The sequence below is a fragment of the Amphibalanus amphitrite genome, unplaced genomic scaffold (genome assembly GCF_019059575.1).
Source record: "Amphibalanus amphitrite isolate SeventyFive unplaced genomic scaffold, NRLGWU_Aamphi_draft 001285F_arrow, whole genome shotgun sequence".
Lineage (NCBI taxonomy): Eukaryota > Metazoa > Arthropoda > Thecostraca > Balanomorpha > Balanidae > Amphibalanus > Amphibalanus amphitrite.
In genome coordinates this window covers 7,572-151,750 of record NW_024882778.1, presented here as the reverse complement: position 1 = coordinate 151,750, position 144,179 = coordinate 7,572, and the positions used below count along the sequence as shown (strand labels likewise).

Below are 144,179 nucleotides of genomic sequence, written 5' to 3'. Positions count from 1 at the left end.
ACGGTACCTATTTTGTGAGAAAATAATGTGTTTTATAACTGTCTTTGTTTTTGGCGTAGGTATCAGTCCGCTATGTCAGTAGATATGAGCTTCATGAATCACGGACACGTTTAGGCCTTGATCTCGGGCATCGCCCTGCCTTTGCGACAGATCGATTCCTCGAGGCTCACAGGGCGTGCCGAGTTTTACTAGGTGAGCGGCCCTCTAAAGAAGTTGATTGAACTTTTTAATCTTCATCCTGCTGGTAGAGCAGCTTGAGAGCTCTTAATTAGCGTTCCGTCTTCAAAAAGGCAATGCGCTCAGGTCTCAAGGGGAATCGGTGTTTAACCCGTACATATAGGTATTCACGAAACCATGACTGAACTGTACCTAAAGTAAAATACAGACCGTCATATTGTAGCGGGGCTCAGCTGCAAGATATTTTAGATTTGTTTGCGAGGCAGGCCCGTCACTCCCTTCCTCAGACGACACGGTTAATCGGCATCCGGGTCCCGGTCCCCGCTGAAATTGTTGGTCGGAGAGGAGCCGTCCTCGCTGCTGGTGTATATCTTTTTTTTAATTTTGATGTGACCGGTTGGCCATCTTTGGGTCGGTGTGCCGTGGCCGGGAGCCGGCGTCCGCTTGGAAAATGAACGCGGCAGCGTTACAATATCAACCGCATGTTATGCTTATCCTCGTACTATAGCCTGAGTAATGTGTTGTGAGGAGGAAGGCGAGGCAGGTCCTTATCACTACATGTCACAATTTAGATCCTTCATGGATTTCCTTGGTGGATCCCAGAATGATACCAACATCGGGTTTATCTATACTGCAAGCCTGTCGGGTCATGTGAAATCCTCTATAGATACGAGTATTCACATGAACAAGTTGACCATCTTATAGCAGTGCCGTATACAATCTACATTCCCTGCCATATTCTCCATAATGACATACATGCCATATATGCCATAAGTAAATTATGTACATTCTCCGTGAACTCACTGTCTCTCCGGAATCCCCATCCGGCAATGAGTGCCTCCTTTTCCGCCAGCGAGTCTCTTCGCTCCGTCTCCAGAGGCAGGCAAATAGGCCGGATCACATCTGTCAAATGTCGGGAACGATCGCACGTCAAACGGTATGACGGCATGAGTAAAGGGTTCACAGGGTTCGGAGCTTTTTGTAAAGTAATCTTGCAGAGCTTCAAATGGGTGGATGAGTGACACGAAACCCACACTGGGATATGATATTGGTGTTCTGCGAAGTGATCATGGAGCTATACGCTTCGCTGTCAGGACGGTACCGAGTAAACCTTTGACCAGCCATGAGAGGAACACGCTTCATTTGGAACTTCATGTCATGCGGCATACGAAATAGCTATATACTCACATCAAATATGCTAAACCACACTCCATACGTGAGCTGCTGCGCTGCATATTGCCTCTTCGAAGTATTTGCATTGGAGTATATCCTCAAGTTTCGTAACCAGCGAAGAAAAACAGCGAGCGAACTAAAAACATGTTTGAGTTCTGTGAACTATCCCAGCAGCCCTTCCTAAATGCAGAAGTCTTGAAAACCAGCATACATAGGTATATGCAGTTATGTATGACTTGTAGTTAACATTTGAACCACTGCTATGCCCCAGTGTTCATACTTAAACAGAAGCCACCCCGCCCCACCGTGTCCTCACCGTTCCTGGGAGCCCGCCGGGCCAGCTTGATGAGGCCGATGTTGTGGATCAGCTCAGTCTCGGTGCCGCGCTGCTCCAGGTAGTCGGGGTGACGGATGGCGTCCACCACCGGGATGACGACCGGCGGCACCTCCTGGTCGTCAACGTACGCCGCCATCACGTCAATGTCACCCAGACGCGCCTCCACGCTGGGGAAAGGGGCATACGTAGGTAGGCATGTACCTTTATCTGTCAATCGGCAATTCTGTGTCATTTAGTCTGTGTGAATTGTCAATAAAACTACACTCTTTTAAGCTCAATTTTGCCGAGTGAATGCAGCCACCATCACTACTTCCTGTGTCCAATACAATATAACGCCATCAAGTGCTGTGCTAAAAACGAGTGGCCATATTTGCGGCAGTTCCCTATCGGTTTATTGCCACTCCAAAGTCCGCGTCAAACCAACAAATCTAGGGCACAGGCTCAAACAAAGACCTTAGGGTATCCGCGAGCAGCACTTTCATGTTACCGCGGAGAGTGGGCGATCAAATGTCTCGATCACGAGAACTTAAAAGGCTTCAGAGTTCAGTTGTGAAGCCCCTCGGCTACATGTAGACGGTAAGTGAAACCCGGGTTGGACGCACCGCTAAATTAACAGCAGCTTTTACCGTAAGGTTGGAAGAAAGCTAAACGAAAATGCGATAAGTTGCAATATACTTTGTTGGTTGGCTGGATGTGATATGATAAAAATACTGGTCGGGAGGCATAGGAAAATTGCATTAAATCATAAAATGATATTTGCCATCTGATTTACTTTTATCACTCAGTGATATTGTATCATGATTGATTCTAGCTTGATGCTCGTTAGGCATGATAATCGTTCTATTCAAGGACATTTGCGAGACTTTGATTTATAAATGACCAAACCACAGCCACACTTCTCTGCCAGCGCATTTCCATAGCTTCCATAAATATAAAAAAATGATTTTTTTCGCTGGTAACCACTCGCAAACTGCAACTTGCATATAAATAAAAACGAACCAAGCATGCTACTCTACCATGGCTACCACTAAATAAAAACCCCTAATTCACTGGTCACAAGAGCAGGTCGATAAGCAACACAATTATCCGAGTCCAAACTCACGGTCCGCGTTGTTTGATGCAGTGCGCGGCCGTGAGCACCCAGAGGTCGTTGATGAGCACTCCGGAGCATCTGTAGACGACGCGGCGCCGACGCCGGTATCCGAGGGCAACCATCCAGGGCAGGTCACCCTGGTACTCCACCTGGCGAGCGCCCACCGTCCTGAAAGGAGGAGCGGGCAGACGAGGTGGATCAACAAATGTGACCCCGAGCAGGTCGATGGGATGGAGCCGTTGAACGCGATAGATCAAGCGTGCGGAGACAGAGAGTGCACCCAAAGTATTGCAATGATTATTACGTGAATCTGAAACAGCTGACGCTAAACATATACTGTTTCTTAACAGTCTATGATTCACATGCGCGTTAAAAACGCACGCGAAAATAAGCTAGATAGGAAATAAATGAAAAGCGCCCTATCCCGCTCACCATTCCTGTGGCAGGTTGCTGCGCCCGCACTCATTCTCCCTCAGGTTGCTCGGCAGGTTTTGCGGTTTGACCGGCGGCGTGGTGGGCACAGTGTGGGACGGCGGCAGGGTGGGAGGGGTCGGGGGCGTTGGAGGGGTGGGAGGCGTGTGGTCGGGCGGCAAGGTGGGCGGCGTGGGCGGCGTCGGTGGGATCCAGCCCACGGTGGGAGCGGTGGGAGGAGTGGGAGGCGTGGGAGGTGTGGGAGGGGTGAAGTTCGGAGGGTTGGTGGGTGTCGCCGGCAGATCTGCGGGCAGAGACAGAAATGGGAGTCAGTTGCTGAGCGTGTTCTTGTGTTACATCCGGTGATACACGACGAGAAATGTCAGTGATTTGTGAGCATGGGGCCGTATTCACGTCGACTTCGTAAGTCGATTTTCTTTCGTAAGTATAATTTGGTATTCACGTCGACACTTCTTAAGTTTTTATCGATGGAGTTCACGTGATTAAAAAAATTTACTTAAGAAGCAGGTCAAACTTAAGAAAATTCTTTCGAAAATGATCGACGTGAATACGGCCCATGGTCTATTTATCCTGACAGTAAGCCCAGCCTTTGTAAAATATGTAAATGACCTTTACATATACGGACAAAATAATATCGAAATGTTCCTCATGTGATGCTCGTCGAGCATATTGCATATGCATTCAAGCCCTGCAGGCTGGCGGAACGTTATCTTAAAGTTTTCAGAATATCCTGTTAGCCTTATTAGATTGCTAGTTTCAAAATGCTAACGTCTGCGAAGTACCGAACAACATTAGGCAAACGAGTTCAGACGAGAGCGATCGATGCTACGACTATTTTTGTATGCTAAAGCAGAGGAGCACCCATCAAACTCCTCAAATGAGTGATTATTATTGTTGCCAGAGATCTCAATTGGGCTGAGAAGCAGTCGCTCCACTATAGTCGGATCACTTGACCGGGTGTTGATGCTAGAGAGTGGCACATTTACAAACGTTCAGTCACACAATATGGTCGGGTTTAGCCTTTTGATCGCTAGTTCGGTTAGTTCCGACTACCAACTTCATACTATTGCTGTTCGTTGGTTACCTAGCGAGGACCCTGTGTTACTGGGGTTAGGGTTGACATCTGTCTTTTTTTGGGATATGGTCGCTGATCTTGATAGCCCAATCGATGGTCGCGATCATTTCATTGCACATATAGGTATTTTATGAATGCACACATGCCTTGACGAGACAAGTTACAACAGCTAGGAACCTCTAGGAACTACCTCTGGCAGCGCTGTGAACTTAAAAATATACGTGTCTCGGAAGCTGCTGTGATCCCAGACGGATAACAATGCTAGGAGCGAAGAACCTGCTATCCTTGGGAACGCAATGAAGGAAGACATTCAAGAGTCTGGTTCGGGTTTTTAGCCCCCGACTACAAGGCTGCGTCCGTTCTAACCGTTGAGTACTGTTTAGGTTGATATCCATCAACTTTGATCCCATTGGCTTGGTTCATGATATTGAGCTGATGCCTGATGATTATGATACGGATAACAGCTTGAAGCATCACATGAAGCGTCAGAAGCCGTCAGCGACCGAAATCCCCGTACACATATCATCCAAGCGAGGTCTGCCATTGATCTACGAGCACTGAGCGGAAGGCCATTAGGTCAGCTTTCATCTTACTATGTTTGTGCATCACTGCGGTATGGAGGACTACCCCAAGAGCTAATAGGAGAGGCTAAATGAGGGGTGAATCATTCATCTACGCCGCGATTAATTTGTGGTTGGCTGTCACCACGCGGCTTGATGGTAATGTTTTGATAAGAAACCTACGATGTCTTTAGAAATGTTAATTTACATTGTATTACGTACTAATGGATGTTTTCCCATTTTCTTTCTTTTTTTACTTAAACGAGCACTTGTCCTTTTGTTTAAGATTCGTTACTTCTATTAAAATACTACTATTTAATTTCATATTATCTGATACGATGTTATGTAAACTTCTTTTTAAAAAATGACAAACAGATAACAACAAACATTCTCTCCACGGTCCGTGTGCATAACGCACCCGTGGTAAATATGTAAGCGCCCATCTCTGGCACTAGCCTAGCCAGTAGGTAGCCACTTCCTCTGGAATGAAATTATTCCATCAATCTCGTCACTTAGAAAGATATCGTAGCATCAGACTAGAAAAAAAAATATACGAACCATTTACTGAACGGAGCCGCGACATGCAATAGAGAATGGTTGTTTTTTCAGGTAAATTTATCATTTTAATTAAAGCTTCAGGAATACTAGTAATAATAGTTTATTGTATAGAGACTGAATGTCGAAGCTGCTTGGTCAGTGTCCAGCAATCGCTGGAAACCTGGTTCCGACTTTTATGAAATGTAAATGCGTAGGTATATACTGCATATCGTATGTGTACATGCTTGTAACACTTTCTTGCAAACAATCTAACATGCCTGTTGAATCGGGCGGATAAAATAAAATGCACATTTGTAAGGGTTCGAAACAGCATGTAGTTAAAACATTTTGGGAACATAAAGATACAGAGATAGATGCAGTTATTTGCTATCATTCGATGATTTTAAGCTTGCAAGCACATTCGGCTTTTATCTGCCTATTTTCGTTTGCAGTTTTTAGTCACAAAAAACATGTTGGAGCCACAGACTAGATGAAGGTGGAGTCATTCAGCTCTTTCCCCAATGTATTGCATTTCGCTGAACTGAACATCAATCAAACTTTCCAATCATTGAGCTCCGTTTGACGTTACATCTCGTCATCCATCTTTAAATTATCAAGAAAATGATCGACACAATAACGATCAGCTTCGCCATCAAAAAGACATCAAGACTGAGCCTGAGCCGGAAATTGCACCACGGACACTGCCAGCCGTTTCCATTGTTATAAAAACTAGATTACCCCCGCCCGACTTATCATAGTGTCACCACCGCCGCGGCAGCCTCCGGAGCTCTGTTTCCTCCTCTGCTCTACCCTAGCCCCAAGATACCCAGGCTCGGCAATCCCCAGAACGGCGCGGGGGGCAGAGGGTGGGAGGAATGACTTTCACTCGTTCGGCCGCACTCTGTCCTTCACTGGAAGCGGGCACAGCGTCCCCGACGGGATTCCAACCAGGCACGGGGGCTATTGGGCTGAGAGGAGTGGTGATGACTGGGTCTCTAGATGCCGCCCCGCGGTATTAGCCTCATATGTGAGAAAGACGTGATCGTTTAGAGAATGAGACCGCCAGGGATTTGGGTTGTTGTGTTGGTTAACCAACTGTCCGACGTCCGTCGCAGTCTGTGTCAATGTAACTCATAAAGGCGCCGAAATAGTAACAAGCTCACTGATCAGCGCGGGTGTGGACAATTAACTCTGAATAGTTTACACTATACAGATTGGACAGATCATTGGAACCAAAGCTGACTTTCCAGGAGGCCAAATGTAATTCCGCATCTGCATAACTTGGCACAGAAATTGATGCGTATGGGCCGACATGTGCTTAGCTTACGTTTATCTGGTGTTCTCAAATCAACATACGTCGGTTCAGTTCAAAGATAATTTAACGCAACAACAACCCACAGCTAGCTCGCAGAAGCAATTACATGCTTGTTCAATCCAAATTACCTCACAGCACAGGCAACAGCAAACAATCCGCCCATTGAACTCCCCATCACCACGAGCCGCGGCACAGCCACTGTAAACTGCACTGACCTGGAGACCTCCACCTGACCTTGACCCTTGACCTTGTGACCTGTCACTTACCCTGCGGCTGTCCACAGGCCGCGGCGAGCAGCACCGCTGACACCAGCACCAGCCGCATGGTCGCACCACCTCACCAGCTGGCGGTCGCTCTCACCACTACTGGTGCCGCTGCTCCCGATCGGCCCACAAGGCCGTGCCGCTCCCACCGCAAGGCAATCCAGCACTAGCGGTTAGTGACGTCATCCACACACCTGACTGACCCTACCGGTCTGCTGTGCGGCCGCGGTGACGTCATAAGCACAGTGGGGAGGGGTAGAGTGGGGGAGAGAGAGAGAATGAGAGAGAGAGAGAAAGAGAGAAAGAGAGAGAGAGAGAGAGAGCGAGAGAGAGAGAGAGAGAGCGAGAGAGAGAGCGAGAGAGAGAGAGAGAGCGAGAGTGAGAGAGAGAGAGAGAGAGAGAGAAGAGAGAGAGAGAGAGAGAGAGAGAGAGAGAGAGAGAGGGAGAGAGAGAGAGAGAGAAGGAAGTTGCAGCTACAGTGCTGCACTTGAATTGTTTTGCTCAGAGCCGTGGAATTTTGACTACGGAAATGCGGATGAAGATTGCAGAATAGGGCAAACCTTTCATGTTTGAGCTTCAGCGCAATAACAGGTTTAATTGAAATAAATAACAGGGTATTTCACATACCATCCAACAATGGAATTTCGAAATAAGGATAAATCTGACACTACCCGGGTAATGGTTGTGGAAAATGAAAAAGGCAAGAAAATAAGCTGCCTGTGCTCCATTTCTATGTTTTTTTTTTTGTTACCATGATGTAGTGAAGCGTCACACTCATGCATTATATTTTGCAGCTGCCTTCCCTCGCAGTAGGTATCTTTAGGTATGTAGGTAACTGACCGATAGCTAAAAATTGGACTCTTACCTGTCAAATGGCTCAAAAATCATGTTTATTCAGAGCCACTCTCGCGTCTTGTGACCTCTTCAGTTCCAGTCGCTGCTTCAGCCTTCAGCTAAGGTTTTATTTTCTGAGTTTCGAGCATTGACTGCTGCTTACATTTGCGACGGCCCCATTCTTCTTCACCTTCCCTTTTGGAATCAAATAGGACAGAAACTGCCCTCCTCAACTGGGTGAGCTGCGATTGTCGACATCACATGAAGGCGTGGGTGAAGAATACGCCAGTGACTTCGATTATTTTCCTTCTTAAAACGCAAATGCTGTTTCAAAGGTCGTAACTAATAGAAATTCAGATGAGCATACTGAAACAGACTAACCCATCTAATAGAACTGTAGCCTCAAAGTAATCAGATTACATGCTTGAGTAAAAGCAAACTGAATCAACAATGTCGCTTCATGCCTGACTCAGCATAAATTGTCATATGAATGGTACCGTGGCAATGCCTCAGAACCCTGCAAATATGGCATACAATGTATAAGCAAGAATACCCCTAGATTTGCACAGTAGGACATTGGGTCTCTACTGAACACCAATTGTTTTATTTGCATTTTTGTTCCTCTATAACAGTCATAATTCAGATTCCTCTGCATCAAATTTCCAGTACCTCCTGCTACGACAATTTGACACACTGTGGCAAAACGGTAACAATTTCAAGTGGCTAGTAAAACTGTAAAAGGTCACCCGAGTAAACGTCGGCTACGTCTACTTCTACGAAGAAAGAGCAGACCGGTGTCTTACAAGCATTATTTCAAGTTTCGCAATTAGGGTGGTTGTTGACAACTGACTTCTCCTTAAAATGGGCAGGTATTTTCGGTCCGGCTTAGCACTCATACGTAAGTTTCCAGCATAGTGGTCGGGTAAAAGCTACCGAGTGATAACTTTGTAGCCTAGTGGTGTAGTCGATGTCAATAGAGAACTTTTTGCGAGTTAACCCGCGCCCCGTAGGGCTACCGGCGGACCCTTCCACCCGTAGGGGGGGGGGGGCCGTTTCGGCCCCCCCCTAAGATCTCGGAAAGTTACCGGCCGATTTTCAAAATTCAAACGGCGTTTGATAGCCCCACCCGGGAACTACCTTTTGACCAAATTTCATTGACCTAGGTCAAACCGATGACGTCACAGGTCAGGTCAAAGGTCAGATTTTCACCGTTCACAGGCATTTCAAGAAATGTGTTGTGAAATCGAGTTAATTGGTAATTTATTGAAAACCATCGATGGTACATTGTTCGTCAAACACATACTTTGCTATCTGAGGTCACTGATACCAGGTCAGGTCACAGCGAGGTCAGGTCACCGGGGTCACAATATGAAAGTGTCGTGTGATACATGTTTTATGGTCCATTTTACATGACAAATGCGATTATGTGAGTTAGGCAGCCTTTGGGGCCAGCCTAGGTCACGTTTTGGTGAAGGTCAGGTCAAGGTCAGGTCAAATAAGGTCAAATTTCAAAGTTGATATTTTTGCATAAAATGGGTATCGATTCGATGCAGCTCGTCACGGGGAGTCTAATGGTGGTCTTTGTTTTGCTCTACGAGGTCTAGAACTGCCAAAAATTGAGTTTGAAAATTTGACGTCATCAATTTTGAACAGTTTTTTCGCTATAACTTGGCCAAAAAACGAGGTATCGATCTGAAATTCGGTATGTAGATAGAAGACGTTAGGTAATATCACATATATTCCGTTTTTTTTTAAACTCAAAAAACTTTTTGGATTTTTTGGCTAACATATCCAAAAAAATGTTTTTTTGATTTTTGGGGTTCAAAATTCAAAAATTTCAAAAATCCGAGATAGCAGTTTTGTAGCCCTGGCAATTCCACACCTTTTATGTCTTGATCATTTTTCTGTATCTTCAAAGCTGTAGGCCTGACAGGTCTTCTCGCGAAGGTCTTTTTTCGGTCGAAAATGACAGAACATGACGTCATTCTGACGTCATTTGTGGCCAACCCATCATAGCCTCTGGAAAAATTTTTGGTCACAATGTGTAAAATTGATGCTCGGAGGGGTCCTGAAAGTTTGGTGGCGATATCTGAAGCGGTTTAGGAGATATCGACCGAAAAGGACAGGGGGGGGGGGCCGTTTCGGCCCCCCCCTACGGGGCGCGGGTTAACCCGCGCGGGGCTGGGGGGGGGGGTAAATTTTACCCCCCCTCGCGAATTTTTGCAATATCTCAAAAACGGCGGCGCGCAGCGCCGCCAAACATTCAGTACCTTTTCTTACATCAATTTGGCACCTTCCCTGTAAATTTGAGCGAAATCCGTGGGAAAATTTTTGAGAAATTGACGTTTTAGTGACGTCATGTTCGCCATTTTCGCCTTAAAAACGGCAAAAGTTCAAACGCCGCTAACATCTTCATTTTTCAAGGAATCAAGACGTAACAAAAAAGGATATACGTAATTTTACTTTGTCTATCAAATGGCTATCTCGGTTTTTTGAAAATTTTGGATTTTGGCCCAAATGTTTTCAAAAAACTGACTTTTTTGGGAAAATAGCTATAAAATCCAAAATTTTGAGTGTATCGAAAAAACCGGAATATATGTCAGAGAAGTGGTCTATGTGCACCTACATACCAAGTTTTAGAAGAATCGGTTAAAACATGTGGGAGTTATTCAAAATTGTATGACGTCACGACACACAAAAATTTAGAAAAATGACTTTTTTGGAAGTTCTAGACCTCGTACGGAAACAAAAATAGCACCATTCGATTCGCCGTGAAAAACTGCATCAGATAGACACCTTTTTAGGCCTTAACAACCAACTTCAAAATTTGACCTCACTTGACCTGACCTTGACCTGACCTCGACCTGAAATTCATCCAGAGGTGGTCCATATCACTTATTGAGTGTGCCTATTGAATTCTATGAGTAAAATGACCCATAAAACATGTGTCGCACATGCCCTTTTCTATATTTTGTTTTTGGTGACCTGACCTGACCTGACCTGACCTTGACCTTGACCTCTGAATGATATTGTATGCAACGAATATTGTCTTGGTAGCCTAAAAACACGTTTTGGGCGATCAGTCTCAGTCCATGACTCCATTCTTCGGCAACTACGGTGCAAGGCCGATACTGTAGGAACTTGCAATTTGTACCCTTGACCTGACCTTGACCTTGACCTCAAACTTAAAATTAAGTACATGTTTTTAGTTGTTCGTGATGAGATCTTTCGATTGGCGTTTGAATTTTCCAAATCGGACCATTAGTTCGGGAGATAACAGGGGGGGGTAAAATTTACCCCCCCCCCCAGCCCCGCGCGTTCGGCTGGAGACCCCAGCCCCGCGCGGGTTAAGGTTCGCACCTCAAGCGGATATTGCGGGCTCGCAAAACATTCTTTTCAATCGCCAACAGTTGGCATGCGGCTGAAGACGCTTTTCAACCCAGAGTGGAAATGTGGAGTGTTTTTAAGCTTTAAGAGTATGTATTTGCCAGGGAGCTTATTTGCAGATGCATGCTGGAGCGAACATCTGGATGCTATTGCTGTTGGTATTATTGCGCCGACCACACGCTGGAAGTTTTTCATAAGGCTCCGGAGAGAAGGTAAGAAGATACCAAATCAATGCATAGCCCAGTGCACAGGCACAACCGTTGTAACCCAATGAAGACAGCATCACGTTTTCAAAATCACATTTTTCGGTTTTAAACATCTTTGCGGGGGTCCCTCAGCCCATATTCTACCCTTTTGTTGGCTAGATGATATTTCACCCGGCTGAAGCTGTTACCAGTGGATTTAAGATGCAGCTGAACGTATGTAAATCCGTGTGGTCTGTATGCCTGCATTGATCAGAATGGAACTGGCAAGAGTTACTTCAGGCATCTATTCGTAGCACCTCCTGCACCCCCCCCCCCCGCGTCCGTTCCAGTGGAGAACACTGAGCCTTACCTCCGGAACACTGTGAAGTAATCAGCACCACGCCACGCCCCCCCCCCCCCCCACCCAGCCTGATCTCTATCCAGTGGTATACGACACGCGGACATCTGATCCCGTTCAGGGACCATGCGTCATTTGAGCCGAGTAAGTCGGTGCCCGAGACACCGCAGGCACCGCCGGCAGCATATGCATAGTTTACTCGCCTCAGAAACCTGACACCGAAGTGTTTCGTGCAGCATGATTTCATGATAATGTGATTGTAATGGTATTTTGGCCTATAGGGCCTTGCTTGTAATGTTTCAATAATATATGTACATGTATAAAAGCGTCTTAAAAACAGAAGGATAGCAGGTTTAAAAACAAACATGGAAACTGGAAAGCTTCGTGCATTTTGGGATTATTTTCATGAAGGCGTGATCATGCACGATGAGGCTAAAACCATCCTGGGTGAATCAAGCAAACATACCATTCTTTCGGACTTCTTATAAGAGAAAGAACAGAAAACTATATGCCGTCATCCGAGAATACGCAAAAAAAAAGTTAAGCAAAATAGCGTTCGCCTCATCGGGTAAAGCATTACGAATCTGCTGTCGGCCTATCTGGCATGCGCCAACTGCGAGAGCAGCAGCCATGCGCCCGGCGCGGGGCGCCGCACGCCGCGCCGAGTGCGTGAGCCGCTATCAGCACTGGTAAACAGCGGAACGCCGCAGTCCGCCGACGCGTCGGCTGCCCGAGCAGATAGTGTCGGTGGCAGCGGCGGCGGCGGCGGCGGCGGCGGCACCTGACCGGACAGAGCTGCAGCGGCCGCCGGTCGGCCGGGCCGGGCGCGCGACCCCAGTCGATCTGAGGCAGCAGAGGTCGGCTGATAGCGCTCCGCTCGGGGCAGACCGACGGCGGCGACAGATTGGACAGAGAGACGAGCGCCGGAGGACGCTGAGCGGTGTCAGTGCGCGCCGAGTGTGCGAGTGTGGAGTGTGGAGTGAGTGGTGGAGTGGGAGTGTTTGAGTGACCGGGAGCGCAGTGGTCAGGGACGTTGAGTGTGGTCAGTGTCGTTGAGAGTGGACAGTGTGACATGGACTTAGGAGAGCAGACACTTGAGATGAGCGCAAGAAGCAACGCCGTGAGGTAGGTTCATTGATAGGTGATCGGCTTGAAGCAGGCAGAAATACTTGAGTGGACTCGCTGTAACACCTGCAACTTTTTCGAGAATGTGATGTAATCAACTGAGACCATGCGTCACCGCCAGATTTATGACACGTTTAAATTTCCTCAACGAGTGAATGTGCTGTTTCATGCTTGGCATTGACAAAAAAAAGAAACGATTCGAATCGGTTGAGTTGAGTAACAAGTTCGAGTTTACCTATGCTTTCTTTGGTCTGGGATTTATGTCTGCTTTGCAAGGAATTTGCCCTTTGCAGCTTTGCATCGTCCGATTTCAAAGTCATCTACCATTACCATCATTACAGTAAGCATGTGGTGAACATTGGTGAATCGTATACCTACCTGAATGCCTAGCCCACAACGCCTTAAAGGGAGATAATGAGCTTTCTTTTTTCTTAAATAAAAATTACTCGACATCTATACTATTTCTACTGAAGTTCCCATAAAATATGAAAATTTCCTAGCATATTTTCGTATGTGAAAAAGGTTTTTATTTTTGCAAAAAAGAAGCAGTACTTGCAGTACTTGTAACACCCACCGAAATGCGTTGTCCTTCTCTATAAAAAAGTCGCAGTATATGGCGCTTTTGTTTCAAACAGCGACGCTTGGGTTTTTGTTTATGTTATCGCCTTGTCGTTGCTTGGTTGTAAGGATTCTAATTTGAATTAGAGTTAATTCGGTTTAGAATAATTAGATTCTAATTCGGGGGTACATAGTGCCTAGAGAAATGACACTGTTTACATTATTTTGCGCCACAAATGAACGGCAAGCGCCAGAAACGCAGCCAAATCTTGCGATTGCGACTACGAAATTCATTATTTTGGCCTCAGAGCCTGAAGCGAAAAATACAAGCATATTTATTTCAAAAAGACTTCAGGTTTGTCGAACGGTGTTATGAGAATTTTGATAACAGTACTGCATAAGTTTTTCAGTGATGCCGCAAAAGTGTTGTATCTATCTTCTTTTATTGTGCAGTCGGCGGGACCGATTCAAAATTGAGTCGTTGCTACTAAAATAGCAGCATATGGCGACAGATGATGAACAGGAAAAATAGTTGCGTAAATTTAGACATAAACCACCCCCAAACCATGAATATCTTTTGAAGGCACTATAGACGACCATTAACTAACTAGATGTGATGAAGATCAAATGTAATGAATACGCTCATTTTACAAAATTACATGCAAGTACCAAAAAGTGATGTAAGTACTTATTCAACGGTCATTTTCAGCGCTCCCCGCTAACGTGACTTCAAGTTGAGATATTTGCGGCAAGGTACCGAATTGAGCAAAATGGTTTTAATTTACATTATAACTTGTTGTGTTTTGTCAGAAAATGGTCCTAACTCAGATTTTGTGGAAAAAGGTCATAATCTCCCTTTAAGGTCAAGCTACACGGGACACTTTTTCGGTTTTTGATTTTTCGGTTTTTCGCTTTTTCGGTTCGATTTATCGCTTTTTCGCGTCGGTTTTTCGGTTTTTCGATTTATCGCTTCGTGACTTGAGTTTTTCGAGTTTCATTGATTTTTGTTTAGTTGGAACGCGCTGAGCAGCCGCCAGCTCTTTTTATTTAGTTTGCAACCAGTGTAATGCGTTGGTGCCAGTTTTCCTAGGGGCTTTAGGGGTCTGTTTTGTTGTCTGTTTTAACAGATGGAAATTACTTAGAATAGATCTCGTCTGTTTTGTAGTAGGAAATTGGCTTGACTAAACTTCCAGCAGCTACTAACCGGCGCCCCGCTGGGACTCCTGGATTTCCATGCCCTGCTGGAAGGGGGAACACCCCTTCTAACTTGGCTCCTGAGCCACGTAGCGACACGCCGTAGGCGACGCTTGAAAAAGCTTAAAAAAATAAGGATCAAACTGCTTCGGCCATTTTTAGGTCAGCTGTAGGCCAAAAAGCGGGTCACCAAAGGTCATCGAAGGTAAAATGTCGCCAATATCTATAGGTCAAACTTCGACAATTTTCGACAAATCGGTCCATAGCTCAGGAATGGATAGAGCTATAGCGCCGCGGAGAGGCGCGATCAAACGTTCTTTTAACGTTCTTCCGCTAGCATGTCCTCATAGGTCCACGGTTTATCCTGCAGGGGCATAAACGTCCAAAATAGACGACTCTGCAAAAACAGTTTTTTCCGCAATAACTTTTGACTCTTAACTTGCACGAGCTTTCCTTCACCAGAAACGTGTTTCTCTGGTCGAGACGCTTCGAATGAACCTTAAGCTAACTAGACTGGTCTAGGTCATCACCTGGCCGGAAAGTTCGTGATACATATCAGTCGATTTGTATCGTCCAGTGGAACACATCGAATGTGTTTTCATCGCTCTATAGTAGCATGCCTTTACCGAAATTTATTACCGAAGATTTTGCATACCTTTCGCGACCTGATATGACCTCAGGGCATAACATGGGGTCACGGGTGCCATGTTCCGGTTCATTGTGTCATGTGTACCTACTTGCATAGGCGTAGGAACAGCTGGAACATTCTGGGTGCAGAAATCCAACCATCGCCCGTGGAGCGGGGGGGGGGGGGGGGAAGGGGGTTAGGGAGCGGCACCGGGTATCTTATTCTCTCTCTATTTTGGACTGCATATCGCCACCGATATTAGAAAACGGTTTCATGCGGGAGGCTCATTGCGATCTTCGAGGGGTGTACGCAGTGGCGGCGGAACACCTTCAATTAAGAGGGATGAATTGACCACATCTGGATGAATTTCAGGTCGAGGTCAGGTCAAGGTCAGGTCAAGTTAGTTCAAATTTTGAAGTTGGTTGTTAAGACCTAAAAAGGTGTCTATCTGATGCAGTTCTTCACGGCGAATCGAATGGTGCTATTTTGTTTCCGTACGAGGTCTAGAACTTCCAGAAAATTCATTTGTCAAAAAATTTGTGTGTCGTGACGTCATAAAATTTTGAATAACTCACATTTTCGGACCAATTCATCTAAAAATTGGTAAGTTGGTGCACATAGATCACTTCTCTGACATATATTCCGTTTTTTCGATACACTAAACATTTTGGATTTATAATTATTTTCCCAAAAGTCGGTTTTTTGAAGAAAAAAGTTTTGGGCCAAAATCCAAAATTTTCAAAAAACCGAGATAGCCATTTGATAGACGAAGTGGAATTACGTATAGCCCTTTTTTGTTACGTCTTGATTCCTTTAAAAATGGAGATGTTAGCGGCGTCTAAAATGTTGCCGTTTTTAGGCGGAAATGGCGGACATGACGTCACCCAAACGTCATTTTCTCAAAAAAAACTCCCGATGGATTTCGCTCAAATTTTCAGGCAACGTGTTAAATTGATGTATGACAAGGTACTGAAAGTTTGACGTCGCTGGTGTGACGCGTTTAGAAGTTATTGGCGAAACACGGGAGGGGGCAGATTCTGCCCCCTCCAGCGGGGCGCGGGCTAGCAGGGTGCGGCTAGAAGCATGATAAACAGGTTTTACAAAAGATGAAATAAATGCGTGCATACATCTCGCATAATTAACCGCTATTCAATCCTTTCACGTGGATAATATGTGCATACCTACAAAGAAATACTATTGAGCGATTACATTCCTTCCTTTCCATTAGGAGTACCGAAATGTGAATCGTCGGAAACATGCATCAGTATTACCACATCGTCACGTGCTGAAGCCAAAAACCCAAGATTACTTGGAAAAGCTGATTGTCGATCCAAACTTTTGGGTTGGACGAGTCGCTTCGTTTTTTTCGATTTTTCGATTTTTAGAGTCGCTTTTTCGCTTTTTAGAGTCGTTTTTTCGATTTTTCGCGTCGCTTTTTCGAGTTGCTGATTTCGTTTTTTCGGTTTCGCTGCCGTGGAGCTACACCAATGTTATCAAGTGAAGCTGATCGTCTACTGAAGCCGAAAAAGCGAAAAAACGAAACGAAAAACCGAAAAAGTGTGCCGTGGAGCCTGTACTTTACATCAAAGTATCTGGCAAAACAATAAGAAAAAGCTCAGGGTAAATGTGAAAAATGTTTAGGAATGGCAAACTCTCAATAATGATTAAATTTTTAGTCTTCATCCATGTTGCTATTTGTTTTGTCATCGCTCGTGGATGCAGAAAGATTGTATTGGGAAATTTTTTAACAGTCTCTTAGCATGTCATATTTAGAATGAATTTAATCACAATAAACATGCCTATTTTCAGAGTCCCTTGTTAAAATATTTGCTTATCTAATCAAGGACAGTGACTGTTCACATCACACTAAACATCTAATGTCATCATGGATCTCCGCCATTGATACACTATCGCAGCTGTATGTTGAATGATGAAACGCTCATTTAGTTTACAGTTCGAAACAATCTGGCTGTATACGACCGCATCGATTTCCGAAAAAAAACTGTTCGAAAGGAATTGAACCTGTTATGGAATAGGGCGTGTGGTCTTCTGTGCACACAAAGTATGGCTCCAGAACATTACAGTCAGTAGTCACAGTTGTTTTCAGCTATGGGCTCTGTCATCATGATCGTAAATATTGAATGTTTCGTTCCTCTAATTGTCAGGAGCGATTTACTGTCGTATTATCGTCCACTTGCAGCCATAACTCGTTGTGTTGGCTATTGGAATTTGAATTGGCACATCCATGTCGTATATGGTTAAGTGGCTCACCGTCATTTGTCCACGCTAAAAGGCTCGTTTCGTTTATACTTTGTGGCTCTCGCGTGTCATGGTATTTTCGTGGCACTTCGAAACCGAAGCACTCAATACCTCCTTGGCTGAAAAGCCACGACTGAAATGCTTTCTTCATCTTGCAAATCGGCCTATCAATGGGCGCTACAGGGAGCTGCTGTAAGTTACAGCCGATGTAGCCATTTGTGTCGTCATTTTCTGTAGCCACATTTCAGCAGTGGCTGATATAGTAGGCAATAGTTTAGTCTGGCGCTAAAATATTTTCCATCCATCTCCCGGAAACACCCTGGCATACTTATTGACATCCGGATTATTATCACTAACCCCTCGTAAGTCTTTCTAGGTAATAATCCTAACCTTGATCGGCAACTGGCCTGTCGTCAAATAGTCTCAAGCAATGTATTTACAGACGAGATCTTTACCAGGTCAAATAAATAGCCTTATTTGTTCAGAAAAAAAGAATTCTGATAAGGAGCAAGCTCCATTCTGAAGTAGATTTTAGACTAGATTTAATCGATTTTATTTGAATCGATTTAAGTGAATTTTACCGATCTTATGAAAAATTGATGCTGTTTCCTCTTCAGCTTTAATGGAAACTCAAAAATCAAAGCACAAACCAAGGTAATACCGGTCTGGTTTAGCAAATGCTAACTGTGCACTAACCAGTAGGTATGTGCCATAGAGGCCCTACTTATTTTCCGACTATGTTTTGACGGTGGTGTGGTGAGGAGGCCATCAATAACCGATCGTTAGCGCGCCCATCAAAAGGTGCTACCGATCTGTTGTTACCAATCTGCCGATGCTGGCAATAGTACTGCAAATGCCGCCGACGAGGGCGCTAAATAATAAACTACTCGAAGAACGTTCAATTATGAAAAAATGTCATACACGCTAGAACAGTTTTTTATGAACTCTTAAAACGTACTCGAATGTTGGCTTACGAGTACATATGATATGCAGAAACAATGCGGTGTTCCAGATGACCGAACTCAATTGCTGGTGTGATTGTGTTCAAAATGTAAGTTTGGGTGCTGACGCGATACTGTAATAGTGACATTAGCTAATAAAGACATTAGCTTTTTACAGTGAAAAAGCTAATGTTAATGCTAATTTTTTATAGTGACACAATACTGCAAAATCATTAGCTGAATATCAGCTCGTAGATTCGCTCACCTGAACTCACCGTACTATAATTTGGGACGTTAGGGCATACTTACGTGTAAGAAGCGTCCCAAGAAAGTTGACAAAGCATCGGAAAAACGAGGTATATTGATGTTTTCGAGCCAGGGCAAAATACTATCAAACCATTCCCGTGATGTACGCAAGTTAGTGTCATCGTCACCCTCATGGGTGCGAACAAGCTGCCTCCACTGCAGTGGACATGGCGTACTGCAGTTTATTTGTATTGGGAGAACCTATAATTTGCCTATTTAGAAGTAAAATTGTGCTAGCATAGACAGAAACGACTTTGTCCTTAGGTTTGGTGTTTCGGCGGCCACCCAATGTTCTGAGACGGTGGCGGTCTTGACTCGCTCCACCTGCCCCGTATATAGCGTGATGCACAGAAAGACTTACTCGTTCGTGCAGCACGCGCTGCAGGGGAGTGCAAATGCAACTACTATAAGCCGCAGGCAAACGATCCAAGGTTACATAATGAGCTCACATATACTTAATTTGAAGCTGATTCTAAGTAAACAGATGTGTAATTTATATGAGGCGAATGACATAAGCCACTTTATCGATTGCCCGTTACAATTAATTGTCCTAGCTCTCAATTTAGGACAGCCTCAGAACTTAGGAGTCAGAAGTTTGGTGAAATTTCATTTACTACTTTTCAGTCAGAACGTTTGCATGAATGATTAATACAGTTATCGAATGTTGATACCTATTATGGGCGCATCTTATGATTGCATTGCTTTTACTGCCATAGATAACATGAATCAAATGGCTATATATCTGGCAGTTGTAGCGATATTTTGTTAATTTTTTGCATGTGTATAAGGCCTGGAAGGGGTTTTCTGACATATATTCCTATTTTTGAAAATTTTCCCCAAGTTTCAAAAATATTATAAGAAATCTAAATTTTGAGTTAGAAAATCCAATGGCGATTGCATTGTTTTTATTTACAATGCACTGAACGAATATGATCGTTAGTGTGGCAGATACAAACGAGGACACGCCTGGCACATTATCGACAAAGTGTCCGCGCCTTGTGCGTATGTGAATGTATACCGACCCTTGGTCGGCAGTGGTATTACCACGCATTGCCGTTTCAGCTTTATAGTGTGCAAGATTACCTTATCGATTAGAGCTGCAGTATTTAATGTCGCATACCCGGAATGGGCCTAAAACCGACATGCTTAGACATAAGATAAAATATGCATGCACCAAAATATAGTTAATACTTATACATACCTTTGTAATATTGTCAAATGGACAAGCCTGGCCTTATCAATAATATGTACATACGCAAATTACATCACACCAAATTATGCCCAGTGTCACGCCAAGCACTGTGGTATGAGGAATGCAGCCGCACACAGCAGGACGCGCGCGGCAATAGTGGCCTGACTCAGATGTGCTTTTAAGCTAAGCTGAGCTGAGCTGCCACTATAGTAAGCGGCTTTGGAGGTGCGTCCTTGACACAGGGTTTATTGTAACTGCAGCACCTTAGGGTCAGGCGCTGTTCAATACTCTCACCACTTAGTGTTCCCATCGGCATATATTAGTGGAATTTGCTGAGTGGCTATTTTTGGAAATACATTTTACGTTATCCACTCAGATTCCAACGCATTGAAGCGCGTAGAAAATATTGCCTCGGTATGCACTTATATGCAAGGCAAAGAAACGTTGAAGCGCGTCTCTCACAGGAAAATGGGGTGCGTATATTACCAGAATGTATAGGCAACATGCTCCGCTACATGTTATTAGTCTGAATGGAACTGATTTTGCTACTTTTTGTTCTCGCGGTTTTCTCAAAATATATTTGCATCATCAAACGTAGGTACGACCTCTTATACGGCCTTGGGTACTACCAAGGTACGACATGTGCCTCGATTTCAGTGCATCCAGATTAGCGATGTTGTTTACCTTCCGACAGTTTTCATTGATTCAGAATAGCATTGCACGGCAGACTGGCCAGGACCTGTAGGACGTTGTTGCATGTCCTCCACGACGGTCTCTCCACATGCGCTCCCTTGACATTTTCGCCGCAGAATCAATGCCTTTTATCGTCCCAGCTGTGTCTCCTAAATTGCAGCGGCGTCAACTAGCTGGTCGAATGGTTGACTCGCAGCAAACAATCTCTGCCAAGTTGGCCCGAGTCTTTGTCCGTCGCCGACCAATAGCTGGATGTCCCCGCTGTCTTCTGACGAGGCTGGCCGGCCGGGGGCGCCGGGGGGCCATTTGTTGCAATCGGGCTAAAGCCGGATTGGTGAGCTCGATCGACAGCGGATAGAGCCTGTCACGGATGGACTGGCATCGAGCGACCATCGACGTGCAGATAGGGGGCCGCCGGAAAGGGCCGGGGAGACGGGGAGAATCCATACCGGCTGTAATAAGTTATAGTACAAAGATCTGCTGTGCTACGCAGTTTTCCTCAGGATAATATATCCTGAGCTCAGATATGCCTGTAAGTGCATCGCATTCCTACATGAATTGCATGTTCGTTCCATTCAACATTGTTTACCTATCAAGTAATCTTCTTCACGATCTTAATTACCAAAATTTGATATCGTGACAAAGACGCTTTTAGTCTTGCATTCATTTCATATAACACTTGCTGCTGGTGTTTGATCCAGTTAAATGACAAAGTTTATTGCTTTTGTTATGTCGGTTATTGACTTGTTGTTCAGAGCGTGTCGGATATTGTTGGCAGCCTTATCCTTTGATCGGTAGATCAAAACCTGCATGTGAAATCGGGCAGACTGGCTTTGGTAGATGGATAGAGTCAGATGGAAAAGAGGTGTTTCAGCAGTTTAGCGAGGCGGCCGCCGCTAGAATTTGGACTTCGTTGCCCCGGGTGATTTTTGGGGGGATTGACAGGAACGAATTAGATACAGCCGAAATAACGTACACCTGACCTTTGATTCCAACGGATCTTTTGGTCTATCACAAATCTCTCCTCACTTCTGCAAGGCCGCGTTTGGCGAGCGGCCCAGCGCTTCTGGGGTCACAGCATAATACATCGACTCCAAACACGTTTTATAATGAAAGTGCCTTACTTTATTTCACCTCATGGCTCATGCTGGATGTGCCGTTGCACATACGGAGTTCCAGGCGGCTTATCGCGGCGACCGTGTTGATTGCCAGACTAAAAGCTCAGCGCCGATGTAGCGTATCAGGAAATTGGCCGGTGACACAGCATCGGTGCCGCATAGCTCCAGCTGACTGGCACAGGCATCAGGGGACCAGCTCGTGGTGGACATCATCAAGTTTCATAGTTAATAGTTCATAGTTTATTCGTGGTTGCATCCACTGAGAAGTGGCTCTTCCAGCGCCCGAGTCACACATACAAGTCATAAGATGTAAAACAGTGATGACATAAAATGAAGAGGAGAAACACGCGATAAGACATGGCACTCCACGAACCTATCCTACCTCCCCAAGCAGCAGAAGTCTCAGCTGTCGTTTGAAGGCAGGTCGCGACAGAGACTGCAGCTCATTGGGCAGTCTGTTAAATAACCGCACTGGCATGAGATAGACGCCTAGCACCAGAGCATGTCTTTGCACGTGGGCACTGCAACTGGCCAGACTGCCGAGTGTGATGGGGTGTAGACTGCCGAGTGTGATGGGGTGTTGACACATATGAAAGCATCGCTGCAATATCCGCTCGCAACTGGGTATCAAGCGCAGTTTCAGTGTTCATGCAGTCAACCGTGCTCATCTGGGTTCTGCATAGCACCGCTAATTCTGCAAATATATTTTAAACCGTTGATGGTCTTCATTTAAAGTCATCGGGCTCCATGGATTACTTAGTGAACCCATGACGGGTGGCATGGCGTTTGGTGGGTTAACGCGAGGGGATGGACAGACACATGCCTGGATCGGAGGAAATATGTAAATCTTGGATCTGATCCCCGGATCTTTTCCCTTCATCCCTTTTGCAATATGCATTGCAATATGCAGAATTATGTCATGTACATAGTATAAATCTGCATTAATAAGTACATGGGATAATTCTGTGTAGTTATGGACTATGGTAATGCTCACAGGCATTGCATCTGTCAGATAAATGCAATAGCATTAGCTGGACGTTCAATATCTAGTCGTACTTACCAAGTCCACTTTGATGTGATTGAAAAGTGATCCGCAACAGTAGCGACTTCGTCGCATTAGCAACGTAAAATATAAATCCCTGAGGTTTTCCACTGAGTAAGCTTCTTAGCGCTGCTGTCCTGCGAGCCAGTGCGAATCGCGTTCCATCCCAATGGGATTTTACACGTTTGTCACCGGCCCTGTCACTGTAACTTTGGATCACTGCCGGTTTTGCCAATAGGACGTGAAATTGTATTGATGTTGCCAAGAATGTCGCTTGAGTAGCAACACAACTCGACTGAGTCGGTACGAGTGTTTGGCAGAAAAAGTGGACATGAACTAAGGTGTGAAAATCTGACAATGAAAGCTAAATTATGAATTTTCACTGCCTTCCTTTCATTTAAAAAGAAGGCTTGCATGTAGTAATAACATTGTATGTCATTTTCCTTCTATCATATTATTTAAACCATTCCGAGCAGTCAGGCTAGGTACTTACATAACACCTAAATAACTAAAAAGCCCAACCGCAATGCTTCCCGTCAGCTGTTGTCGGTGTGGAAGTAGTTTTTGGTTATATTCTAGTCATTTTCTCCTTGGTCCAGTATGTCCATTTGGACAGATAAATATTCATGAGGCTTCCAATGATGCTTCATGCAAGGCAATGATGCGATCCAGTTCACATCCGGCATATCTGCAGCAGAGCTCGAGTAACTTGATTTACATCGATCTCGGAGGCGTTAGCTACACGAGCGACCTCCTAGACAGCTTCATTTTTAAAGCTACATGGTTCTTGATCTTCCTGCTATCCATGAGTAGGGGAACCTTTCCTGTATGTTGTGCTTCAACCGACATCTGAAAATTCCAAAATATCAACCTTGGGTGGCATGTCATGCAAAATGCGATGGGATTCAGTCTCAAGACTAGTAACATTGCATGACGCTGTCAACTATTGAACAGACGGAAGCAGAACCGTATCACTGGCGGACCCAAGGATGGCCTTTTGAGCATTGACCCCTCCCGCAGTTCCCGGACCTGGCGAAATTTCCCGTTTTCTTGACAAGAATTAAAATAACGGAACTGTTGTTAGAACAAGATTGTTAGGTACGTATAAACTGTACAGTATGGGGATTGATGAGGCGAATTCCAATGAGTTTTTTTAATTTGAGTACTTTTTTAGCATTACCCAGCAGTCTCTAAACCATTTTGTAATCCTCCGGTCTGTCAAGGCGTGTCCATAGTGTGCCAAAATGCTGGTCCAAGTGCCGTATTCCGCACCAATGCCTGATTACCGATCTGTGTAGATGTGCCGGACCAGTGTCCTGTCGTCTGTCTATGTAAGTGTTCCGGATCAGTATCATGTCGTCCGTCTAGCTATACCGCGGACGGGTATCCTGTCGTCTGTCTAGGTGTGTCTAGTGTATCCTGCCGTCTGTCTAGGTATGTCTAGTGTACCCTGTCGTCTGTCTAGGTATGTCTAGTGTATCCTGTCGTCTGTCTAGGTATGTCTAGTGTATCCTGTCGTCTGTCTAGGTGTGTCTTGTGTATCCTGTCGTCTGTCTAGGTGTGTCTAGTGTATCCTATCGTCTGTCTAGGTGTGTCTAGTGTACCCTGTCGTCTGTCTAGGTGTGTCTTGTGTATCCTGTCGTCTGTCTAGGTGTGTCTAGTGTATCCTGTCGTCTGTCTAGGTGTGTCTAGTGTACCCTGTCGTCTGTCTAGGTGTGTCGTGTCCTGTCGTCTGTCCAGGTATGTCTAGTGTATCCTGTCGTCTGTCTAGGTGTGTCTAGTGTACCCTGTCGTCTGTCTAGGTGTGTCTAGTGTACCCTGTTGTCGGTCTGGGTGTGTCTAGTGTGTCCTGTCGTCTGTCCATTGTCCAGGTATGTCTAGTGTATCCTGTCGTCTGTCTAGGTGTGTCTAGTGTATCCTGTCGTCGGTCTAGGTGTGTCGGATCCGCGTCCGTCGTCTGTATAGGTGCGCCGGACCAGGGTCCTGTCGTCTGTCTAGGTGTCCGGACCAGTGTCCTGTCGTCCGTCTGGGTGTCCGGACCAGTGTCCTGTCGTCGTCTGGTCGTACCGGACCTAGCGACTGCCATGGCGTCTCGCCTACAGAGCGGCGCGTTGTCTGTGTGTTTGTTTACCCCGACGTGCCCGGAGGCGTGCCCCGAGGCGTTCTGTTTACCAGGCCCGTCGTCAGCCTGTTTTAATCTGGGGACGCAGCCGGGACCGGGCGCGAGGCGGCTCGTCTCATCCGCCTCCGACGCGCCGTTTACGCCGAGCGACGGCCTCTGAATGTTGCTAATTCGACGCGCGCGACGCCAGGACTGGCGCTTTAACTGAAAAAAAACGTCTCGTCAAAGGAACGTCCCAGGGAGGTGCGGTGGAACTGATTTGTGAAGGCAACGGACCGCTTTGGCTCGAGTGTGGAGGCAAGAAAAAGCTGTTCACCGGTGCGAGACACGTGCAGACAATCATTTCTGATCCTGGAGATGTTTGAAAATTATAATCGGTCTGTGCTAGGCCCTCATAAAGCTTGGTGTTTTGAAAGAAAAGTAGCCAACAAGCTTTTATTAAAGCAGAATTTGTATTGAATGACTCACATTCGACAAATGCATATTGCAAGAGATAAAAAGGAGTTATAACACTTCTCAACACTATGAAAAGTACAATTCACTTTTTAGCGTCTTTCTATGAATCGCTACCTATATTTTTAGGTTACTTCGTGACCAATGGCCGCTGTGGCACTGGCGGCAGATTTTTGCACTGCTTTGAAGCCTACATCCGCTAATAAGAATTTACTAATATTATCCTAACAGACCTTCCCCAACTGGCAGTGCCAGAATCATGATAGCTTGGATAGGGTATTATTCTTTTCCTAGCTAGTATTTAATACAAATGATATAAAAGATCACTATCTCTGCTGTGATCGGACATAATTCGCGTCTTTTTATCTGAAGAGTTAGCGTACAGATTAAACGATCCCGATATTCGCGATTTCACCGATGTGTTGTCGACTAATTGAAAGCAGTTTGCACGCCGTCCCAGTACCGAGGGTACACATAATCCAGTTTACGGCAGGCCTGTGCCGATGAAGACCGGAAGAGCGCATGATTAGGGTCATTCCTTTCCCCTGGGATGAATTACCATACTGTAAATTTAAATAACATTTATGCATGAGTCTGTGAAACGGAGAGATACACGCCGAAGACAAGCTGCTTTAACCCTCGCATGTGTGCGGCGTTTGCCAGCTTCTAATGTGTAGGGGGGGGGAGGGGGGGGGGGGGTCGGTTGGACCCCCCCCCCCCTTGCCGTTTGGCCCCTGATCGAGCTAGAGCTTCGCGGAAAAAACGAGCGTGTTGCCCGTGACGAGAGGAAGCCGATGATACCCAATTTTAAGGTCCTAGGTCATTGGTTGACCTTCCAGGTCAGGTCAATGACCCAAAGTCGGGAAAATCGGGACCTGTTAGAAAGTCGTAAAGTGTGACTGCTGTTGAATATTCTACCGAGAGCGCTCCCGGAAATGATCACGCGAGCGAAGTGTTTTAATTGTTGTAAATATTTTGATTGAAGAAAGGTCAAGGTTTTTAGTTAGTTAGTAAGGAGGACAAAAACTTCGTAACGGGGGAAAATATTAAGGAAATAGCCAATATGAAACATTAAAGAGAAATATTCATATAATGTAGACAGTGCATATTACGATAAGGAATTGCTGGTGACCACGATTGAAACGGTAATGTTTTGCGTTAAGATACCGCCTATGAGATTGTCACTCAAGCAATAAACCCCGTAGAAGATGTCCTTTCTTTCTCTATGACTCAAGAAGACTCCGACTACAAGAAAATATAAAGAAACTATATATTTATAATTAACGGTACCAGAAGATCCCTCCAGGGAATTAACAGCTGCTAAGGGGTTTTTCGGGGTGCTGATCACGAATATCGTGTTAGTTTTGATCACAGATGATGTCTTGAAGCATTTAGACCAGGTCGGGTCAGGTCAGGTCAGGTCAACCAGTAGGCGTCGTGACGGGTATTCGTAGTACGTGTCAACCGCCTCTGACAGCTTCGTAACATGTTACGAAGTCACCAAAACTACTTCGTAAATGTTCAAATGGTTGCTAAATTCGAATTCAGCTCCAAAAACTAGCCTAGAAACATGTAAAACTCGAAAAAGTGACCCGAGGTCACCCGAGGACACCAAAGGTCAATGACCTGACCTGACCTTCAGGTGACCTTGACACACACGGGAGTAACATCAAATCACATGTTTGAACGTTTGAAACCACGAAAAGCTTGCAAACACGCGGCTAGTGCGAGCCGACATACGCGAAATCGCGATTCCGGCCAAACATGGTCTCGGAAAAGAGGTCACAGGCCAAAGGTCATTTGGGTCAGGGTCATGAAATTTTCAGGGTAGGTGTCAAATTGATCAATGCGAGGGTACTGAAAGTGTCGTCGCGATCGGCCGCTTTTTACGCGAGTTATTCGCAAAAAACCATGGGGGGTCCATCCGACCCCCCCTACACATGCGAGGGTTAAAATGTGTGCGTTTGTGTTTCTTTTTTTTCTAAAATAATACTCTGCTAAAACAGTGATGATGAACTAAAGGAAATAAGTGACGTCATCTATCAGCGGTTAGACGTTTTAAAGTTCTTTTTTATACTACTGAATGAGTCAGCGTTATACTACTATACCAACCAATCACTTTAAGATGGATCCGGAATCTGCTGCAATTCCAATGAGCTTCATTTCCTGCTTTTAGCATAACAAACATAATCGGGTTGCAATGAAGCGTTATCTAAAAAAAAAAAAACATCGCGCCCGATGGCGCTGACGGTCAAACTCGGCGGGACCGGCGCGGTGGTGTTTCACCTAGCAGCCCGGTTCCCGCTTCTGCCTTGTCTTTTGTCTCATTGGCTAACGGTATGCCTACCCAGAATGCTGGTCGATAGTAATTAGCAATGGGCAGAACAATGGGATAACAATACCAGGAGTGGTCCGATAGCTACAGCCGTACTCGTTAATACAGGTGTTCAGCCGTGCTCACAGATGCTGCTCATGTGTCCACAGCTTCAGTGACAGATGGCTGACTCAACTTCAAAGGAACTGTGTTTGTTGTCTGATGTTCACAGGCATTTGCACTAAAGTGAGCAATAGTTCCTTATGCTCGAAAGAAAAAATAGCCATATACATTAGATATGCAAGACTTTATCCACGGTCATAACGTAGCGGGCAGCGGCGTTTATTTGACATGCATGCGTTATTTGTTTCAGTTGGTTTCCAACCCAATAATGCTTGACTTTTTTTGTTCTGCTTTCAACACATATTAGCCTGCACTTATCATAGGTTACTTGCAAATTGCAGTCATTATGGACCGTCGTGATGCAGGAACACAATGCATAATTAAGGATGATAGATGGTCAGTGTGATGTGCTACATTGGGTGCCAGACACGCAAATGCTTCGATGATGCAATCTTAGTTGTTGATTAAGGATTATAAATAGCCATGAAAGCCAAACTTTCTAAGTGAGATTTATGAGTAGTTTGCGCTCCCTTCATAATTAAACTATCTTGATTAATGAGATCGAGGAAAAGAGTTCGTAAGTAATCAGAAATGAGAATTTGTCAAATTTCATTTAATAAAATAGCCTCTTATGAGCTGTTCTACCTCTGACAACTTGGTGAATCCACTATAAATCCACTATAATCCACTTTATGTGTGATCGTCCACACACTCTGCTCAATTCCACCGATACCACCATTGTACATACCATCGCACAAGTTTGGTGTTTTTCATTAGCCGCGTTTACATAGCCGCGTTTACTTTACCGAGTGGTGTTCTTGGGAGCTTTGGCGTGGGTGACGTTGACATTTTTCAGACATTTGCAATGGAGCTGCCACCCGGGGCTGGCGAGGGGCGCCGGCATGGAGGGACGGCCATGATATGCCGCCGAGACAGCCGATTCTCATTCTCCCAACTACAGTGTGAGAACGATAGACTTTTAGCAGTGCAGATGGTGTGTGGCGGAGCACCGCGTCTCACCATAGTTGGCTGCTACATGCCCTACTTCACTGGGACTCCGGATCAACTAGAACTTTATATGGACCTGTGCGCTAGTCTTGAAGCCCTCATAGACACGCATAGGTTTTCCGCGCCGCTCATGCTAGTCGGAGACTTCAACTGTCCTCTCCCGTCGGCAACCCGTCCTCGCCAGTGGGCAAAGCTGCGCGGATTCACCCCCTTCAGCCAAGCATTCCAGCGACTTCTGGATGAAAGAAGCCTTACAGTCGCTGAGTTCCGCTTCTCTCAGCCAGTGAATTTCACGTATGAACGCGGCGGTCACACGTCCCACATCGACCACATCATCGTGCCTGGCAAACTTGCAGATGAACAGCTTCTGTCATGTTCTATCATCCCGCCTTCTTATGACAACCTCAGCCCCCATCTGCCTATAACATGTACTCTTCTGCTCCAAATAAACGGCGAAGAGAGGGAAAGACCAGCGCCGCGAGACCACTCCAGTTCTCACCGCACGGTACTGGATTGGAACAATTCCGACAGGAATCAAAGGTACTGTGAACTGCTCTCCACGCAGCTGGAGACAGGGGTCCAGCCAAACCTCAGCGCCGATCAGATAGACTGCCTCCTGACGTCAGTCATCCATCAAGCTGCAGCTGAGGCCGGCTGCTCCCGGCCCCGAAGACCGCCAAAGTCCTGGTGGAGCCCTCCAGTGTCGGCAGCACGGGACCGGGCGCGCCTGTGGCATCGCATTTGGACTCACGCCGGCCGACCACGGAATACGGTCCTGCACAACTGCTTCAAAGTTGCGCGTCGTTCATACAGGCAGGCCCGGGTCGATGCAGCACGTGCCCAGGTTGATAACAGCGCAAATCTCCTGTCATCGCTGCGTCAGAAGAAGGACATCAATTCGTTCTGGCGCCGTGTAGAGCAGGCTCGACGTGGCTCGGGCGGCTTGCGCTCCTCGCTCACGGCGGACAGCCTCGAGGCCCACTTCCGCCCCATTCATACGGACGAGGACACCCTCTCTGCAGCCCAAGATGATGTGCGCACCCGAGTAGAAGCCCTGCTGTCCCAGGCGAAAGCAGATCCTGGCCCCGCTAAGCGCGTCACTGCAGGAGATGTAGCTCGCTTGATCCCGCAAATCAACCGCAACGCATCACCAGGACCGGACGGCGTCACCGCTGAGCATCTTGTCTACGGCTCTTCAGGACCACTGCACGAGGCTATCGCCTCTCTACTCTCTGCCTGCCTCGCTGAAATGCGTGTCCCTGTCAGTTTCACATGCAGCACAGTGGTGCCTATCATGAAGAAGACCGGACTGGACCCCGACTCTGCCGATAGCTACCGCCCCATCTCTCTCGTGTCGACTATCTCCAAACTTCTGGAACTGATCCTTCAGGAAGAGATCGACACGTCATTTGAGGCCTCTGAACTTCAGTTTGGGTTCTTAGGGCATAGGGGCACCAGCGAAGCGTCTATGCTTGTACACGAGACCGCGCAACATTACCTATGCCATAAACTCCCGCTGTTTGCAGCTAACCTCGATGCTAGGAAATGTTTTGATCGTTTGTGGCATGATGGCGTCCTCTTCCGAGCGAGTGAGCACCTCCCACGCCGGAGCTGGGCGCTTCTGGCCTATTGGTACTCTCACCTGTCAGCCCGAGTACGTTTTGGTGGGAAGCTGTCAGACGCCTTCTGTGTGCGCCGAGGAGTGAGACAGGGTGCGCTTTTATCGCCGTGCCTCACCAATATGTTTTTATACCCGCTCATCCAACAGCTCGATGACTGTCGCTTGGGCGCCACGCTGTATGGCCACCACATCCCAGCAGTTGCATATGCTGATGATATTCTGATTATGTCTAGTAGCGCACGCGATCTTCAATCAATGCTTCATATCGTCTCCTCCTTCTCAGTGTTGTGGAGGATAGATTTTGTACATGTGAACCAAAGCTTGACCAAGAGTCACAGCTTTATATTCGGGGCCGAGTTCCTCTCTCGGACGCCTCAGTGGCAGCTATGTGGACAGATCCTGAAGCACCGACAGGAAACCACACACTTGGGTGTTGAGCTGCGCTCCCAACTACACGGTGCTGATCAGGTGACTGCCCGAATTCAGCGGAGCAGGGGTGCGTTCTTTGGCCTAACGCCGGCCGGCATGTTTAATCAGCACCTCTCCGCTGTTGATAAGGCATTTCTATGGCGGATGATTGTCGCTCCTGTTCTGATTTATGGATGTGAGGTCTGTTTTTTAAGCTCTGGAGATATTGCTCGCCTCGAAGGCTGGCAAGCCTCGGCGGTCAAAAGCGCGCTACGCCTACCGCGCACTGCCCACCACTCCGCACTAATGGCGGCACTTCGCATCCCAAGTGTACAAGCTCTCGTTCGGCGGTCTATTTTTCGCGCTACTCAAAACGCTTTTCGTGGCCAGCACCGCCTCCGTTGTGTGCTGGTGAGCAGCCTGGCCCAGTTGGCGACCAATGCGAGATTCGCGGAAACATCTGCTTCTATTGTGTGCCATCTACTGTCGCTATGTGGGGGAAACTTCATGAGGGTAATGGAGGCTGCCAGCGGTCATATACACGGAGACTGGGTGCACACGCCCAGGCCCGAGTGTGGCCTTGCGGACTCGCTCAGCTGGCTGATGGAAAGCAACAGCGCCGAGTCATGGCAGCTAGTAAGGCTGCTTGTAACAATACATCCAAACTGATTCTCCTAGTCCGCCTGATGTAAAAAGCTGCCCGTGCTTTGCAAACGTGACTTTGTTGTGCCGTGCTGTGTTTGTATCTTCATGTGTCACGGTTATGTTATGAAGATATGTTCTCCTTGTTTTGTCCTCAAAGGATGTCAAATAAATATGATGATGATGATGATGATAGGGTTAGTTGCCAGGTAGTGGAATTCCGATACCGAGACATTTATTCCAATAACGAGACATTTCAGGCACATTCCGCTAGTTCTGACGACCTATCCGGCCAGAAGGCCGCATAAGTCGTCAGAACCAGCGGAATGTGCCTGAAATGTCTCGTTAGTGGAATAAGTGTCTCGGTATCGTAATTCCACTATCTATCTGGCAACTAACCCTATGTAAACGCGGCTATTGTCACAGGAACAAACGTTGGGAGGGGCGGGGGGGTCATCTTAACTCCCCTGACTTGTTCGCGTTTTTAGAAAGGGTTAAGCTGATTCAGGGCTTAAGGGGCGTGTAAATATATTTCCTGCCAGAGTTCTATTTTTACGACCAGGCTTGGACCACATCAGGCGTTTAATCTTAGACAAACGTGATCGCGATTCACGACAGGTCGATGACAGAAAATGGCCTTACAAAAAAAAAAAAACTATAATCTGACCAAACTGAATGGAATGGTTTTGTAATGCAGTGTCTAAAGTCTCTGAATTCATTTAACTCCGAAATAATTAATGTCTATTTATTATCGCATATTGTATACCATCTGATCTGCCTTTACTGTTCGACTATCTACATCATACCCTATTTTTTCACTGTCTATATCTTATAGTGTCTATGATATGGTATGATAAGTGTGATATGATATCCACACTGGGAGATGATTGGAGTGAGTGGGTTACCGATGCGCTGTAGACAGCGCTAATGCTTTGAGGGGGGGGGGGCTGCATCGAAACATTTGAAGTCTGTGGCTTAGCGCCAGATATCAATCTGGCCGTTTATTACTTTGTTGAAACTCAACACACAGATGATTTAGGGCCTGTTATTTGTAGAGATGACACATTGCAGATTGGTATAGCTAGGAATGCAATAACGGAAAGCACCATAACTGGTGCCTTACTTATTTTGTTTGTTTGTCGTGTTTTATTCATTTCCTTGAAGTTTCGGCGGGGTTTATGACACATCCGACGGCAATACATTAGCCTCCTTAGCCATTAATCTCGGTATGCAGAGGCAGTGCCTTGGTTTTAAGAGCCTCGATAAACAGAGGTCTATGCCTTGTTTTTTAAAGCATCGGTACACAGGCGTCTATGCCTCGGCCTTAAAGCATCAACCAGTCTGCGATGCCTAGATCATTTCAGTGTGCATTGTTTTATGCTTAACCCGCGCCCCACTGGGGTCTGTGTATAATACGCCCTACTGGGGGGGGGGGGGGCTATTCATAGCCCCCCCCTCCTAACTCCGAAACTACTGGGCCGATCGTCAAAATTCGAACGGCGTCTGATAGCCCCGAAAAAACTGTCGAGCGAAACCTAATTTCATTGACCTCGAGGTCACCGATGACGTCACAGGTCAGGTCAAAGTAAAAATTATTAGCACTTTGGCTTGTTCACATTTTGGGCTCTGGCCGCCGTCTTACAAGTCAGATCAGGCTCATTTTTGGTTTCCACACTCGTGAACAAATGCTCTAGATACCTTGAGGGTATCAAACTTGTACTTTGATTTTCAGGTCAGGGTCAGGTCATCACAGGTCACGAAAATATTATATCATGCGTCGGTCATGTGACACATGTTTTATGGTCCATTTAGGCCATAGATTTCGAATTTGATGTCATCTGTGTCATTCGAGGTCATTTTGAGTCGAATTTAGCTTAGGTCAGGTCACTTTCAGGTCAAAAAAGGTCAAATTTTGAAGTTAAAATTTGTCAAGAAAAAAGGTGTCTATTGGATGCAGTTTGAGCTCAGGAACACGATGGTGCCATTTATATTGGTGTACGATGTCAAATACGTACTGAAAAATTGATTTGAAAAATTAATAATTGTGAATTTTTTGCAATAATGCGTATAATTTGGCCATTTTTGAAGATATTTAGCTAAAACATGCTAGAGTTAGTCATAATCATGCGTTCTGTCACATATATTCCGGTTTTTTCGAAAAGTCAAAATTTTTTTGAAAAAATGTAAAAATATAAATTTTGAATATTATTATATAAGATTTTCGAAATTTTCAAAATTTTGAAAATCCGAGATGGCAGTTTGGTACCGCGGTCAATTCTGAGTCCTTTCATGCAAAGAAATTGGATCTAGCTTAAAAACTGAGCTCTTGGGAGCGATTGCCGTGGTTCAATGTTTTGCGTCGAAATCGGACGAACATGACGTCACTCTGACGTCATTTCCGGCCGACCTCTGGTAGCTACGAAGTTCAAATTTTGACACAAGGTGTCAAATTGATGCAGCCGAAGGTACTGAAAGTTTGGCGTCGATCCGTCAAGCGGTTTGGAAGTTATTGCAGAAAAACGGGAGGGGGGGCTATAAATAGCCCCCCAGTGGGGCGCGGGTTAAAGGGACCCTCCCACCTTAACATTAGTTTTGAGTTGAGATAGCCAAATTGGTGGCCATGGCCTGAAAATACCGGTTTGGGCATTCACAACATCGAAAAATGCTTTAATTCGGAGATATCGAATTTCAAACTTGCAGTTTTCGGATTCTAAGGGGCTAATGCATTGGTATGCCCCCTTAGAATTTGTGACGTCAGCGGAGATCTAACGATTTTTAAATCTTTTACTAAAACGTTTGGCAGCACGCGGTGGTATATGCTGCTTTGCGCGCAACAAATGCCGCACTTTCAAATAAAGTCGCTAGGAACAGCGGAGATCCCAAAAAGTAAACAAAAGTAAAAGTCTAATATCTTGAAAACCGGTGAATATTTTTCGATGAAATTTGGTAGATATTCATTTTTGCTCTTTCTGAACCGAGCGACATCACTTTCATGCCAATTCATTAACTTTTTTGAAGGTGGGAGGGTCCCTTTAATAGCTGCCTTTTGCCATTAAACGAGCGCATGATTACTTCTACTTTGCGACATAAATAAGGAACACATATTTTGCAACAAGCTAGACGCATGTTGTGTTTAAACCGCGCACTGACTGCACCACCATAGTTTCCGACGGGGGGGGGGAGGGAATCGCCCCCTAAGATCTCGAGAACGAAGCAAAATAGCGACAAGCGGTAAAAGACACGGGGTACGCACGGACCAGGTCTACAATTTTTACTGAGATCATTTTCAGGTCAGGTCAAAGATGACGTCACATGGGTCAAAGAAGTCAAAATAGCGGCGCTTATTATGAAGAGATTGTCCAGTAACTTTTGAATTATACAAGCTAGGAAGTTAGGAACAACCTAATTGCATCATCGATCCGCTCTTGTCGATCCGCATCGAAACATATAAATGTTGACCTCGAAGGGTTAAGGTCAAAGGTTGACCTACGTAACCTCAAGGTCATCATGCATATCATTCGATGTGCCTTGACGAGCTGAACACAATAATACCATCCACGCGGCTGCATCTCGTTCTTGTAAGGAGTTATTAGCAGAAAAAAACCTTTGGTAACCTTTGATGACGTCACATGACCTTGCAGTTGCCCAAGAGCAAAAAAGGCCTCAAGGTAGTCAAGGTTAGCGTATATGAACTCATTCATGGTATATTAGGCCATTCCGACGCGGTTTAGTAAGAAAAAAATCGGGCAGTTGTTTTTTTTCCATTGACTTACCTTTAACGGGGAGGTCAAGAAATTGACCTGATTTTATGTCACCGTTATCAAAATTCTGAGAAATATAATTGTAGCTACCAATGACCTCATTACATCCTGAAACTTTCACAGGACTCTGTCATCTATTGTAGCTCTGACACGGTGACAAAGTTGCAAAAAAAAATGATTTGAGGTCGGGTCATTCGAAGTCATCTGGTGACTTGACCTTGAAAGGTAGGAGGTTCAAACTTGCAAAAAATGTGTAACATTGATGGGGAAATGGTCCTGCTAAATTTCGCGTTGCCACACGCAGCAGTCTTTCCGCTATTTACGAAAAACCTTAAGTGTGTTAAAGGGAGGCGTGGGTTAATAATACCATGCCTGAGACCAATCGATTGGCGCGGAAAATCAAACCATGTGACCCTAGTCACGTCAACTTTGACTTCGAGACACTTTTACGCCGGAACATTCCGACTGTGTGGCCATAACTTGTTTGAAATAATTGGAACGGTTTTTGGTGCATCCTCTTTACACTTTAAACTAGATTATAATAACCTGCGCACTAAAAGACTGGAGTAAGGCGTCTTCCTTGTTGAGGATGTCTCAATCTAGATTCTTTCCTCAATGCGTTATTTAATGCGAAGGTCAATAAGTCCGTGTTCAATACTGTTTACATTTTGTTTGTCCTTGGTGAAATGGCCAATGGAAGTCATTAGATGCCTAGATGGTGCTCCAGTTGAATTGCATATTTATAGCTCAAGATAAGCTAAGTGGTTTTTCCAGGTAGATGAACATCACTTATGACGTTTCATATGCACACATGGCCTGCTTTATTTATTCACCCTCGTTATTTTCACAGGAAAATGCGCATTGTGCGTGGTAGCGGGGCGACCAATTAGCAATATTTTCCTTCTCGCCTGCGCAAAGCTGCAGGAAACAAACGTCATCAGCTTGTTTAGTCACTAATGAGCAGCTCCACTAAAATCCGCGATGAAGTGGAGCAATTTTACTCAGACCGGTATCCATATGTTGGGCGACTCCTTCGTTATGTACAATTGTACATACCAGATATTTCATTGTTCCAAGAAGGTGATGCTATTGAGGACGAGGAAGTCAGACTTACCTTTAGGGGCATGCAAGAATGTCTCTATAGTCCATCGAACACAACACAGAACAGCCACTAGATATGCTAAATTCCAAGGCCGTATAAGAGAGGTAGAATCATCCCGCAATTTCCAATGGACCGGTCGCTAAGCATTAGCGTGACGTCACTGGTGGAGACCGCGCGGCGCCCGGCTCCAAGCCGTATATCGGGTACATTTGGCACTTTATCGTTGTTATTACTGAACGTAACGACAACTAATGACTCTTAATAACTTTTTTACCCACCTAAAGCTGATTTCCTTCACTTGCCGATACATTGCCGACCCGAGCCCCAGGGTTGACAATCTTGGGATATGGGTCGGATGGGCGACCTCGCGACGGGAGAAGGAACGATTGCAATTGTTGTGTCCCGCACCGCCGATTGCATTCTCTATCTGCACCCGGAGGGGGGCAGGGGGCACGTGCCCCCATCGGATCAGGGGGCCTCTCGGGCCCGAGGGCCCTGCGACGCCAATTGGCGGCTGAGGGTCCACGCTGGCATTTTCGACTCAGAAGGGCCCCACAGGGCTCGAAAGAACACCTTATGTGCTCCGAATGGCCACACTTCTCTCCATAAGAACCACACACCGGCTTTTTATTGTCCCTTGTCGGCATTTGAGGGCCCCTCGCCGGCCTCTCAGGGCCCATTGGCGACCTCTGAGGGCCCTTATGCCTATCAGGGACCAGCAGCTCTAAGGGTTCCACACACACCTGTGATGACCCCCTAAACCAATGGTTGATGGCCCCCACAACGGCGCCTGCGAGGGCCCTCACCGGCGGCTGTGAAAGCCCCAAACCGGTGCCCAGCTGAGGGCCCCACACTGCCACCTCTGAGTTCAACCGGCACCCCTGAATGAAGTCCCAAAGGCCCAAACCAGTGCTTCTTGGCCATGTATTTATCGGCGGCTCTGAGGGCTGAACGCCGGAGCCTCTGACGGCCCCAGACGGGACCTTCGCATTGGACGGCCAGTGGCCACTCACCGGTGACTTTTGAGGGCCTCACACCGACGACTCTGAGGGCCCCCACCGGCGTCTGAGAGTACCTTGCTGGTCTCTGAGGACTCCACAGGGCTCCTGAAGACACCGCAGACCTCTTGAGGGCCCCTTGTCGGTCTCTGAGAGCCCCTGTCGGCTTATTAAGGGTTCGAGCCAGCAGCTCTAAGAGTCCCAACTCCCACACCCGACTGTGATGATGACCCCACACTGCAGTGTCTCTGAGGGCCCACAATGGCAACTGTGAGGACCCTCACCGGCGCCTCTGAGGGCCACACACTAGCACCTCAGAGGGCCTACAGCGGCACCTCGGGGGCCCCGCACCAATGCCTCTGAGGGCCTCACACCGGTACCTACCTGTGAGTGCCCACACCAGTGCCTCCAAAGGCTTCATAACCGGCGGCCCTGAGGGCACTACACCGGTAATTTTGGGGGCCTACCGAAGGCACAACACAATCCCTTAGTCTCGTTGAGTTGCTATCCCAATCCCATACCGGCTTCTATCCCAATTCCGGCTCAAATAATTAGCAGCCCCCCTCCCATGGGTCAGGGGCGCCGCGCCGGTGCCGGTGCCGGGGGCCAGCGCCATCGGGGCGGCAGTCGGCACGCGCACTCAATGGTTAACGCTTAGCACCGGCGGCTAGCGCACGCCTGGCGTGTTATCGGCCGTGAGCCGCTCCAAAACGGCTGCAGTATCTGGTCGATATAGGCAGTAAGCAGATGAGGAGAATGAGATGCAGGTGGATTGATGACCGGCAAGCGCTTTTGTGCTTTACGAGGGCGAAGGGTCGAAGTCGGCTGCTAAGCCGTGAGCGGGGTTTATCAGATGCCGGTTCACTATGACCTTTATCCGGGTACCCTGATGCACTCTTGGAGAGCCGAATTACAGCAAAACTCCATCCACGACTGTATCTATACGGCTTACGCTTTTCTGAAAACGTCTGCGTTTGGTCTTCTACGGGCCCGGCCCGGCCGGCCGGCCAAACGGCCCCGATTGGCGATCCACCAGTGACGTCACTGGTAGTGTTAAGCTGATTGGCGAATAATACATGGGGAGAACCGGGACGACATCCCCCTGCTAAATTCATTCATAGATATATCTAACTATTAGGTAATTTATTTAGTACGATGTAGGACATACGACCGTCTTTAACGATGAGACTTTGAAGCATTTCCTTATCTATCCAGTCAATAGGTATTCTCGATTAGCATTGAGGATTTTGTTTGTATGACGCCTATTTTTTGGCGCACATATTTTCAAAGCAATCTGTTGTACAATTATTTTGCAATCTATGTCGCGGGGTATTTTCCTATGTTCGCTCACGTCTCAGTTTTGACTGCATCGTGCTTTTATTTCACGTGCTGTAAAAAGTTACAAAAGGCATCAGATAACATAAGCATGATGCTCGTTCTAATATTCCTTTTCATGGTCTTTACTCTTTGGTAAACGTTTTTCTGCCAAGTAGTGTTGGTGGCCGGGAGGCCCACCGCCTGCCGGGTTATCGGTTGCCTGCTTACGAGTTACGACCATTCTTTAACTTTGACATTATTCCATCGTGTTTTGCACCGTTATTTGTTAATGACAATTGAACGGAGTTGCCTCCTACCTTGGAAATAAATACAGGATTGCGGCTCTCATTTTCATTATGGAACATTTAGCGATAGTTATCTATTATTTATTACCCGAAGCTTATCATGGGTTTGTAAACAAACGTGAAATAGAGGCATGACTGTTTGCGTAGGTAAGATTCGGTATTGGATAGAATGTGACCCAGCTATGCGTCACGCTCACGTGCCCGCCATTATCACAGGTCACACCCGTGTCCCTGCCCCAGGCGCGGACTGACAGTCACAAGGTCCACGGACTGCTTCAGTCTGACACGCACCTCACCGGGACAGCTACCCTGGCGATGCTATACGGGAGGGGCTCGGGAGGGTATTCAATGCAGTACTAGAGCCACACGCGAATCAAGCTTAATTTGGAAGCAATAGTACCTCCCATCGTGTAATGCTTCTAGCTTCATTCCAATGCAATGTCCCTGTTTTAAAAGTTGTTAAAGGTAGTGTGCCACCTTCGAATGATTTCCCATTTTATTTTTCCTAGGATAAGAAGCTTCTGTTTTTACTTAATATCGCAAAAAAAATCAAAAATGGGCCTAAAATAGTGCTTTTTTCGCCTAAAAGTTTATCGGTTTTTCGATATGCATAATAACTGTAGTGGGCTGACCTGCAAACAGGCGTCGGCAACAATCACGAATGCGGCGCACATGTGACAATAAGCAAAGGTCATTATAGAGTTACGACGTACGGGAATGAGTTATCAGCTGTCTAATCGTAGACAACACAATGTCGAATTTAAACTGTAAGCCTGTATTGGTATTGTTTCTTTAATTTGGCTGTCGAACATTAATTTATGGTTTGAAATATTATTTCATGTAAAATAATTGATATGAAACAGCCGTCTCTAAAGTCATGACCCCATCTCACCACATGAAAGTGGCAGAAATGACAATGATCAGCTGACGCATTTTTCTTGGCCGAAGTCAGAGCGCGCGGCCCGACGCACCGCCACCACCACCGCACCACACAAAGTATAAGCAGAAGCCGCGCCCAAAGCCAGGGCCCCGGTAACGTGAGGTAGCCGAGTCGGGGCAGCGTGCGCTGACCCAAGCCGGGGCCGCGGCTTTGGGCGCGGTCTACCGCATCCCCGCGGGCAGCCCCGGGCTATCACATGACACCGGGAGGACGTGCGGCCCCGGCTAGGGTCAGCGCACGCTGCCCCGACTCGGCTACCTCACGTTACCGGGGCCCTGGCTTTGGGCGCGGTCTACCGCACCACCTAACAGGCGTGTTCGAAACCGCAGGAGATGATGATGAACGGGTTTATCGAAACTTGATTGGATGAGCCTATCGGTAATAGCGATTTCAGTGTGTGCATTTATTGTTCATAGTGGTGTGAAATGTGGTTGGGGTACGACCGACAACCCGTCGGGGCGAATTTCGCACTGGGGTACTCAAAATTTGAAGAATTTAAGACGTTTCCATGAGTTTTGAAGGTATGGATAAGTTCTAAAATTCCGGTTCTCCTTATCTGGGCCATTAACTCCATACTGTCCAGGAAAGCTGGCACACTACCTTTAAACATCACGTTAAGCTGCATTTGCTATTTATCTACGTACAATCAGGGGCGTCGTTTTGTATAGGCCTGGTAGGGCCCGAGCCTTACCAATGTTTATTTGGGCCCTACCAATGTTCGCTGAGCCCTACCAATCTTTTGTCACTTATCAGTTGATAAAAAATCAAAATAAACAGATAAGCAAATATTAAATAAGCACATATGCAAGTAAATAAATAAGGTTCTAGCCACAGTAGGTGCATGTAGCTGACAATGAGGTTTCACGTGTCTAGGACTCCGGTCCTTAATGGATTTTAAGAGGCTCGAAAACGCAATTGGTTATAGAGGTCCATAACTGCCTCTGAGTCCCGCATACCACGCGACCGCCCCTAATAGACCCCGATCCGTCTCCACACCAGCCGCTGGAGGCCCTACACCGACTTCGGAAGGTGCCGCGGTGCTCCAGAATAGGCCATAGGTATATTGATTTGAGTGGGTGATGCAGCCTGATTCCCCAGGATTCAACGCCAGGTCATTACCGCATCAGACCCCGAAAACTGAAGCTCGTAACTACGAGGGGCGTTCAAAAAGTTTCGGGCCGAACAATGAAGGAGTTGGAATTTTGGCCTGCAAGGCGGTGTGTTAAATGATGTGTTATTGGGATGTCCACTTACGCAAATTAAGTAAGTGGCCATTAATTCTCTTCTGTGATTGATTCGGGCTTCTATTCGTAGCATAGTTCGCCATTTCGGATAGGATGGGCGACGCCCAGAAGAGAGCAGTGATTCGTTTCATAGTAGTTAGTGCAGAAAAGGCACCAAGCGTTAACCCTCGCCCTGGGCATTTTTCATAACACGGCCTGGCAGGGGGAGGGGTCGATGCGACCCCCCTCCGCTCGTCAACTTTCCAAAACAGGGGCACACAATTGATGATGTGCGTCCATTCGATAAACATCGAGGAGAGGCTATAGGGAAGCTGACGTAAAGTGTGCACCTGATCCGCGACCACGCACCTGCGTACATGGGCGGGATGACGAACAGTGAAGCGATGAGCTTCGAGTTGTTGTCGCATCCACTTTTTTCTCTCCGAACCTTGCACACTCCGGTTAGTGGTTGCCACCTCTTCCCCAACATAAGAAAATTAGCAGCGGCAACCTCGCTAACAGCAGGGAGACGAAATCAGCCGTCTTGGACGTGCAGGATGGGTCCAAAACCCACTTGGTTATGGAGGCCTTGAGGGCTCTCGCGAAGCGCTGCGCGAAATGTGTTTGTCTTAACGGTGTTTATTTGAATAAATGAACTTATGAGTCGATGCTGTATCTCTCTGCTCCTTCATGGTCGGGCCCGTAGCTTTCTGAACGCCCCTCGTACTGTCATCCTTTTATTTTGGCAAGCAGGTCTTTCTAACTATCGTTGTGTTTCCAGTCCTCGTTAGTTGTCGAACCCTTCAATTGGCGTGGGTCTTCAAAACCGTTCCTGGCCCCGCAGCCGTCTTTTTTAGTCGGCTTGGGCCCTCAAAGCTGTTCCTGTCCCCTTTCAGCACAGCCGTCCTTTTAAGTCTATGTGGGCCTCTTTCAGAATGGCGTGCATTCCTCCGACACTATTGCCTATATAACTGCACGTTTTGTGCATGGCGTCCGGTGTGGACCCAGATTTCCAAAGTTTTTTTTTTGTGTTTTTTTAGATTTCGGTTAGTCTTGTCAATGACCAGGGCGAAAAATAAGTGGCCGAAATCCGATGAGAAAGGCAGATTTGGGGGTACCCTACCTTGTAAGCCCCCTCATATATGGCCAGCCGCCGCCTTTGGGCACTACCAATCATTTTCGGAAAACGACACCCCTGCGTACAATCTACTCAGATCCACAAAAAAATCATAACATCTCAATAAAGCTGAATACAATACAGCTCATAAAACTTACTACTGATTGCTACACGAAAAATGACACAAATATCGAGGAACACGAAAGCAGTGTTTATTAAAAAAGTTGACGTTGCATCCAGCTTTCTTCTAACGCATTAATTGAACACAGGTGGATTCTTCGAGCAACCCTATTTACAACACACATCTCTCATCCACCGGTATTGACCGCCAGCGGGCATGCAGGCACCATTATCAAAGGTCTCTCACATCGCACATGAGATGAGTATCTAAGCTAGCAGACCATCCGAGCCGAGGCTGATCTGCTTGAAGACGACTCGGTTGGACCTCTGCTGCAGCGGACGTCGGTTGTTGACGAGGCGCTGCAGCCTGAAGCGGTCCTGGTACACCTGAGTGGTCAGACAGTCTAGGAAGTTCCCGCTGATGTCGGTCTCCACGCTGGAGACCATCCACACCACGCCCGGAGTGCACGGGGGCGTCGTCAGGCTGCCGAAGTAGGTGAACATGCGGGAGAGCACGACGCGCAGCAGCGCCTGCAGCTGTCGCAGGTCGGCGCGGAACGAGAAGTGACTGTCACGGGTCGCCAGCTGATCCATGTTGTTCTGCAAGCCGAACGTCGGGAACGTCGGCCCGCTGAAGTTGCCCTCGCGATTCAGGAGGACAGCAACGACTGCCACCTTGCCGGGCACCTCTTGCGCCGCCTCCAGGTTCGGGAACGACGCGTCGAAGAAGACGAAGTGCGCCTCAGCGTCGAAGAACTTGTCGCCGGCCGCGTGTTCGGAGCCGGGCGACCCGAACTGATCACCCCAGTGGAAGTGCAGCATCGTGAGGTTGTAGGTCCCCCGGAGCGGCGCGTTATCGATCACCAGTTGAATGGGGTAAGTAGGTGAAGCCCCACGCGCGCGTGGGTCCATGGTAACGTTCAGCTCGAGCCGGCGACCATCGTTACCGACCTCGACCACCCAGTCGTGCGCGCCGGGGTCGGCAATCACCTTCAGCGGTGGCGTCAGCACCACGCGGTCCACGGTGAGCGCGATCGGCGACTGCAGGTGCAGCGGGGCAGAGCAGAACGGGAACGTGCGCCCCCAGCTGGCCGGGCTGCTGTAGCTCCACAGGTCCACCGGCGCCTCCTGGCCGACCACGGAGGCCGCCAGCAGCAGGGACAGCACCAGCTGCCGCGCGGGCAGCGGCTGAGACATCACGGACGGCGGTGACTATCAGGGGCTGGAGTGTTGCAGACGGGCTCCGCTAATGTAAAACTGCTGCTTTCTTTTTCTTCGCTTCTTTTTTGTTCAATTTGTATTTTTTGCGTTTTCTTTCTCTTGCTTCCTCGTTGATTACTTCTTTGTGTTTTTTTTCTGTGTCTTCGTTTGAAGCTACGCCTTCTTCCTTTTAATTCTCCTCTTCTGCAGGTATATCCTGTTCACTGTTCAGTGCACAACACAGCGGACAAACAGCCTCTCTGACGGTCACAGGACAATCTGACTCATCGGAGCCCTGTGTCTCGCTTATGTACGGTCCAGCCAGTGTCGCTACTGTGTTTGTTTGACCTAAAACCGGCCTGGTTCGCGCGCCGCTCGCTGTGAGAACTGATCAGGAAAGGCACCTCATGCGAACGCGCTCGCCTAAAAATGGCAACGATAGCGCCATGGCGTTGTTTTCCGCAGTTGCAAACAGGAAGGGAATCATCCAGAGTCCTCAATTAACGACGTGTATTTGCGTGTTGCCTTAACGGGTCATGACGCTAACTGCGCAAGGAAAATGAACAATTAGATACAAGGTCGGAATGGCTGAAAAGCAGCCTATTTTCATTTGACCATCTCAATACAAAGAGGAGCCGATGTTGGCACTTGGCAGGATCATGTCCCCACCAAGATTCTTCGGTCCCCACAACATGACATCGTGTTTACTGTTCATGGCTTCTGCTTTAGTGAACACTATTTGCGAGACAACACGGCATAACCGTGGTCGGCCGGACACAATGCTATCGTTTTACAAGAACGGTCTGTCAGGAAGTTGTATCAGTAATTGGGAAACATTGTGAACTAGAACAATGCCCACAAACTGTTTTTCAGCTACGGAAGACGCTCTTATGAGTGTGCAGTATTTACGTGATTATTCCACCATAAGATATCAGCTAACATTAACCTCTTAAAGCCTTTGGTGTTCAGAGGTTAATGCATCTAAACATGTAGATACGTGGAAAATAAAAATACAGGGTTCTACATAGAGAGTGTATGTTTGCAAATAAATGGAACATTTTAACCCGCGCGCACCGACGGGGGTCTGCGCCAACTTCGCACCGACGGGGGGGGGGCGGATGACCGCCCCCCCCCTGAGATCTCGAGAACGAAGCAAGATAGCGACAAGCGGTAAACGGCATCGGATACGCACGGTCAAGATCTACAATTTTTACTAAGGTCATTTTCAGGTCAGGTCAAAGATGACGTCACAGGGGTCGAAAAAGTCAAAATGGCGGCGGGCCCGGCGCTAGATATGGAGAGAGTTGTTCTCGAATAACTTTGGAATCAGTCAAGATAGGAACAAACTAAGGGCATCATCGTAATCCTCTCGTCAATCCGCATCGAATGATATATATGTTGACCTCGAAAGGTCAAGGTCAAAGGTTGACCTCAGGTCACGTGACCTCGAGGTCATCATGTATATCATTCGATGCGTCTTGACGAGCTGAACACAATGAGACCATCCACGCGTCTGTACCTTGTTCCTGTACGGAGTTATTGGCCAAAAACCTTTGGTGACCTTTGATGACGTCACATGACCTCACAGCTGCCCAACAGCAAAACAGACCTCAAGGTAGTGAAGGTTGATCGTATATGAAGTCATATATGGTATATGGGGCCATTCCGACCCGTTTTAGTGGTAAAAACAGAGAGTTGAGTTTTCCCCCATTGACTTATAATGGGGAGGTCGCGAAATTGACCTGACCTTAGGTCACCGATATCAAAATTCCGAGATATACAAATTGTAGCTACTAATGACCTAATAACATCCTGCGACTTTCAAAGGCCTCCGACATCTACTGTAGCTCTGGCACGGTGACAAAGTTGCAAAAAAGTGACTTGAGGTTGGGTCATTCAAAGTGACCTGATGACCTGACCTTGAAAGGTAGGAGGTTCAACCTTGCACACCATGTGTAAAATTGATGAGGGAATAGTCATACCAAATTTCGCGGCGCTACGCGCCGCGGTTTTCCCGCTATTCGCGAAAAACCTCAGGGGGGGGCGGATATCCGCCCCCCCGTCGGTGCGCGGGTTAAGTTCTCTTCAACTTTATGAGACACTAAAATGCGAAATCAAACAGCCATGGGATAACTTCCGAATGAGACTCTGTTTGATAATTTGAATAATTGTTATAGGCACCTGTCACAGCTGCTCGCTGCACGGAATCGTCCAGTGATGATTGGTGATTAATGATTTGGTGAGACAAGGCCAACCATGGCCTTCGAAGCGCTTTCGCATGAGTGTCCAGCATGATAATCGTCCTCAACAACTTAATAAATATCTCATCAGAATGACTACATTTAACAAATGCTGGCTGTCATTAGGCGGAAATAACGTTACTTCCTTGATAATTGGTAATACGAGTAGGTAGGCACTCATTTTTCATATAAGCTTAGTTGACCGGAGTCTGTTGTGGTTTCGCGTCTTCATCGCACTTGTAACTAAGAATCTCAGAAGTAAAAGCAAGAAAAACCAAGAGATTGTTGGGGTTCCGCGTCTTCATTGCACTTGTAATAAGGAATTTCTGAAGTAAGCGTACCACTATAAAACGCTACCACAGAAAACTGATATGAGTCGGAATTCCTAGAAGTGCATCGAATTTCGGTTATGAATATTTACTGAGAGCGCTATAATCTCAAGAGGGTGAGGTGCTCATACCAACATGCTAACATTTAGCTTGGTGGCTTTGCATGGCTCTGTAGGCGAACACTGCACTAACACACACCAATAGACCACTACATACCGATATATAGTGGTCTATGCTCCACTGTATAGTGTATAGTGAAGAGGAACTACGAACTTCTAGATGCTCATTAGTAATTACTCAACCTAAGTTTGCCCTGCAGCCTGCAGGATGTGCAATATGTAAAGGAAGAAAACAAAACTACGCAGATAACATGGTTTTACCCTTAAAGCTTTAGCGCAAAGCTGTTTTTCAGCAATTTGTAGAACTGTTCGCTCAATGTTTGGAAAGAAAGTTATTGCAGTAGCTGTCTGATAAAATCTTGGGCTGATACGGTAAACGTGTGTAGAGTTTGTCAAAGAAGTAGTTTAATTCACAGTAAGTTAAACTAATGAATATAAAACAGCATAATGAAACATCTAATGTTTAAACTTGAAAATGTTCTTCGTATCCTTTTCTATCAAATGATAATCAACTGCTGCAGCCCAATAAGTTGCCTATATTTTGTAAAAACACGACTGCGTAAAGCATTACAACTAACCAATGCCCGTTTGTTCTCTTTCCGTCACAGATCTGCAGCTGTCATGTCCGTTCGCCGGCTGCTGATGGTGCTGCTGCTCTCCTTCCAACTACACGGCTCCACCGGCTCCCCGCCTGCCGCCGAGGGCGCCTCCTGGCCGTGTCGGTCCCGACAGGTCACCGACGACTTCGGCCGGCCGCTGGTCACCATCCAGTGTCACACACTTGCCGATGAGGAGGCGCGTCAGGACGTCTGCTCGACAGCCAGAGGCGGCGGCGGCTCCCTGGAGCTGGCTGTCCTCCTGCCGGCCAGTGACGCCTACGAGGGCAGCCTGCAGCGCGTGCTGCCGGCAGTGGTGATGGCGCTCCGTCAGCTGCGGCAGCGACGACTGCTGCTCGACAGGACGTTCACGCTGCACGTGCGTGACACCCGCTGCTCGAGCATCTACGCACCGGCGCACGCGGTGCAGTCCTACTTCACCGACCGGGTCGAGCTACTGCTCGGCCCCTACTGCGACTTCGGATTAGGTGAGATGATCAATGAGATGCAGGCCCCATGGAAGGCGGGTCTGAGTGCGGAATATGGATGCCGAACGCTGGTGTCGGGTACGGGCAGCGGAAGGGTATGGGGTAGCAGCGATTGGGACTCTTTGTAATGCCAAAGCGCATAAGCTCTGCAGCGTATTGATTTTGGCCGTCCGGTTCATGGGACTCACCTGAACTTTACACCGGCTCAGTGGAGTTTATTGCCGTCAGCGTCGTGGAAACGCTCGTATCTGTTACACTAACCCAAAGATCCACAGAGCAATCTTCTGTGTCGAACGACCCAATGCGAACTAATCGAGCGTCTGCGTCTTTCGTAGAACGGTCTTAGCATACTGGAATAGGCCCGCGCTGAATGTCGTCTTTATCTATCGCTTTAAATATGGGGCCACCCATGCATTGTGAAGTATCTAAATGAAACGGGTCGGACTAAAGCAGAACGTCTATTGTTTTTCAGCGCCCGTCGCTCGCTTGGTGAAATTCTGGAACGTGCCTCTCATAACGGCCGGAGGATTCTCATACGACTTCACAAAGCCCAAGACGAATCCAGAAAATGAGTTCTATATGACGACGAGGACTGGCTTCAGCTTCGCTGGCATTGCGACAACCATCTCCGAAGTTCTCAACAAGTGAGTACTTCGATAACATTTATAGGTTGGACTGCGTTTAGATTAAGGTCGCTTTCAACCTTTTCCTCGGTCTTTCTGCACTTACATAATCAATACCTATAACACCTTTCCTGTCGCATACCAATGTTCTGAAAAGTACATTGATTTTTTACATTAATGCTTCGATATATTTTCTCTTAGGTCAAACATAAACGTACGCTGATAGAACGGAATATTCCGCCGAAAGCTGCGTCTCCATTTGACGATTTTATTGACGGGCTTGTCCCCTGATGCGCTTGTCAATGACCCTGTTTTCTGTCTGCTTCAGCATTATTTTACCTCTGGCGATTCACAAAAGTTTGATTCATTTCCATTGTCACGCGTGAGTACAGCAAAGTAATGGTATTTCTTTATAGGTGAGCTGATTATATAACGAGTTGTGAACGCGTTGACCTCACAATAATTGAGCTTTGTTGGCCGGTGCACTTATGCAGTATCAAAGTGATTAACCCGGTAGGCGGTGGGCCTACCAGCCACCTTCCGCGCGGTGGGGGGGGGGGGCATTTTTTGCCCCCCCCCCGTATCTCCGAAACTACTGGACGGATCCGGAAAATTCAAACGGCGTTCGATGGCCCTGCCAAATTTGTCGAAGGAAACCAAATTTTATTGACCTCGGGGTCACCGATGACGTCACAGGTCAGGTCAAAGATAAAATGTTTCACCGTTCACGGGGCTTCTAGGGAAAGCGCTATAACACCGAGTAAAACGCATTTTGTCGAAAATCAGCGATAAGGCGTCAGTTGTCTAGTACATATGTTGCTATTAGAGGTCACTGGTCATACCAGGTCAGGTCACAGGTCAGGTCACCAAAGGTCACCAAGGGTCACCACATGAGCCCAACTTTACTAAGGTTATGCGATGCATGTTTTATGGCCAGTTTTTCATTTCCAACTCAATGGTGTTGTTTATACGACCATCAGGTACGGTTTAGGTCACTTTCTGGTGGAGGTCAGGTCAAGGTCAGGCCAAAAAAGGTCAAATTTTAAAGTTGATAGTTTTGCATAAAATGGGTATTGATTCGATGCAGCTCGTCACGGGGAGTCTAATGGTGGTCTTTGTTTTGCGCTACGAGGTCTAGAATTGCTAAAAATTGAGTTTGAAAATTTGAAGTCATCAATTTTGAACAGTTTTTTCGCTATAACTTGGCCAAAAAAAAGAGGTATCGATCTCAAATTTGGTATGTAGATAGAAGGCGGTAGGGACTATCACATATATTCCGGTTTTTTCGAAATTCAAAAAACTGTTTGGATTTTTTGGCTATTATATTCAAAAAATCTATTTTTTGATTTTTGGGGTCAAAACCCAAAAAAATTGAAAAACCGAAATAGCAGTTTTGTAGCTCTTTTGATTCCACACCTTTTATGTCTGAAACATTTTTCTGTATCTCTAAAGCTGTAGGCCTGACAGCTCTTCCCGCGAAACCTTTTTTTTGGTCGAAAATGGCAAAAATGACGTCACTCTGACGTCATTAGCGGCCAACCTATCATAGCCTTTGGAAAAATTTTTGGTCACCATGTGCGCTAGCTGCTCTCGGGAGGGTACCGAAAGTTTGGTGACGATCGGCGCAGCGGTTCTCGAGATATATTGAAAAAACTAAAGGGGGGCAAAAAAATGCCCCCCCACCGCCTGGAAGGTTAACTCATTAACGACGATAATTCCGTGGGCAAATTTCGGCAGTTTTTCTTGATGCCCTGTGCTTCTACATGCACTAGAAATGCACATACGGTGTATTGAAAAATAAAAATATTTTTAACATATATTTCTGGACTGGCAACTATAGTTGCCACTCGGCGTTGGCGTAGTCAAAAATTGCCGCTATCGTAACTTTTCATTAAACAAATACTAATCGCCGGGATGCATTGAATCTATTTATGTCCCAACTTATCCCCCACGAGCCTTAATCCAATTTCCAAACAGAAAAAAGTGGTTACGCCACTTCAATATAAATTTTTTAATTTATATTGATTACGTCTAAGTAGTGGAATCTACACTATGCCCTATGGTATAAGCCTGTAGCCTGTGCCCAAAGCAGCTGCAGTCCTTGGTATCCAGGAAACACAGTTCATTTATCCATCAATAAGTGTTTTTCTGTACCAAAGCAGATGCTCTTTACCAGTCCTTTTTAACCATTTATCTTGACATGCATAAATAAAATCTGCTCGAAAACAATTCAACAAAGAATGCATACTATCTCATACGTAGTTCTCACCAGATCCCTATTTACTCGTACATGGTTGATGGCAGGTATACCGTCCTATCACAAAACTTTCTACCGGGTATGATACATTTGTAAAAACTCGGGGTACAAAGCAACTCGATTATTCATGCCTATTTGCGAGCACGCTGATTACAGGCCTACCGGAGCCATGGAATTGTATAGTATATTTCTGATTCCCGCATACGTACGTACTTCTGCTGTCCTTACCTAACCAGTAAATCCGTTCGCCTTCGAATGTTTTTTAGACTGTTCGGACGAGAGTCTGGACAAATTGGATCCCTTTCGTGATCACGACTCGAGCACACACTGGCGGTTGTACTTCAGAATAAGAAGGGGGATATGTTGATTGACGAGTAAAAGTGGTGTAAGTACAAGGCGACCACCACTACTTGCACTTGAACACATTCCACGTGTCATAAAAATATAGTTCAATTTCATCTAGTTTAGGACAACTGAACAGGCCCACATATTTTCTACCACCTGAATCCCCATTTCCTCGTTTCCAGCTGGCAGTGCCAGGAATCAGCACTGCCCCAAGTCAGGCGATGTCTCGCCTTTGGTTCACAATTTTCATTCAGTCCCATGAGACAACATCAGCTACGTGATCGTAACCTAAAGTTTCGTGTGCTGTTATCCTCGCACGAAACCCAAAGCACAAAGCCGCCTCCACCGTCTCATTCAGCTGAATCACCAGCATCTGCTGTGAAAGTTCAGATAGCAAGCAGCTTCATCGGAATCAATTCGGTACACTGAGAAAACAGTGTCCCGATTTTCGGGCTCAGAGAACAGTTTTCGGGCTAATGTACCATATTCAAAACAGACAGCACATTTCGAGAATACTTTCTGAGCTAGCGCCACATGGGCTCATACGATCCCTTAAATCGGTATCATTGATCGCAGAAACAGAGCTCAGTCAGTACCCATTATCGGTGTCAAGCTCTAAAACTAGTCTCACTATGATACCAGTTTTCAGCCTGATCCCCATTTTCGAGCTCACCTGATTCCAGTTTGAGGGCTCAAATTGTGTGGTGAAGCCAATATTAGGGCTCACGTCATCGCTTTTCGGGGCTTTGGTAAAAGCTGGATTGCGTCAGCTGGCTGGCCAGCTGGCGACGCACGAAAGGTATTTAATTTTAGATATACCTAAGCGCGGTAGTAGGATGGACATAAATATTTCAAATGGCTTTAAATGAAAAATTGATTGGTAAATATTCATTCTTTTATATCTAGCATTGATATGTAAGAAGCTCTGCTAGCGCCACCATACGGCGCCAGCTGGCAAAAAATCCAGTTAATACCAGAGCCCGCTTTTCGTCCGATGCAGCCCCTCCTCCCCCCTCCCCCGTGTCCAGCAGCTGCGAATAAGACGAAGCCGCGGACAAACTTTTTTTTTGCTCGGCCAGCCTAGCGCCAGTCTCGAGCGGTGGGACAGTTAACCGGCAATTTTGGCCGGGATGCAAAAGTTACGTTAAACCGGTTTATGTTAACCCGGGAGCAAATAACAACGTGGGAGCCTATCTTAGGTGTGGCAAAGCTAACGGATTACTTACTTGTTGCCGAGGTGCCCAAAGAAGGTACTGGAACCGAAAACACAACATTGGTTCATGTATTTATTAACATTCATACACACAGTCATACTTGTGCAAGGTGTCAGTGTTCGGTTGTGGGGTGTAATAGCCAGGGAAAAAGTTCTATGAACTGAAAAACCCGGCGCCTATTACTTCGCAACATGGTTGTGTATTCAACATGAACTGCAAGGAGTGCAGACGACATTGCCTGTGCTAACTTAACGTCTCACGGGCAGCGCCGCGCTCTGACACCTTGGTCCCAGAAGCGGCGGCGTTTCTGACCGCAAATCGCCGGAGAGCCGGTCGACGCCGTTGAGGGGACTGAGCAGGCCGCTGCCAGCTCCACCTTCACGTCCGTGCGGCGCAGCTCGGTGTGCGGCGGCGGCTCATCGCGCGGGCCGCACCCGTCCGTCCGCTGCACGAGCCGCTTTTCGATCCGACAGCGCAACACCGGCACGCCATTGTGCTGGCTGAGCGGCGGCAGCGGCACGTAGGCAACAAAACAGTAGAAATCGATGGGCCTGGATCGGCGTTGCCAGCAACGCCGGCAGCGGCGCGGCGGGAGGCGCCAGTGCCGCCGTCGGGGACGTGTGCCCTTCGCTGCGCTCATTCGAGTTGGCCGGCCGGCCGCGCGGCGTAGTCCTTTTGACACGGTGCGAGAAGAGCCGGATGAAGGTGGACTTTTTATTGGCGTTGCTGGTGCTCACGCCGCCGGCGTCCAGTTTGGGCGGCAAGTCCGAGTACCAGGAGTCGGACAAGTCCCGCGCGAACGCCGCCAGCCGGTCGTCGTCACTGCTGGCGGCGGCCCGCCGACGGCGCTGCCTCAGAATCGGACGAGTCGGTGGTACTGAGCACCTCGCGGGACGGGTAGCTGGGAGTGGGCCGGCCGCGGCCCCTGCCAGGCCGCGCCACCTTCACCGGCGCAGCCGCCTTCAAACTGCCCTTGCTGGGCGGCGGGTTGGTCGGCGGAGGCGGCAGCGGTGCCTCGACGTCAGTCCGAGTCGCTGTCACTGGGCGGCCGCCGCGGAGACGGCTTCTGTTTGACCCGCAGCCGGCCTGGGCCGGCTCGGCGCCCTCGGCCGGCGGCGCGCGCCGTTTCGAGCGTTTCACCTTTTCACTGTTACTCTCGCCTGGTCCTCAGCGTCGAGCGGCTCGGCGCTGTTCGGTTTCATGTGGCCCATGCTGCTGGGAAACTCGGGTGGGGACAGCTTTCTGACTGGAGTGCCGTCGAAGATGGAGGAGACGGGGGTGCTCGCAGAGTCCTTGCCCAATGCCCATGATAGAGCCGAGGCTCCACTGGACGCCCAGCTTAATCGGGCTATCGCCGCCCTCCTTCTATGGTGGATTCTTCGGCCCCCTACAGCCACTAGGGCCATCATATACTCCCAGATTGCGGCACCTAGGGGATGAGGGGGGGGGGGTGTGTCTGGGCCACTTGTCCACCTCGTGGCGTCGCCAGCGACGCCTGCGAGTCGGAGCAAATGATTATGGGGTCTTCCTCGAAGGACGGGTGCTTCAGGAGATGTTGCTTTGCCGTTTTGGGCGCCACCATCTCAGATCGGTAAATGGAGCAAATCCTCCCCGCCGCCTCCCGCAGTACCAATGTTGTACTGTCTGGGTGCTCGGTGAGGACCCCAGCGCCGCCTTCCTATTACTCCCCCGGTCGCAGACCCGTCGACCCAGGCCCACGTCGCACGCTGGGGGAGCGCTCCCAGTCACGCCTCCGCAGCACTCCTCCTCGCTGTCGCGGACGCCCCGATCGGCAGCAGGTCCAGGTGGACCGTGACGCCGTCTGTTGGCGTCTACGGGGGCAGTCTCGTGGATAAGCGCGCCTCGGCGGGCAGCGCCACTCCAGTGGTCCCACACCGCTCCCCCGCGCTCTCTCCAGCCGGTCACTGACTTCAGTCACGGTTGGGGGGGGGGGGGCTTCCGCCACGACGCGGCGGGTCCTCCGACGGGAGGGAGAGCGCCTTCGCCAGTAGGCGCGATGCCAGCGCATCCCTCCTCATCTCTCCATCGGCACGACGCCCGCCTCGGCCCTCACGGCGAGTCTTGGAGCATGGAAATCGGGCAGCCAGTGATGACTCATGCCACCATCAGCATCTCCGCCTCCAGGACGCCAAGATGTGTGGCCGCAGCCGCAGGCAGCCACGCCGACCCCGCTGCCCGCATGCCCAAGTAGTCTCGAATCGCTGACACCTCTCCTGAAACAAGAGTGGTGTCGTAAACTTAAACCCCTTGCTGGAGCCCGCCAGCCGCGACAACACCGCCACACCAATTTTTGTGACCCCGGAACTTCCGTCCCGAGCCTTATTTCACGGCACGATGCTACAGTGCGCTACACGTATTGTGGTATTCAGCTTCCATGGAAACATCAACTAATTTGGACGCTCAAACATGGGAGTCAGGAGTGGTTAAGGCCCAGAGCGTTCTGTCTGGTTTATAAAACCTTGGCCAGCAGATGTAAACGTGCTTTTTGTATAAGTGGCTTAATTTTGACGCAAAAGGGCACTAACCTTCGGCGCAAATAATGCAGAAAGTTCAGCGCAAATTGCAAAATAGCTTGCGCCGAACTTCGGCGCATGACGGCTTCACGGGCGTCCGGCGTACCATATGGATGTTTTCCAGTTTGGGCTGCAGGTTTTAGCTCTAGGTTTTAGACTGTAGGTTTTGGGTTGGGTTGGGCTGGGCTGGGCTGGGCTGGGCTGGGCTGGGCTGGGCTGGGCTGGGTTGGGCTGGGCTGGGCTGGTTGGGGTGGTTGGGTTGGGTTGGATTAGGTTAGGTAAGTTTAGGTTAGTTTAGTTTAGGATAGATATGAATACCTATTTTTTGTAAGTTGAATTATTTTTTTTTCATTTTGTAGCATCATATGCCTTCCATCTTTGAACTGCCATATTCAAGCACCAGAATAAGTATGGACTTGAACCTTTTCCAGTCTGGATGCCTGTATGGAAGTTGTGCAAAATCATGCAGTTGAAGGTATTGTAACCACAAATAAGAGCTCATGACTCAAGTCTCAACTTGTCCATAATTGGTTATCTTGATGTATACTTGTAGACCCTTCCTCTTACTTGGCACACAGGCATGGTGTCACAGTGTTCTAAAATTGGATTTCAATTGGGTGTCCCAATAAAAAAAAATCTGAAGACAAAATGAGATAGATTTAGTCTTTCCGCAAAACTGCATAATGCCATTTTTACCTCAGATTTTGTCAGAACCTTCACAGGATCTGAAATGAAATGATGTAGAGTAGATGCATCAACTGTCAAGTCATGCGTAACCTGGCAGCTGGCTGTTGAATCAAACTTTTGACATATTTTTTTTTTTTAGCAAAGATGAAATAAAGCCACTTGTCATATTTTTAGGATGAAAACATTTTCCCCATCATGTGTGGTTATTCACCTAAAATTCTGAAACATGGAACACTGTCATACCAGCATTCCATCATGTCAACCAGCATTCCGCAGCATGTTAGCAGAAGCAGCAGCATGTTATAAGTATATGAAAGATCCAAATAGGTTGTAGGTTGGTAGGTATTGGTACTAAGTTTAACTTAATAGGTTAGTAGGCAAGGTTAGGATTAATTTTAGTTGAGCATCAAGATAACCATTACGAACAAGTAACAAAATCCTTACCTACCCTTGAAAGCATTACTTCAATCACATCATCACGAAGAACCAGACAAAAATTTTGCACATTCTTACACTATTTGACATCCTGAATCCAGATATGATGCTTTCATGTGGCGCAAATACAAGAAAAACGAATAATCAAACCCGTGCGTATTCGTATCAACGGCGCCACAATTGTAGATCAGACCTTTTCTGAACAAATGCCACCACAATTTTAATTGATAAGGGATTAAAATGGCATGAGCATCAACATCTTGATTTTTTATAAAAGATAGCGATAACTGATAACTAATAACTTACCATTCATTTTGAAATCACGGCGGTAGGTACACCAACACATGGCACTGAAAACAGCAAAAGACGGAATGGCGGAATGTCGTATGGAGCCCTAAAACGCAGCTCGAATTGAGCCCGAAAAGGAAGACGAACTGATGCCGCTTTCGGGGCTAATGTACTTTGAGCCCGAAAAGGGCGCCTAACTGATCCCGATTTTAAAATCATACAGATTTGAGCCCTGTTTTGGCACTCATATGAGCCCTTATTCAAAAATGTTCTCAAAGTGTTTTCTGAGTGTATCACGACTGTGTCAAGGTCATAATCGGCGTCAATGGGAGCTCAGCGGAGGAGGTGGGGGAGCTTTCGTTTATGGGTCCCTGTTTGTAAACGTCATACAGCGTCTTTACGATGCTAAAAACTTAATTTGTTGTTGCAAATAGGCTTAATACCTACGTGCCCCTCCAAATTGAAACACGAGCTGGTCACACGATTTAGCATCATGGCACGGTGCCTGCAGATGAGCATGCCTGAGTTTGGTTATGCATACTGCAAGTGGCGCGACTAACGAACGCTAGGAAAAACCAGCAAAGCATAGTCTTCGACATAGAAAGCGAGAGCGACTCTGGTTTATCCAGAAAGGTGATAGGTGATATCACACGCAGCAGGGTTTGAAAATTCTCGTACCTAAACTTCTCGGATTTCGGTTTGTTATAAATGCATTACTGTGCAATCGTAGGCAATCTTTATCGTATAAATGCCGTTTTAGTTCTCTTTCTTTACAAAGAAAACGAAACAAAATCGGGCAAGTCGGACTCTGTGAGCTATGAATGTCCGTAATGTTTCCTGCATCCGCCAGTGGAGGAACAGGGAAAGAGAGCGAGAGAGAGAGAGAGAGAGAGAGAGAGAGAGAGAGAGAGAGAGAGAGAGAGAGAGAGAGAGAGAGAGAGAGAGAGAGAGAGAGAGGAAAGAGAAAGCGAGATTGCATCCCATTCCACAAAAATATCTTCAGTAGATGATAAACATAAACAGATTTAACAATGTCGAGAATAGACCAAGAAAACAATGGATGGGGGTAGGGTTCACTATGGTAATGTATAGACATGCATGTATTTTTTAATTAATTTCTGCCTTAATTGTTAATTTATTTGCAAAAGTCCATGTAACTATGTCCCAAGGTATACACGGGGACAGTCTGGTTGAATAACATATGTTTCGTTACAGTATATCCGTAAATACAACTATTTAACTATGAACCGCTCATATTTTTGACTACGCCAACGCCGAGTGGCAACTATAGTTGCCAAGTACAAATCTAGTACAAATAACTACAAATGAGTAGAGTGCTTTCAAGTTTTGAGACACTGGTAGCCTGCCTACATCCTTTCTGGATCAAAATAAGCCGAAAATGCTCGGAAATACCGGACACTCTGGAAAAACAGCGTCGTTTTCTTCGGGACCGTCAAGCCAATATGGCGGCCGTCTCTGCAACGTCTGACTATTTCTTGATTTGTGAAGCATGTTGCGCACAGGACGTGACTAAAACCGTCTGATCATGATGAGAAGGGACTATGCTGATTAGGCATCCCACAAATGCTGTTCTGACGTCATTAACTTGCCTTCAGCAGTAGGTTTTTGTAGATGGCAACTATAGTTGCCACTCGGCGTTAATGAGTTAAAATACAGCAAGATCCTCTTTGCATGGACAGCACAGGACCACAGGATAACACAGGACTAGCAGTTTTAATTGTAAACTGATAAAAGCGAATTTGATTGTCTGGGAAGAAACTGTCATCACGGATTTGTCATTCATGGCTGCTGCACTCCCTGGTGTGGACCGGAACTGGCATCAATTAAACGTCACTCAATCAGCACCCAACTGCCTGCACTGGGAACTGCCGTCGCTGACATTCATCCTCCTTGCTGAACTGTCTGATATGGGAGCTGCTGTCATTGCACTGCCACTCCGGTCACCACTCTGAACCTTCCCGCATTATGAACTGTCGCAACAACACTTCAGCTGTCAGGCAATCTCAACCAGTGGAAAACGACAGAGCGCTGTCGACCCAGTTAATGGTTTCCTCGTTGGAGATTCGCCCTTCACACCATGTCAAGTTGTCGGTCCGATCCAAATAGCCTTTCAGCGCCACGGCTCAGGAAGCAATTTCAGCAATTGGTGAAATGGGATCGCGTACGTGACGGTGGTTTTAGATTTCTGAAACCGCCGCCCCGGTCGGTAACAGCTAGGTTTTAACTGATTTATACGGTCATTGGGTCGGTGCATATTTAATATTCCTCACATTTAAATGACTTGCATTGGAAGTGAAATGTCTTGCAATTGGCCTGGTGGATAAGGCGTCCGTCTCCTAACAGTCGACGGCAGCGAGTTCGCGACCGGGGGCCGCACGTTGTTTGACCCGCGTTTCTCGCGTATGTATAATGTACACGAGATACCCGTCCACTTCTTTTGGGGTGGACGGGTACACTGCGTTGTTTATTTAGCACTCGACACCCGTCGCATTATAATGGCCACAATGGGAATGCCAAGTGAGGGTTACGTCAGTATGTAGCAATTATCTATATGCACGACGCCCCTTACATAACGCATTACCCAATGTTTGTTCTGTGTATGACGGAGATTCACTGGAACAGGTGTCAACAAATTTGAATAGTGTCGACGTTTACTCACGCGTTGTTTGTGCAAGCAATAAGTGGATATAAAAATGATCTATATTTTTATGGAATAAAGCAGCAGGTTTGATATCGTCTAGCACGCCGTTATCCCCTGCACCTGCCTATATGTTTCACGAAATTACCATATACATACATAAGCTTAACTTTTCTGAATGTTCATAATGGTGCATTGTCTGTAATGTTGATGTTTAACAACTAATTTAAGGCTGTTTTCTTTTCGATACACTCAGAAGATGAGCACTGTGACAAAGTTTTGGCAAGGATTTAAGTTTCTGATATCCTGGTCCGTCATTAGGTTCAAATGTAGATCTCAGGTGCAGCTGATGATGAAATGTGGCAGAAATCATGGACAGGGACTCATGCGTAATAACAGGACCGACATATGTAGGGCTCAGCTAGCCATGTGTCTCAGTGACATATGGGCAGATGTTGCGTTAGGAAGGGTGCGTTCGGAAGCTCAGCATTCTGCGATCAATTGGTCAAGCTTTGGTTTCGATGTGATTCGACATACGTTGATCATACTGCGTGCGAAAGCTTTTTCAAATTGCGCGTTTTGCTCGAAATCGGTCAATACCTATATCAGCTTGTTGTACGTTCCTCATATCTCTGAACACTGGTTCAGAAAATATCAATATCACTCAAGGAGTAACAAAAAGGTCAGCAAAAAGGTCAATAAGTATTTTGAGTAAAAAGATCGCCAGTTATATGTATTTGAATACCATTTATTTGACATTAAAAATTTCAAATTAGCAATAAAAGCTACTTCTTTGCCTCATGTGTAAAACAAAGGAGTAAATTAAATTGATTAGCTTTACTTGTGCCTTTTTAAATGGTCATGAGGGCGAGCGATATTTGCCCGTGCCTGCTCACATCGCCTTCAACATGCCGTAGCTCACTTGACAGGGCTGTTCGCTCAGTACGAAAACAGACAAGCTCCCCAGTATATGATAGCCGATCACCACTGCCCTGCTGAGTGACCGCACCCCTCCCTGAGCCTGCGTGTTGGACGCCGGCCCCCCGGGACGATCTTCCTTGTCAGTATACGCCGCGGCCCGGCGGGGGGCCAGTCGGCTCTCTGTGAGAAGATCGCTGTTTGGCGCCCACCGAGCCGCTGTTCCCCTCGCGAACAATAGCACGAGACTGACACGGACAAGAAACAGGCGATGACTCCACCGCGCCGGATGCCACGGGGGCGATTTTTTGTGTCGGAGTGTTTCGTGTTATGAGAGTCGTCAGGCGGGAGGGGGTGGGAGAGGTAGAGAAAGGGGATTTCCACTTGCCACGGCTGTTTTTTTTATCGTTTCAGTAGCCACCAGTGCAGTGGTGTTTATTACCACTCACTCCTATAATAGGGTTTTAATCAGAGCTTAAATTATCGGGATTCGAATTTCGAAATTTATCTAAGACCGATACGAAAAATGTTTGTAGATTTTCTAAACACTCTCTGCAAGATTATTTTTAGCCTGAAAATTTACGCTCATTTTTTATCCAACTTACGATAACATATCCAGTGAGGGTATTCTAAAATTGTAAGGAAATTTATAATCGGTGATTTAATTAACAAATGTCATAGTAGGCAATGATTGCATGCATGCCTGCTTTTTACGTTGAACTTCTACCAAAATTAACTTGAAGCTCATAGGTGACCAAATACTGCGCCAAAGCTGTCTCGCCTTATACCAAAGGAAATTTACCGGAGCTCATTAAGAAGTTCTAGACTTGTTTTTCGTTGCAGGAGGCGCCGTGCTTTACATGTATTTGTTTTTAATCACCAGCTTTTGGGTACGCTTCTGGGTGGGCGCACCCAGAAGCCAGGTAAACAAGCCAGGTAAACAAGCACAAATATAGTTTGCACACACTGGTCGATGGTGCCATTCCTGAACAGTCGAACGGCAATTATTCATCGCTTAAACAGTACCCTCATTCAGACAAGTTTGCTTTTAATCTCAGCGAGTGACCAATGTTTTCAAACTTCCACCAGAATTCGGACGCATCTGTCAAAAGCTTCACACTACAAATCAATCGAGCATTGTTTGTTTTACTGTTTCCTTCGAAGTTCACGTGTCATAGATCTATTCGAAATATAAGGGTTAGATTTATGTAATTCCACTTTTATTTGGCGTTAAAGGAAATAGTTCACTTTCACGAAATTATTTTTCTTGCAATGGATTTGTGATTTTTTATGTTCAAAATGATCAGAAAAGAAAATAAAACCTTTTTATAACAAAAAATTATCTTCTATATTTTTGATATAGGAAGAACTTTTCAGTTTCTGTAAGGCACACGCGATCCAGTATGAAAAGAGCATGGGTCCCGAAAATTCTTCAGAAACTAGAGAAATTATCGCAGCAAGGCGTTTGACCGTGTTAATCATAAAATTCTCTTTCAGAGGCTTTCAGAGAGAGGTGTTCCTTATGTGTACCTAAGATTGCTTGCGTTCTGGTACCAAGAGCAGGAAATGGTCATTAAATGGGGATCCACTTTTTCAGAAAAGTTTAAAGTGTCCAATGGTGTCCGGCAGGGAGGTATCTTGTCACCTCCCCTTTTCAACGTGTTTATAGATGAGTTGTCTAGCAGATTAAATGAAATGGGCATAGGTTGTCTTATAGGTCGGAAATTGGTCAATCACCTGATGTATGCTGATGATGTGGTGCTTATCTCTCCATCAAGTGCAGGGATGCAAAAACTGTTGAATGTGTGCCATGAATTTGGTATGGCAAATGATGTTGTGTATAATAGTTCAAAAAGTGTTGCAATGTCATGTAGATCGAAGGGGATGAGGAATGTCAAAATACCTGATTTTATGTTAGGACCCATGCCGTTAGTATGTGTTGATAAAGTTAAATATCTTGGGCATATCATAGAGGAAGACATGACTGATGATCTAGATATTGCCAATCAGAACAAAGGTTTATTTGTCAGAGGGAATATGATCATAAGGATGTTTCACATGTGTACTGTAGATGTCAAACTGAAACTATTTGAGACTTACTGTTCATCGATGTACTGTGCACACCTGTGGTGGAACTATAGGAAGGCAACTATGAATCGACTCATTGTGAGCTATCACAACCTTCTTAAACGACTTATCGGGTTATCGAAATTTGAGAGTACGAGTATGACATGTGCATATTTTAGAGTGCTGAATTGTGAAAGCGTGTTCAGGAAACTTATTTATAAGTTTCTGAGAAGACTTGAACAAAGCCCCAATAGCATCATTGAAGCAATCAATTCAGGGGATCTCCGTTTCAGATCAAAACTGAGACGCTTTTGGCTCAGTAAGCTCTATTGTCATGCTGTGCTACATTGAATGTGCATCGACTGGGAGTGTGCCTTAATCGATGTTTGTTGCTCATCCATCATCCATCTGGTACATCCATCATCAACTCATAGCAATGGACTGTTAGTCTGAAATACAAATCTATCTATCTATCTATCTATCTATCTATCTATCTATCTATCATTTGGGCGATCTGCTCGTGCTTTTGTTACTGGAGCGCCTCACTGGAGCGAATTTCTCTAGAGTTCTCGTAGATAATTTCTCTAGTTTCTGAAGAATTTTCGGGACCCATGCTCGTTTCATACTGGATGCGAATATATGCAAGGCACACATCCTCAACGCAAGACACATTTTTCGGGACGAGAAATAGAATATCTTTGCCTAGGGTGATCGTTGGGCTGTAAAAGCTCCTGATTTATGCTCGTCTCAGCCCAAGCTACGGAACTGCTATTCCAGTTCAAAACCCATGTTAAAATGTGAACTATTTCCTTTAAGGAATGCATGCGGCTGCTGTGAAACTATTTTTATCACACGTAGCTTGAACACAAATGTTAATTGGCGCACTTAGCTTCTCCGCCAAGAACTTATCATGGACCAGCCACGAGCAGACTGAATTAGAAACAGGGCTTCGCAGATTAATTTACAAATCTTACGTTTTCCAGTCCTTTAAGCGATGAGAGTTGTTAGAACGCCTCATCCAACCAGCACAGATCTTGGGTCCCGTATACAGGAATGTTGACAGAAAAATATCATCCTCCCAATCAACGTTATTGACCTGCTAATATGCCGTTCTAAAGAAGAGGCAAGCAAGATCCGTCCATGATACATTGCTGAAGGTATAATGTAACATCGCTAAATAAGTTTTTTCATTCATTTATTTCAGCTCAAAATGATGGATCTGGCGCAGCATAAACGTAACAAAACACTCTGGCAGGAGCTAAGCAGCAGTAGAGGAAACGACGCATTCACGGAATCATAGCGGTGATGTGGTTTTGGGGATGGGAGAGAGAGAAAACATTCGATGGGCTTTAGCGACGGGGAGGGGGGGGGAGGGAGGCAAGAGATCAGCGGGGTAGCAGTTACACACCCGCAGCCGGCGACGGGCGCACCTCACACGGCTTCAGCAAGGACGGTAGCAACGTCTCGAGAGTGGACAGCAGGCGAAACCGGTCAACAGAAGTCGGCATGTCGTGAAGCTCCCCCACTTAAAAATCAGACGCACCTTCCATTCTAGCTTCTGCCGGCGTCAATAGTTACTGCTCATCTCACTCACTGTCATGACATTCCTTCTCACCAACGGTCATTTAACCCTCGCCCGTAAACGGCGATCTGCCACCTTCGCCCATGCAGGGGGGGGGGGTTGGTGCGACCCCCCCCCCTTGGCGTTTGAAAACGGAGCGTTGTAGAGCTTAGCGGAAAAAACCAACGGATTGCTCTCGCCGAGATCTCGCGATTGGTGGTATATTTTTTGGTCCTAGGTCAACATTTGACCTACTTTTGACCGGTCAAAGGTCAAATTTTTCGGAAAAATAGACTTTTTCAACTTTCCGCGGCGATTGCGGCAAAGCGGTGGGAGATATCGACTTGAAACCTTCACTTTCGTGTTCCTTTATCAATTCTCTATCGTTTGGTATGTATTTCGTTTCCCTAGCTCTAAAAATGGCGCGTTGGGAGCGCCGGAAGTCGGCAAGGTCACAGTCGGCGGCAGAAATTCGAAAAATCAAAATTTAAATTTTTGAAATCTGATTGTATTTTTGGATTTGGGAGGTCCATTTGCTCCCTATAGAAGCTAATATTGCTGCATATTCCCATCGAGGTGACAAGAATTAGCAAAATAGTGGTTCGGGCGCTTTTCAAAAATAGTACCGGACGCTGTTCCTCTTGTGACGTCATAGCTCCGTAACCTGACCTGACCCGGTCAAGTTTCTTATACCATATGATAGCCAATACTTGCCCCAACATGCATGGGAAGTTTCATCACGATCCATCAACCGATGTCCGTACCACGGGCAGGAAACCTCGGGCGTTGGCACTCAGTTTGCGAAAATCCGGCCGGAGGCTGTTCCCTTTGTGACGTCATAACTCCGTGACCTGACATGACCCGGTCAAATTTTTTTTTTTATCAAAAGATGCACAAGGTTTGCCCCATAAGGTACCCAAAATTTGGCGGCGCTGCGCGCCGCCGTTTTTGCACTATTTCCGAAAAACCTCAGGGGGGGGTTGCACCAACCCCCCCCCTACATGGGCGAGGGTTAACTGCATTCCAACACCTCACTTACCGTGTTCGCTAACCCTCAGGTTCAACTGGCGCAAGGTGTTGCTACTGTTCGACCGGGATGCCTACGAGTCTGTGGCCGGCCACCACACTTGCTACTTGGCAATGTCAAGTCTGATCGGCCTGCTCAAGACCAACAACGTCTCTTACGGCACGTTCGACCTCGGTCAGAATCGGCGCTTCACCCTGAGGGACAACCTGCGCTCCAAAATCGGCCTGGACTATGGCAGTGAGTACCAGTGTGGCAGTCTGGATTTCATAGCTTTTTGCATAGCTGCCACTGTTGACACACGCCTGGCCACCGTATAATTATCTTTTTTTTTAATTGGCAAGTCGAAACACAATGTGAGTCCCTTGATATACTCGTCACCAGCGTAGCCTCACATTCGTAAGGTAAAGTAGCTCCCAGCGAATATGGTAAGTAGGTGATGCATAAATGATTTTCGTTCGGCAGCAGCCGGTGGCAGAAATAAGTCCGATTGAATGCCGAAAATCCCGTATCTGGTGAAAATCCAATCTCGTCGTTTCTGCTCTTCCATGGCTCACTGCGTTGAACGCGTAAACGAGAAAGCACATTTCGGAGTCCGGAATATCCTAAACGGAGGTAAACACCGTTCGACCTCGCCGTGTTTTTCTGCGAAGCTCGACGCCAAGAATAACATAAGGAATTGCCGTCCGGTCGCAGTGACTGCAGTTGCTCAACAAAGGACATCTTTTTCGGCGTTTACAGTTTGTTGTTTACAGCAAACTACCGTATCATTATTGGTGTCATCGATAGTTAGCCCGTATACGGTTGGTGTCATTGGAAAGACGCCTCTTGCTGAACGATCAATTATCATCACGAGTCGTGACAGTTGATGTAGTGGGCCAGCCTCTAACAGGACCTGACTGCAGCGCGGCGATACACCGTTTACTTCCTTGCTCCAACGTGGTTTTCGTGACCCACGCTTTATTTTCCGAGTCTGACGCTCCCTGTTACTACCGGTGTGAATTCCGTTCCCATCGACTCGTTAGATCATAAAACTTCTCACCGACAAGTTCAGACGTCAATAGCGTGGGGAGGTTACGAACGAGCAAACTGGGGGCTAACTGGACTCCTAGCGGACATTGTGCTGCGGGAAAGCCGTGAAAAGTTTGTGATGTGCGGTGCGCTCCGCCCGGCAACGGAGAGGAGAGGAAAGCTTCAATAGTGTCGGGCTTCCTTACGGATGCTTTACTTCACACTTTCTGTTAACACATTGGTCGATAGATGATATCTTATATTGCAAACCTGAGTACATAGCGCGCCTATCGAAATGACAGCCATAAAGTTTGGAAGCTGCGATAGAATTTATGACTGATGAACAGCTCAGATTTCCGAACATGATATCCACGCATGATCGAGCACACGATAACGTATCAGGCGAGTTCATAGGGCTGCGACTGGCAGACATGTGCGTACGGCGCGAGTACAATATGATGAGTCATAGTACAGCATAAGATATACATACAATATACAATATGCTACATTGGTTCTTCTTTGTTCGAAGCTAATTACCACGGATAGCTTTGAAACCTGATCCATCATGCTGGATGCCTATAGTTCGTTTTTCTTAAGTTAACCCCTCACTGTAAACGTCTTTTTGAACATAGCACGAGAATTGCTAGCTGAATTCCTTAGAAAACTGGTTGGCGCACATTGATTTGACCAGATTTGACAGACGATCAATTTGATCAAATTTATTTACTATTTCACAGACTCGTAGCTCGTATTTGCCAATACCTACAGCCCCACAGGGATAGACGACTTCTCAGGAATTATGTCTGAACTAATAAATAAATTGCACGGCGCTTAACATAACGTTAAATCGTCGGTGTTCAAAGCTTATTTTGAAAATATTATTCATATCTACAATACAATGTGCGCCAACCAGTTTTCTCAGTAATTCAGCTAGCAATTCTCGTGCTGTGTTCAAAAAGACATTTACAGTGAGGGGCAAACTTAAGAAAAACGAACTATACCATTTAGGCGCGACCTTACGAATGTTCGCCTGCACCGACTCTCTGCACCCTAACAGATGCTGAGTGACACGCTGACAGAAAGTTCATTGCTGGGAAATTTCCTGCAGGCTGAACCTTGGACTCAGGTTTAATGAAGTCTATAGCAATTAGCAACATCTTCATGCTCTCTCAAAAATCGAACAAAGTGACCTCAGCACAGTCTATGCAGTGATTAAATCCTTACGACCTTATGCAGTACTCTATATGAATACCGCCATAGGTATTTAGAAAATTAAATTGCAGATATGTGGAATAAAGGTATGCTGTTGGATTTGCTTGCAATTTAGTTACATTCAAATTTTCGTAAAGCCGTGATACCATAATCCATAACTAATGGAAGGAAAGGGGTCGCAGAGCTTTGAGGCGCTGTTGACATTGGAAGACACCAAAGAGAGCGCTAGATACCCTAAATTCCATAAACGGCATACCTCAAACGCATACGAGGCGCGTCAGAACATTTCATTATGCACCTGATTCTGATGGAGCCACGAGACATGAACAAAATAGGGCCTGCTGGTTGAATCTGACAGATAGAGGGAAGTTTTTTCCAGCAGTTAGGGCATTTTTTCCGGCGCAGGCGATGCGGCAAGACCAGCTGTGGTATTTTAACGTCTCACAGTCACAATCATTATTTATCCCGTAGGACCCGGCGAAATTTATGCCGGCGAGAATGTCTTGTTTGAAAGACGCTATACGCGTGCACGGATCACACTAACCACTGACAACCTATGGCAATTGTTTTCCCTGAGGTCAGGCTGCATACCTCAGCTTGGTGACCAAAGTATGTTCTACCGATTTGTTTGTTTGTTTTGTTGGGTTAGGCCCTTTCGGTCGACAAGACCATTGCAGAGCCGGAAGGATGATAGGAATTAGGGGGAGACATTGGTCTGGGCAGGCACCCTAGTGAGTCGCCGGGGCTGAGCCCGTCCAAAGGACAGGCCACCCAGCCCCAAGGCACTCACTGCACCCGGCTACGGGGTGCGCTCCCTCAGGAGCAACGGTGCCGCTCCAAGGGAGCAGCCCGCATGAGATAAAGTTGCCTGCCCAGCCCGGAAGGGGGTTGTGGCGTGGAGGAGAAGGATTTCAGTATCCTGAGGATAGAAGCACGGACAGGTGTGTTCTACCGAGAGTTTGATTGATAGTACACCTGATGTATTGCGGTATTCAGAGCGCGTTAAGCCGTTTAAGCCCTCAGATAATTTGTTCGCCTAATTCGGGCAGCTCTGGCGAGAGTTGCTATTGATATCTCTCCTGGCTCCCCGAACCTTCGTCCCTATTCTGAAAGTTCCTTTACTGCTATATCTTATCCACAGATCACTGGTCTCCCATCCCAGTCACCATTCATTGCTTCCATCAGATCCGAGGAGTCCGTGATGATGCGGCGCCGCGCACGAACTAGGCTGCCACCTACCAGCCATCGGGAGAACTAGTAGTATGGGAGCTCGCGTAGAGGTGACAGTAAAGCGGCATAGTTCTCGGCTGGGCGACTGGACCGCTTGGCACCTTCAGAGTTCAGGAGCACAAGTCGGCAGGCAGTCAATCAAGAGTGTCATGTGATACCTACAACTAGGTTACTAACTGTTGTTGGTGTGAGATTTGTTTATCCTTGTGCCATATATAGAATATATATAGAATGCTGGGATAATACAACTGAAAAAAATTCGCTCGAATGTTTGAATGGACTGAGGCCAAAGACGGACAGCAATGTCTATAATTTCACAAGCTACGCGAAACCGAATACCGATGCATACTCTTCTTACCATTTTCTTGGAAAGTCTGGTGTTTGAATAAGTTCTGACGGTAACATCTCAGTCAAAACAAGATGATCAAGGATTGGTGTACCGTAACTATATAGCGTAACAAACTCTTTAGCCTTTCTGATCGACTTCGGGGAAATGGGATTAAACGTTTTCACCTATGTACTTTATGTCACATGTGTATATCTTCGGGCAGGCTGCCGTAGTAGTCCAACTATTGGGAGCATGGGAAGCAGCCGATAGGAGGGTCAGGGGAACAATTATAGGCAGACTGAGAGCAAGGGCATGTAGTTTACACTCCTACACCGTCAATTATCTGGGCATAATTCAGTATTCAGTATTCACACTTGTAGCCTGACACCGAAACATTGAAGCTCCTTCTTAACCCTCGCATGTGTGCGGCGTTTTCCAGCTTCTAATGTGTAGGGGGGGTCGGTTGGACCCCCCCCCCTTGCCGTTTGGCCCCTGATCGAGCTAGAGCTTCGCGGAAAAAACGAGCGTGTTGCCCGTGACGAGAGGAAGCCGATGATACCCAATTTTACGGTCCTAGGTCATTGGTTAACCTTCCAGGTCAGGTCAATGACCCAAAGTCGGGAAAATCGGGACCTATTAGAAAGTCGTAAAGTGTGGCTGCTAAGGGGTTTTTCGGGGTGCTGATCACGAATATCGTGTTAGTTTTGATCACAGATGATGTCTTTAAGAATTTAGACCAGGTCGGGTCAGGTCAGGTCAGGTCAACCAGTAGGCGTCGTGACGGGTATTCGTAGTACGTGTCAACCGCCTCTGACAGCTTCGTAACATGTTACGAAGGCACCAAAACTACTTCGTAAATGTTCAAATGGTTGCTAAATTCGAATTCAGCTCCAAAAACTAGCCTAGAAACATGTAAAACTCGAAAAAGTTAACCGAGGTCACCCGAGGTCACCAAAGGTCAATGACCTGACCTGACCTTCAGGTGACCTTGACACCCACCCTAATGCATGGGAGCAACATCACATCACATGTTTGAACGTTTGAAACCACGAAAAGCTTGCAAACGCGCGGCTAATGCGAGCCGACGTACGCCAAATCGCGATTCCGGCCAAACATGGTCTCGGAAAAGAGGTCACAGGTCAAAGGTCATTTAAGTCAGGGTCATGAAATTTTCAGGGTAGGTGTAAAATTGATCAATGCGAGGGTACTGAAAGTTTCGTCGCGATCGGCCGCTTTTTACGCGAGTTATTCGCGAAAAACCATGGGGGGGTCCATCCGACCCCCCCCCCCCCCTACACATGCGAGGGTTAATCTCGTGTAAGGTCTCTGGGCTTGGAATGATTTGTCCGGTGCTGAATGAAGATCAACCCCCACAATAATGCCTCGCAAAGCTCACTTAACCCCAACATCCACTTTCTTCCCTACGACAAATCAAGCGTTACAGCGCTCTCTTGCAAACCGTTCCATTCCGTCTATATTAGTAATCACACATTACCTTCTTCATCCGAAATTGCAATCTTATTCTTAAAAGTTTGATGAAGTTTAAAACAAATTTCAAAGTTATACGCGTCATCTGTTGATCGAAGCCGTGCTTATCACACGCATCCGATATTGCATCACTGCATTCGAGGCTGCAAAGAAATGCAATAACGGCGATTGCAGAAGAGACGGAGCTTGGCGTGCCTTTATCGGTCAAGCCGGGAAACACAATACTAACCCTCGCCCCGTTGGGGGGGGGCCATTTTGGCCCCCCCCTGTGGTTTTTCCTGAATAGCAAGAAAACGGCGGCGCGCAGCGCCGCCAAATTTTCAGTACCTTCCCGGGCATCAATTTGACACCTTCACACCAAATTTCAAGTCTTAGGTCACCTTAGGTCAGGAGTTATTGAGGTCAAACTGAGGTCATGTTCGAGCAAAAATGAGCAAAAAACATGCAATCTTGAAACGCTCACCAAATCTACAGTTATCAAGCAATTTCAAAGTTCTTTATATGGTCTAGTAGACAAAAAGCGGCGCTACAAAACTGCTATCTCGGATTTTCAAAATTTTTGGTTTTTGACCAAAAAAAATTCAAAAAATTGATTTTTTTAGAAAAACTTTGAAAAAATCCAAAATTTTCCGAATTTCGAAAAAACCGGAATATATGTGATAGTCCCAGCGCTCTTCTATATACATACCAAATTTCAGATCGATATCTCGTTTTTTGGCCAAGTTATAGCGAAAAAACTGTTCAAAAATGATGACGTCAAATTTTTGAACTCAATTTTTAGCAATTCTAGACCACGTACGGCAAAACAAAGACCACCATTGAACTCCCCGTGACGAGCTGCATCGATTCGATACCCATTTTATGCAAAAATATTAACTTTGAAATTTGACCTAATTTGACCTGACCTTGACCTGACCTTGACCTGACCTTGACCAAAACGTGATCTAAGCTGGCCCCAAAGGCTGCCTGACCCATATAATCGCATTTGTCATGTAAAATGGACCATAAAACATGTATCACACGACACTTTCATATTGTGACCCCCCGTGACCTGACCTCTGTGACCTGACCTGGTATCAGTGACCTCAAATAGCAAAATATGTGTTTGAAGAACATTTCCCCATCGATGATTTTCAATGAAATGCATTTTACTCGATTTTATAACGCATTTCTTGAAGTGCCTGTAAACGGTGAAAATTGGACCTTTGACCTGACCTGTGACGTCATCGGTTTGACCTAGGTCAATAAAATTGGGTCACAAGGTAGTTCCCCGTTGGGGCTATCCAACGCCGTTTACCGCTTGTCGCTATGTTGCGTGGTTCTCGAGATCTTAGGGGGGGGGCCAAAATGGCCCCCCCCCCAACCGGGCGCGTTGCTCGGCAGAGCCCAACGGGGCGCGGGCTAACACTCGAGTTTAATTTGGATAAGGTTATTCAAACTGTTCAGCATTCCTGCATTTCAATTTTGAGATTTCTGCGATGTACTGAGGGCTTTTAAAGTTTCACACCAGCAGACAGGACTAGGGACTAGAGGTGGCAAAAGGTGAAAATTTTGGGAACCAGACTCGAACCAGACCCGGCTGGACATTTCTGGAACCAGTCAGACCCGGTATAATTGTTGGAATCGGAATCAGTTGGACCCGTTCCCCAAAATTCAATTAATACAAAGCATCTGGTTGTGATCATTCATTGTTTCAGATCAGATCAGATCATTGTTTTTTGAATCGCATTGCCCCTTTGAAGACCTGTCAATAAAGGTCGAAGTACAGGGAAAAATAGCTTCTTTACACCCAGAGTCAGTCCGCTAAACGATTTATTATCATTAATACAAAGCATTTGTAGAAATCATTAGTTGCATCATGTAAAACAGCCTTTTTCCCTCTGGGAATACTTATGAGCTACAGTGTGGAAAGGAACATACATAAGAAAATGTTTTCTTTCCATTCACTTCATATTTTGCAATCAAGCGTAGTGTACAAGATGTAGGTATGGTTTATGGTAAGACCCGGTTGGGCCCGTCAGAAAATTTTCAGGAACCGGGTCCTCGCCCCTCGGGTCCACATTTTGCCACCTCTACTAGGGACGTTCAAGACAGAAAGACAACACAGTTACCTATCCTTCATGAACCCTTGAAAATGATCACGAAATGCCGCGCCGTGGCGAATTGGTGATAATCCGATCTTACAACGAAACGGAGGGATCTTTGTTGTTCCCTCGAGCCTCTCGTATAATAAAAAGAATGCCACTATCATGTTCTACGCCCCAAATTACCCATAAAACATGTGTCATAGACTGCGAATACCAGTTTTGATTTTCGGGGATATGTGCCTACCTGATTGACCTGACCTTGACCCTGGCTTATGTTTGACTGACCCATACATAGATCTGACACTCTTTAGGCCTTTTATGAAGGATTGTGAGCAGTTTTGACAGAGTGTATCACGAGAGGCACCCATTACGAGGTTCTGAAGACCATTTATGACTAGATATTAGATAAGTGAAACTTTTTAAATATAAAAGTACTGTATTATTGAAAGCCTTCGCAAAACCTGGTTTTGCGAAGGCTTTCTGTAATACAGTACCTTTATATTGAAAAGTTTCACTTATCTAATCATACATGTCACAATGAACGTTCAACATCTGAAGTCCATGCTACTGAAAGCCTTATTTCAGGTGTTTGACCTGACCTTCACCCGACCTGTGACCTCGAAATTCAACCTTTAAGTACTCATCTGAAGCGTCTCATCGCTTTTTTTCGTTTGCCGCCTCGTGCGTTTCGCCATGCGCCTATTGGTTCTCGAGGCTGGGGGCGTTTAACGCACCCCCCCCCCCCCTGCAAACGGCGGTTGGCGAAATACCCCAGCAACTGCCGGGTTAAATGGGTTCTCCTCTATAAATCGTAAGAATGTGCTCTGGATCTTTGAATACTATTATTTCGATTGCGTATATGCGGAAGCTATTTCAAAAGCTCCAAATTTGATTATTTACGTGACCTAAGCAATTCAGCATAGACACGATATTGGTTTCGCATCTTGGCTTGTCATAACAGTGGACTTCGTTCAAACTTTGCCACGTTTGCGGTGTAAATATTTTGTCGACGGTAGTTGATTACCGAAGCGTGTTCCAAAAATGGCTCCTTGATAAAGTGGAAGCCCAAAGCAAAGTGTGCCAGCCGGCTCGGCGCATTATCGCATGACATATGGCCGCCGCAGAGATTTCGAGCGAAACTAATCAATGCGGGTGGACTTTCCGTCGTGTAGGCCAGGGTGACTCCTCGACGGCATCAGCTCCTAATGACGTAATCAGTTTCAGTCAGCTCCACTTAGCTATCGTTCCCACTTTGCAAGAGTGTTAGCTCATTTTTAAGCAGTAAGATTTCTGAACGATGTCATTAGGCTAATATAGCGGCTTACTGTGAAGCCTTTTTTAAATATAGCTCCAGACATACCAGTGTGCTATATTCATCTAGTCTCCACTAACTTTTTACGTGATGGGCCACTTTTGTTTTCAGTTTTTTTATGTTGCTTATCCATTTTTTTTTCTCGTTTAATGTTGCACATTAAATTGAACACATTGTGTCTTACTTTTGTTTCATCTCTCTCTCTCTCTCTCTCTCTCTCTCTCTCTCTCTCTCTCTCTCTCTCTCTCTCTCTCTCTCTCTCTCTCTCTCTCTCTCTCTCTCTCTCTCTCTCTCTCTCTCTCTCTCTCTCTCTCTCTCTCTCTCTCTCCTCTCTCTCTCTCACTCTCTCTCTCTCTGTCTCTGTCTCTGTCTCTCTCTCTCTCTCTCTCTCTCTCTCTCTCTCTCTCTCTCTCTCTGTCTCTCTCTCCTCTCTCTGTCTCTCTCTGTCTCTCTCTGTCTCTCTCTGTCTCTGTCTCTCTCTCTCTCTCTCTCTCTCTCTCTCTCTCTCTCTCTCTCTCTCTCTCTCTCTCTCTCTCTCTCTCTCTCTCTCTCTCTCTCTCTCTCTCTCTCTCTCTCTCTGACTCTATCTCTCTCCTGTCTTTTCTTATGTCCTTTTCACTCCACTCCACTCGACACCCGACATTTTTATTTTTTGATGAGCCCTCAGTGACACGTTTCACCACGATGAAATTGTATGTAGTCATCGCTGGTACTTACAACAATACTTTGGTCCACAGCGGAACGCGCATGTGGCCGCGCCAAGCTGCACGCGGCGCTACGGCGCCGCTGAGAAGCGCATTTGATAGCCCTCTTAATGCTCTTTCTGAGTAATTCTCTCAATCTCAGAGTTGACCTAAGATCAATGGTTTTGTCTGTAAGGCAGGGGTGCAAAAGCTGCCAAAATAGACGATTTTTGCGGAAACAGTTTTTCTGCAATAACTTTTGACTCAACCCTTGCACGAGCTTACTTTTACCGGCATCATGTTCTTCTCGTCAAGGCCAATCGAATGAACGATAATTTGACCTTGAAAGGTCAACTTGAAAATTTGATCTCAGGTCAGGATCATGACCTGACCGAAAAGGTCATGTTGCAACATCATGTTATGTCAGACGATCCGTATCGCCGAGCGGAACACTTCTAAGGCGTTTTCATCACTCTAAGCTCTAACTGCCTCTATCAAAAGTTATTCGCAAAAAAACGTTAGATACCAGTCGTGACCTGGGATGATCTCAGGGAACTAAAGAGGGGTCAAGGTCGCCAGTTTCCAGTTTTAGAATGACGTGCGTCAAAAATAGGCGCATTTATTTTTTCCAATTGACTATCAACTGAGAGGCCGCAAAATTGGCCTGTCCTTAGGTCACGGATATACAAATTCCGAGACATACATTTTGTACTTACATATACTACTACTACACTTGTCAATCGCTGAAAGTTTCAAAGCGTTCGGCCAATCGGTGTAGCTATGGCAGATATTGAAATTTTTATAAGGTGTGGTCATTTGACGTGATCTGGTGACCTGCCCTTGAGTGACCTGGTGACCTGGGTCTAAAATGTTCTCAACATGTGCAGAAAAGATGTGTGATAAGGCCTGCCAAAAAAAAAAAAAACAGGGGGGCGTGTTCAAACAGCCCCCAGCAGGGCGCGAGTCAACGAAAGGGTTCAGGTTCTGGCACTTTTGCATTCCACACGAAGTCCGATCGATGAGGATGTCAGCGAGCGCGTAGACTCAAGCGTGACTAACCGCGCCTGACTGTGACTGCGAACGCGACTGAAGCGCGACTGCGAGCGCGAATCAAACGTGACTCTCTGTGCGCGACTGAAGCGTATCAGACTGGGACTGGGACTGCATCATGATCGCGTCGACGGGTCCGTGACTGACACAAGCAAGGCTCAAGACTGAGTGACTGACAGTCCGGCTGCGAGTCGGCGCGGTGGTCGACTGTAGGTGGCGCCTCGGTCGGGCGGCCGGCACAACCGTACAATCTCGGACATTTTACACGGTACAATTTCTGACATTAATACAGCCAGCCGACGATGCAGACAGGCGTGCCAGCATTGCCACAGTTCGGTTTGGTGGGAATGTGTTTACATAAGTCTTCGTGCGCCGTCGACGTGGACGTCGCCCCCCCCCCCACGACGGTGTCGACGACACCGTCAACACTGGCGTGGCGGGCGAAGGCAGATTTTAAGGGCTACGGGTTTCAAAAATGATGAAGCAGATAATATGGCAAAGAGAATGTCCCAATTAAAATGCCTTGAAATAAATGTTGGTATTTTTACAGCTGCCGTAATCAATGCTGCTTGTCAATACTCACAATGCTTCCATCTCCGTCTTGCTTTCGCTGTTTCATGGTCATGTTTATGACTCAACTCATTATCATTGTGGCATGCGTTTTAAAATTGCGTCACATGTTATGCAATGAGCTGTAGCCAATATGCAGGTCAGAACTCAGAAACAACCAGATATTGGTGCTTTTTTGTTTCTTGTTTCAGCATAGCACATTTTCATATTCAACAGACAAATTCAACAGATAAATCGCTTTTTATTAGAAAATAGCTTGCACTTGCAAAATTTTACGCCAAACTTCTTGATCATGAAAAATGCTGCCGAGATCCGATAAATGCTGAGCTCCGAAATTGATTTGCAACGTAGCTAAACTACACGATAGGAATATTTACCGTTACGATACCGGGCAATAAAGATAGCCGGCAAGTGTTCATAGTTTAAGGCTATCTTTTCGGGGATTGCCGCGACCCTGTTTTATCTTAATGACGTCACGATGAGGCCTGGGCCACAGGCGCTGCATACGATATCACCCAACAACTTCTGCAACCCCAGCGCAACCCTATTCGAATGTAGCAGCTACCACGCTACTTTTGGACATTTTATCGGCCGAGTAATTATCCATTCACCGTTTAAAATTGATTTTTTTTTAGAAAAACTAAAAAAAAATCCAAAAAAAAAATCCAAAAAACGGAAATATATGATAGTCCCTGTGCTCTTCTATATACATACCAAATTTCAGATCGATATCTCGTTTTTTGGCCAAGTTATAGCGAAAAAAAACTGTTCAAAAATGATGACGTCAAATCTTTGAACTCAATTTTTAGCGATTCTTGACCACGTAGGGCAAAACAAAGACCACCATTGAACTCCCCGTGACGAGCTGCATCGAATCGATACCCATTTTATGCAAAATATCAACTTTGAAAGTTGACCTAATTTGACCTGACCTTGACCTGACCTTGACCTGACCTTGACCTGACCTTGACCTGACCTTGACCTGACCTTGACCTGACCTTGACCTGACCTTGACCAAAACGTGACCTAAGCTGGCCCAAAAGTCTGCTTGACCCACATAATCGCATTTGTCATGTAAAATGGACCATAAAACATGTATCACACGACACTTCAATACTGTGACCCCCCCCCCCCCCCAGTGACCTGAACTCTGTGACCTGACCTGGTATCAGTGACCTCAAATAGCAAAATATGTGTTTGAAGAACATTTTCCCATCGATGATTTTCAATGAAATGCATTTTACTCGATTATACAACGCATTTCTTGAAATGCCTGTAAACGGTGAAAATTTGACCTTTGACCTGACCTGTGACGTCATCGGTTTGACCTAGGTCAATAAAATTGGGTCACAAGGTAGTTTCCTGATAGGGCTATCTATCACCGTTTGCCGCTTGTCGCTAGGTTGCGTGGTTCTCGAGATCTTAGGGGGGCCAAATTCCCCCCCCCCCAACGGGGCGCGTTGCTCGGCAGAGCCCAACGGGGCGCGGGCTAACTCAATTATCACGCAATAAATGCGCATCCAATATCGTATATGCTTCGTAACGGCATGCTTTCATTTAACGAAAAGGCTTTATTTTTTGGTCAGTTATTAGCTGTATGTGTGCAATCGTGTGGAATGCATCTGATGACATAGCATCCCTGCACTGTTTTATAGGCAATTATTTTTCTCCTCTTACATGTCCCGTAGCAGTTAGCAACAACACAGTCGCTATCCCGGTTCCACGCATTTAATTTACGCGCAAACCTTTGTATATCATAGCTCCAGTTTGCAAGTGCTAAAGCAGTTCTTTTTTCACACAAATTCTCTTTAAAGGGACCATCCCACCTTAACATTAGTTTTGAGTTGAGATAGCTAAGTTTGCGGCCAGGCTCAGAAACCACCATTTATCCTGGTCGCAACCCCCGCAGCTTTATGGTGTTCAAGAAATTTCTTCCCTTTACTTGCAGGGTGGGACCAGCTTAGTCCCTATCTCTTAACCATTAGCGGTTTGTTGATGACGTCAGCAGTCATTTCAACGCCCGCCATTCCTTGAACCCGAGTTTTGCTGACCTTGAGCTCCCTTTTTTATCAACGTGAAATCCGTCGTCGGCGCTGAGAAAGCCTATTGCTTTTCATTTTAATTTGAATATTAGAAGATACCCACCACTGGAACTTGGACTGATATTATACCAAGGCCGAAGATGATCAAGCTGCCTGCTATATCTGGAGCTTGGTGTTCAACTTCAACATGGAATGAAAAACAAAATATCAAAGCAAACTGGATATGGTACTGCAAGTTTAAGTCCAAAGAAATTTGAAGAGCTGACAATTGACATTAATTCTTTTCCCGCAAGGTTTCCATAGGAGATCACACCATGAAGAAATATTTTTGATGTTAACAGTTGAAAGGGGATTGATCTTCCAGTTTTGACGAAAGACGCTGCTGACTGTCTTTGGAAAAGGATGTCGGCATGAGGTGCAATTGTGCTTGTGAAGTGGTTATAACTGGTCTTTTCACAGTGTTAAATTAAATGTGCCATTGCAGCCAAGTGTGTTATCATGTAAGGTAAAATCAAAACTACAATGTTGGTTTTACGAGCATTGAGAAGGCTGGTAGGTAACACCTGCCTGTGCTCGTAAATCATGCTGCCAAAGTATTCTAAATTAATTTTATCATACACTTTTGTTGTCCAGAATGGTTGCACTATTGTTTGGTATCATATTATTCCATGTACATATGGTAGTGTTAAGTCCGACCAACATGCTACCAGATTTGAAGCTGTTACGTTACCTAAGTACCTACCTGTTTTTTTACTGGCGTGGTGAATGTCACCTGGATTTTGTTTTGAGTTGCAGACCTAGTAACTCTGACTACATGGGTTTGAAGCTATTATCTATTCTGTTTTTACTGGCCTGGTGAATGGCGACTGATGTTGTCCGTGGATGGCACTGAAACAAATTTTGAGTGTCAACTGCCATGTACAGTGTTTTAATACAATGCTGAGGGCTGAAAGTTGTCTTGTTTAGAGTGGTGAAAGTTCAGGATATGCCAGCCACCATGGTGGGTCAGAGTTAATGTGTTGCAGTCAGTTCGGCTTCGGCAAGCACACGGATGGGCATACGCATCAAGACCTGCTCTGCCATACTTTCAGCCAATTTTACCTAGGCAAGTCTTTTCTTTTTTTCTGCCAAAAGCTATGACATTGTGAATTTCAGTGCTGTGGCCTGTGTGTAGCTTTCAGGAACGCAATTCTAAATAAAGCTCTGATAAAGTGCATGAAATCAGCAATGCAGCCCTCTATTACATTTTCTACAACATCTTACTTGTTCCTTGCATGGAGAGAAAAATGCAATGTTATGAATTCGTTTATTCACATAATTTGACAAGCATGCAGTTACCTGCTACTATCACTGCACAAAACAGAGCAGAAAACATCAGTTGATCAAACACAAGACACAACAGAAGTTTACAACATAGGCCTGCCGAACCTGCTTCCTCCCACCACAGTTGATGCCATTTCCTAGCCTGGCTTGATGTGAGCACTGAATAGCTGCTTTGTCTAATTACAGCTCACTACCATTCAACTTAAACTACTCTCTTTGAAGTAAGAGTGAGAGCGTTCAGTGTTCATAGCAGCTCGACAGACAACAAACATCTTGACAAACCAACCAGTATTTGATTTGGCTAATGATTTATGTGCCTGTTGTATCATGGCCAAACTACTTTAACAGCAATAATCCCTGTTTCATCTTGATCTTGCTTTTAATTCCATTTGAACTCAGATCTTGAAACACTCATCTGAAGTGATATCAGATACTGGCTTCTGTTTCTCTTGAAAGCAAGTTAAAACAACAATGATAAACTAAGGCAGGAGATGTGAGTTGTGGCAGTAGATTTTTGCTTCAACATATGTCAACCTTATATTGCTTGAGACCTCTGTGACAGACAAACAAATATTTATAGTTTTTTGATAGTTTGGATTCTTGGCTTGATTTAGCAGATCAGCTGTGAACCTTGACTTTGAAATCACATAAATGTCATGGTACCCGAACGAATCCTCGCATGACATTTCTTCGTCCGCATTTCTTCGTCTACAAATCTTCGTCGGTGCATTTATTTGTCCATCAATGCTTACTCTTGCATATATTTGCGTTGAAGAAGAAATGCGAGCCGATTTTCATATACCCTGATGCGAGACAAAGTAATGCGATACGAATAAATGCCCTGACGAAGATTTGCAGACGAAGAATTGCGATACGAAAAAATGCCATAAGAAGAATTGTCCTGGAATCCTTTGTTGGCCATCATATATTGACCTTGATAAGATAAACGCATCATTCGCGCAATATTTGTCGCACTTTGATACCAAATTATTGCTTCCAAATGCCGATGTAAAGAAAACCTTTATGTGACGTCATAGAAACAGCGGAGTTCCCAAAAAGTAAACAAAAATAAAAGTCTTATATCTCGAAAACGGTTGAATATTTTCCGGTAAAATTTGGTAGATGTTCATTTTCGCTCTTTTTGATTCACGCTACATCACTTTTATGCCAATTCATTAACTTTTTTGAAGGTGGGAGGGTCCCTTTAATAATCCTTGGCTCGAACTTCGCCTGTAAAAAATAAATGACTTCAGTCCAACGTATGTACGTGTATGTATAGGTATTATGAAACCGTGATGTCTGCACCCTGTTGTTTGTAAGCTCGGATGTACTGATTGGCTGCTCCATGTTGCTGTTGCTGCTGCTGCTGTTGTTGCTTGTGCTTCTGCTGCTGGTGCTGTTGCTGGTGCTGATGATAATGGTTATTTGTTCTCATTTTTAGTTGTAACAGTAACATAACCAGCATTAGTATGCATTTGTAAATAAGGACCACTGCCAATATGTGCGGGACTTACCAACACCAACTATGCAGCGGGTGACCGTTTGATCCTTTTACACTCTCTCCTCCCCCCCCCCCCCCCCACCTCACCCGTTTGAGTTATCGTCACCGACCCCCGCCAAGTGCCACGGCGCCGCGTCGATTCTATGGATTCTATGAAGACCGTAGCTCGGTGCACTTCATTTTACTGGCGCTGTTTGCGCTGATACGCAGACGATTGCAGGTCAAACAGACGGTATCGTCGGGCCCCCGGACGGCAGCTCCAGTCCACAGACCGCGCGGTGGCGGCAGTGAAATGAGGAGAGCTGCGAGACGCCCAGTCGTGGGGTCGCTACGAACGCCGCGTCGCGCTGGCGCGAAACAATGGGCCCTCTGTGATGGTATGAAATTCCACGGAGAACTCAATGGTATGCCTTCATTGTGTTTCTACCTGCTTGGCCGCATGAAACCTAGCACATTCACCGCGCCGAATACGTCTACTTAGAAGTCTCCAGTGCTATATACCAGGCCTATATATGGCCATGATACCAGGCGCTTTTTCGAAACATTTTTGCAGACACACCTTTTTTGACACTTTCGGTGAGGAGGCTTTCGAGAGACAATTTTGAGAGTCGTTTCGGCTGGCCTTTACACGGGGAAGGTGACCAGTGCAGCTCGTACTGACTGTCACGGACCTGAACCGGCTCTAACAAGCCCGCTGATTGAGCAAATGTGCGCCGAGGAGCTGCAATTAGCTCGGCCAACAGTACGGTCCGGTGCCAGTCACTGCTGGGGCCGGGCCATGATGGGTGCGGCAGAGACCCTGCTGTCGAGGCATGGTTAGTGGGGTGCGATGGGAAGTGGGCAGACGTGGTACGAATGAAAATGTCAGAATTTTGCAGCTAAGTGAGTCTACACTAAAACATTCTAAGCCATAATTGTAATAAGTTAGCAATGAAAAGTTTGAAACTGAACTTTGGATACATACCGTCTTTATTATCCTTGGGATTGTATTAGTGACTTGACTTGCTAAGTGCATTGTGCATCATAACACCGCATTTACCCACAAAAACACAATTTCTGAATTAATGATTGAATTAATGTTAGCTGTGAATAGATGCATTACTCATTTAAACTTATGAATGCCTGCTACTGTTTGTAGCACTTCCCACTTCCCAGTAGGTATTCCGTAAGTATGCTCGGCACACCTTTTTAGCATTGTGGTGACCCACCAACTATTGATTGACACTCGCCAGTAGCATTAGGCTTAAAGTGAAGAACCCTGTTCAGTACAGCGAAACAGAGTCCTTCGATATGTCTGGAACGCTGCCTTTCAAAGGTCGTGCTAAAATAAGCTGCATTATATCTCTTAGCCGCAAACAGTGGTGGCAGAAGTGGACACAATGGCATACGATATAGCAGTGTGATGCGTTAGATAACCAGTATAACGCCTTTTGGGGCGACTAACGGAGCGAGCGAGAGGGTGAGCCTTGCACGTGCAAAATTTCGAGGGGGTACCTCCAGCTGACTTGTGCACGGCACCCTACTAACCGGTCTCTAGCGATGTGCCAAATTTGAGCACAATCGGCCCAGCCGTTCTCGAGATCTGGAAGCGGCACCCTGCACGTGCGCACGTGCAAAATGGGTCCCAACTGACTTTTGCACGGCACCCTACTAACCGGTCCCTATCCATGTACCAAATTTGAGCGCCATCGGTCCAGCCGTTCTCGAGATCTGGAATCGACCCCTGCACGTGCGCACGTGCAGCAGCACCCCAACTCTGGCACATGGATATGCATTGCCTAGTGGGTGCCTACCTACATGCCAACTTTCAGCGCAATCGGCCAAATAGTTGCCGAGATATTGCAACAATTACAAAAGTGACACCTCTTCGTTTTGCACGTGGCACGTGCATAAGGGGTCACCCACATGCATCGGGAATAGTCCAATACTTGGTAGAAGGAATGAAGCTACACTGAAAGAAAAAAATACCACCCTAGTTAGTTTTTGGGTGGTGGTCATATTTTGAACAGCCTTTTACTTATGGTAAACCAGTTTACGATCCAAATACTAGGCCCAATATCAAAGGAATACTATGCAACTACCAATGCTCATCAAAATACCATGGTCTTAGTACGGTAATATTTTTTCATCATACTACCTTGAAACTAAAGCATAACTAATAAGAAACCAAAGCTCTACTAACGCTAGTATTATCCTGGTACCGCCTACTAAGAAAAATACCACCCTAGTTAGTTTTCGAGTGGTGGTCATATTTTGAACAGCCTCTTACCTATGGTAAACTAACTTACGACCCAAATACTAGGCCTAATATGAATGTAAAACCATGTGAATACCAATGCCAGTAAAAATTACCATGGTATTAACACGGTAACTATATGTCGTCATACCATGCCCAAAAGCCACGTGATACTAGCACGAAACTAGGACTTTACTATCGTTAGCTACTCCCTGGTAATGCTTACTAATGACTTATCATGGTAAAACCATCCTTTTGTCATCTGGATACCAGCTTTGCTTTGCTGGCCAACCATCGTAAAACAATAGTTTACTATGTGACATTTATTGTGATATTACCAGTCGGTTAAAGGTAGACTGTCACCTTTTTTTCACTTACCGGTTTTCGTAGCAGGTGCCCGCCCTCACCACAGATGTCCAGTCCATTTTCCGTTATCCTCACCCTGTAACGCGCAATCGCCTCCCAAAGTTCCATTTGATGCCATCTTTTTCGCCGGTGAAAATGCTCTTCACTAGGTTAATATCGATAGCATGTATGACACTTTTCATTACATTTTTGCATCATAGAGATTCATTGTTATTTTTCTTGAATGTTGTGACAAATTTCGTAATACCAATATTAATTTCAACAGCAAAGACGTACATTTAGTAAATTAATGTCGAAGGTTTCCTAGTATACTAGCATGAAAAAAGGCCGATCTCTTAGCATTGTGAAGGATTTCAGGGAAAGGAAAAACTTTGTCGATTTTAATTAAGAGCATTTTATATAATTTTTAAGGAAAAACTGGTCAAAAGGGTTTTATTTATCTTTTCTTATTCACACATATTCAATTCAAAGGCCATAAATTGTTAATTATCAAATTTGTGGTAGAAGACAATGCTTTTTTTACTTGAAGGGAAGTGGTAAAGGGAAGACCTGAGGTCCGATCTCTTCAACACTAGTGAAGGGAACAGACCATATGACAAAGGTAAGTGGTAAAGGATTTTTTGTTTGCTACCATGTTCTGCATGTTTCCACCTCTGTTTCAAACACGACGCGATAAAATTGAAGACTTTTTCGGGCACGTGTCAAATGTATTGCTAATTCATAGGCGATGCTGAAAGTGGTTCCATCCTCATTTCTACGGTCTCTGTGCGCGGTAAGTTGATATACAACGGTGCCGGAATCTATCAAGTAACAAGTAACGGGTGTGCACTTAGTTTTGCAAAAAGATCGATTATCTCTTTTTTGAACTTGAAGTTATAAATACAAATGCTGGCATAGTGAATAATCATGCAATTGAGGATGAGCATGCCAAAATTCAAATTTATACAAATGACTTGGGGAAACTACCCATGATGGAAACTGCCAGTCTGCAAGGTATGGCAATTTTGACAAGATCTGGTCGGTGCAGGCTTGTTCAGCTGTTGCGTCATGGTGCGGATTTCGCTTGGTGTGCGGATTTAGTGGATCACAGTGCAGATTTGGCTTGGTGATGGACTTGACGGACAAGACGATATTGATGAGGCAAATCGAAAAACATTGCTGGAGCTTTTATGTGTAATTCAGTGTCCCCTGGGTTTAAATGAGTGTGCAACTGCTGGTCATTTTTGGGTATGGGTTCTGTGCGGATCTTTTACCCTCAGCCCGCATTGGGGTGGATTTTCCAGTTTTGAAGGGTTGGTGCGGATTTTGAACTTGGGCTAGTGCGCTTTGTCGACATGCAAGCGATACTTTGCAGCACGGCTGCAAAGTATGGCTTCAGCTTCAGCAATGTTTTTCAATTTTCCTCATATATCTCGTCTGGTCTGTCATGTCCATCAACAAGCCAAATCTGCAATGTGCTACACCAGTGTCCCAAAATTAGGGATATTTTGGCTTGGGTGTTCGAGGGTAAAATTCCTCACTACAAAGAGGACTGAAAGTGGAAAATTGCCAGTCAGAAAGATACAAAGAAGAATGAAAACATGATCACCATTTTCTATGTGAATGTTGCAGGATGTGGAAGCTACGATAATTCAATGGAATTTGAATGTAGGTACAAGCCAGCCAGCAAATGTACATGCGGATGATCTTAGTTGTTAAAGTTGGGAGGGAAAATTGTCCTGGAAAATTAAAGGTGAGAGTGGACCGAGTGGACTATTCAATTTCACAAGGATTTCACTTTCCACCCAAATCTTGGGACACTGGGCTACACTAGATCTGCACCCCACCAGCCAAATCCACACCACGCCGCATCAGATCAGCACCAGCTGAACAAGCCTGCACCGACGAGCTTTTGTCAAAATTGCAATACTTAGCAGACTGGGAAACTACTAGGCGCAAATCCAAATATTGATCGACCAATAAACAGTTGAAGTGAGCAGGGCTATGACCAAACCAGGAATAAATAATTTAAATATGAATGCTTATAATTATAAATAGTTATAAAAAATTAGTATTTGTCAATCACCATTCAGCGACCGTTGACCTGACCCAGTCTGAAAAACGTGGCAGCCACGTTTTCCAGTCATGCTGAAAGCTGTCATGCTGCACCTCTTAATATTAATTGTATAACAACTTTAAATGACAAATACAGCTTCTCTTTTACAGCAGCAACATGGTAAACCGTCGTTGTGTCAAGACATGCAAGCAACACTTTGATTACAAGCCCCAACATAAGCAGGGTGCAAAATGGAAACTACACAGGTATGTGATCGCGCCACCGTCATTGCAGTATTTGAAATGCAGTATCATGAGGGTTATATTTTATCATGAGGCCTCGGTTATCTTTCAGTCTACCCCCAAGACCTAACTTATTGTTTTTTCTCTGGCCCAGCATGCTCTCGGCACCATCCCTCCAATTCTGGCCCAAGGCAACGCACGAGCGCTGCCTGCATCTAGTATTGAAAAGACTTCGCTTCGCTTGCTCGCTCGTAACAACCTATGTAGGCTGTCGCCATTTATTGTGGCACAAATGTAAATGCACAGAGAAACCACCTGCTTTATTACCAAGAATTTGTCTTCATTGTGGCAGAGTATTAGAAATTGACTTTTTCAGAAAAATTATCTGAGATGCATTGTGTCCTGCTCCTTTGCTCCATAGGATGCCCAAGGCTGGAGACAGCAGGCGCCAGGCGTGGCTGGATGCCTTGGGTCTCCCATCGGCCGATAAGACTCTCTTCGTGTGCAGCATGCATTTTGTTGACAGCGATTACACCCCAAATCGCTTCCTCCAGCCGGAGGCTGTACCCTCGAAGGTAAGCGCGCTCCGTGGCCGAGAGAATTCCAGCGGTAGTGTTAGACGCGAAAGCCGTTGGTGCGGACGGCCATATTTTGTTCGAACGCGTAATCGCGTGCCGGTGGGGTGGTTCTATTGTTTGTCTGAGTGAGAGGCGGCTTACCCATGGGGCGGTATATGGTGCAGAGCTGGGCGCCACTGACAAAGAGAAGGACGCTTATAATGTGACACAATGTGTTCTAATGTTATAATATCTTTTTTTTCGGCATGGGCCAAGTGCATGTGACCTTGGGGTGGTGCGTCAGTCAATAGTATGGAGATGAGTGCCTGTGACGTTATGACGTTGTGCGTTGTTTTGTAATTGTGCCGTCTTTTGATGGGGCGAAGGCTTGCAAATCCGCCCCATTGGAACAAATAGACATTTTTGGCACCCCCCCCCCCCCCAGCAGGGCACGGGTAAACACACTGGTAGTTCACCAACCTCTCTCTGCACTGTGATTTCAGAACCTTGGTACGTCACCTGCGACGGCGACGTCACCTGCGAGTTCCGCGGAACCCCTGACGCCGTCACCAGCTGGACCATCCGCGGCCCTGGACCATCCAGCGACGGCCGTGACGCCGTCACCAGCTGGACCATCCGCGGCCCTGGACCATCCAGCGACGGCCGTGACGCCGTCACCAGCTGGACCATCCGCGGCCCTGGACCATCCAGCGACGGCCGTGACACCGTCACCAGCTGGACCATCCGCGGCCCTGGACCATCCAGCGACGGCCGTGACGCCGCCACCAGCTGGACCATCCGCGGCACTGGACCATCCAGCGACGGCCGTGACGCCGTCACCAGCTGGACCATCCGCGGCTTTGGACCATCCAGCGACGGCCGTGACGCCGTCACCAGCTGGACCATCCGCGGCTTTGGACCATCCAGCGACGGCCGTGACGCCGCCACCAGCTGGACCATCCGCGGCCCTGGACCATCCAGCGACGGCCGTGACGCCGCTACCAGCTGGACCATCCGCGGCACTGGACCATCCAGCGACGGCCATGGCGTCGACTCTGCCAGTGCCGGAGACGACGGCGACGTCACCTGCGCCGCTGGTGTCAACACCGCATGGACACCAGCTGCGAGCTGGTAAACGGCGGTGGAGTGGAAGCAGGTGAGAACTGGGAACCTATTTATGACAAACTTTTCTTTTTTTGCTTGAGGGATGCTTCTGGTGTCTTTCTGCTAGAATTATTCAAATTGGGCTTTATCTATTATTTTGACCATGCGCGTTCCTCGAGCATACTGCATAATCATGCCACCTGTCATCATTTATTCATATGAAAATTGTTCAAAAATTTACCCCAAAGAATGTACTTGTTAGCTGTAAATGTTTCTTTTTTTCAAAAACAAATCAAGGATAAAGTCATTTCAGAAGAAACTGTTGATCATGTTCATCGCCAGAGCACTTTACACGATTTCGTCGTATGCATAACTTAGCTGCACAATCCACAATCTGTATGTATTGAATTGAGTAAGATCTAAAAATTTGACTTTTATTGTTATGCTGGCAGACAGCTGCATTCACATTGCTGTGAGCGGCGTTTGTTGTGTTTAGTGTGTGCCGGTCGTGTGACCGCTCGTGTGACCGCCCGATTCGTACGGCTGGGCCGCCGCTCACACATATTAACCTCACAGCACACATAAGCTACATATCGATTCATTTCCAAAATGCAGGACCGAATCGGCCAAGAAAAGACGGCGGCGTTCCCAGCAAGCCGCCGTCCAATCACGGCGCCTGGTATATCATAGTCTGATGGATGGTCCCTGGTACAAAGTATATCATTCGACGCGCCTTGACGTGCTGATTTCACTGGTGCTTTTCTTTTCTCTATCTTAATTGGATCAAAAGTTATAAGCGAAAAACTTTTGACCTGTTTTTAGCAAAAATTTTACATTTATATCTCCCAAAACCCCCCTAAATATTGACCTAGAGCAACCAAATTTGCATAGGGGCGAGAACTCCAGGGGTCCCACCTACCTACCAAATTTGGTGTTTCTAGGTGCCATAGGAGCCAATCGCGAGGGGGGTCGCATCAACCCCCCCCCCTGCCAGGCCGTGTTATGAAAAGTTAATGTAGGAGCTATGCACACATAAAGCATGTGTTGTTTACAGCATGGTACTTCGGCTGCAAGCTTGAAATGGAACTGACTTTAGTCTTATCTGCGTGTGGTAGCTCCAGCAGAGGTATTACATCTGCTTACGTGTCCCGTAGCAGCATTTTACACCTTGTCCTGCTCTCCCACAGAGCGCGCAAGCCACCAGCCAGCTGACGCAGAGCCCAGAGGGCGTTCGCCACCAACATCCGCACGGCGCAGCTGCAGAGATGATTTCTGCCATGGAGCAGCATCCGCGGCTCCATGACATCATCCTTCCATCATTCTCCATCATCATTCCCGGAGCTCACCCGGCGGCGGAGCCGGCGACGCCCGCGCCCCGCCTGGCCGTCCAGCCTGCGCGCTCCGCCGCGCGCCGCGGGCCCGGCTCGCCGAGACGTCCGGCTTAGGTCGGCGTTTGAGGCGCGGCGGGGGGCACCGTCTCTGTGCCCTGCTCCGGGTCCCCGCCGCCTGCGGTCTCTTCTGCTGCCGCCACTGAGGGGAGCGGCTCTTCTTTGAAGACGGCATCGGTCGACGGTGATGCTGGCGGGCCGGTGGCGGCGTGCCCCGTCGGCAGCGCGCCTCGGGAGGACGCTGGTGACGACGAATCTTCATTGCCGTCGGCACCGGTCGCGAGCGAGTCGCTGTTTAGTTGGCCTGCTACAGGCTTTGCTGTGCCAAAAAGTGCGACTGTGGCCAGACTGGTATACGATTTGTCAGTGCTTACGCCCCTCTTGCCGTGCCGGCCGTGCTCTTTGCCGTCTATTGAGGATGCGTTAGAGTTATCGTTTTGGGGTTTTATACCGGTATCAAGATTGATTTAAAAGATGGATTTCATCACATTCCACACGTCCTTTTGGTGTTTTGTATGATTGTAAAACGTGCTTATACATTTTCTCTGTTATCAATGGGCCCTATTAGGTACTGCATCTCCTGCATTATTAGGTAGAGATGCAGTACCATTATTAGGTACTGCATTATTAGGTACTGAAGGAGATGCAGTTAGGTACTGCAGCAGTACCTAACAGATGCTTTCAGTGAACTTGTAGAGTCGAGATTTAACGTCAGGTGTGAGGTGTTTGGCGTATTTAGATGATTTTCTTTTTATGTCCAAGGACGCTGAATGGTATCGCTGCGTTTCTGACTAGTGTTGGGTTGTGTATTAATTTCAATAAATTAGTTCTCGTTCCGTCGCATGTTTTTACGTTTCTTGGTGTGTCGATTGACTTTGGACGTGATTCTGCGCGTGTTCAGGATAATGCCTTGTCTTGTCACTATTGCGGGATGGCCGTGGTCCAAGCACAGTCGCTGTGACAGACGGTTCGATGTGTCGACCAATCATGTTGCTTCGTTTTTGGCGCCTTGTGTGTTGTCCGGTCTGTCAAGACTCAGCTGGCTCAGTCTCGACTCTGGCTCTGGCTGGCTCAGTCTCAGTCTCATCAGAGAGCGAAAGGAGCTGCGCGCGCGGCTGCAGCAATTCATCGGCGGCGGCGCTGTGAACGCTGTGTCGGCGGCGCGCGAACAGGAGCTGATCGCGCTAAACGAGGACCGCCAGCAGCTTGTCCATCTGCAGCAGCTGGTGTTGCAGCTGATGGGCGGCCAGCAGCCGGCGGCGGTCGCTACCCCCCCCCCCCCCCCCGCCGGTCCTGTGTGCGGGGACCGCCGCGCCCGGCAGTGATGGAGGGTACTATGGCGGTGGTACATTCCTAACTGTTGTCACATATCAAATGAGAACCGTCCGGCCGGAGGCAGTTACCGCCGGCCGGCACCTACTCACCGTGGCCGTATTTTTTTATATGGAGAGAGGAGAGAGGAGAGAGAGGACATCAGGTTGTTAGAGAATGCAGTGTATATTTATTATTTGAATCGAGCGAGTCGCGTGTTCCACGAGCGGGACTTGGAGCAAAAAGCTGGCACTGAGATACAACGAACAGAACGTGGCGTCGAGCAGAAACGCCCCCGGCTATGTACACGGTGCTGCTGGGCGCGCGACCAACAAAACACGAGAATGCATCAACATCAAAGACACACGGTACATCAAAGCCCTCCGCGCCATCGCTGGGTCCGTCGGCACCGCTAGCGCTTCTACAAAACAAGCACGCACATAGAGACGCCATTTCCAAACGCACGCATACACAGAACAAAAACGCACATGCACGTCCATTCGTTTCACTCAGTCACCCATGAACGGCTTGGGTTTCCGGACGGTCACCAGCCGGCGGGGCCGCGCCGCGGCAATAGGCGTGAGTCTCCTCGTTGAGCTTGCTGAGCGCGCTGCCACCGGACGCGGACGGGGCGCCGCCGGCCGCGCCGTCCTTCGCGTCGCTCACCTCCACCTCGACCCCACTGTCGGAGTCCACGGCGGCGGCGCGCCGGCGCAGCTGCTCGCAGATCTCCTCTGTGACGACGGTGCACGTGGTGCAGGAGCTTCCACTGGTACACCTGGCGCACACAGAGAAAACACGTCACCGGTAAATCCCAGTTTGAAGTGAAGGAAGATGTGCATGAAATCCTAGGACCAGACAACTCGCAGCGGGAAGTCCACAAATGACGCAACATCACTAGGTACAACCTCGTATCGCACAGCAATGTAAAATCATTAACGGTACCTAATGGTCTCCCTAATAATCAGTGTACGTGTATCTCCAACCCGAGCCGCCTCCCACTATAAGATCAAGACTTGTACCATGTGTCCTAAGTATTAAGTAATTAGTTCACCTGTATCAAGTTCACCTAGCACCACTTTTCTGAAAGAAAAGTGGTTCATGTTTTAGTGCCATCTTTCATTATAGAAAGACAATGATGTTGAATGTGTTTTCTGATGAACCACAAAGTGAAAATCAGTGATTTATTGGTGCATTGTATTTAAGAATTCCTTTTGAATTATCATGAGCAGAGTTGAATACCTCCTTTTGCACTCTTTAGAAAATGAAGAGACTCACAAAATTAAAACATGATTAGAAAGAACACATCCTTAGAAATGTTTTGTGTACTTACCATATCTTTTTCACAAAACATTTATAACTTCCACCAAACCACACAATGAGTCAGGTGAGATTATCTTACATTAGGTAAGGTTAGGTAAGGTTAGATTAGGTTGTATTATTTCTGCTTGTAGTGTAGGTACCTGACTTTTCAAGGTAGGTACATGATAATTTTAATTGCAATAATCATTAAAGTATATATTGGCTAGCAACCTAGATAAAGGCTAGGCCACACATGGCAATTAAATAAATATTAACAATTGTTTCATACTTTCACATCACATTGTAAGAAACATTCAGTTATTTACCTTTGGGGCTCGGGCTGGGCGGTGGGTGAAAAGTTGAGAATTCTTCTTGCCCCTCGACCACCTCCTCTCCTCACCCGTCCTTGTCCTCTCCCTCGCTCACCAGGCATCTTCACCTGGAAGGTAGGCATACAGAAATGGGCCAGTCTGCAAAACGTGGCAGGTCTTGACAATATGTTGTCAGGGCACACACCACAGGTTGTGGCAGGTTTGAGGAATTTTGGGGCAGAAGCAAGGAAATCTGGGGCAGAAGTTGAAAGCTTGTCACAGCATTGATTCGTTTCGCTTCTCATACTTATTAAATGATGCACTTCATCATTATATCATTTTCATCATATTCATGAGGGGCCCTCATGAAAGGAATTGGGTTGCCCAGGTCTCGGCATTCCGCTTGGGGCAATGTTTTGACTGTCCCAAACATCTTGTCACGGATTGAGCTCCCTGCCACACTTTGAAGACTGGGAAATTGGTGCTGGAATGGAAACACTATCAGATTCATGACAACTTTTCCAATACCATAGGTATTTATTATTCAAATAGCATTTGTCTCAACTTAGTCTATCACTATTCATATAAACCTGGAAAAAGTATAGCTTTTAATATCACATGCCAAAATACATGTATATATATATACCTATCAGATGAATCAGAATTGGAATATTTTAAGATATAGATAACATAACTCATTAAAACAGGCAATTCCAAAAGCGTAAACACGACATACATAACCAAACATTGTATATTTCAATTGTAACATGCGCGCCGTTTATGGCGACAAAACCCGCTTCCATATCTTATGACCTTGAAGTCTAGTGATGTGTCAACATTGTCGCTAGACATTATCCGATTGAAAATTTATGATAATCGATAATTTTTTTACGCGATTCACGTGATGATAGCTTGCCAGGTGAATTCTAAAATTTCGTTTTATCCAGGGAAAAAATCATGGGCCGATCTGAGAAAACTTTTTGAAGGTGGCAGTCTTCCTTTAACAGGATCTTACTAGTCATCAACCAGCATGCTTCATATGCTGTGCTTTAGCCTATCCATGCCAAATTTGTTTATCATTACGACAGCCACTTACTGATGCACAACAGCATGCATGACAGTATCTACCTAGCAGTCGACAAAGCAGCTCTTCACTTTTCCAAAGCATCTACCTAGTAACCTACATGAAATATTTCACACATAAAAAGCATTTGGCCACAAACAAAGTTACGTCTGCACATAACCAAACAACGCGCATGAACAACAATTATTACAGTTCACTTTATCATCACAATGCAATCGGTCTCTTTTCACACAATCGTTGAATGTCGCCCTTCCAGCGATTTATCACGCAACACCTTCTCCAAGGGCATTGGTAGCCATATACCGAAGGTTCGAACTTCGAAAGCCAGCTCTGGAAAAGAGCAGGCATTGATATAAGATAAACCAATGGAAAGATTGATTGTGTGTGCTGCAGTGACACTCTATCTCCTACCCCTCCCACCTTGACTCGCAGTGTCCCGTGACCTAGCTCCCAGTTTGATGAAACAAGGATTTAAGATAAGTTGTTTTAAAAAAATGGCAGCATCTAATAGAACAGGGGATTTGTAGGGTGAGGAATTTAGCAAATTTGGGACATTAGGCCAGAGGCTGGTTCAGGTAAAATGCCCTATAATGAATTAATTGCCATGAGGTGCAGTGTTGAGTGTTGGCAATAATTCAAAAATTCTACTCTTAACCAGCGCCCCACTGGGGTATGTTCTGTAACGCACTCCACTGGGGGAGGCGGGGGCTATTTATAGAACCCCCCCCCCCCCCGCTCCAACTCCGAAACTACTGGGCCGATTGTCAAAACTGAAACGGCGTCTGATAGCCCTGGAAAAACTGTCGAGCAAAACCTAATTTTACTGTATGCCTGGCCTATTCAAATACATTAGCCTGAGGGGTGTGGTAATAACTGGTGTAAGCAAAGTGACCACGGTCAAAAATGCATTACCAAGTCAACATTTTGGGATGGCCTCGTTCAAAAAACGGCTAAGAGCTTCGGTCTAGACAATTATTTTATCGTTGGCATACAGTAAAATACATACCAAACTCGGCCGGTGATATATAATACTGAACGAGGCCGGTGTAAATAAATTTTCAAGACCGAGGTCCTTACTGGATTTTTGAACGAGGCCGAAGGCCGAGTTCAAAAATCAGTAAGGACTGAGGTCTTGAAAATTTATCACCGGCCGAGTTTGGTATGTATTTTACTGTATGCCAACGATAAATTTATTTTCTGGACCGAAGCTCTTAGCCGACTTAGGAACGAGACTATCCCAAAATGTTGGCTTAAGTGCATTCTGGTAATGCACTTTTGACCGTGGTCAATTTGCTTACACCAGTTATTACCATAGAGATCTTATATACATAGAGATGACACGCCTATGTTAAAGCACTTGATTTCGTGGCGATTCAGTGGGTCTTTTTAAGCAAGGTTTTCTGGGGTGCCATGGCCCGTGACTTGCATTTTGTAAGGATTCGGTCAAGGAGATTGTGTTCACATCCGTTTATTTTTAAGTACAGTTTTTCTTTTTTGTCTAGCTGTGACGCTTTCGAGCGTTATTATTGAAATGATATTAGGCATGTTTTAACCTTATGCTCGTATCAGGTACCGCATGTATCATTAACCCTCGCCGTCCGACGGGGGGTGGGGGCGGGTGCCGCCTCCCTATAGGGTTTTTTCACGATAGCTCCGAACACGCAGGCGATAGAGAGCTGAAACTTGGCATAGCTGACCTTTGATCCAAGTCGCATCTTGTGACACCAACCGCATTTTCAGGTCAGGTCAGGTCACTGACCTGTGACGTCATATGTGAACCTCTGCACAGTCCTCAGATGTCGCAACTTCGCAACGCAGTCAGTGCCAGAGGAACTTTCACAGGGAGATGAAACTTACAGGATGTAGTATCATCCAGAGGTCTCACAACTTGTACATATATCTCGGATTTTCCCTAAAAATCACATGAGGTCAGGTCGGCCACGTGACCTCACCATTAGGTATAAGTCAATGGGGAAAAATGAAAACTGCTATGTTAGCGCCGAGAACTATCTCAAACTGTCTCCAGCACATGGAATCGTGATTTCTTTCACGCCCTGCAAGGTCCGATGCTTCACTTTTGCATTGTTGACATTGCGTGGCGTCATTTATAGTCACTTGGGTCATTGATTAAAGAAAGTGCGGTTTTGAGGCTCATGATTACATATATAACTGCAATGAAAACCGTAAGACGGTTTGACAAAAGTCAGTTTGTCAGTTTGCCCAGCATGTCTTACTTTCTTGGCCCTATTTTTAATATAATTATTAGCATGTGGCTTACGGTTTTCATTGCAGTTATATACTTGGGTCATTAGAGTTTTTCATCAATAACTCCCCATCAAATTGAGTTAGCGAGTCGGGAAAGCCACCAATAAACTCAGGTAGACCTGCCGATTCGAGTAATATGTAACATGACCTCTGTCAACCAGCTTCGTGATCTGGGGGAGCTGACCTGCCCTTGACCCGAGTTCAACACCTCAAGTTGACCTCACCCGAACAAAAAGTATACCATTCGACGCGCCTGAGCGAGGCGAACACGATGATGCCAAAATCGCGGCTCTCCGACCGTTTTTTTTTTGCGAAGTTATGAAAAACTGAACCCTGGCCCTTGGTCACTTGACCTGACCTCAAGAGACCTTAAAATCGGGTACCAGTACCTGCGTCTTGTAACGGCGCACACGCTTGTTTTTTCCGCGACGCTCTAGCTTCATCAGGGGCGAAACGGCGAGGGAAATCGTACCAACCAACCCCCCCCCCCCCCGGCCGGCGCGTATGTAGAAAACCAATAGGTCCGGCGAGGGTTAATGTGTCATTGAATGGGAACATGCAACATATGTATATTTGAGCTTGCACCGTGCTCAGAAAGGTTCAGAACAGCCGTTTTCACGACGGTTGACCGAAAGCGCCAAACTTGACCAAATCTCAAGGAACCTACCCTGAAAATTCCATGAACCTGACCCAAATGACCTTAGACCTGTAACCTTTTTTTTGGGGGGGGGGGACCATGTCAGGGGGGCCATAAAACATGCATCGCACAACCCTAGCAAATAGTAAAGTTGGTTCATGTGCTGACCCTTGGTGACCTGACCTGTGACCTGACATGGTATTATCAGTGACCTCTAATAGCAACATATATACTAGGCAACGTACGCCCTATTTTTGACGTACGTGAAACATTTTATCTTTGACCTGACCTGTGACGTCATCGGTGACCCCGAGGTCAATGAAATTGGAGTTCCATCGACAAATTTGACAGGGCTATCGAACATCGTTTGAATGTTACGGATCCGTCCAGTAGTTTCGGAGATACGGGAGGGGGGTAAAAAAATGCCCCCCCCCACCGCGCGGAAGGTGGCCGGGAGGTCCACTGCCTGCCGGGTTGATGAGAGCCTGAATGAGAGAGAATGCTTTTAGGCGAGCTTTTAACCCTCGCCCGCACATGGGGGGGGGGGTTGCCACCCCCCCCCCCCCAGGTAGTCTTTCTGCTCTGCACTCAACATTTTTAGAGCTAGAAGGCTGCTGATTTTTCGTATAGCTGCTCCTCTATCCTTTCTTGATGTTCACTGAAAATTTCAAGCTTCTGTGATTTTTGGTTTCGGAGATATGACCTTGTTTTTCAGGTCATGTCATGACCCAAATGGCCAATTCTCAACATCTTGCGTTTGCCATGGGCCTTATGAGCTTTTGACACCCTGATTTCGGCCTTTTTTGCCAGTCTTACCTCCTACCTATCATGGAACATGTTGTTTGACGATGTACAGGGGTTAAGGTCAGGGTCAAGGTCAACCTAGGTCATCTAAGATAATTGCGTTTTAGGCAAGCTGATTTTACTTTTTTTGAAGTTTTTTGACTGCATTTTTGGTAAAAGCTTCTCAGATCATGATTTCATGTAATATGGACCCAAAAACAATCGGTGCACACATCAGTATACACACAGACACACACAGACATACAAACACATATAATTGACCTTGACCTAACTTGACCTGAAATGACCTCAGCAGCAAAATTCTGGTCGGGTAGTGTGACAAAGAGGTTCTAGCTGGCTTGGCACCAGAAAACAGCATCGTCATCGGTATTTGATAAGCAGCACACTTGATGTCTAACGGTGACCCAAAACAGCAACATTTTTTAGTTTGACCTGACCTGGAAGGTCAATGACTGACCTGAGAAGGTAAAACTGGGTATCATTGGATTCGTCTCATCCCAAAGAATCTTTTTGGTCTTTACTGCTAAGCTCTATCTCCAACAGGAACGAAATGGCGCGGGGGGGGGGGTGGCAACCCCCCCCCCATGTGCGTTCTAGGATGGGAAAATGGCATGTGCGGGCGAGGGTTAAGGAATTCAATAAAAACACAAAATGAAATCATGCTACAAATTTCATTGCTTACCTCAGGAATGAAATCAGCCAGGAAAGATCAGCAATATTTTTAACCAGTAAAACGCCTTTTGGGGCGACCAACGGAGCGAGCGAGAGGATGGGCCTTGGACAAGCGAATTTGCAAGGGACACCTCCAACTAACTTGTGCACTGCACCCTACTAACCGGTCCCTAGCGATGTGCCAAATTTGAGCGCAATCGGCCTAGCCGTTCTCGAGATCTGGAAGCGGCACCCTGCACGTGCACACGTGCAAAATGGGTCACAACTGACTTTTGCACGGCACCCTACTAACTGGTCCCTAACCATGTACCAAATTTCAGCACAATCGGTTCAGCCGTTCTCGAGATCTGGAATCGACCCCTGCACGTGCGCACGTGCAGCAGCACCCGAACTGTGGCACATGGGAATGCATTGCCTAGTGGGTGCCTACCTACATACCAACTTTCAGCGCAATCGGCCAAGTAGTTACCAAGATATTGCAACAATTGCAAAACTGACACCTCTTCGTTTTGCACGTGGCACGTGCATAAGCAGTCACCCACATGCATCGAGAATAGTCCAATACTTGGTAGAAGGAATGAAGCTACCCTATAAAAATCATTGAATGTAAATCGGTCAAGTGGTTGCTGAGATATAAGCCTCGCAAAAGCGTAATCACGGCCGGCCGGCCGCTTATACTCAGAAATTTCCGTTAATCTACGAAAGACTACGCTTGCTTCGCTCGCTACGTAATAATTTCTTCAGACTAACAATGCCTCAGCCATATTGGCACGCTACTGGCTGAAAATAAGTTGCTTAAAAAGACCCACTGAATCGCCACGATTTTAAATGCATGTCATCTCTATGTATATAAGATCTCTATGGTTATTACCACACCCCTCTGGCTAATGTATTTGAATAGGCCAGGCATACAGTAATAAATTTTCAAGACCTCAGTCCTTACTGATTTTTGAACTCGGCCTTCGGCCTCGTTCAAAAATTCAGTAAGGACCTCGGTCTTGAAAATTTATTTACACCGGCCTCGTTCAGTATTATATATTATTGACCTCGAGATCACCGTTGACGTCACAGGTCAGATCAAAATAAAAATTAGCAACGTTTTGGCTTGTTAACCCTCCCCCGTATAGGGGGGGGGGGGGGGTCGAACGGACTCCCCCTCGGTTTTTCGCGAATACCTCGCGTAAAAAGCGGCCGACCGCAACGAAGCTTTCAGTACCCTCGAGTTATAATCAATTTTACACCTACCCTAAAAAATGTAATGGCCCTGACTAATGACCTTTGACCTGTGACCTACTTTTCGAGACCATGTTTGGCCGGAATCGCGATTCGGCGTATGTCGGCTCGCATTTGCCGCGCGTTTGCAGTCCTTTCGTGGTTTCAAGCGTTCAAACATGGGATATGATGCTGCTCCCATGCATTAGGGTGGATGTCAAGGTCACCAGAAGGTCAGGTCAGTTCATTGACCTTTGATGACCTCGGTTTACTTTTTCGAGTTTTATCAGCATCTTTCTAGGCTAGTTTTTTTAGCTGATTTCGAATTTAACAACCATATATGAACATTTACGAAGTAGTTTTGGTGCCTTCGTAACATGTTACGAAGCTGTCAGAGGCGGTTGCCACCTAGTGCACCTACTACGAATACCCGGCAAAACCCTTACTGGTTGACCTGACCTGACCTGACCCGACCTGGCCTAAATGCATGAAGACATCATCTATGATCATAGCTAACATGATATTCGTGATCAGTTCCCTAAAAAACCCAATAGCAGCCACGTTTTACGACGTTCTAACAGGTCCCAGTTTTCCCCACTTTTGGGTCATTGACCTGACCTGGAAGGTCAACCGATGACCTAGGACCGACGACCTAGGATAAAATTGGGTACCATCGGCTTTCTCTCGTCACGGGCAGCACGCTCGTTTTTTCCGCGAAGCTCTAGCTCAATCAGGGGCGAAACGGCAAGGAGGGGGTTCAACGGACCCCCCCTTAAACGTTCGTGGCTGGAAAAACACCAATACGGGCGAGGGTTAACCCCCACCCTACTGTGGGGAGGGCTATTCATAGCCCCTCTCGTGTTTACGCAATATCTTTAAAACCGCTGGACGTATCAAAACAAAGCTTTTAGGACCTTCGGCTGCATCAATTTATTTGACACCTTGTGCACTAATAAAATTTTCGTAGCTACTATAGATCGGCCGGAAATGACGCCAGAGTGACATCATGTTCGGCCGATTTTGATGCAAAGCATTGAACAACGGTAATCGCTCTCAAGATCTGAGTTTTAACCCGGCAAGCGGTGGGCCTCCCGGCTACCTTCCGCGCGGTGGGAGGGGGGGATTTTTGACCCCCCCCCCCCGAATCTCCGAAGCTACTATGACGGATCGGTAAAATTTAAATGGCGTTCGATAGCCTTGTTAAATTTGTCGAGGGAACTTCAATTTCATTGACCTCGGGGTCACCGATGACATCACAGGCCAAGTCAAAGATAAAATGTTTCACCGTTCACGGGTCTTTTAAGGAATGCGCTGCAACATCGAGTAAAGGGCATTTTGTCAAAAATCAGCGATAGGGCGTGAGTTGCCTATTATACGAGCATATGTTGCTATTGGAGGTCACTGATAATACCAGGTCCGATCACCAAGGGTCAGCACATGAACCTATCTTTACTAAGTAGGGTTGTGCGATGCATGTTTTATGGCCAATTTTTCATGTTCGCCTCAATGGTGTTGGTTATAAGACCATCAGGGACGGTTTTTTGGTCACTTTCTGGTGGAGGTCAGGTCAATGTCAGGTCAAAAAGGTCAAATTTCAGGTCAAAGTTGATAGTTTCGCATAAAATTGGTATTGATTCGATGCCACTCGTCACGGCGAGTCTAATGGTGGTCTTTGTTTTGCGCTTTGTGGTCTAGAATTGCCAAAATCGAGTTTGAAAATTTGACGTCATTAATTTTGAACAGTTTTGCTATTGGAGGTCACTGATAATACCAGGTCCGATCACCAAGGGTCAGCACATGAACCTATCTTTACTAAGTAGGGTTGTGCGATGCATGTTTTATGGCCAATTTTTCATATTCGCCTCAATGGTGTTGGTTATAAGACCATCAGGGACGGTTTTTTGGTCACTTTCTGGTGGAGGTCAGGTCAATGTCAGGTCAAAAAGGTCAAATTTCAGGTCAAAGTTGATAGTTTCGCATAAAATTGGTATTGATTCGATGCCACTCGTCACGGCGAGTCTAATGGTGGTCTTTGTTTTGCGCTTTGTGGTCTAGAATTGCCAAAATCGAGTTTGAAAATTTGACGTCATTAATTTTGAACAGTTTTTTTTTTGTTATAACTTGGCAAAAAGGAGTTATCGATCTAATACTTGGAATGTGAATAGAAGTCCATAGTGGCTATTACATATATTCCGTTTGTTTCGAAAATCGAAAAACTTTTGGGATTTTTTGGCTATTATATCTATTTCTTTTTATTTTTGGGGTCAACTTCAAAAACAAAATCGAGAGAACAGTATAGTAGCCCTGGTAATTCTACACATTTCATGTCTTGAACATTTTTATGCATAATCAAATTTATAGACCTGACAGCTCTTCCCGCGAAGCTTTTTTTTTGGTCGACAATGGCAGAAATGACGTCACTCCGACGTAGCGGCCAACTTATCATAGCCTTTGGAAAAAAAATTTGGTCACAATGTGCAAAAGGGTACTGAAAGTTTGGTGAAGATCGGCGCAGCGGTTCTGGAGATATATCGAAAAAAAAACTAAAGATGGATGCAAAAAATGCCCCCCCCCCCCACCGCCTTGAGGGTTAAGCTAGATCCTTTTTTTGCATGGGTGGACTCTACAGGGCTACCAAACTGATTTCGGACTTTCGAAATGTTGAATATTTTGAAAATTATAAATATAAAAACTCAGAAATTGTATTTTTTATTTTTTTACATATACGTTTCTGAATGAAAAAAAGCAGAATATGACCACGTTTCCATGGGCATCACTGATCCGGATCAGTAAAAATGGATTAGCTAATCCAGTATAGTTAGACAATATATGAAAATGAAAATAAGGGATTAACTGATTATATAAGCCTAATCCACTTGGAATTATATCATGTAACGAAGAGTTCGAGAAATATAATACGATTTAAGTTTGCTGATCCGGATCAGTGATGCCCATGGAAACGGGGTCTATATGTGTTTGAACACATATGCGTTGAATATATGTGAACTTCATCTGACAAACACCTTTTTTGTTTAAAAAATGTCAACTTCAAAATTTGACCATTTTTGACCTAAAGTGACCTGACCTGACCTCAGCTATATTCAGCTAAAATGGCCTAAACTGACACATACAACACTGATTTCGATATATATGGCCTACATGAACCATAAAACATGTCTCACGTCACCGATGCACGATATAAAGCTTTCGTGACCTGGGATGAGATGGCCTTGACCTGAAAAATTCGAAGTACAAGTTCGGTACCCTCAGGTTATGTTACGCATATATTCACGAGTGTGCAAACAAAAAATGAGCCTGATCTGATTTGTTGGCCGGCGCCCAGAGTGCCAAGACGCTGATATTTTTACTTTGACCTGACCTGTGACGTCATCGATGACCTCGAGGTCAATGACATTAGGCTTCGCTCAACAATATTTCCAGGGCTACCAGGGGCCGTTTGAATTTTGACAATCGGCCCAGTAGTTTCGGAGTTAGGAGCCCCCCCCCCCCCACTGTAACGTGCTGTAACGTGCTGTGGGGCGCGTTAGAGCACATACCCCAGTGAGGCGTGGGTTAACAAATAAAAAAACACGTTGATTTCCGACGCTGGGAAATGCCCGCAATGATACCCACCCCACCACCCTCCCCCTACCCGGTCCAACAGGGTCTCAAGGAAATTCAACAACATGAACCGAAACAAAGGCTGCGATCTTTGCTGGAAATGGCACTCGTGAGATAAGTATTATTATGCTGAAGATACAACGACTTACTTGTTATTTCCGAGTATCCTCCACCGTCAGCTACGCTAACCACCCACACAATCACCGTTCAAATATTTAAAACCACGGAGCACCTTCACAACGCCGGCGCGCGGCCGGAACTGACATGGCGGCGCCGCTGCAGCAGAGTCAGACGCACGTGGATTGTTAGTAAGGGTGTAGTGTTGTCATGGTGTTGCCATGGTATACCTTACCATAGCAGCAGAAGCACACCCAGGGAACTGTTGCAAGAAATTTCTGGCCTTTCGTCCATAAAACTATTAATTGCTCAGGGTCTCAGCTAGTCCTTGGATGACGCTCCTTCCAACATATCAAAAATTGGCAAACACCTCTATGGAAAGGAGGAGACTTGATCGCCGAATTCACCTGCTGGATCCGCCCGTGGAAAGGTTGATTTTACTATGGTAGGGAATATTAGCTTACGAGGGTATCTACTAGCCTCAGGTGGTTACCACCTTGTAAACTGGGGTACAAAACCACCCCTGATAAACGTAACCATGGTAATATCAACATGTCAAGGCAGGATAGTATTCAGCACCATAGTAGGCTGGTAGTAATATGATGGTAGGCTGATGGTAAAATTTACCAAAGCTAGTAACTTAGTAAATTGATGGTAAAAACTTTTTTCAGTGTACCCTACAAAAATTACCGCGTGTAAATCGGTCAAGTGGTTGCTGAGATATAAGCCTCGCAAAAGCGTGACCACGGCCGGCCGGCCGGCCGGCCGGCCGCTCATACTCAGAAATTTCCGTTAATCTAAGGAAAGACTACGCTCGCTTCGCTCGCTCCGTAATGAAACGTAAGCTGGCCGGTCGTACCAATAGCCGCCTCAGATCCTGCATATGACTACATGATGACAGTGGCAACGTCGCCGAGTCAGTAATATGGAATAACATTGCATGGTGGACTACAAAGCTATTAGCTATTCGCCTAATATATCATAGGATTATGCGCTGCTGGGTATAAAGAAGATCATGAGCTGGCACGTATCTGATCTCTGACAGGCGCAAAGAGGAAACAAAGACAGATACCTCAAAAAGGGTCTCAAAAACGCAGCGAAAAGTGACAAACAGCATTTGAAAACTCACTAGAAAGTGTATCGAAAGTGCAGCGTATATTATGACGTCACCAGAGCTTTTGGGTCTTTATTTTGCTCCCGACTCATACTGACAGTAGGTAACCACTCTGAAACTCGAGAACAATAAAAAAAAACATGAGGACTCAGTGAAATGACTCATGTTAAAGACAATAGACGGGTCGAATGATGCAAGAATAAGACGAAAGGTAAAATAAAAAAACAATTTTTAAAGAACTGGGTAGTGGGTATATCCGACTAGAATAAGCGGCGTTTTCCTCTCTCATTGACATATAATAGTTCAAACAAGACCAAAAAGGGTATTCTGTTAAATTATCGATGTGAGGGAAGTGTACCAGGGATTTCTGGACTAATTTTGTCTTCCATAAATAACTGTGACCACAGTAAGATTCTGAACTTAGCGTTGATTTGTTTTGATGCGTGATCAGTTACCTAACCATGACCAAACCGTGCAACCTGACCTTCTCTTCAGCTATAGAGTTTAATTACCAGTGTATATTGCATGTGCGCAATAAATGAAAGTGAAAAGTGAAAGGGTTGCGAAAATGGGTGGTATGGGTGGTCAGAGCTACAGGTAGCGAATTTCCTTCCCCCGTGCGTGCAGAGGATAAAACAGGTCTTTATGCACTTTAGGCGATGGACTATGAACTGCAGGTAATGCAGGCCCTTGGTGTCCTCATCCGCTCAGAAAGCCTGAGCTTACGCGAGCTTTTAGCTACTGATATATAAAAGGGACGGCCAACGCGACAGCCCTTATCTTTCAGGACTACTTGAAAGTAGTATTTAGACTACTCATGTAATCTGTCTGACGGCACGGTTCATTTGTCACTGAGACCAGAAACAGTATGTCCGCCTACTTGATAGGCATGTACCGATCAATACTCACTGCCTATGTACTGAGCAGGGCTCGGGTTTGCCACTGCGGGAAATTTGGATTCTTGTTAGTTGAGCGTTTCCACATCATTAAAGGTAGTGTGCCAGCTTTCCTGGACCGTATGGAGTTGATGGCCCAGATAAGGAGAACCAGATTTTTAGAACTTATCCATACCTTCAAAACTCATGGAAACGTCTTAAATTCTTCAAATTTTGAGTACCCCAGTGCGAAATTCGCCCCGACGGGTTGTCGGTCGTACCCCAACCACATTTCACACCACTATGAACAATAAATGCACACACTGAAATCGCTATTACCGATATGCTCATCCAATCAAGTTTCGATAAACCCGTTCATCATCATCTCCTGCGGTTTCGAACACGCCTGTTAGGTGGTGCGGTAGACCGCGTCCAAAGCCAGGGCCCCGGTAACGTGAGGTAGCCGAGTCGGGGCAGCGTGCGCTGACCCAAGCCGGGGCCGCGCGTCCTCCCGGTGTCATGTGATAGCCCGGGGCTGCCCGCGGGGATGCGGTAGACCGCGCCCAAAGCTGCGGCCCCGGCTTGGGTCAGCGCACGCTGCCCCGACTCGGCTACCTCACGTTACCGGGGCCCTGGCTTTGGGCGCGGCTTCTGCTCATACTTTGTGGTGCGGTGGTGGTGCGTCGGGCCGCGCGCTCTGACTTCGGCCAAGAAAAATGCGTCAGCTGATCATTGTCATTTCTGCCACTTGCGTGTGGTGAAATGGGGTCATAACTTAAGAGACGGCTGTTTCATATCAATTATTTTACATAAAATCATACTTCAAACCATAAATAATGGTCGACAGCCAAATAAAAGAAACAATACCAATACAGGCTTACAGTTTAAGGCTCGACATTGTGTTGTCTACGATTAGACAGCTGATAACTCATTCCCGTACGTCGTAACTCTATAATGACCTTTGCTTATTGTCACATGTGCGCCGCATTCGCGATTGTTGCCGACGCCTGTTTGCAGGTCAGCCCACTACAGTTGTTATACATATAAAAAAACCGATAAACTTTTAGGCGAAAAAGGCACTATTCCAGGCCCATTTTTGATTTTCTTTGCGATATTAGGTAAAAACAGAAGCTTCTTATCCTAGGAAAAATATAATGGGAAATCTTTCAAAGGTGGCACACTACCTTTAAAGCCTTTGGAAGATACTAGGCCTCAACCGAGTGAAAGAAAAACTAAAAGGCCATTTCGACTTTCGAGTATGAATTTGTCATTTTTTGCACCACTGCATCACTTCTTCCACGATCTCAAGAACGTCCGGGCGGATAGCTCTGAAATTTCGCACACAGTGGGAGACCGATGAGGACAGAAGAGTGCCCGAATGGAGCCTAAGTGACATAAAATGAAATGACTGTCTATTTTTTTTCCTTTTGTGCCGATTTATATTCTGTGTCTCATGAGAAGCAAATGTAATAATTAGCGCTAAACACCATCTTGTATTTACGATTAAGTTTCCAAATGTTATTTGATTCTGAACGACAGTTTGAATTATGGCTGAATGAAGTGTCCGCACACGATTCCGATTTGATCGAAGACGAACATATTGCATTCCTCTCGACAGCTCCCTCTCCCCAGGTATGCCTAGGTATGCTGCAAGATTACTGAAACTTATGCTGGTATGCTGGTGGAATTCGTATGTCAGACAGTTTCTAGCACTCACGGCAACTGACTAAACCTTGATGTGCTGGATAACTAATCTAACTGCAATTATTTGAAGCGATCTTCATATAATTATAATCAATGAAGCTGGTTTTCATGATTCTGCGGTGCAGGTCAATATTTGGGTGTCATCGCTTGTTCAAGACAGTCAGCTAGATACAACTTAGCGCTTTAGATGAAGCCGACGAACCGAGAAGCCAGTTGCAAATTTGGGTCCTCTCGATCATATTGCTTATAATCAAATAAAGAAACAGCCTTTGGTCTGTTATAAAAAGAACACGCAAAAGCCGCATATCGTTCGCTGTATTCTTCGCGCTGACGCTATTGCTCAACTTCCAGTGTCTGTCAATGACCTGAGTCAATTTCAGTAGTTGAGGATGCAGTGATAATCAACTTAAGAGCAACAAAACAGACGCATCACAGCAACGACTGTCATTTAGAGACAATCTACTGAGTGGCGCAATGGTTCGCTGCCAGTCTCTCTCTCTGGCCTGTTTTGCGTGGTGCCAGCTGCCCTTCCAACGCCCTCCTTCAGCGGATACGCCGCTGATACGTCTCGCGTATTTACCACGGCATGGTGGAGCAGCTAAGCCACCGTATGATCGTACTAAGATTATGAACTAAAATCGTAATAAGCCATAAAGCTGCGACTGCAGCGGCTGCTTAACCATGGCTGACATGAGTGATCGATGTAATGCTGTGACTTCACAACGGCAGCCGGGCGCAGCATAATTTACGGTTCTCCAATTCAATCGGCATCGAGCGCGGAGAAAATGTATAGCTCCTCCATGTGCTTTATGCCCTGATTCCTGGTACGTTCTCGTTTAAGAGATACCGATGTCAATTTTGAAGCATAGGAAATGTTGCCGGCGAGTCAATCAAATGAATCATTCAAATAAATAGCGAAGCAACCTTTCCACAGCTGCGCTTTAAAGTCAAACTTCGCAGGTTCTTCTGCACCATTTGAAACGAAGCTACATTTAACCCTATTCCTGGCGGGCTCCGCCGGGACAAGAAACTGGCGGGGGGGGGGGCCGATTCGGCCCCCCCCCTGAGATCTCGAGAACGAAGCAAGATAGCGACAAGCGGTAAACGGCATCGGATACGCACGGCCAAGATCTACAATTTTCACTAAGGTCATTTTCAGGTCAGGTCAAAGATGACGTCACAGGGGTCGAAAAAGTCAAAATGGCGGCACTAGATATGGAGAGAGTTTTTCTCAAATAACTTTCGAATTAGTCAAGATAGGAACAAACTAAGGGCATCATCGTGATCCTCTCGTCAATCCGCATCGAATGATATATATGTTGACCTCGAAAGGTCAAGGTCAAAGGTTGACCTCAGGTCACGTGACCTCGAGGTCATCATGTATATCATTCGATGCGTCTTGACGAGCTGAACACAATGAGACCATCCACGCGTCTGTATCTTGTTCCTGTACGGAGTTATTGGCCAAAAACCTTTGGTGACCTTTGATGACGTCACATGACCTCACAGCTGCCCAACAGCAAAACAGACCTCAAGGTAGTGAAGGTTGATCGTATATGAAGTCATGTATGGTATATGGGGCCATTCCGACCCGTTTTAGTGGTAAAAACATGGAGTTGATTTTTCCCCCATTGACTTATAATGGGGAGGTCGCGAAATTGACCTGACCTTAGGTCACCGATATCAAAATTCCGAGATATACAAATTGCACATACTGGTACCCTAACTAAACCCTAAAGAGAAGAAATTGATCGGTCAAAAACTCTAGCTCTGGCGTGATTGCAAACTTTTCTGAGGTAGCGTCACCAAACCGCCTCTGGTGACCTGACCTGAGGTCAGATCAACTCAAAATTTTCAGACATGTTGCGTAGAAGCCTTTTAGGAAAAGTCAGAAAATTTGAGCTTCCTAGCTCAACGCGTTTGGGAGATATAACCAAAAAACCTCAGGGGGGGCTCCTGAGGCCCCCCCGCAAGGAATAGGGTTAACCCTTTTAGTGGCAGGCTCCTGGCTACCCCATATTAGTGGCAGGGGGGGGGGCTGTTTACGACCCCCCCCCTTGATATCTCGAGATCTAACCGGCCGATTTTCAAAATTCAAACGGCATTCGATTTGGCTCAACGAGATCTACATTTCTAAAAAAAGTAAAATTAAAAAATGTCAATAGGGGGGTAGAGGGGGGTAAAAACGGGCAAGTTGCAGATACATTTTAGACTGTTTATCACGGCCAGGTTTCTGAACCAATCTTAACGCAACTTTTGCCGATCGATAGAGAATGAACCAGGAATTCACATGGATCCTAAAAATATGCATTTTCAAAAATCATAGGCGGATACAGATCACTGAGATTGGGGGTACACAAAAAGAATAGTAAATAAGGTTTTTGTTGGTACTGTTTCTAAAAAGGGTGGCAATGGTCTTGTTATGTTACAATTTTCTTATGAGAGAACGACTAAAATTGTATTGGTCATGCATAGGCGGTGTCAGGGCACCTATGTTGGGAGGTAAAACATAACCCCCCTTTTTGGACGCCTGGATCCGCCTATTATAGCAAAAACGTGTCAAAAGAGGATGCACAATAACTGTATATGTTATCACATGATACCTTTCATTCACTGTTCGTAAAACTGGTGCAGCATCGTGACTTCGCCCAAATGACTCGCTTCACGAATAGGACCCCCAATTCCCAGTGCTCTGGAGCCGCCCCTGGTAAAGTTATGGACTTGAAATTTTCAGGGAATGTGCCCAATTTAGTTTTAGGAACAGTCAGAAAATTTCAGCAACGTAGCTTCAGCGGTTTCGGAGATATTCCCGAAAAACCTGAGGGGTGGATAAAAACAACCCCCCCCCCCCCTGCCACTAATAGGGTTAAGGGACATAGATGGTGGCTTAGCCACTAAGAGCAAAATGTTTTTTTTTTTAGATGACAAAAACACATTTAAAACAAAAAATAAACAATTTTCACATTGCCTTAACCCTAGCCCGCACATGCCATTTTCCCATCCTAGAACGCAAATGGGGAGGGGGGGGGGTTGCCACTCCTACGTTATTTCGTTTCTGCTGGAGATAAAGCTTCGCGGCAAAGACCAACAGATTCTTTGGGAAGCGACGAATTCAATGGTACTAGAGGTGTCAATTTCAGAAATTTCTTGTCCGATGTCCGTCCAATGTCCAAAATCCTAGCTCACTTTTGTCCGAAAAATGTCCAAGGCATGGATTTGTCCGAAAACTGTCCGAAAGCTGGATATGGAAAGAGGATGGGGGAATTGATCTATATTAGGTATATGTTTGTATATACCACATGATAACTAAATAACAGATCCGCAGATGCATCTGGTTTTGAGTACAAAATATTGCAAACTAAAAATGTTGAAGCAATATCATATGCAGTAGGGAATGGGCATTAGGGCAATAGGCCTAATCTGATATATAAAACAAACACAGCATATTGAGACAAGCCTCTTCTCTTCAAAATGTGCTACAGCCTACAACTGAAGCCGAGTAAGCAGGAATAATGCAAAACATTGCCTTATCCCTCCAGCTTGCGTTCTCAGATACTGACTTCTTGCCACATCCCTTAGGCCTTACACTAAGCCACTTGATGATGAATTAATACAGCAATAATGCAAGCAGCTATAGCTGCTTGCATTATTCAGATATCCATCGTTATTGTAAGTGAATATATTCACTTACAATAACGATGGATATCTTCATCTTATATCACACTGGCTAGTGGCTGAGATGTAAAGTAGAACACTTCTTGCAAAAGCAAAATAGTTCATGTGAGATGAAACATGTGAGATAGGTACATCTGGAAGAAACGTAGAACACTTCTTGCAAAAGCAAAATAGTTCATGTGAGATGAAACATGTGAGATAGGTACATCTGGAAGAAACGTGCTGTTCACTGAGCCACACATCTCTGAATATCCAAAAGAATAAGCGAGCACAAAAATAAAAATACCTGCTATGATTTAGCACAAGTTCACTGAAATTCACAAGCAAAAAGAAGTTGTATAAACCTTCCTCCATGATAAATCCTTGGTAGAATGAAAAACACATTTCATGCTACCATCCTCGGTAGCATGGAACATGGGTATCCGGCTTTGAGTCGACGATGTGAAAGTAAATCAATAATATGACGTCATTATCATAGAATTTGTCCAATTGAAGTGCATGTACCGTTAAGTGTTTGATTTAGATTCAATATATATTACAAAATATCATATTTCTTTCGAAAATAATTCAATTGTAAAGCAAAATAATGGTTTTTATTGTATTAGACGTCAATTTTTGTCTCCTTCGATTCTCATAGGGAGGCCATCTTTCCTTAGGTGACATTCATTTATGACGCTTTCGCCGCATTTTATCACCTTTTGGTTTTCAGTTTATTGATAGGCTCAGAGCTCAGAGTGGCTCAGAGATAGGCTATCGGCATATTTTGATATTTTATGTAGCATTGTATTCGATATTTCGGCACGGATATTTTTTGGAGGAAGGGGAAGAAGGGGATGACTTTATGATAGGAGGTTCTAGGTAAGACTCTCTCTTGTGCTACTTGGCACACCTTGATATTTGCAATTTCTTCAGTCTCTTTTCTGTTAACTTTCCAGTGGGGCAAAACTATTTTTGGATTCCCTACTTTACTGCTTTGGTGTCTGGTGCTTCCCACAGGTCAATTGTACATCATATTCATAACTGTGTTATCTAATGATGGGCTTGCTGACAACAATGTCACCTGGCTATTGCTACTTGCCTAATTGTAAACACATTTTCAAAAGAGTCAAAAGTTGGCACAGTACATGTAGGTATGTACCTTATTTGACTCAGGGCTACCCACTACATGCAATCACGTTTTCTTGCACTATAATTATGAATGATGTATGAAGCACCTATCCCTTGTCAATTTTGCTGACATGTTTTGCAATTTGGATATTGATAATGCACAAAGAAGTTTGAACTTAAACTTATTTAAGAAATTTGTAACTTTCAACTAGTTTTCCGAATATGTCCGATATGGTTGTCACTTGTCCGTCCGATTTCCGAATCGGAATTCGGAAATTTTCGGAATTCCAAAATTATCGGTTCCGATTGACACCTCTAAATGGTACCCAATTTTATCTCATCAGGTCAGTCATTGACCTTCCAGGTCAGGTCAAACTAAAAAATGTTGCTGTTTGGGGTCACCGTTGGAATATCACGTGCGGTGCCCATCATATACCGATGACGCTGCCGTTTGTGGTGCCAAGCCAGCTAGAACAGCTCTTTGTCACACTATCCGACTAGGTTTTTACTGGCTGTGGTCATTTCAGGTCAAGTTAGGTCAAGGTCAGTGATATATGTTTGTATGTCTGTGTGTGTCTGTGTGATACTGATGTGTGCACTGATTGGTCTGTGTGTCCCTATTAGGCATGAGATAATGAACTGAGAAACTTTTACCAAAAATGCAGTCGAAGAAATTTCACGAAAAGTACATTCAGTTCGCCTAAAATGCAATATTTTTAGATAACCTAGGTTGACCTTGACTCTGAACCTGACATCTGTACATCGTCGAATAACATGTTCCATGATACGTGGGAGATAAGACTGGCAAAAAATACCGAAACCAAGGTATCAAAAGCTCACAAGACCCATAGCCAACGCAAGATATTGGGTATTGGTCATTTGGGTCATGACATGACCTGAAGAACAAGGTCATGTCCTCGAAACTGAAGACCACAGAAACTTGAAATTTTCAGTGGACGCTAAGAAACAATAGAGCCGCAGCTATACGAAAAATCAGGCTTCTAGCTTAAACAAAAAATGTTAAGCGCAGACAAGAAAAAGTACCTGGGGGGGGGGGGGGGGGGGGGGGTGGCAACCCCCGATGTGCGGGCGAAGGTTATTTAACACAGGTATTACTAGTAGATATTCTAGCCAGCTAGCTTGGATATCTGAAGTCATGGAAATTTAGCGCTGTGGAAAATCATTAAATTATATTCAATTTCTTGTGGCTTAGTCGTTAGGCAATTTCAATAAAAAACTGGGTTGCATTTGCATCAACAAATAATAGCTTTTTATTGTCTATTACTTACAACCACGGGGCCATGGAAAATTACTTTAAAAGGTTTTGCTATTTCTCTGATCATTCTACTAAAAAAAAACTAAATCAATTAGTCGTTAGCCGCAGCTAGAATAATTTAATAAGGTAATTTGTTGCTTTTTTGTTTTGGTTTAAATAAGCATTCAAACGTCCATGCTTCAGTTTAAGCATATTCGGATTTCAAACGCTGAACTCTTTGGGAGCACCACTTGGCAGTCATAACACCATCAGTGGAGCGACCAATTTCAAATTTCGCATACGGCATCGTGCAGCAGCATCTCGCTCCCATTCCACCACAGAGCGGTGCGCAAGACTCGGCCAGAGTGTTTGAGAGCTCACTTTGCGACTGCTGACTGAAGCCCGGATCAAGCTCAGCCGGTGTGCGCTACGATGTCGGGTAAATGCCACCCATCGGCAGCTGGTGCCCGTTCCCAGGCTGAACACGTTTCTCGGCGCAGATTCGCAGCCCGCCGGGGGAAGGTCGCGCCCATAACCGAGCCACCAACATCCTGGCACATCGCAGGTTAATGCTGTCAATGGCACCCGACAGCAGAGCGGTATCCCGGCCTCCCAAAGGTCGCGCGGCTGTCACCCGTGTGCCTCTTCGCTCGAGGATCCAGGGTGGTATTTTGGGCATTGGCCCCTCCCGCAGAATCCGAAGGTTTATATAAAGCAATTTTGAAATTGTTTGGTATTTAAAACGTCTTTAGATTACACATCAAAAAGATGAGCGTAACGACACACCGTTCCTTCGAGGAGTGCATTCATTGATCAATGATGAATTGAGGAATGCTCTAGCCAACTTTGTGCTCTGCGGCTCAGTCTGCCTTCCAGGCGTGTCGCGCGGGTCAGCATACCTTCCAGGCGTCGTCTGAGAAACGGGAACGCGGCTCGCTCTTCAGCACCCACACCATCGACAGCTTTTAGAAAAAAAAAGTTCAGCCTGTGGGAGGAGAAATCAGCCACCTCCTCTCCAGCTGTAACGATTTTATCACGAAATACCTATTGTGACACGCCAGACCGCCTTGTTGTCGCTCACCTAGTAGTGCGCCTTCGTCTCGCCGTTGCTTTTCGTCCTGGCGCGGCGTAGTCATGGAGACGCTGTGTCGCTGCGAGCGGCGCGGCGGGGCCCGTCGGTGTCCACCGCGGCCAGCACCATCAGTCTGTGGCGGCGCGGCGGCGGCGGCGGTGACGGTGCGTCACTAGTGTCACTGCGCGCGAGCCATTGAGCACCGGCTCAAAAACGAGTGGTGAGCGGTGAGCGAGAGGAGTGAGACACGAAGCGCTGCGACAGCAGTGAGAAACGTGGAGGTTGTGAGCAGGTTTTGAACGGAGGTGGTGTTTTTTCTTCTTGAAAAGGTGGCTTTTAAGTCTGAATTAGCGTTCAACATCCTTCACATTTTCCTTTACCTGTTAGGTGGCCTGTGTGGTTTGTATGCATCTCTGCGAGTATTTGCAAGGACGAACCCGTATCAGTTTAAATATTAATTTGAGCACGTATTCCACTCTGTAGCTTCCCCCCCCCCCAAAAAAAAATGATCGCAATAAGTACCAGAATATCTTTGCCGAACAAGCTTTTATAGCAGACATTTTCATGGGTGAATACAAGAAAATTCCAACAATTTACATGAACCAAGAGCCAAATCAGTTTCATCTCGACACGAAGTAGGAACTTTTTTGGTAATGTGTTACTAAATTGAACCCACGTCCCGCTGCACTTTTAGCTTTCCACGCACTGCTGGGAGCGTTTGACTACCCCACTTCTAACTCGGCTCTCTGGCCATCAAGTTACACACAGTTCGAAAGAGCGTCAGAAATGGCAAATAAGTAATTTTGACTATTTTTAGCTTAGGTCAAAACTCAAAAGTCAGGTCACTGGTTGTCATAGAAGGTAAAATTTCGCCGATTTTAACAACGACAAATCGGCGTATAAGTCGAAGAACAATAAAGTTAGAGCTTCATAGAAAAGCGTATTCGATAGTTCTAGCTCTTTCTGTTAAACGCTCTCAAATTTTACCTAAACTCAATGGTTCAGCCTTTAGCTGGCTAAACTGTCCAAATTAACGGTTTTAACCGACAATATATTTTTTGTTCTGTGATAACTATCGGCACACAACATGTGCGACATTACATCTACCAGCATCGTATTCCCTCGTCAAGGCGATCCATTGCATAATAACTTGACCTGGAAAGGTCAGGTTGAAAATGGGTTTTCCCTTTCCTCGCAAATTCCAAGTGACGTACGTTATCTTCACTTCCACTTTGTTTATGGGCTGCTGATGCACCTGCTGGGCTTGCGGCATAACTTTTCTGTTCCGTCATTTTGTTTTGTTGCTAGCAATTTGAGAAAATATTCGTGATTTGCTATGGCTACAGAAATAGTCGGGTTTCTTTCATTGGCATTATACAGAAAATTGCACTGCTGAGAGGGTACACAAAATGATGATAACGCGTTTGCTATTGTAATCGTAGTAATGATTCATCACTTGCATTGCACTTGAAGCAGCCACTGGTGCATTGTTGTTACTTTTTATAATAGCAATGAATGTTCTTATTACAAGATCCATTTTAAGCAAATGGTAGGTTATTCAAAATGCGGACATTTTAACAAATGGGGCATACGACAATCCGTGATGACAGAGGTGCCTGTCGCGTTGCACTATTTCATTTCAATCCCAGTTGGGATCTGACTTGGTCTCACCCCTTTGTTTTGACACCTTTTGTTTGGGCGCATATTTCACCGGCCTGACGTTGGCCGATGGAATTCAGCCGTTTTGTATATTATTCCTGCCTCTTCACTCCAGTACGGGTAAGCAAAAGCCAGGGTCACTGAGAGCTGTTAAGTTCAACGGCTGGCGGCCAGAACTCAACTGCTGGCCAAAATTCAGTTCCCAAGTGGTGAATGACCAGATGATCACTTAGCATTTGAACTTTCGAAGAAACTTTCTAAACCAAAAACGTATTCAGTTTTATGAGCTTCTGCCTAACAGGACGTGCAGTACCTGAAATTTGTATTCCTTTTTGTCTTTTTTTTTCAAATGACGCATCAGTCTGAAGACAAGCGAATACCAGGACACGCAAGTCACTGAAAATTCAGCAGTGAAATATGGTGATGGCTCCTCTTCGCGTCTCATATCTACCCGAGTCTGGCTATCCTGCAATCAGTGTCAAGTGTGGCTGAGAATGCTCCAGCGTATCGCACAGGTAGCACCCAGACGGTGTATCAAAGACGGGCCGTCGATATCAACCCAGGGCGGCTAACGACCTGTTTATCGTCCAACCATCGCCAATCTAATCTGCGGTATTCCCTGACAGCTCACGACTAGAGTTAGGCGCGCCGGCTCCAAAGTTATGGGTCGCAGAGTGTACATGAGCGGACCACCCAAACGGCTACCTGCCATAGTGGCCGCTTTGTCTTCACGGTCTCGGCGACCGATACGGGGCGCTAGACACCCTGCCGTTGCTTATCTTCTGCATACACACCATCGCGAGCCTAAGCAAACACGCCCACTGCCTGGCGCCGCTCTGATGACTAGCGTCTCAAATTAGCCCACACCAAAGAGCTCATCCCGTTTTCAATTTCCGTTCGTGTAAGCCTAGCCGCCGGCTAGTTATCTGTTGTACCTGTTTTCAGCGGCTGCGTCTGACCGCTGCCGCTCTCATCTCGCGGTGTCGGTCTCGAACGCTGAAAAGAACACCGCTGCGTTCTGCCGCCGCGCTCCGCCACTCTCTCTCGTCACTCCGGCGCTCTGTCCGTCGTGAACGGCAGCAGCTTGGCGGTGGAAGATAGCGCGGCGGACCGCCGACGGCGTCGCACTGCCGTCAAGAGCTCATTTTACCGCGTGGGCAGGTATTGCTCGGCGACGGGCCGGCGTCTGGGGAGCGGCATCGGCCTCTGCCGCGGGAAACGGCCAGATCGGGGGTACGCTGATGATTGGCAGCCGCCATCAGGTGGCTGAAAAATGGTGGGAACGCCGGCAGCACGGCAGCACGCGACCTGCGGCGGTCCGGCCACAGACCCGCCGCCCCCGGCCTGATACCACCGCCCGTCTGTCTGTCTGTCTGCCTGCCTGCCCGTCTGCCTCTTTCTCTTCTTTTTCCGGCTCTGCTCCCGCCTTTGCTCCTTTTAATCTCTCTCACTCTCACTCTCTCTCTTTCTCTCTCTCTCTCTCTCTCTCTCTCTCTCTCTCTCTCTCTCTCTCTCTCTCTCTCTCTCTCTCTCTCTCTCTCTCTCTCTCTCTCTCTCTCTCTCTCTCTCTCTCTCTCTCTCTCTCTCTCTCTCTCTCTCTCCCTCTCTCTCTCTCTCTCTCTTCTCTCTCTCTCTCTCTCTCTCTCTCTCTCTCTCTCTCTCTCTCTCTCTCTCTCTCTCTCTCTCTCTCTCTCTCTCTCTCTATCTCGCTCTCTCTCTTTCTTTCCCTTCTCTCTCCCTCCCTCTCTCTTTCCTTTCTCTCTTTCTCTCTCTCTCCTCTCTCTACCTCTCCCTCCCTACTCCCTCCATCTCTCCCCCCTCTCTCTCTCTCTATCTCTACCTCCTCTCGCCGTTCTGTTTTGGCCTCGGTGTGCAGTAATCCAAGCTGGAAATTAATTGGTTTTGCCTGTTGCGGCCGCCCTTGATGAGCGGAAGCGCTCGCCGCACGCGAGGCTTTGCTGACTACTGTGTAGGATCTACCGTCGTCCGAATCGCAGCACCTGACACTGGCTCAATAATTGTTTTCGTCAACCCCTGCGGACCGTTAAGGGAAAACACTGAAATAAAGGACGGATATTTCATATTGCACTGACTGGAGCTTATATGCATTTCTGTTTTATGCATGCAAGTTTGTTTATTGTTAATATGAGTTCATATGCATGCATGTTTGCTTATGCTTACATAGGTATTATGTTTGATTGCTTCACTGCTATTTATAGAAGCAAGTAAATAGGATGTTATGGGCAGTGAATTTTGCCTTAAGGCTGAAAGCTAATTAAACAAATTTAGGCAAATAATATTCATGGCATATCCTTGGTTACATGATCAGGATTATCGAGATTATGGGATTGCGTATCGCAGCATCCAGTATTAGTACAAACTCTTTTTTACGATCTATTTTGATATATCTAGCTTGTTTATTTTTGAAAACCATCGGCGCGATGGCTGCGTTATCGAATATTGTCTTATTTCCCTTGGAAGCCCATGAAAACGTTTGCGTATATTTAAGTGCGTTAATTGAGTTAATGAAAGCTGCTCTCAAACAATTACACCTAGTTAAAAAACGGTGATTGCAAAATTATAATGAAGTTATGCAAATAATGTCAACTTCAACTGCCCTGTAATGAGTTTTTAACTGCTGATGTGCCAGTTTTCCATATAGCTGTTGTCATTTTTATATGATTCATTACACTTAAATCTAGTTTTGACAGCAGCCACAACCTTCTGCGCCTCATGCATCCGGGACATCGTTTTGTTCCGGGCGTCAGCTGCTGCCAGCCAGCGCCGGGGCAGCAGCTGCAGCTGCCGCAGCTGGTGCAGCTGTCGACCGGTCACCGCGAGGAGCTGTGACCACCTCCGGGCACACAGGCCGGCGGCCTGGCGTGGTCAGGTCCGATCGATCCGTGCGATGAGCCGACTGGGACGAGCGAGCGATGGGGAGGGGGGCGAGAGACAGCACAAGTTGGATGCTACCGTCTTGAGCTGACTCGTGACGCGGGCGATGGCTTTCCGAGTGGCCGCGGTGGTCGCCAAAAGTCCCTGCCATGAACGGGCCGGATATAAAACGCTAGAGATAGTGCCGCCCTGCCGACGGGCTTACTTCTGCGTCAGCTGCACCAGAATGTTGTGCAGTCAAGTATCGTTTATGACACACTAACTGTTTTATGGTTCATGATTGCATTTGATTGTTCGTCGTAACCTATCTGCACGTCCGGGTCCGCCGCTGTCTGAAGATAGGTGACTTTATTGGAACGAATTATTAGATTTACACAAGAGGGTAGGCACTTTTGAAATGAGTTACTTAGTTGATTGAGTGGAATTTTTCCCATATACCCCATTGGATCTTTGTCCGCTTATTTTGAATATATGAAAATAACAAAATTATTGTATTTGTGTCAAACTGAATAACAGGGGCGTGGGAACTACTCTCAGACTAGGGGGACACACCATAATAGAGATCAAACTAGGGCACCCCAAATATAGCTTTCTCGCCGGTTTTAGGCCACTTATTTTTCATCCCTTGCCTTTATCAACAAAAAAAGAAAACGTTTGCATAAAAAGTGCGTTATTCGGTCTCAAAGTTGTGGGGGGCACCGCCCCCACGGCCCCAGAGTTGGGGGGGGGGCAAGCTGCCCTCACTCCCCCCCCCCCTCAGTTCCCGCGCCCATGGTGAATAATTTTTAATGGTTGTAATGCCTTATTGTAGGTATATCTTTTCTTTTTGGCTTTCTACTTTGTTTGAAACGGCCTACTGGCTAAATCGGTGTCATGCAAAGTAATAAGAATCTAATGACTAATATTACGATAGCGATTGACCTTTGAAGTGTACAAAGTCCTGATATTAAACTATTTTACGGCCGGCATTTTACTTTATTGTATTGATACAGTGAAAAACTAATTATGTTTTTTTTTTTCGTCTGTTGCGCTAGCAAGGCATTAGTCTGCATACGTCAGGACAACTTTCGAAGTCAGATTGACTCTTACAAATCTTACAACACCGGCTTCTGTAATAACAAACTTGGGATCGGAAGTACAACCGGAAGTTGGGCAAAATTACGCCAGAAGCGGCCACGGCCCAGTTCGTAAGGCACATTATAATTGGGGGGGAGGGGGCTAGCGACGTCCATCTCAATTCAATGCAAATCATCCTACTTCTGAGCCATCCGTGGCACAAAGTTGATCCAGACAAACCGCATCTAGCCCTCGCACGACCAGGCCATTTCTCATAACACGAACGACCAGGGGGGGGGTTGTTACGACCCCCCCCCCCTGGCGTTTCGAAACGGAAGGTCGTAGAGCTTAGCGGAAAAAACCAACGGATTGCTCTCAACGAGATCTCGCGATTGGTGGTATATTTTTTGGTCCTAGGTCAACATTTGACCTACTTTTGACCGGTCAAAGGTCAAATTTTCGGAAAAAATAGACTTTTTTTCAACTTTCGGCGGCGATTGCGGCAAAACGGTGGGAAATATCGACTTGAAACCTTCACTATCGTATTCCTTGATCAATTCTCTATCGTTTGGTATGAATTTCGTTTCCCTAGCTCTAAAAATGGCGCGTTGGGAGCGCCGGAAGTCGGCAAGGTCACAGTCGGCGGCAGAAATTCGAAAAATCAAAATTTAAATTTTTGAAATCTGATTGTATTTTTGGATTTGGGTGGTCCATTTGCTCCCTATAGAAGCTAATATTGCTGCATATTCCCATTGAGGTGACAAGAATTAGCAAAATAGTGGTTCGGGCGCTTTTCAAAAATAGTACCGGACGCTGTTCCTCTTGTGACGTCATAGCTCCGTGACCTGACCTGACCCGGTCAAATTTCTTATACCATATGATAGCCAATACTTGCCCCAACATGCATGGGAAGTTTCATCACGATCCATCAACCGATGTCCGTACCACCGGCAGGAAACCTCGGGCGTTGGCACTCAGTTTGTGAAAATCCGGCCGGAGGCTGTACCTCTTATGACGTCATAACTCCGTGACCTGACATGACCCGATCAATTTTTTTCGGCAAAAGATGCGCAAAGGTTGCCCCAGAGGGTATTGAAAATTTCAGCCCGCTACGACAAGCCGTTTAGCGTGCACTTCGAAAAAACCTCAGGGGGGGGGGTTGATACAACCCCCCCCCCTAGGCGTTCTAGGGCTAGATACCAGTCCAATGCAGATGTGTACCAGACATACAGAGCCGCCTCAGGTCTCCTCAGACAAATTCCTTTAGGTTTCCAACAAGCTTGTCTAGGTCTCAGTCGCCAACATACCTCAGTCTACATAGCAAATATCTCGCATGTGACACTATGTCTCTTCTTCAGTTGCCATCTTTCGTAAGCCGGAGTTCTGGCAATAATCCATATTGCAAGAAACTGCTCGCGATCCGATAGAGCGAAAATATAATCTCGTTTCTTACCATTTCTTGCATCATCCGAGCATTATCAAATGCTCATTGCTGAGTTGTGCATCAGCAGCTGTAAAACCTGACTGACTGCTAGTGAGCGAGAGGCGTCGCTGATGACCAAGGGTGGCCAAAGGTGACCGGAAGTGGACCGGAAGTGGACCGGAAGTGGACCGGAAGTGGTCGCGCGCGCTGGACGGCGATGGCTGTGGCGGCGGTGCGCGTGTGTTCGCTGCTAGTGCTGCTGTCCGGACAGCTGTGTGCCGCACGGCACCTTCATCTGGCTGTGATTGCGCCCGAGAACGGCAGCCACCCGTACTCACTGCGAAGGATCCTGCCGCCGATCCAGCTGGCCGTGAGGCGACTGGCCGAAATGGGCGACAACAGCCCGCTGCCCGGCTGGCACATCGAGTTGCACGTGCGCGACACCAACTGCTCGTCAGCGGTCGGCCCCATCGAGGCCTTCAAGCTGTTCTACCTCAACAAAACTGCAGGTCATGTACTCACTGGGGCGCAATCTTTCGGAGTGGTTGGTCGTTATGTGCTTTGTGAAAGTCTAATAAGGTATTCTAAAGTGGTATTGCCAGAGGTCTTTATAAATGAACGTCCGAAAGTAGGTACTTTTCATTAGTAAAGGATTGACGACTTATAGACCTTTCGAATGGGGCTGCCTAGTAACATCAATTTGTCCTGTTTATTCGTATGATTATGCTTGTAATGTCGTCCTCTATTTCGGTCTCGGTTGGTTCTGTCGACTACGACATCGACCTTTGGACAATTATGACATCGGAGTTCGGACAATGGACAAGGTGGCCCTTTGAACGTACACCATATTTGCACGCTTACAAATTTGTTATCTGTTATTTACTTTATTTTCATCTGGTAGCTCATTGTAATTAAGCTACCAGATTGAACCGGTATATTTTTAATTTCTATAAATAATATAATTCAACGATGAATGATATCCTTGTCATTGGAAGGGCATCATCAATGCATCTATGCGCTGACTAAAACTGGCGTACGATATGATGTTATCGGGCCATGCAAATCGATGAACGTTTTTCCAAAAGAAAAAGTGTTCAGCTTTTTGTTCAGCTTGCAGCCCCATGCTTCGAAAAACATGGGCAAAATGATAAAGCATGAATTGGCAAACGGTTCTGAAGCAAATAGCAAACGGTTACTGCACTGAGTAAATATCTTTCCCGGTGAACGTATCGATTTTCTACCCTATGGAAGCGGAGGCAAGGCGATACTTTGGTCATGCACAGAAAGTGCCTGAAACGTAACAGGATCGTGCGCATGAGCAACCTGATAACCCACATCACATGCACATTGCACCGTGCACACTTTCTGTATTCATGCAGCGCGTCTGGTCTCTCCTATCCGCTCTGAAAGCCGGCTCGGCCTGTCACCTCGCTGACCGCCGCGCCGGTCGCCGTTTGCCGCCGTAAATGCATTCGGCCCGCTCCCGGGGGAAATAGCCGGTGAGCCGGGCGCAGCTCTCTCGGTGTCGCTGGACGTCCTGCAGCACCAAAAACAGAACGTATGGCCGCACACCTGCCGCTGCGGCCGGCGCAGATGACCCCGCGCCTGATGGCGGCCCGGTCTGCTGTGGACGGTGGGGTTAGACCTGCCCGCTGAGGTGACCGGCCCAGTACGCACTGATGTGGCTGGTCCAAATAAGCTGGTCCATAATGGATAAGACGGCTTCCTGCTAGCAGTTGCTACTGGATACTGTTTTGATCCGACCTTATATTTTAATTTCCGATTGCTCGTTTGTCATGCAGACTTTTGTCTTTCATACATAACTGGTGCTGTCTGTGGCGATTCATTGCTTCCGCTAATATACGTCTTTAATTATCATCTCTCTTGTCAGCGAATGTCTCGCTTTGTTGTCATTAATCTTTGAAGATGCTCCTTATGCTTTACGCAGCACAAGATTTTCATCATCTTGTTCTTTGACAGAACAATTGCTTATGTTCTGATCTTATGTGCACATTCCGTTTGATGTATTATTTTAGTTGTGCTTCAATTTCTTGACTACTGTGTACACTGTGCTTACATGCTTCAGCCTTTGAAAAGCGAACCGAAGTATACCCTACTACTACCCTACTTGCTGGGGGAGGCGGGGACCGTTATTGACATCCGCACAATTTTCCCACGCTTTAGTTGAGGAACGGTGTACCGATGGCACACCAAATATAAGCTACCGGTTACGAATGGATGGAATTTTATGGTGACAAAGCTTCAAAAAAGCGGTGCCATTTTTTAGATGTTAGGGTTAACAGACGTCAAGATTTTCACTTTCGACTGTTGTCATTTACGACAAAAAAAAAGTTTGAAAAATAAGGTACAATCACACAAAAGTTAGCCATTCATGCATGTCTTTAACGCCATTAGCTAACAATACCTTTCCAAATCAAAAGGCCATCTCGATTTTTTATTGCTGTTCTTTATTTTCAAAATCATGAACCGAATCTGACCTTTTTCCTGATTTCATGGCCATGATAATTCATATTCCTATGAATTATTCTTATGTTGGACTACCAAAAACGTATACCAAAATGGATGTTACCATTGAAGTCTACGCCTAGAAACATTAAAAAATTTATGCGATGCCTGCCGTGAATGGCATATATAATTTCTTTGGGGGGGGGGGGGTAGGGAAATGTCCCATCTTGTTTGTTTTTACATTGGCTCTGACCAATGCTCAACTGACCCCTGTATAAATATGATATTTGAGATGCCCAGTTCAAGGTCTCAGAGTCCACGCTACTCTAAACTCCATTCTGGGTGTTTGACCTGACCTTGACCCGATCCGTGGCCCAAGATTTCAACTTGTAGGAGGTAATCATCAGAAATGTGTCGCCACGGACTTTCGTTTGCCGTCCAGCCCGTCTCGCTGTGACTTTTTGTTCTCGAGTGACCGCTTAACGCGGCAAAGCGAGTGACTAAGGGTGCACCCCCCCCCCCCCCCCCAAGTGTTAATCTAATACGTCCACAATGACGTGCCTTAACGAGGCATTTGGGTTTCGAATGACCTCATCTGCTAAGAAACAGGCTGAACGAATCGAAGTAACCACTTATTGAAACTGCTCCAATGGGTGTTGTTCGAGCCCAACAAAATGGCCCAAACCAGCAATATATTTATCTAAGATCCGTTGCTGGATAGATCTTCTTGAATTGGGTATCTGTAAATATCCCCTACTTCTTATGCCTATTCAGATTTTTGTGATTATAAATTATTTATCATGTAAAACACTTCATAACTAATATCAAATTATTTTCATCATTTATCATTATTATGAGCATTAACTCAATTGAACTAATGATGTTTCATGCCTAACTATTATAAATACAGAGAAGTAAACTATCAAACATGACATATCACATTATAGGAAAACTAGGACTTCACATTCCGTGTGAGACACTCGGACAAAGCTATTGGACATTCATTCAAATCAAACCTTGTTCGACAGCTTTAAAGGGCTGTTTATCAAATGGAACTTCATCCTGAAGTCGAGGAAATGAAGAATGAAATGGTCCATTACGTGATTTCATGCATTACAAAAGCGCTCTAGAAGTACATGAGTTAGTGTAATGGTGTTTGCTTTATTTATTTCTTCTCTTACATTGCACCACGAGATCTGATGATGGCAACATTCACACCAGCAGGAACCACCGCTCCTGGTGCGCCGTTTTCGGTCAACACCAGCGAACGGATACCGCCGACCTCTCCATTACTCCAGCGGAGAGAATCGACGTGAAAACACCATAACTCTGTCCCGTTCGGTCACCTGGGGACGACCGGAGAGCCTGTAAACTCGCGGCCAGATTCTGTCCACGCGTGGCGCCGGCAGAGGCCATTTGCCGCCGCGGTGCAGGCCACTGAAATCCGTAGCCACCAATCCCGTTCGAATGCATCGCTGACGTTTTTCAATGCGGCCGTCATGAATAATGCATCAAGCCGGTACGGACTTCGACAATATGCTTAATGGGTGTAGAAGGTAAGGGTTCTGTACAACAATCTATTGATGGGACTGTTAGATTGGGGCAGTATTGGCAAGGGTTTCAGATGAAGTTGAAAAAAATAAAGAGAAAAAAAACATTTAAGCATCATTGCAACTGAAATAAAATACGAAATAACAGCGAGTCATTGAATTCACAGCTTGATAAAAACTTTTTGTCATCATGCGATACATTTTTCATTCGACCCTCGTCCCTCCTTCTCCCCTCTCTTCCCTTTCTCTCTTTCTGTCTACCTAAAATGCACCATTTAGGCTGAATCACGCTAAATGGCCACAGAAAGGTGGCATGCCTGGTTCCAATCTGTAGGCGCCCACGCTTTGCGTCTGTGGCTGGTACTATTGTGTTCTGCTGTCGCCCTGTGTGCTCATCAAGCAGTCATCGCCGCTGTCATACACCATTGTCCCTTATAGGACACTCCATTAATCAAAATGTGTTTGCCACCACCCTCCGCCTTTTGTGCGAGACGCAATCAGAACTTTAGCAATTAATCATGTCGACCCAGTCAATTATTTAGACACGTGGCGTGTTAGAGTTGTTGACATCGCCATTTTATCGTAGAAGGAGCTCACGAGAGCTACTTATATAAAGCTGCTCATGCTGCATTTTCCATATAGCTGGTATGGTATCGCCTTCCTATGAATTTGGCACATGGTCATAGCCTCAGCCAGTAAAGCTCGTTTATGCTTAGCGCGAAGGCCGTCAAAAACTTGCCCGACATTATGCTGCGACAGACATAAAACAGATTGATATTGAATATCCAATAAGTGGCTGGGAAGAGTCCAACCACGCGTAAGTTTCTGATTTCATCTCGCGAATCCGGCCTGTCTCCATCTTAGCTTCCCTCCGGGATACCCTATGTGCGTCAAATTGATTCTGGATGTTTTTCATCCAGAGATCTCCCCATGTGCAGCTTGCTAGATAAAAATGGCGCACTTATAGGATTAATTCATTTAACTGACACAAGCATATTGTCCATCCATTTTCCTGAAATACTTATACGGGTCGTAGGAAAAACATTTTTCTGTAAGTGATGTGTAAGGGTTGGTTGATTGGCTACCAGACAGCTCAATTTATAAGCGCAAAAAAAACTAGCATGTGCTGAGTGCTCATATTTACCCCAGTTATATTGCGGTTTGAACGAGAACGAGCTTGAAATACACGGCACATAGCTAAAAGAATTATCCGTGGTTGAATGCGATTAGGATAGGTTGACAAGAAACCTGTAAACTGTGGGAGACGTGTCGTCCCGGTTTTGGTCATCCGATCGTGGTGATCGGGAAACGTGTTCCTTTCCGAGCACTCGTCAGCCACCAGGGCTCTTCATGTCGCCCTCGCTTCCTCGTCTTCCGTCTTCCTCCAAAGCCTTGTTTCGATGAGTAGAGAAGTGTGTATTTACAAAATTTCAGATCTTACTAATGTACAGCACACACGGACGTTTGACGGTATACAAAAACTACGCGCATGCGCTAGACGGTCTATCTAGTAACATGCGACATGCGCAGCGTGTGTGCGCGGATATACGAGCATACGAATACATAAGCAATGGCGCACCGACACATGCGCAGCAGGTGTGCGCGGCTGTAGGGAACTCCTACACTACCCCCTCCCTAGACGGGTCGCGAACGTGACGCGTCGAGATCGCTGTGGGGATCGAACGTCGCGATCGGTGCGAGAGCGCAAGATAGATCGCGGTGGAGCTGGTCCCGGTGCTGCTGCTCTTGGAGATGGGCGTTCTGCAGGCGGCGTGTCTTGTGGCAGCAGTTCCATGCTGTCCGACTGAGCAGCTGATGGTGGCAGAGTCGCAGAGGCAGGAGACTGCTGCGTAGGCTGGTGCGGCGTCTCTTCCGGAGACGCAGGCTCGCAGTGGTCGATGTTGCTGGTTGGCGCGCTGGCGGCTACCGGCTGCTTGTTGGGTGGAGCTGGCGTCGGCGTCGGTCGCTTCGGTAGGTTGCCGCGAGGAGATGCGCTGAGTGAGGCGTCAGCGTCAATCCGGCGTTGTTTGACGGTCTTCGTATTCCGCACGAAGAGAAGTGCTGAGGCCGGGATTTTCGCTTGGCTGCACGGAGATTCGCAGCGGCGGGCCTTGGCACCGAAGCGCTGGTGGTACCAGCAGACAGAGCTGTCTTGGTACGCTGGCGTCGGAGGGCATGATGGGCGAGGCGTCTGACGGCTGCGATGACGACCTTTGTTGCGGTGGGAGAAACTGCACGGCGCTTTGCAGCGACGCGCTCTGGCACCGAAGCGCTGGTGGTACCAGCAGATCTCGTAGGTTGACGGATGCGCTGGCTTTAGAGGGCGGTTTTCATGGCGTCGTTGATGCTGGCTTCGGCCAAGTTGCGATGCTGCGCCTTTGAGTCGACGCTGGGTGGCCTCCATTTGCTGTACTCGGACGATGAGGGTCGCGATGGTGGCTAGCAGGGCTGTGAGCCGACCTGCTGCCTCGGGTTCGGGTGCCGGCGAGCTGAAGCTGGTTGCGGGAGGAGCGGTGTGCTGCCGGGTGGCTTCGCTCGACTCCATGGTGTGGTCCACGAGTAGCCCGGATCACGTCGGGGTCACCAGTGTAAACTGTGGGAGAGACGGTCGTCCCAGTTTACAGTCATCCGATCGTGGTGATCGGGAAACGTGTTCCTTTCCGAGCACTCGTCAGCCACCAGGGCTCTTCATGTCGCCCTCGCTTCCTCGTCTTCCGTCTTCCTCCAAAGCCTTGTTTCGATGAGTAGAGAAGTGTGTATTTACAAAATTTCAGATCTTACTAATGTACAGCACACACGGACGTTTGACGGTATACAAAAACTACGCGCATGCGCTAGACGGTCTATCTAGTAACATGCGACATGCGCAGCGTGTGTGCGCGGATATACGAGCATACGAATACATAAGCAATGGCGCACCGACACATGCGCAGCAGGTGTGCGCGGCTGTAGGGAACTCCTACAAACCCAGTTGGAAATTTTCCATGCATAGGATGGAAGTTATGGTGTGCGCTAACCCAATCATTGGCTGACGCACATACACTCCTTGAAACAACGGCAAATGTGCTGCTGCATTGCATGTAATAGCCGTTTTCACGACGGGCTATCCGGCGAGTGCACCTAATTTGACCAAATCTGCACCTAATCTCTTTTACAACAAATATCTTTATTTTATGAATTTATTTCAGTGTTTTAATCGATGATACTCTGATAATATGACAAAGCAGGGATATAAGCAATTAGTGCAGCCCTAGCTGATAGCTACTAAGAGACACACTGAACCTAATTTGACCAAATCTGCACCTAATCTGTACCAAATGTGCACCAAATGTGAGCCAGATGGCCGTCGTGAAAACAGCTAATACCATCCATCATTCCGATCGTCAGTATCAGTCGAACTGAGATATGCAAACGATGCCAGCCGGTGGACGTAATTTCAAGAACCTACATCACGAGTTCAGTCGGTGCACTAAGTTCACTGCGTTTTATCAGCCATCTGAGGCCCGAGAGTTACGGGACGCCACGCTCTAAGAGACATGAGGCTCCTTAGCTCGAGCTAGCGGGGCTAAGGAGCTCCCAAGGGGCAGCTAAACTCAAATTGCACTAGTTGACACTTTTTTACTGACCAGTGACATGACCTCACTGACCTCCTACCTCGTGACGCAGTCTTACACGACAAATATGACTCTAACAAGTGACCTCGACTGGTGGCATCGTAGTTGACCTAACTGACGACAGCCGCTGCGACCTGGCTCGACCAACCGCTCCTCACCTGTTGCACTGCTTCTCTCCTCTTCTGTCCAGCGTCAGTCGTACCCGCCTCTTTGACCAGTCGGACCTGCCCTCTCCTAGCCGGTCAGACACCTGCCTCTCCTGGCTGGTGGAACATCTGGCTAGCCTGAGCTATCGGACCTCCGCGCCTCCTGGCCGGGCAGACCTCCACCTCTCTCGGCCGCTCATGCTCCTGCCTTTCTGCGGCCGGCATGCCTACATGCCTCCGCCTTTCCTTGCGACCATTTGTTTCCCGTCGGCTGACGGGGCTGCCGGCCATTTGCAGACATGTTTCTCGGCCCCGTCTGCGAGTATGTGATCGCTCCTGTGGCACGGTACGCGGCCATCTGGGATGTCCCAGTCGTCACACCTACTGCACAAGCCAACGCCTTCCTGGACAAGCAGAACCAGTTTCGCACACTGACGCGCATCATGGGCTCGGCGCACCAGCTGGGTACCGTGTTTCGTCCAATCATGAATCGCTTTGGATGGAAGGTGGCAGGGCTGCTGTATGAAGATTATGAAAGCAGTGCGCACAAAGGTCTGCACAAGTGCAACTTCATGCTGCAGGCAGTCTACCAGGGTATGGAGATCAAGCCGTGGCACCAGAGATTCCTCGGCAACAGCACGCGGCGCGAGTTCGAAGGCCTCCTTCGGCAGCTGGTTCACTCGGCCAGAAGTGAGTACCGACGGAGAGCTGCCAGGAAAAGAGGATCATACGCTATTGGAAATGTTTTTTATGGGGAGAGGAGTGAATGGTAATAACGTTTGACGGTAAGTGCTGGTCGCTTGCATGCAGAACGGCTCTTCTGTGCAGAGGTAAGTATATTGATGAATTTGTGGGTATATCTCTACTCATTTTAATGTTGTTTCTCATTGAATTATATCACTTTATTTATCAAGACAGAAATAATCACCAAGTGCAGTGAAGTGGTAAGTGTGATTGTGTTCGTTGACCGTTCTTCATCTGTTAGCCCAAAACTACCTCTACTTTTGTAGATTTAGGCAATGGGTGACTCGCGATAAAACACAGCTGACATGAAACTGCAGGTTACTCAAGCTAGAATGTTACACAGAACGCTGCACTGAAATCGTACTTCAAAACTGTGGTCCCTCTACTCTGCGCTCTCATGATCACTCAACCTTTGCACACGTAATATCTCGTTGATGATGGCACTGCGCTATCAAACCTCGATAGGGTAATGCAAGCAAGAATAGACCGTTATATAATAACTTGTTAGGTCTCATTGTACTAGGTCTAACTCCACACTCCACAAGTGCTTCAAACAGTTTGTCTTTCTTCAAATGTCACGGCGCGAAAAAGCTCTTGTTTTATCTGTTTTCGCCGTCTGGCGAAAGTGGGATGTATCGCCTCTTCCGTCGGCGTTGTTATCAAATTACACGTCTCAGTGGTCTATCTTACGGAAAAAGAAAAACGTTTGATAGTGCTGAGCCTGATTTGTTTTTTATCGGGATAGTCAAAAACAACAATGTTTGTCCTTTAGAATGCCGCCAGAAATTATAAGGACCGTTGGGCTGAACTTGCACCGCTGTTCTCACTGTCATGCTGATCTGCACCATCGATAAGAACGCGTCTGTGTTGAATCGTTCCATTGTTATAGAGCTATGCTACCCTGCTACCCACTTGTTCCCCTGTGTCGTTTCAGTCATTATCTTGTGCGCCTCACCCCACCACGTCCGAGAAATTCTGATGGTCGCCGATGACCTCAACATGGTCTCCAGCGGAGAATACGTCTTCTTCAACATCAAGCTCTCCACCAGGTGGGTGCAATCGTCACCAAATCCTTTACGCCCAAGAATACCTTCGCATCAGTCATCAGCACGCTATTCGCCAAGAGAGCCCCTCTTTGACAGTCGCCAATCTCCCAATGGAAATTGTCAGCGACCCGTTCAAAACCAAACCCTGCACCAGGTGGATCTCAGAGTCGCGCCAAAGCTCGCCGGCTTGGTGTTGTCGCCAAAGTTGGAGCCTGTCCACTCGGACGGGGACACCTGTCATCCTCAGGTGTGGTTTGTTTAACTTTGTCTCTTCGAGTTCCGTTTGTTGAACGTACTTGACAGCCAACGCGGCGTGTCAATAGAAGCTTTCCGACGTGTTTGTGAACACCGCTAGCGCGTCACGTTGAGTTTTAATTGTCCTGAGAGCACCCACATCTGTCCCTTCTCGATCGGTAACGTTAGTTTTAGTTGAAACGTGGAGGATGAATAACGAACTCATATAGAATGAAAACAATGAAAGAAATAACCAAATTGTTCGGAGCAGCATGTTTTCTCATTTGGCTACGAAAAAAAACTTTTTTTTTTCAAAAAAGGTACATCGATTATATCTTCCATAAGGGAGAGGGGAGAAGAGGATAATCACTAATCAGCCGTTTAAACCTTACCCGTTGAATGAATATGTCATGATCCTCATACTTTTTCCTGTCTGCTTGGTAAACAACAGTGCAGTGGCACGAATACAACAATGACTTCCAAAATGATAGTGACGCTACCATTTTGTCATTCCTTTGGGGCATTCCACGTCAAATCAAACACCGAAATCCGTCATCCCCTTCGATTTTTCTGAAAATTTGTAGGCAGACTGGGCATGGTTCAAAACTGAGTTACGTATGATATTTTCGAAATTTGATAACGTATCGCTGAGATATAGGTCATCGAATATAGCGAAAAATGCCACACATCAATTTTTTAAATGGCTATAACTCTGGTTCCTTTTCTGGTATTAAAATGATATTAACAGGGTCTTATAGGCAATTAATAAGGCTTTGATTTTTAATCATAAAATTAAATTGAAGTGACCTTGAAATGCATTTGACCTTGAATTAAAACAGAAAAATTTAAATAGCAAAAAACACGTCACCTTCGATTTGGGTAATTTTTACATATTATGTCCGTCACAATGTTCCTAACCATCTGTGCAAAAAATTGGAGTGGGCCATTCATAACTTTCGCGGCAAACGCCGTTTTCATGCATCAACATCACGCAACCGCGCGTGACCTTGAAAGACAGAGTCAAGATATGCTTGCTTGTGTACACTTTCTGAAATGAATGATTGCTGATTAGTGATATCCCAAACTCTGCGAGAATGGAAATGCATAGTCATCGTAGTCAAGCATTCACGTTCCATAGTAAAAGTGTCTCAGGCAAACGGACAAACGGTATTTTGCGGTGAATTTTGAGCCGTGTGGAAATGCATCATGAAGTAAATTCAACGAAAACATTATCACGCAACGATATCTTCACGTCTTTTGATCTTCACTATACGAAAGAACATACATTTTTTTAGTATGTATGGGGAATTTCTAGTTAATCCAATAATAAATATGGCAGTTAGAGGCCTGCTAAGAGTAACATGTCGCCGGCTGAGGCGGGCTCGGCCGATGCGGGAAACGCAGCAATCACAATTTTGTGTTTACACGTTCATATTTCAATTGTTTACCAACCGATTTTCAAAATTCTTTCACGATAAGATTGCCTGTACATTTCTTAGTCTTCTCACAAAATTTGACGCGAATCGAACGTAATCAGCGGTAGGGAGCGCGATGTAAAGATGGAACCGTTCCGTTCCGTCCCGGCACAGTCTACAATTCAGGCGGCGCGTAGCGGTCGGTGCCGGCTGCCGAGTCGCCGCGTCGCTGCGGCGACAGGATGTTCACTTTACACCGCTATTACTAGAACAGTTGTGAACCGATTTTCTTATTGCTTGCACGATGAGATGGCCAATTCAATTCTTGACAGGTAGCCATAATTAATTTCGCATTAATCTTATGAGATATTGGCGAAAAACAGGAGGGGTGGGCGAAATTCGCTCTTCCCCCTCCACTGCGCGTGCTAACATACGTTTGCATATGTGCAATTTTCTTCAAAACTTATGAATGGCCCACTCTAATTTTTTCACAGGTTGTTAAGAATATGGTAGGCAATAAAATATATGAAAATGAGCCAAATCGAAGGTGACGTGTTTTTTGCTATTTCAATATTTGTGCTTAAGAACAGAGTTAAGCAAATTTCAAGGTCATATGTTTAAGTAGGTGCAATTCTAAACAAATGCTTAAGAAATAACCTAAACAGTAAGGTTTATTTCATTCAAATCAAACAAGTACAACCAAAGTTATGGTCGTTCAAAAATATAAAGATGCAACATTTTGTAAAAATTTGATGCCCTATATTTAGAAGACCTGTGGTCAGAATGTGAAAAAAACATCAATGTAATGTCCGGGGCCACACAGGAACTCGCTCACAAATTTATAATAAAATCGCTGATGGTAAGGTGCAAAACAGCCGATTTTTGTTCGATTTGACGTGGAATGCCCCCTTTGAAGAGCACCAGCTTTTTACCGCGTCCACCGTCACCACCGTCCAACAAAAATTATAATGTCAATGATAAAAATAAATATAAAATGATTATATACCATTGAGCAGCTGTTTCTTTCTGAATATTTCTTGACTACCACCGCTAGCGTCAACTTCATTGCATGTCGTTTCGTGCCTTTTTTGTCGTATCGTGGCCGTCTCGTGCCATCCCGTGTCGTCCCGTGCGTTTACCTAGCCGCGGTTCGCGGCTCGTGCACCGCTCGTGTGTGTGTCGCTGTCTCTCTCGGGTGCTGAGAGGCCAGTGCTCATTATCGGGGTACACGGAACGGGTGATACCACGGCCGAGCACCATTATAGCCGGCGACCTGACCCGTCCCCGCCGCCCGGATAATGACTGGCGAGCGATCCCATTGATCCGTCAGCTGGGGCGGCGGGGGGGGGGGGGGGACACACAGAGACAGAGAACTGAACATCGGCATTTCTGGGTACTGGAGACTGGAGAGTCGCAGTTACACCCGTCCAGCTGCTTTCAGTGCCCTGTCTTAGTCTGTAACTTGTCTGTCTCAGTCTGTAAACTAAGCCTTGTGCTTATCGGGTGGTGAATTGACTGCAGATGTAACTCGTTTCATAAGTTAGTCTCTATCTCTTCCTTCCCTCTCTCTCTCTCTCTCTCTCTCTCTCTCTCTCTCTCTCTCTCTCTCTCTCTCTCTCTCTCTCTCTCTCTCTCTCTCTCTCTCTCTCTCTCTCTCTCTCTCTCTCTCTCTCTCTCTCTCTCTCTCTCTCTCTCTCTCTCTCTCTCTCTCTCTCTCTCTCTCTCTCTTTCTCTCTCTCTCTCTCTCTCTCTCTCTCTCTTCCTCTCTTTTTCTCTCTCCCTCTCTCTCTCTCGCATTTGCTCTAGAGATGCCACTTTTGAACCCGCGAACCCGCTTTCTGCGGGTTTTCAAAACCCGCAGTGTTTTTGGCGGGTTCGAGAAGCAAAACTTATCGTATGGCGGGTATTTGGCGGTCAGACTTAAAAACCTATAAATTTTATTTTTTTTTACTTTTTTAGATGCAAAACACAATGCCAAGTGCATTTGCTCAGGTTAACAATACAGTATTCATCAAAACAACTTTTAAATCAGAACCAAATATAAAAATATATCAAGGAAGCACATTTCAAATGCAAAACTGAAAACAACCAGCACAAGCAATAGCATCCACAGTCTAGCAATGACCAAACCAGGGTACAAGCAACAAACTACAAAGCATAAATAAATGCTGATGAAAGCATTCCATAAAACATAAAAGAACCTGAAAGCAAAATTATAGGAAGCTGAACTGAAGTCTATGTGCAGTGTGCACTAGTCATACATTATGGAAGAACGCAGACTTAAATGAGATGTTGAAAATCAGAGCAAATGCCACATGTTACTTTATTTGCGTCTGGTCGGCATAAAAAAGAGCTATCAGCTAAACAAAATTTGCTGCAAATTCATTGATTACCTATCCTATGTTCTGTTCCACCCTATATTACGAAAATAACACACCAATTCCCTTACAAAAAATCAAAATATTGACTGCCATGCGGCCCAAACATAACGCAATACAATACTGGCGCACTTCCGACAATCTGACAAGGATTGGCATTTGACTGCGTCAATTTTGGTCTCTGAGGCGAAGGCCCCCAGCCAGCAATCCCACTCCGTTCCCGATCGGGATTTTCGGACTCAGCCCGCACCACCCCGATCGGGACCGGAGTGGGACGGGATTGGGAAATGAGACACTTTGTACGGGCTGGAACGGTCCGGATATCCCAACCTACCCCGCACGGCCGATTGGGAGATCCCGCACGCATCCGGACCGCCTTATGATGTTTTAACAAGCGCTGAACTCCGATCCCGATCGGGATTCCCCAAATCTCCCCGTACAACCGGTTCGGAAATCCCGCACGCATCCGGACCGCCTTATGGCATTTTAACAAGCGATGAACTCCGATCCCGATCGGGATGTCCCAACTCGGCCCGCACGGCCGGTTTGGGAATACCGCAGGTATCTGACATATTAACCGCAGTCTTATAACCGCAGATTGCTGTTATGCAGATGCGACCACTTTGCTTGCGCCACCGCAACCCCCTCGCCTCTTCATTATTCTCCAACTCAACCTTTATAATGCCTGCACGACAAAATGAATTACATTGGACACTGAAATATATTCACAAATTTACTGGTTGCACACAGGTCAAATTTTCACAAATTCACAGCCTGGCCAGCACATTCGTGGCGTCGGCCATCATCTTAGCGCCGCTGCAAGGCGCTGGCACAGCGGACTCACTTCCGGTGTTCACAGTCATTATAGCAGGCCTGCACCTTGTTCGTGTCGGCTCCTCTGCGGACAGTGTGTCCGTCTGCCGTCACGAGCTTCAGAGAGCCACCGCGAAACTAGACGGCTGGCATCTGGTCGGGCGGTTCACCACTGTGCGAAGAGAGCATCTGAAAATGACCAAGAGGTTATTAATCAAAGTCTGGGACACACTAAAAATCACTAAGAAATAACCCACATCTGACATTTCACATGATATGCCTGGTAATCCAGGTTTCAAACCTACAATGCAACCATTAACGACACTTGACAATGAGACCAAACATCTTCTGTCCATGATAACTGATCAAACATGCGACAGCACGAGTGTAATTCACATGCCGTACAACCACAACGAAAACAATTTCTATTACCTATAGCTTTCCCGCTCCCTACATCACGGATGAAGTGTGCACTATACTCACCCTGTTCTCAAAGACGGACTGATTTCACTGCAACGACAACAGTTGAACCGACCGCTTGCTAGAGCCAGTTCAAAAGCAATATCCTGATGCAGCAGCTCAAAGGAGGGATCGACACTTGACCAACGCGGCAGCTAGACTGGCCGCTGCGCTCAGAGGACGCGTCTGCCTGCACGCGGCCCATCTGATTGCTTTTCCAGGCTTTCTGGGCCACCGGATATGGTGCCCGAAGCGCCTTCTCAGATCGGTTGGGATAACAACGTAAATCACAAGCCTGTCTAAACATGGGATTCGATTGGGCTATCCGTACGGCGTCCCAACCGATTAAGCATGCGGTCCGGAAATCCCGAGTCGCCCCTACCGCCGGCCATCGAGGTCCGGTATCGATTGGGACAACCCAAGCCTACCCAACCCGGTAGGGACAAGTCGGGACATCCGGAGCCTATCCCGACCGTCCCCAACCGCATCCCGGACGAATTGCTGGCTGGGGGAAAGCTGTCATTGATGACGCAATAATTTTACAACCATTTTTTCTGTCTTGGTTTTTGAATACCTCAAAATAGCAGTTATACATGTTACAAAACCACGAAGCTGGTCGCATTTATTTCTTTTATCTTTTTACGTTCTTATCATTTGTATGCCGAGAGAGGACCAGCCGGAGAACATTACCAAGACCATCTATAAAATTATTACATTTAATTTAGTATTTACTGTTTCTTTATTTCTTAACCGGTGATTAACCTCTGAATTGTAAAACTTTAGCTGTTGTGTAAAATAATTTTATCAGAATGGCACATGAATATGCATTATACAACGGTGTTTTCGCAACAAGCTCGCACTAACTACGGCCGCAATAATTTAGTCGCTGTAGCATTCCTTGCAATCAGCTGTTGGTGACGCTTCTGACGCATGTTTCCAGAAATGCGTGGTTCATTGGTGGTTAGCTTGAGCTGGTTTTTGCTGGGATTTTGCATGATTTGTTTTTATGTGTAGATTGAGTGGATACTCATTATTCACCGTGTCGCTATTTATTTTTAACTGGAAATCGCATATCTTTTATATCAACATTCATTTTGATAGCAATATCATTCCAGAAGCCTAACATTGAGAGGGAGCCAGAGTGAAATTTTGATCCTCAGCCAATGCTGAAGGGTAAGGTGAGAGAAAGATTTTACTGAACTCTTTTTCAGAAAGGAATTTCAAATGTATTGATGCATTATTCATTTTCCACTATCCAGTGTGCGCTTCCTGAGGACTTAGCATAGCGATTTCAAGTCCTTACTATTTGTTTGGCTGTCTTTTTCTGCACAGCAATGAAGCAAGTAAGGTTTATATAGCTCTAGCATTGACCCAGCTATATTTTTTTCTTGAAAAAGCATGTTTTTAAAATTGCGGTTTTTTTGCGGGTTCGGCTCAGCCAAAATCAGCTTGCGGGTAGTTGTGGTTGGGCAAGGGGTAGCTGCGGGGCGGGGCGGGTAATGAAATTGCAAATTTGTGGCATCTCTAATTTGCTCATTCACTCATTTTCTTCTTATCTGTTCTCATCTCTCTCCTGTCTATCCTCTCATCTTCTTTTGCCCTCCTCGCCCTTTCTTCATCCCACCTTTACTTTTCTCTTCCTCCCCTTTTATTTCTCTCATATCCCATCCACTCTTTAGTTGGTGTTGGTTACTTCAGCTGCAATGAACACACCAAAAAGTACTCGTCAAAAACCACAGTCGCAATATGAGATAATAAGGTACCACATCCAACATGCTCGTCGAATGCATATACACAGGACTTGCAACAGGTATGAAGTCCATTGACGAGGCCGCTACCGAAATAGAATTATTCTGATGTTGAGCAGGTCTGCTTGCTCGGTGGCTTCTCCGTCAGGCCACCAGCCGTGGGGACTATTTTTATCCCATTTTGTACGTTACCAAGCGGTAAGCATCGTGCGGTGTCAATGCACGAACTTGACATTTATATAACGAGGCTTGAAATGATCTCACGCATGTCAAAGTGTTTTTATTTTAGGCAAAATAAATATCTAAAACAGTAAAACAAGCTTTCGGCATTACGCCATCATCAAGTTACCAAAACTTGATGATGGTGTAATGCCGAAAGCTTGTTTTACTGTTTTAGATATTTATTTTGCCTAAAATAAAAACACTTTGACATGCGTGAGATCATTTCAAGCCTCGTTATATTAATAATAATCATGTCATCCATCCTCGCCCACATAAAAACTTGACATTTCGTTTGTTGGCATACGTAAAAGTGACATTTGATAATTTTCCGCGACAATTTCGTAAGTTATTAACCACTCTTGGTGGCAATACCAGTTGGCCAAGACTCATTCGATGTTTATTTTTGGTTTTGACAACTACCGAGACCAGGCGGAGGCGTTATCACAGGTGTTTTGAGTCAGGAGTATGAACTTACATGTGTTTTGAGTCACATGTAAGCCGGGACAAAGTAAGACTTGATGCCCAAGTCAGTGTTTGCTTACTATCTTAGCTTACATTCAGTTTCCATAATTTAGTCTGGACGGCTGTGATTTGTCATGAAATAGTCAAAACTTAACTTAGTTGGCTCTCTACCGGCTATGAACGAAATTCGCTGAAACTAAGATTTTTTTATTTTCCTGAAGCTGAAATGACAACAAAACTTTGCATTTGCACTTCCCTTATTGAATGTACCGTATGCACCTTTCACTTTGACACCAGCGCTGCTTTTCACAGCGCAATCCCAATCGCACCGCCTGTGGTAAAGATGCCTAACTGTCCAATATCCGGGCAAAGGCCGCTTAGGGGCGTTTTATTTCTATCTCTGGAAAAGCTTCGAACGGCTCGTTCATTTACTCCACCGGGCGCTCAATGTGCCTCGATTGCTGGCACGAATCACCCGTTTCTTCTAGGTCAGTGTATTTCTGGACAGCAGCCGTCGATGCTGCATAATGCAGTTTCAATCGAGCCACGGAGAGGCCCTCAGGAATGAGGTGGGGCGGCCACGGTAGTCAATTTCCTGCTGCATGACTGGGCGGGGGGGTACCGATCAGGGGTGCATGGAGCCGCTTCGAGGGAGCTGGTGCAGTGACCAGCTTCCAGGGGACAGGGGTGCCGATGGGTGAAGATACTACAGAAAATAATTATAGGTATACATGCTCATTACGTATAAATTTTGGTAGCAACTTACCCAAGTTCTTGTCGCTGAGCAGCGACATACCCGCACCTCTGACGCCATATGCTCTTGATTCAAATATACGAAGAGAAACCATTTTACCATTATGAGCATAAGGTCAACAGCAGGCAGTTTCCTTATTGTTCTCGTTGTCGCATATGTCTGCGATTGGCCGTATACCGGCGACACCCAGCAGCTATTGGCACGCCGTCGGCCGGGCCAACCACGACGGGGACTGCCTCTCTAATCACGGGCATATGGGCACAGCGGCGCCGGCTGGGGCCGCTGTTATTGTCGCCGAAGGCGTCGCCCGCCGCCGCACCAGCGCTCGATAAAAACGCGACCCAGCTGCGACCGGCAGCGACCGACCCACCGCGACCCGGCCGGGCGCGAGCGGCGAGACTGCGAGCGTGAGGCGACTGGCGAGCGCGAGCGCGAGCGTGAACGGGTCGCCCTTTGGTTGGTATCAGTCGCGCCCAGCGGCGGCCGGAGCGCGCAGCTCGCTCGTCGATCGGCGCGAAATGGCGCGTCAATCACGACACTCGGCTCGAGCGACCAGACCCAACCGCAGCCCGGCCGGGCCCGGCCTCATGACGTTCAGAAAAATAGCCCGCCCATTGTGGTGGGAAATCCAATAGCTGGCGGCGCTCGGCCGGTGGTATACGACCCGACAGCAACACCGCTGGTAATGCTATTCCCACCGAACCTTTTTATGTTGTGGATATGGTTGTGCCGGTAATTTGGTTGCAGTTCTGTTGTTGGATGTTGCGATTTGATCTCTTTCCCTCTCTCATTCTCCTTCCTTTATTATATATTTTTATTTTCTATGGCTTTCTCTATTTTCCTATCTAAACTTCGCCCGGAAATGTGTGGGAAGCGGACAGCAACAGTGACAGAGAGCGGCAATCATCAGCAGAGGGAATGCCGCCACCAAATTGTTATCGTCACTGGCTGCATCATAACGCGGATGTGCCGGGCACGGATGCCGGGACTGCGGGCAGATTCCATAGCGAGCCTCGGGGGAGGGGGAGGGTGCTCAGTGATGTCATTAGTGACGTCACTGACTGGCGGTCTGAGCCTCTGAGCTTAGAGCTGCGACTGCTCACGACTTGACAGTGAGCATGTCAGCGATCTCACAGGCAGTGAGCATAATGGTCAGAAATTGCGGCACGGTATTATGTTTGTAAATCCATCCATAGATAGATAATGGTCGTCTCACAGAGGATAATGCTGCTGATTTGTCCTCTTGCCAGTCGCGGTCACGTGATGGTGACGCTGACCATCTGCCTCTGTGATTGGCTGACAGCGTGCTTCCACGATGTCAGCGAACTGTTCAGAGCAGGAAGAGGAGGAAGGTTTTTCGTTGGCATTAGAGGCGGCAGCCCAGGCGGCAAAGTGGCTGGCGGGAGCGGCTCCTAATGCGAGTTTTATGGTAGTTGAACGTTATCTGGACGTGTTTTTGTGTCGGCCCACACAAAATGCCTTTCTTATGGGAAGCTTGTGTTGAGAAGTCGTTCAGCTTTGATATAAGCGTCTCAAAAAGATGGTAATTGACCAAGAATGTGTGGGAAACGCTCAGCTGTAATCTCCCCGCAAGCATATTCACCACTTCTAGGTGAGAAATCGTCACTTACTGTCAACCTTCACATCTTCATTCTCTGTGTACACCTCTACTCACACCGTTGTGTTCAGTAATGGGCCAAGAATAGCCGGTGCTATCGGAAGGCATCCCGGCACGGGAGCCCATCTGCTTATCTGTGCCTGTGTATCGTCGCCTCCCCCTCGCGTCCCCCCCCCCCCCCACACACACACACGCTGTACTGATGGAGGCCCCAGGGGTGCCGGAGTACAGACATTGCCTGCTGTCACGCGCGCTTCCGATCCCTCTCCTGCGCTACCCTCCCGGCCCGCCCTGCCACGCCCTCGCCCCCCCCCCGCTCTACCCCACCCCCGGGGATCTCGACAGGCGTGTAATCGCTAGATGCCGACCCACCTTCGACGTTTCCGGGCCGCTGGGGATTGGAGCGCGCGCAGCAAACGCGAGACCAAATCGCATTGTCCTAAAGTGGCCCGCATACGGTCATCAGCTCAAATCCGCTCTCGTAATGTCAAGTAATCATTCAGAGAGGCCCCCGACCGGCCACTTCCTCGCAGACTGCGAGGGAGCCCGTCTTCAGGGTCGTATTGTTGGGCTTTGATCCCGCAGCGTGGAGCTAATGATATACGTCATGGCACGGAAATTGCGTAGCTGTGCGTTCTAGAGGCGCGTAATGGTAAGCAGCTTACCTTTTTTGCTGGCGTTGGTCTCCATGGCAAAAACTAAGACGTTTCGACCGCGGTCTTAGCTCACTGGCTGTCATGAAGCGGTACCATGCTCGCTACAAACGTTTTTAAAGGAAGAAAACATTTGAAAATAAGCAATCCTGCATCAGAACTGCAATTTCCTGCTTGATTGCAACACATAGTTACTACTATAATTGTCTTTTATGTCATATCGTATTACAGCTCATAATTAGGAGTTGATAAACATTGCTTATTTTATTGAAATGAAAACTAAATATGAATCGGATGTCTTCTTCAGTGAACTATGTTGCAACTAAATAAAAAAGAATCACTTCAGATTTCGGCGGGATCTCAATCGTGATCAGCTTTTGGTTATTTTTAGAGGCATGTAGGAGTTACGCAGCAGCGTTTTAATTTACTGTTTTGCGCGATGACGAAGGTCTGTGACCTGCCGTGCGGTCGATATCTTTGAAAGCCAAGGAAATAATTGCATGATGAACATGCACTTTATGAAATAAATGATATTTTCCCCATTATTTGATACTTATTTGCGATATTTTACCGTAATAATCGTTCCTCATACATTTCGTACAAAAAAAATCAATCCTAGTGAAATGACAGGCGTGGCGCTGAATTATAAACTTATCGTGCCTACCTACGTCTTACCGGTGTGATACTCAGGTCTGAAATTCAATGTCTTTATCCAATAAATGATTTTCAATTATCGCGAACCTGAATCTATGACAAACCTCATCATCTATTCCGCGGAGGAGCCGGTCTGTCGGCGGCCGGCGGCCGGCCGGGCCGGGCCAGACGGCTGGGTTTCAGTGAGCCGCGGTGCCGGCGCTGTCAGCGGACGCGTCTGTCGGTGACGGGCACGGCCCGGTTCACAATGAACAGAGGCCGGCCGGCGCGGCGGTGAGCCACTCTGAGCGCTCCGGCCGCGGCAGAGGCCGGCCGGCGCGGCGCCTGTCGCCTCCCCGAGACGCGCCGTGCCCCGGCTCCACGGCGCGTGCCGCCGGTCAATACCGCCGAGATACGCCGCTGATATGCGATGCCAATACGCTGACCCGTCTCTAGATGAACTTATCGTATGTGCTGAATTGAAACGGGGTTTATGGGACGCTCGAACGCATGAGTCACTGACTTTTCTCATATGTCATATGTGCATGTAGAGAGAACACTTTGATTGTGTAAGTTTTGCTATTTTTGATGTTTTTTTTTTTTTCGCTGCAAGTTTTGTTCAGTCCATGGCATTAACTTACTTAATTTTGCGGAGATGTTTCAAGTTACCCAGAAGTTTTCGGCGATGTTTTAATATAACCCAGAGGAAAGCAGTAGCGGCGGAACACCTTCAATTAAGGGGGGCACTGCCGACTTTTGGTTCCATTCTTTCCATGCAACGCCCATAGAGATAATGTTAAAATGCCAAAATCAAAGGGGGGCACGGTGCCCCGGTGCCCTCCCCGTTCCGCCGCCTATGGAAGAAAGATAATATACACGTATTTGAATTAAATTGCCCATCGGGCTAAAAAAGCAAAAAAAGCAAAGCAAAACAAAACAAGTTTCTCTTAATCGATTCATCGGACATAAGGCAGTGTAGTATTCAGTTTTTGGATATTTCCTGCGAATTAAAATATCACATTATTCCCATATAAAGATTTGTAAAGCAAATATGAGGGTGGTTGCTGAATGGTTGGCCGCTGCATGGGTATGGCGGATCAAACCTGTTCCGATTTGATGCCCGCTTTATATCGTATCTGTCTGCTGGCGTAATCTTGCCGTTGGGTGCCACTTAGCCAGGCTCGGCTTTGAAAGCCCCGAACAGCTGCTATAATTCATCGGTCACACTATCCATTGGGCCAAAAGGACATGACGCAGCGTGGTTCGTATCTGTCAAACCAAACATGGCTAATCCTGTTTCTATTGATGCGACATGCCATGATAAATGTTTGTTAGGACATTGCCCGCGGTGTATTAGCATTGAATGTTCGAACACGGCCCACATATGGTTACCGCAAAACATCTAGCTGTCTTATTACTTTGGATCGTGTCATGGTGGACAAGAAAAAAATCTTTAGAAGGTCAAACAGTGCCGGCCAGGTCACGAACTATGCTTTTAATCGTTATTTACGTTTATTCGTTATTTACGCGCCTACACGCAGCGCTCGCAAATGTGAATGAAATATTGAAATACGGCTGCATTTTCTATTGCAGCAGCGGCAAAACTTGCATTCTGTTCCCTACATAACAACATTACGAATTTGTTATCAGCTCATTTTATCACGGTGACCCCATTCGGTAATGTAACCAAAATGATGCAACGATGTTCCATGTAATTATTCATCATTTCATTGGCGATCCATCTCCATATCCGCCTTCTCTATAGCTTCGCTAACCATTTCCACCGTTTCTTTTCAGTGAGACGAAGCCTCAGCGGCCGTGGCTGGTGCCCGAGGACCCTCCCCATGTGAACGAGAAGGCCCGGCGCGCCTACCAGGCACTGATCACGGTCACGGCTCGAGCGCCGGACGACACGCGTTACGAACAGTTCTCTGATGAGGTGAGTTGGGGCAGCGGTGATAGGGGCACAGGATACCGTGCAGAACCTTTCGCGCGGTGCTGGGACATTGTTCTATCCCGCAGCATGCTCAAACGCAACATTTGCTCACGACAAGCGCAACATTTGCTGGCCGGAAAACGTAAGATGCGTGTATGCTAACGGTAAGCACCAGTAAAACGCCTTTTGGGCGAAGAACGAGCGAGCGAGATAGTGAGCCCTGCACGTGCGGAAGGGCGAGAGGGTACGTCCAACGGGCTTGTGCAAAGCACTCTTCTAACCGGTCGCTAGCGGTGTACCAAATTTGAACGCAATCGGCCCAGCCGCTCCTGAGATCTGGAAGCGGCATTCTGCACGTGCGCACGTGCAAACGGGGTCCAAACTGACTTTTGCACGGCACCCTACTAACTGGTTCCCAACCGTGTACCAAATTTGAGCGCAATCGGCCCAGCCGTTCTCGAGATCTGGAAGCGCCCCCTGCAACTCATGGGAATGCATTGCCTGGTGGGTGCCTACCTGTATGCCAAGTTTCAGCGAAATCGCTCCAGTAATTACCGAGTTATTGAAATGGAAACACATTTGGCACCTCTTCTTTTTGTATTTTGCACGTGCAATGGGGGTCACTCACATAGATCAAGAGATCAAGAGTATCCGACCTTTGGTAGAAGGGATGCAGCTACCCTACAAAAATTACCGCAAGACAATCGCCCAAGCGGCTGCTGAGATATGAGCCTCTCAAAATCACTACTTTTGCAAAACAGCTTGAACACCCTTGACTTTTCACGTGGCACGTGCCACGACGGTCACTGAGATGTATCAAAAGTAGTCAATTACGGGGTAGAAGGGATGGGGCTACCCAGCAAAAAAGACCGCAGGCCAATCGGTCTAGCGGTTGCTGAGATATAAGCCTCCCAAAAGCGTTACAGGCCGGGCCGGGCCGGGCCGGGCCGCTCATACTGAGATTTTTCCGTTATATTGAAAAGACTCACTTCGCTCGCTGCGCTCGCTCGCTCGTAACTACCGGCAAGCGCAACATGCGCTGCGCAACACATTCAAAATATACTGCCAGGAAGCGCAACATGTGCTAATATTCAAACGTATGTGTTGCCGGCCAGCACAACACGTGGAAGGCAGGCGATCGGTCATGGTGCGGGAAACGACGGGTTAGTTACGCCTCGCAATAAAACTGAACTATTGCGTGGTAGCGCACATCACAGCGGAGAATCGTCGGTCATACTATGTTGTGAGCGATCAATTGCGAAGTATAGGATGCATCAGGGCACTAGGATGCATGTTTCAATGAACGGCTGGCACGATTGTATTGTTTTTTTAAATAACATCAATTTCAAGACGCTTGACGACGGGCGCGTTGCAGATCAAACAGTTCCTTTCCACTTCACTGCAAGGGTGTATTCAGTCGAGCTATTTTGACGCATTCTGTGTCAGAGCGCATCATGTCTCGCCAAACCTTGGACTTTTCATTGAACGTATTTGATAAATGACCTCTTTCACGGGCTTTGTTGTTCAACGGCTTTGCCCTTCGTCACGCTTATACTGGTTTGATGGCGTTGAAGGCTTCAACCTTTGTGTGCGCTTCCTCAGATAATCGATAGATCGATGCCTTCAAAGTCTGTCGTTTTGTCGACGCTGAAACACTTGGCTTGCGATGAAACATCACATGGCGATGCAGTGGAGCATGCCATCAGGCTCTTGCAGCGAGGGCAACAAATGGCGTTTGTCGGAACTCCAGTCGCATTGAGGTTCTAAGCAAGAGGGTCAGTAAGGGTCACTCAGAAGTGGTCACAAATACATATCAGACATGTGCATGGATCCGATAAAATGGATCTGGGATCTGATCCCACGGATCCTGATCTCGGATCCGACGGTATCATATGTAGATCCAGCTCTGCAATTTATCGAGAGATCCGTAGGGATCACAGACCCAAGTCTCATTTTTTGCTTGAGATCCAGTGAGATCATAGATCCTCACTTTTTTTTGTCAACACATATATCCAAAAAAACAACACTTGTTTCAACTCACAAACGTTCTGTTTTAGTGATTTTATGTGATCACACGTCATAATCCTGAGGTTTGTGTCACTTATTGGCATACAAACCCGTTAAAACATGGGTTCAAAGGTGGGATCCACTCAGATCATAATAGCGGCGGAAGAGCCCACATTTTCTATTAGGTGGCTGCCTACAAAGGTTGACCTACAAATCTATTTTGGATCTATGTATGAACTCATAGGAGCGCTGCAAGTGAGCCTAGAAAAGGATCTATGAAATGTGCGGATCACAGCGCATATAACTCGTGAACCTTATCAATGCTTGATGCCTGACGTGAATTGGCGAAAAGCCCATATGAAATGTGGACACCGTTCGAATCAATCTGAATTCGAATCCGAATCA

The 144,179-nt window shown here is 46.4% G+C and overlaps 5 protein-coding genes across 10 annotated transcripts in view; 2 read left to right on the top strand and 3 right to left on the bottom strand.

Moving 5' to 3' along the window:
- LOC122371853 (trypsin-like) overlaps window positions 1–8,496 on the bottom strand; it is an 18,540-nt gene extending 10,044 nt beyond the window's left edge. The window contains exons 1-6 of one of the 3 annotated variants that reach the window (XM_043348592.1): window positions 7,828–8,496; window positions 6,966–7,177; window positions 3,213–3,495; window positions 2,790–2,948; window positions 1,667–1,854; window positions 982–1,080 (exon numbers count right to left, since the gene is read on the bottom strand). In XM_043348592.1, coding sequence (XP_043204527.1) covers window positions 982–1,080; window positions 1,667–1,854; window positions 2,790–2,948; window positions 3,213–3,495; window positions 6,966–7,023 — 787 coding nt within the window. In that variant the 5' untranslated portion in view covers window positions 7,024–7,177; window positions 7,828–8,496. The remainder of the gene's footprint in view (window positions 1–981; window positions 1,081–1,666; window positions 1,855–2,789; window positions 2,949–3,212; window positions 3,496–6,965; window positions 7,178–7,827) is intronic. The other 2 variants (XM_043348593.1, XM_043348591.1) reach the window with 2 other exon arrangements.
- Window positions 8,497–42,623: 34,127 nt separating this feature from the next.
- Window positions 42,624–43,553, bottom strand: LOC122371857 (carbonic anhydrase 12-like). The gene has a single exon (XM_043348603.1). The coding sequence runs from the start codon at window positions 43,551–43,553 to the stop codon at window positions 42,624–42,626; it is 930 nt and encodes a 309-aa protein (XP_043204538.1).
- Window positions 43,554–46,856: 3,303 nt separating this feature from the next.
- On the top strand, window positions 46,857–141,770 carry LOC122371852 (atrial natriuretic peptide receptor 3-like; the record flags this gene model as incomplete). The annotated part of the gene is made up of 5 exons (XM_043348590.1): window positions 46,857–47,328; window positions 47,801–47,972; window positions 63,975–64,180; window positions 128,331–128,445; window positions 141,629–141,770. Coding segments are annotated over exons 1-5 (1,098 nt in total), but the record flags the coding sequence as incomplete, so codon positions are not given.
- LOC122371855 (vegetative cell wall protein gp1-like) lies at window positions 82,910–88,545 on the top strand. Of its 2 annotated transcripts, XM_043348598.1 has the most exons (5): window positions 82,919–82,980; window positions 84,585–84,680; window positions 85,078–85,231; window positions 85,717–86,369; window positions 87,505–88,545. In XM_043348598.1, exons 2-5 carry the CDS (start codon window positions 84,592–84,594, stop codon window positions 87,527–87,529), a joined length of 921 nt encoding a protein of 306 aa, XP_043204533.1. In that variant the 5' UTR covers window positions 82,919–82,980; window positions 84,585–84,591; the 3' UTR covers window positions 87,530–88,545. The 2 variants fall into 2 exon arrangements, with proteins under 2 accessions (XP_043204534.1, XP_043204533.1); XM_043348599.1 differs by lacking the exon at window positions 85,078–85,231 and having other exon boundaries at window positions 82,910–82,980.
- LOC122371856 lies at window positions 89,187–91,616 on the bottom strand. 3 transcript variants are annotated; one of them, XM_043348601.1, is made up of 3 exons: window positions 91,276–91,616; window positions 90,645–90,757; window positions 89,187–89,794 (listed from the first exon to the last, which is right to left on the bottom strand). In XM_043348601.1, the coding sequence occupies exons 2-3, from the start codon at window positions 90,749–90,751 to the stop codon at window positions 89,530–89,532; spliced, it is 372 nt and encodes a 123-aa protein (XP_043204536.1). In that variant the 5' UTR covers window positions 90,752–90,757; window positions 91,276–91,616; the 3' UTR covers window positions 89,187–89,529. The 3 variants fall into 3 exon arrangements, with proteins under 3 accessions (XP_043204536.1, XP_043204537.1, XP_043204535.1); XM_043348602.1 differs by lacking the exon at window positions 91,276–91,616 and adding an exon at window positions 90,937–91,254; XM_043348600.1 differs by lacking the exon at window positions 91,276–91,616 and having other exon boundaries at window positions 90,645–91,254.
- Window positions 141,771–144,179: the final 2,409 nt, after the last annotated feature.

Coding starts and splice junctions, on each gene's coding strand:
- LOC122371857 (XM_043348603.1), bottom strand. CDS start 43,553: ATGTCTCAGCCGCTGCCCGCGCGGCAGCTGGTGCTGTCCCTGCTGCTG.
- LOC122371855 (XM_043348598.1), top strand. CDS start 84,592: ATGGTAAACCGTCGTTGTGTCAAGACATGCAAGCAACACTTTGATTAC. Junction 84,681..85,077: donor GCAAAATGGAAACTACACAG/GTATGTGATCGC, acceptor TTTGCTCCATAG/GATGCCCAAGGCTGGAGACA. Junction 85,232..85,716: donor CGGAGGCTGTACCCTCGAAG/GTAAGCGCGCTC, acceptor CTGTGATTTCAG/AACCTTGGTACGTCACCTGC.
- LOC122371856 (XM_043348600.1), bottom strand. CDS start 90,934: ATGAGAAGCGAAACGAATCAATGCTGTGACAAGCTTTCAACTTCTGCC. Junction 89,795..90,644: donor GCCCAGCCCGAGCCCCAAAG/GTAAATAACTGA, acceptor TGTGTGCGCCAG/GTGTACCAGTGGAAGCTCCT.